This window comes from Taudactylus pleione, unplaced genomic scaffold (assembly GCF_031769625.1).
Source record: "Taudactylus pleione unplaced genomic scaffold, aTauple2 ptg000256l, whole genome shotgun sequence".
Lineage (NCBI taxonomy): Eukaryota > Metazoa > Chordata > Amphibia > Anura > Myobatrachidae > Taudactylus > Taudactylus pleione.
The window spans coordinates 22,667,337-22,811,515 of NW_028284658.1; the positions used below are offsets into that span (position 1 = coordinate 22,667,337).

At 43.3% G+C, this 144,179-nt stretch overlaps 1 protein-coding gene across 1 annotated transcript; it reads left to right on the plus strand.

The window, feature by feature from the left end:
• The first annotated feature begins 6,732 nt into the window (after positions 1-6,732).
• RND2 (Rho family GTPase 2) lies at positions 6,733-106,796 on the plus strand. The gene is made up of 5 exons (XM_088480739.1): positions 6,733-7,019; positions 24,709-24,796; positions 68,542-68,651; positions 102,935-103,069; positions 106,070-106,796. Exons 1-5 carry the CDS (start codon positions 6,831-6,833, stop codon positions 106,316-106,318), a joined length of 771 nt encoding a protein of 256 aa, XP_088336865.1. The 5' UTR covers positions 6,733-6,830; the 3' UTR covers positions 106,319-106,796.
• The last annotated feature ends 37,383 nt before the right edge of the window (positions 106,797-144,179 follow it).

The following is a 144,179-nucleotide window of genomic DNA, read 5'->3' on the forward strand; positions in this document are numbered from 1 at the left end:
AGTCCAGCCCCCATCACTGCCTACCTGCATCTAGGGAAGGAGCCTTTTCCCGGAGAGCACCATTCAAATGTCGGTAAGTATGGCTTACATGGAGATACAGAGCCTAATTTAGTGGTGCACGTAATGTCGATGCTGCTCGCAAAAGGCTGATGTTTTCTGTCTGCGCATGCGTCCAAGATGCACTGCGCTTGCGTCCTGGTGGGTTTTGCTGGGAGCCGCAAAACCAATTTGGACGCAGCTAGAGACAATTTCGATGGGCATTTCTGGGTGGTAACAGGGGAGTGGCTAGCCAGGCACAGGCATGTCAGGCTGCATCTTAATTCTGCACCTCCATAGGGATGGTTCAAACTCCGATGGAGCAAGCGATGTGCGACTGATGGTGCGTCTTAATATGCTAATCAGCGAATTAGTGCCGCAGCCGGTGGACATCATTGTACATATACCATCGGCTGTGGAATTAGCATAAGGAAGCACTTGTGCCTTGGCAAAAGATGCAGTCACGGCTGCAATAGCATGCATCTTTATCTATCTGAATAACTACATATACCACACATGACACGTAGGGCCTGATTCAGAGCTGGGCATAATGCCGGCGTTCATGTATTTCAGTGATTTATGGCAACTGCACATAGACGCTAATTCCTAAAACTCATACGGCGTATGCATAAAGTATATGCACAAAGATGCTGTTGGGATCCAGATGCACGGTATCAGAAATGTTGTGGAAAAGTGATGGGTGGTGACTGGGAGGTGGCTACAAATGCACACAAGAATGGTCCATTTAATAGACATGTTATGGGAGTGTGGTGGGCACGTCAGTGAATGCGCCTGCAGACAGACACACAACCACAGTAATAGGAAGCCATAGTCAAACTGAGAAACTGCACCTGCCACAGGGTTGGTGCAAGTTTCAATGGTGCCACTGATGGTGGCGTCTAAGGACGCAACTATCTGTATTACGGTGTGTACGGATGCTGACAGTGGACGTCTCAGACCTTTAATATTTGGTCACACGGATGTACACAAGGGAAGAGTTTGTAGCGGCATCATCATAATGACGCAGATATGTGGCCACCAATAGAGACTGATGCGTGCGCTACTATGTCCACTTGTTATTTAGGCCCAAAGTGAGGGCAGAATATGTACTTTGCTGCAGCTCATATGCAGGGGTGCCAAGAACGGTGGGTGAGCGGGTACTATTTATCCGGGCCCGGGCTTGCTTGAGGGGCCAGGGGGGCCCCCCTCCCTCACTCCTCCCACCAACACAGCAGCCTCCTATGCCTGTGGGGGGAGCGATCACACTGATCGTGCCCCCCTCTGGCTTTGCACTGGGCTGAGGGGCTCAAAGTGTTTTTTGTTTTTTAAGCGAAAGGGGGCGTGGCCACGCCTAGCACAATTATGCCACGTCCCCTTCAACTGGGCCCGACCGGACTCTCTACACCCCTGCTCATATGTATAAGAAGTTATAAGTGCTATCACTTATTAGCTGATCTTTTCTAGAGTCTTGGGAGGTGAAGTCAGGCTAATTCAATTAATACATTCAATAGACATAACCACATGAGACTTTACTACTGTGAAAAAGCGTAATAGAGGTGTAGTAAATAGTACCGTGTGTTCCATCACAATTATCACTGCATGTAGTAGATACTTTAGGACTGTAACATCTGAGCTGAGAATGTAAATGTTAAGCAGTAGCAATTACAGAGATTTGGCAGAACTGTTCATTTTATTATGCTCATAACCTGCTGTAGTACCAGGGAAAAGATATGATACATCCAGAGTAGAATCACTGGCCTCACCAGTCCATCATAAGGAATACAAAATTAGAATGGAGTAAGGGCCATATACATAGACATACTGCAACCGGAAATATCAAAAAAGAATACCTACTTCTTGTGCATGATTATTATTTCTGATACGTTTGTGTTACAAATTCGTGTTACTTGTGTTACAAATTCGTTAGTGTGGTGCTTTATAAATATTGAATACTATGAAGCCTTCAATAGCAGTATCTTATTGTTGTAAAAAACTAATGTTCCCTTTTTTTGTGCCTTTTTTCCATTAATAATAATTTATAGTAGCAAATATTCATTTTTGAAAATAGGTAGCTCCTATCTGTTACAGTTGATTAGATACACTCTAACAGAGTATAGCAAAATATGTTAGCAGTTGAATTCTTCTGGACAGGACCAGCTTATATTGAATCCTACAGCCCCACAGATACTGTCATCTCATCTGCTGATATTAGTAGCTTTCCCAGTGAGGAGGCTTCAAAATCACTAAAATTAGAAAGACGGTTTGACAGCGGACATTGGGCCTGATTCAGAGACGGACCTAATGGCGATATTTTCACAGAACAAGCGATTGTTTGCTAATGTGCATATGCGAATGCTGTACTGCGCACATGCAGCGATGCATTGAGATTACTCTCGTACACAAGAACCACTCGGCTGGTCAGACTTGCCTTACATGCTGCGTGACTCCCTGATATTCGTCGATAGTACCAATGTTTACGCAGTTGTACATCGTCAGACAAATATGAGCAGGCAGCAGTGGACGTCCCTATGCTCGGCTATGCTTTGGAAGGCATTAGCATATCTTCGCAGCTGCATTCCAAGCAAAATTGCAGCTGTGTTTGCATTAGCGTAAATCTCTGACTCAGGCCTATTCTCTTTAAAAGAAACTATTTATATTTTATTAAAATCTGCAGTTTGTAAAACCTAAATATATAATATGCTTGGATTCAACATATAGAATATGTCAAACAGTCAAGTTAAACTTTTATTTAAGGTCCTATTTCTGAAACCCCTATTACCTTAAAATCATGCTGAAACGGACCTTTCCATATCTAAGAAAAGCCTAGTGTAGAAGATATTAGAGGTATCTCTTGTATTAGATTGAAGAACGCTGCAGAAAGCAGTCCCATTATTCTCAAAATGTTTAGCATGTCGGAGCTTGGCCCGGTGACTAATGTCTTGCACATACACGACTCAATGGCCTCATATAACTCTGGCAGCATTACTATGGCGGTGAGGGGTTTCATCAGGGCTCCAAGTAGAGCTATGGATTGATAAATAGCCAACTTAAAACATTCCAATTTACCACAATATAGGATGATAATGAATGATATTTTTGAGGGTTAGTTAGATCTGCCCAACTTGTTGCTAGGGTTAAAGATCTCTAAAAGTTTTCCCAGGTGGGAATAACTTTAGAGTACAGTATGTTAATAGACATGCATAATTGGTCTAATTTTGGCAGTTTACTCAGTCATCAATCATATTGTTTGTCTTGCCTACCTGAGTAATTTATTTGTTAGTATTCATTTTTGTAGCACTAGCATATTCCATTGAACTTTGCAGTTGGAAAACAAAACATTGATAAAATGATACTGGGTAATAACAGATGACAGAGAGGTAAGAGGGCATTGCTCACAAGCTTACAATTTATAGGGTATTTGATATGAGTGTTGCATATTGCAGCCAGACAGCAGAGGTAAAAAGTTCTGTGTTGGCTATATGACCTAGTCAAACAGCAATGCCAGCCAATGGTCAAAGCTTTGTGTGAGGGTAGAACAAGAAACGTGTAGTTATGTGTGGACAGTGTAGAGTGGAGGTAATTGGTTAGAATAGGTTATGGAGGTTATACTGGTGGTGCAGCATAATCTCCAAAAACTCTAATCCTATCCATGTGATAGGATTAGAGTTGGAGTAGGCTATCAAAAAGTGTACCACTAGTAATGACTAGTTTCTAGAGATAGCAACTAGATGTGATCACATCACACTAAGGGGTATATTTGCATTATAACCCCAAAACTAACATTCTTCATTGCAGCCTATCACAGTGATTTGGCATTTCTTGTCGGGGTAATATATCATCCTCCTGTTGCTAGGACACAGGCTCCAATGAGATTGTCCCAGTCCCAGCGAAGATTCACAATTAACGCAATCACTTAAACAATCACTTTACTTCAGGGTTCAAAGCCATCTGCACATGTGCAGTGTGAATAAGTTGCAATGGGTACAGCAATGGATGCTCCATCCAATAATGTGGGCTAACGCAGGCAGGCTCTGAAAAGCTGAGATTTTCAGAGCTTTTTAAATAGCTTTTTAATTATAAGCTCCTGCGAGTGCTGGTGATTGGAAAGCAATAGATATTGGAGATGTCTCCTGCTTTTTATCTTGTTAAATACTAACAGTACTTAGTAAACATTCATGTTTTAAGGACAAAGGTCCTGATTCAGAGATGTACACTAATGCGACCGCAAGTGCATCTCCGTACGCAACGCAGTTGCAAAAATATGCTAATGTTAGCAAAGATCACCCGAGCATAAAGACGCCTACTACTGCCTTCTCACCTGCGTGCAACTACGCATACGTACTTAAACATTGGTACAATTGAAGTTCATCGGTGGCCATTTTACCCTTGCGGCAGGTCTGACCTGACGCAGGCCGGGGAGCTCTTCAGCCATGCAGAGCTGCATATGCAATTGTAGTGGCTAATTTATGCACGCCCACATAACAGTGTTCAAACGGCCAGTCACGCCTGCGTTTCGCTAACCACCCCATGTCCACACAACCAAACGGTCACTTCCTGTCAATCAATTTGCAATAGGCCTCCGTGGTCTGCGTGAATGCCAGCGGACGCACTGCTGCCTTCGGGCACGCACACTGTGATGCATTCGCATGCGCAATGGCAAATAATCGCTCGATCTGCATGCGATTTGCAGTTGCATTTATGAATCAGGCCCAAAATTAGCTTCATAAATGTGCCAGATGGGTCTTTTCATCAATAATGACAAATGCCCAGCGAAAATGAAATACCAAACAACTGGAGCAGTTCAGAATTACTTCAGTGCCAGAATAGCTGTTTTGAAAAGCAGCTGTCCCATAAACCCTATCATCATTACCGGGTTTTGATCCAGCAGTGTTACTGCAAATGGGTGGCTTCAGCTAACATTGATGGTCATCCAGTGAATAGTTTGTAACCATTGATGGTTACTTGCTATTTTACCATTGATGGTATTCATCGATGGTTACACCACCGATGGCCATCCCTATTCCCACTTAAAGCAGCCGAAGTGGGGGCGGAGCCAATACAGCAAGCCCCGCCACCAAAGCTGTGGCAGGGCATGCTGGGATGTGTAGTTACTCACTGTGAGGGCCAGAGAAGACGGAGGGATCCAAATAGATCACTCTTTGTATGCTGGATCTCCTTCCAATAGAAAGGAGTGGGGCTCAGCAGGCTAATGCCTTTAGTACCTACATTCATTGTATGAGGATGATATGTGTCACAATGTCCATGGGACTGTGCTGTGCACAAGAGATATCAGCAATGGTGAAGGGCTCTGTTATACTACTGCATGTATAACGGACCTATTCACCTTGACTTGTAGGCCCCTAAATTAATTTAGTCAGGGCCGGATTAAGGGGTGGGCGACAGGTTCGGTCTTCCTGGGGCCCCCCACACAGAGGGGCCCCACCACTAGCGCATGCAAGGGGGTTTCTGAGTGCTTAGAAACCCCTCGACAGACAAATACCCACCTATGGATGGCCATCGACCATCGATGATTCAAAATCATCTATGGTTTATGACCGATGTCAAATGTTTTTGACATTGATGGGAGAGTACCAGCTGGTTTCCCTCTATCTATATAAAAGCATAACTGAATGTTTTTTTGTTTCTTTTTACCAAGTGCCAGGACACAGATCATAGCTCCACCCCCTGGCACCCGTGAAGCCCAGCCCCCATGTTCTGATTGGCCTACGGGCCAGTCAGTCAAAAGACAGGGATAACCATCAGTTGGTGAAACCATTGATGGTCATCCAGTGAATAGTTTGTAACCATTGATGGTTACTTGCTATTTTACCATTGATGGTATTCATCGATGGTTACACCACCGATGGCCATCCCTATTCCCACTTAAAGCAGCCGAAGTGGGGGCAGAGCCAATACGGCAAGCCCCGCCACCAAAGCTGTGGCAGGGCATGCTGGGATGTGTAGTTACTCAGCAGCTGGAATGCCACACATGCAGATGTAATCATTATCCTGTGTCCCAGTATGTCTCACATTGACCACTAAAAAAGACACACGGATAACAGAATTCATATCAATTTAGGTTAAAGTCAGTTGTTTTGTGAACCCACAAAGTGCAGTTTTAGAAAGTTTGACAGATCAGTCCATAAAGCAACACAACTATCCACATGGATCAGAAAAGTTCATGATTGTACAAGTGACTTCTTACTGATCGTGTTTATTAATATTTGTCTCTTGCTGCCCACACACAAAAATATGCAATTACATAAGGATCTGTTTGTGAGAAGCCAAGCTGAAATAATTATCTTCAGAGATAAGGAGTTTCACTTCCTCATGTGTTGATTACGGTTCTAATAAAGAAACAGCTGATTTAGGAGATGTATCTAGCCTTGTAAATACTGGACAAGTGGAGATTTTGCCCATAACAGCTTCTGCAATCTTATACAGTATGTGAGATTTGCTTGTTTATGGATGTAGCCACAGTTATATGTCACACTATTCCCACTGCCTTCGTTCTAGTACTCCCTGTTGGCTGTACGCAGTGAGCAGAATTCTGGCGTGTACTTATACTGTAGCTATACCTAGAAGAGTCATCACTTCATATACTCTACACGGCTATTCCACGCCCATTATGGTAATTAAGTCACTGACGTCGGCTCCTGGTTGGAGGATTCCTTAGATGAGGCGTGTCGCTGAAATTGGCAGGTCTGTCTGTGGCAGCAGCAGTGTAGCAGCGGCAGCCGGGCGGGCGGTGTGTGCAGTAGGAAGCGATGCTGGGAGGCTGAGGGTCGCAGTGAATGTGCGGACTGTACCGGGGGGCTGTGTTCCGCTGGGCAGGGGGGCTCTCCATGCGGGAGCGGAGGTGTAAGGACACAGAGGAGATAATGGACAAGCAGATGGCTCGCTGTAAAATAGTTGTGGTCGGGGATACTCAGTGTGGTAAGACGGCTCTTCTCCATGTCTTCGCCAAGGACTGCTACCCAGAGGTGGGTCTGTAACCTTACACTGTAACATACCTGGCTGCTCCTGCATACAATGATAGCTCATTCCGGCGTCCCTCCGATCCCTATCCTTGTACTGACGTGGTATATATAGTGCTCTCTGTAGTGTGCATCTATTGTCAGGCACTTATGAGAAAAAGTGAAGTTTCCTATGAATTCGGAGTCACTCCGGATTGCCCTGTACCAGGGGTCATGCGGATTACAAGTGCGGGTATCTGGATCAGTTTCTCTTCCTTTTAGACTTTTCTTGATCTGTAGTGCGATTTAATGTAAGTTGTGAGAATTTGTAGAATCGGGTACTTGATTATAGTGTAACCGCGGAATCAGAATTTCAATTGGTTAAAATGTGCGGAGATATATTGGTCTGCGATTGCAACTCCGTTCTTCTGCGTATCTATCCCTAGTATGTGTACATTTGTAGGGACAGTTTAGTTCTTATGAATGATCATGCACTAGTGCAGTAGGTGATCACATCACCCAGGTTTCTGTTGGTTTCCACTAATGATCAGGACTGAATTGTAGGCTGCGGAGGACTGCTTGCAGAATACACTAGTTTGTTATAGCCTGTATATGTAAGTCTGTGCTTGTCATTGCAAAGTGCACTGTGATAGTCTTCTCTTTTCTTGATTTTTTTTTTCTCTCAGAAGAAAAGGGTCTCTATAGAAGATCTAGGTCCAGGGTTAAATATATGTAGTTATTTCCAGGGAAATTGTGCATTGTTTTTGTTGACTGCTATTATGTTTGTATGGATATGGTGGTACCCTAGCTGTTCTTTGTGCAGCTAAAACTGTGTAGGGTTAAAAAGTATGCTATTACAGTAAGATTAATTTCAGGCAGCTTGGCTGGATATCCCCTTTTTCGCCCCAAAGTGGAATCATATGTCAGTTTCTTGTGGAGTACAGTGTGGTCCTACAGGGGATTGCTTTGCAATGCTTTTTTACACATCTGAAAAGTGTGATTCTGTAGAGACACATAAAAGTGCAGTGTGAGCTACATCAAAATGCAGTACAATTTAATAGTTTACAGAAATGCATTTCAGGAGTACATTGACATTGTACACAGAACAGCAATGTGCAGTGCGGACATAAAATTCTGTTTAATATAAGTCCAACAGTGTGCTCCTCTCTACTGACAAGTTCAGTGTGAGCCTGCATAGTGCGATCCTGGGCATTTTTGTTTTACAGATGCCAAGTGGTACCCTATAGTCCCTGTGAGGGTCTTCAGCATGGTGTCCTATAGAGCTATCAATGCAGTGATGTTTAGGATAGTGATGATTTAAGGTGCATACACACGCATAGATTTTCTGTCCAACCATCCAACTAGTTGATTGGAATGAAAATCTGGTAAGGTATGAAAGCAAATGACAATCAGCAATTTGCTCCCAAATGCCAGAAAATGGACAAAAACTGTTGTTTGAACAAATTGTTTAGATCAAACATTTAACAAACTTGTGTGACGACCATTTTCATCTGTTCTGGCATTTAGGAGCAAATTGCTGATCATCAGTTACTCCCATACATTACCAGATTCTCATTCCAACCAATCAACTAGTTGGATGGTTGGACAGAAAATCTTCACGTGTGTGTGCAGCTTTAGAGTGGGTTGGGGTGCTAGTAGTTTTTAATGCTAGTTGAATCTGTGTAGCTTTTCATAATGTGATGCCACTGAGTACAGCATTGTTGCACAACCATGCAGTAAAGGGAGGTGAATGTGCTACCAGAAAAATGAGTAGTTGTGCTGCACAATTACACAAAGGCTTAATAATTACTGGACCATGCCTGTATAGTATAAAGATCAGATGTGCAGTTCTCACTAAAACATAACTGCATGGGTATCATCTAATTAGCAATGCTTAAAAACATATGCTATATAAGGGAAGAAAATCTATGAGTGACTGATTTCCTCACTTAAGGTTGCTCTTGTGTCTGGGAGATGTATTCTTATTATGTTACTGCTTGATAATTCCAACCTTTTAACCTTTTCCAGATATTAGTTAGTGTGGTCACTGCTGTTTTTTTTCTTTTAAGTTTGCGCATTTCATTTAACCTAATTTAAATACTACCTGCACATGTGATGTCATTTCTTATAAATGGATTGTCCTGCTGGTATCACATCATTCTTCATTAATTTAAATTCTCCTAATGATCATGGAAGTGATGACATCAGTACAAACCAATTGTAAGAAATTACATCACAGCTCACCTTTTATACAGATATAATTACAGGAGTCTCCGATCTCCCTCTGATCAGGGTGTATCAAAAGTTGGCTGGCACGGACAATAAATGCAGCTTGGTTGGATTAAATTTTTTGACCATGTAGGTCATTGCCCAACTTTGCAAATATTGCCCAGTGGGACCAAATCTGCTGGGTATTCCCAATTTGGCCACATGTCTTGGTATAAGAACAAATTTTGACAAAGATCTGTCTGCTTTACAGGTCAGACCGAACGATCAGATAAAACTATGTATGGTCAGCTTTAAGTTGATTACTGTGGCAATAAAGTTATATATACAGTATTGAAAAGCTGGTCAAAAAAGAGTTATCTGCTTTTTGCAGTTTTCCCATATCTGCTTATCCCACAGCCTTGCTGGAGCTGTGTTCTGACAGTGTGGAAAACAAGCACACGGAAGTAACAGAATTGTTGCTGCTATTTATGAATGAAATATGATTTGTATATAAAATGAAGACAGCAACTGAACACAATCCTTGCATATATTTTGTTACATTTTTGTTGCACGTTTTTTTGTTGTTGCAACCTTTGCATCGGCTGGAAGTTTAAATGGAATACAACTATACTGTAGCACATAGTCATTCTGTAACAAATTGTAGAGCTGTGTGATCAGACATTGTAGTCGGCTCGCTTACACCTATCCACTGTTAATACATGTTTGGTATGAATGATTTATTGTTGGCCATCCCGACCATTGCAACCTAAAACTATAATGATGCATTTAAAATATTACTATACTACGCAACCTATTTATCATATGTTAATGTCGGGTACCAGTTAAAAAGAGTCAAACACAATGCATGGAAAATATATTTAAACTTCCTACAATTATGTCTAAAGCGCTTGCTGGTTTCATGCATTTTGCCCATTTTCCCAGTGCATGTTAGTTTTTTCCCCAGTGTACTGTACTTCATACCCACAATATATAGCAATTTTGTCATCTGTTTTCCCTTATGACATGTCCTCAGTCATCACCGGTATTAAAGACAGGAGTGTTCATAAATATTATTTATTATGCTTGTTCATTGTATATTTTTTGTAATATATTTCTTTTTACTTCCTCTGCATTGGTAGCTTTCTTGTAGACTGAGCATCATATGCTGCCTTCTATGCTATTAGGCTGGTTACACTCGTGTGTTGGGACAAAGCCAGGACAATTCATGACCAGCGTGATTTTGCTAGCCAATTAGGCTGTTTTAGGCCTAAATCACTGCAACTAATTAAATGGGTCCATAATCTGCAATCAATAGATGTCAGCTTGGCCTGACAGTAAATACATTGTAAAATGGCTGCACCAGACACTGTATACGGCCGTCATCTGACCATGCTAATACAGCCCTATCAAATATCTTACTATCAGGTGGTCATGCCCAGCAGCCAGATGGACTGTTGTATGGGCAACTTCAGTCAGCAGATGATGATGATGATGTGTTAATATTTATGTGTCTATATTTACACTTAATGATCAATTTATTAGGTATTTATTCAAATATCTAATCAATGATGTGGCAACAAATCAATGCATAAAAGCATGCAGACATGGTCAAGAGATTCAATTGTTGTTCAGACCTTATAGCACAATGGGGACAAAATGTGATCTAAATTACTTTGGTTGTGGAATGATTGTTGGTGCCAAACAGGACGGCTGCAGTATCTCAGCAACTGCTGATCTCCTAATATTTTCACACACAACAGTCTCTAGAGATTACAATTAATGGTACACAAAACAAAAAAAACATCAAGTGATTTATAATTTCTTTTGGTGAATATACTTTGTTAATAAGTAGATTTTTTTAATTGCTTAATTTACCAAGCTTCGCTCTGTTAGCTAATGTCATCTTTAGATGGCATTAGCCATTGCAGCGTTTAGGCTTTTCTTCTCAGAAATGACCTGGAGATATGACGGACACTTTTAGGCCATATCTGTATAATGCTGGTAACGCATGGTGAAGTTCTTGGTGTCCTGATCACCAGATAAGTGGATGGGCTCCATTATTGAAAGGGCTGCTGAAATTGACCAGTAATTTAACTGTGGACTGGATGGCTGTGCACAGAAGTAATGGTGCGTACACACGCAGCGATATTTTGGACGATTGAGCATCGTTATCGTTCAGTCGTCAAAAAAATTGTTCAGTTTCTGCCCCAAAATGATGAACGATAACTACCAATGTGCGCTCCCGTTTGTAGTTAACGTTCATCGCCCGAACCTCCCGTCCAATGTGACGATATTGTCAGGTTGAACATGTTCGGTGATGAGGGAGGGAGCCCGGCACTGAACGAAATCGTTCTTGATTACGTTCAGTTTTTGTGCTCAGTGTCATTAACAACACTGAGCACACCCCTGCCGGGGAGACACACGAGGCGATTTCGTTCGGGGAGCGAATTGTCCCGTGTGTATGCACCTTTACTGTAGTGCAGGCCTATCCCAGCAATGTCTGCCTGAAGAAAAGCCAAGGATAAAGTGGTAATTTTCATTAACCTTTTACTTTACTCTCCATCTGCACTTTAGAATACAAGGCAGACATTGCTGCAATCATGGGTGTTCATGCATCCACGTGCCTGGGAAATTTGATAAAAATGGCATACTGTAGGTATGAATTTTAGGCTGATATGAGACAATAACAATGCTTCTTTTGTTGTGCTTAATTCTTATACAAAATGATGGCAGCTCATTATTGCATATGTATTATATTTGCTATTCACTCCCTGTTCCCTTGAGGAAGTTAGTTGTAGCTTCGTCCATCAATGATTTGGCTGCAGTGAAGTCACAAGACCAGTAGAGCATGTTATCCATTTTATAAACTGGTGCTGGGATACAAGGGTTTTCTTATAAGAGAATCTTACCTGATGATCCTTAATCGGGCAAGGTCAGTGTTATGGGAAACTCTATATTTATACCATAGACAAGGGGTGGGTAATGTCTGGTCCGCAAAATCATTTGGTCTGGCCCTGCAAAGGCAACTGCAGACGGGACTCGAAATTCAATAAATCAAGGAGCTTTTTTTCTGCTAACCTCCTCTGGCTAGCAAGGTGCCTAGAATGGCACCCTGCAGCCAGAATCTATGCAGCAGTGCCTCCTAAGGATGCATCAGGTGGTCACACCGCTGCCCTTACAGCTCCCCTTGTAGCCCTGCCCCCTCCGTGTGATGTCATGCAGAGGGGACATGGCCTGCAAAATATGTTATAAATATCCAAATGGCCCTCGGCACAAAAAAGGTTCCCCTGCCATAGACAGTGGTAGTTGTCTTGAGGAGGTGGTCAGAGGTGATAATGTGGAACCTTTTTAATAAAGTTACCTATTATAACTTTTAAAATAAGGACCACAATTTAATATACTATGCATTGATTTGAAACTTTTTTTTTTTTACAAAACTAATTTTTGGATATTGCCCCTTGATCATTTAAAATCATATATTCTATCTGTAACCATGGTTACAGATATTACAGGTTGAGTCTCCCATATCCAAATATTCAGAAATATGGATTTTTTTTTTGGCATGACTGAGATAATTAAACATTTGATTTTTGATGGTTCAATGTACACAAACTTTGTCTAAGGCACAATTTATTAAAATTACTGTATAAAATTACCTTCAGGCTGTGTGTATAAGGTGTATATGAAACATAAATTAATTTCATTTCTGTACACAAACTGTTTGAGCCACAAAATTATTGAAAATATTGTATAAAAGTACCTGCAGGCTGTGTGTATAAAGTGTATATAACACACAAATGAATTCTGTGTGTATATTCCCAAGATATTTCATTATGGTATGCATTTATTCCAAAATACGGAATATTCCGTTATCCAAAATGGTATACAATCGGGAAGCCGGCTGCCGGAATCCCGACAGCCGGCTTCCTGACTGCTGTATCCCGGCATGGGATAAATGACCGGCGTCTATATCTAGACGCCTGTTATTTCCCCGATGCCGGCAGACCGGCATCCGATCGAAGGGATGCCGGGTGCCGCGAGCGGACAGCCGCGGGGGGGGGAGGTTAGGTTTAGGGCACCCGTGGGGGACTTAGGGTTAGGCACCCCCCAGGGAGGTTTAGGGTTAGGCTAGGGGCAGGGAGGGTTAGGGTTAGGCACCCCCGGGGAGGACTTAGGGTTAGGCACCCCCCCGGGGGACTTAGGTTTAGGCCGCGGGGAAGGGGGGGGTTAGGGTTAGGCACTTAGAGGGGGGATTAGGGTTAGGCACTTGGGGGGGAGGTTAGGGTTAGGCACCCCTAAGGAGGGTTAGGTTTAGGAGGTTAGGTTAGACATTAGCGACGATCAGGATTTCCAGTGCTGTCAGGCTTTCACTGCCGGGAATCATACCGATTCCTCCAAAATACCCCTGGTCCCAAGCATTTTGGATATGGGAGACTCAACCTGTATAAAATACCTGTTTTCATTGGTTAGACACATAAATGTTAATGTAGTCCTTTGCAACACACACTAGGTAAATTAGTTATCCCAATAATATATTGTAAATACATTTTCATAAGAGAGATCAGCTAATAATTTTTTTTCCAAAAGTGGTTGTATATAGAATTTTAGTATTATTATTTGTTTATGTGCTAAAAATGAGTGTGTTCAAGCTCTGACCCAACTGACTCTAGTTTTAAGGTATGCTAGCTCTAATTGCTGTCTGGCTTGATATACTTAATTTGTTCACCCTGGTTGCTAAGGAATATTGTCCAGTTCAAGCCCGATAACTGCAGAATAATCCTCCCTATTTTAAATGATTACATTTGTTTTTATATAGAATTTCAGGAACTGATGAAGGTACGTTTAGAGATTTTGGCTCCGTTATTAGAAAGTCTATTTTGGGCAATGAGATGACAAACATTTTAGATATTTTTTCAAACAGATCTACTCACAGCAGTGTATTTACAAACCGTATGCAAATGCGTATTTTTTGTTGCTATGTGTATATGCATTTTAGGAGGTCTATGTACTAAGCCTTGGAGCGAGATAAAGTACCAACCAATCAGCTCCTGTCATTTTTCATACACAGCCTGTAACATGACAATTAGGAGCTGATTGGTTGGTACATAAATATCTTTCTCCAAGGATTAGTACACAGACTCCTTAGTTATCTGTTTTGTACTAGATAGAAGATAATGGCTGGTTAGTATACCCAACTGTTTCTTTTCCCTCAGGAGCTAACCCCCCAATATCTTATGTGTACAGACATCTGCAGGCTATCTGCAATGATGGTGCTTAACCAGGATAATAAGATTAAGTAGCCTTGTTTACACAATTGCTATTTATCTACTTATGCACAACTCCGTTTCATTTTGCACTATTCTCTGTTTTCTCCATGTAGACCTCAATCAATAGCAATAACTAGAACATCTCGTCTTTTATTATATTTTTAAAATGTAGTGAGAGGATTACAACGAATTAATTTAGATTTCTATCTGATAACTATTTGAAATTGTCAGTTTAAAATAATTAAACTGTTAAATATTTGGCTGTAGATGAAATAACATTCCAGGAAGAAAATACAATGTACAAAGAAATAAGATGTTTTTACAAATGTACATTTGGAAGCTGCGGAAGTGGAGCACGGCCTCGGGAGCTGCGGAAGTGAAGGCCTGAAAGGAAGCTTCCATGTAAATGTGGTGGTCAGTGGCGTAACTAGGGTATTTGGAGCCCAGGGCAAATTTACAAATGGAGCATACCCCCCCTCTATGTGGTCACTTAAAAATGGGGCGTGTCAACATGACACACACCCCATTATCGTCACTCTGAACATTCCTTTCCATATGCACCTTAACCCCATTAGTTCCCCTTATTCAGTGCCCCCAGTAGCGGTCCCCCCAATGCAGTGCCCCTGGTAGTGGTACCCCCTTATGCAGTGCCCTTTATATAGTGCCCCCAGTAGTAGTCCTCCCAATGCAATACCCCCTTATGCAATGCCCTTTATATAGTGCCCCCAGTAGTAGTCCCCCCTATGCAGTACCCCCAGTAGTGGTACGCCCTATGCAGTGCACTTTATATAGTGCCCTCAGCAGTAATTTCGTCCCACCCCATGCAGTGACCCCTGTAGTGCTCCCCCTTATGCAGGACCTCAGCAGTGATCTCCCCTATCCAGTGCCCTTTATACAGTGCCCCCTGTAGTGGTCCTCCCTATTTAGTGCCCCCAGCATTAGTCTCCGCCCCATGCAGTACCCCCTGTAGTGGTCCTCCTTATGCAGCCCCCCATTAGTTCCCCTTATTTAGTGCCCCCAGTAGTGGTCCCCCTTATGCAGCCCCTCATTAGTCCTCCTTATGCAGTGCCCCCAGTAGTGGTCCCCCTTATGCAGCCCCCCATTAGTTCCCCTGATTTAGTGCCCCCAGTAGTGGTCCCCCTTATGCAGCCCCTCATTAGTCCCCCTTATGCAGTGCCCCCAGTAGTGGTCCCCCTTATGCAGTGCCCTATGTAGTGGTGCCCCCGCTGGTGGTCCCCCATATGAAGTTCCCCCAGTAGCAGTCCCCCCAATGCAGTGTCCCCAATAGTGGTACCCTTTATATAGTGCCCCCAGTAGTAGTCCCCCCCCTTATGTAGTGCCCTCAGCAGTAGTCCCCCTCCCCCCCATGCAGTGACCCCAGTAGTGCTTCCCCTTATGCAGGCCACCAGCAGTGATTTCCCCCCCCTATCCAGTGCCCCTTATACAGTGCCCCCTGTAGTGGTCCTCCCTATTTAGTGCCCCCAGTAGTGGTCCCCCCAGTGCAGTGCCTCTAGTCCCTTATATAGTGCCCCTAGCATTCAGTGCCCCCAGTAGTAGTTCCCATAACCAGTGCCCTTATACAGTGCCCCCTGTAGTGGTCCTCCCTATTTAGTGCCCTCAGTAGTGGTTCCCCTAGTAGAAAGCCCCTTATATAGTGCCCCCAGTAGTAGTTTCCCCCCACAGGAGAGGTTCCCCCTCCTGATGCAGTGCCCCCAGTAGTAGCCCCCCTCCCCAGTTGTAGTCCCCAGTAGTGCCCCACCCCCAGTAGAGGTCCCCCCCCAGTAATGGTGCCCCCAGTAGTAGTAGTATCTCCCCCCTCCCCCAATAATGGTGCCCCCCAGTAGTAGTATCTCCCCCACCCCACTAATGGTGCCCCCAGTAGTAGTAGTAGTATCTCCCCCCCCCAATAATGGTGCACCCAGTAGTAGTATCCCCCCCCAGTAATGGTGCCCCCAGTAGTAGTAGTAGTATCTCCCCCCGTTCCCCGTAGTGCAGACACACAAGTTACACAAAAAAATAATAATAAATAAATACACTTACCTGAATCCACGTTCCAGCTCCGGCCACTGCTCCCGCCGCACGTCAGTCCTCCCGGGCTGGCGCGCTTTGCATAATGGGAGAGACGTCATGACGTCTCTCCCATTACCCACTGCAGGAGCCGGAAGGGTGCCAGCTCTTGCAGTGGACCTGCAGCAGTCAATGAGAGTCTGTCTGACTCTCATTGGCTGCTGTTTAACACACACATCGCCGCCAGCGCTGGCGGAGATGTGTGTGCAGCAGCAGCCAATGAGAGTCTGTCTGACCTCATTGGCTGCTGATTCACACACGCATCGCTGCCGCTCGGCAGTGATGTGTGTGCAGTAGTAGCAGCAGCCAACGAGAGTCGTCTGACTCTCGTTGGCTGCTGCTTAACACACACATCGCCGCCAGCGCTGGCGGCGATGTGTGTGTTATGCACAGCATGAGCCCGCCTGCCACCCTCCTCCTGGTAATATTGGGCAAGCGCTCAGGGGGGGGGGGGAAGGGGCTCGGCTGTGCAGCACAGGACCGGCGCTGGAAGCCTAGTGCTGGTCCTGTGTAAATGTGTAGTGCTGACCGCGATATGTTCCAAGGACCCCTAAAACAAAATTATAAGTTGCATTATTTAAAAGATCTATTAATATAATGAACAAATACGCTCAATGGTCACTTTATCAGGTAAACCTTTCTAGTACATATAGAAATGATTCCCTTTGTCCAGAGCAGCCTGAATTTTTCATGGCCTAGCTCAGTGGTTCTCAAACTCTGTCCTCAAGACCCCACACAGTTCACGTTTTGCTGGTCCCCCATCAGGTGCATAGGTGTAGTCATTACTCCCTGTAAATATTTCAATTGTGATGCTGTGAGGGGACCTGGAAAACATGCACTGTTTTGGGTCCTGAGGACCGAGTTTGAGAACCTGTGGCCTAGATACAACAAGTAGCTAGAAACATTGCATAGAGTTTCTGGTCCATGTTGACCTAATAGCATAACGTAGTTGCTGCAGATTTGTCAGCTGCACATTTATGCTTGAAGGACTCCTAAAGCAAAAGTATAATGATCTTAGATTGTCACTGTTCATATCTACTAATATAATGCGAGAATGAACACAGTGGCCACATAGCTAGTATGGGGTCTTACACCCCTTGTGCCCACAAAACAGCCTGAATTAATTGTGGGATGGATTCCACGATGTCCTGGAAACTTTTTTTTTTAAAATAGATTCTGGTCTATGATGACATTCTAACATCATGCATTTGCTGCACATTCAAAATCTACCATTCCACCACATCCAAAATTAGTTTTATTGGTGACTATGGAGTTCATAGGTGGACACTGAATTCATTGTCATGTTTGTGGAACCAGCTTCGATAATGTGTGTTTTGTTATATGGCATGCTATCCTGCAGGAAGTAGTTATTATGGGATGGGTAAACTGAAGCCATAAAGGAAAGCATATAGTCAGCAACAATACACAGGTAGCCTGTGGGATTTAATCTTCACTCAGCTGGTATTATTTTCGGATTAAAGTACTTTACAATGAAATTACTTTCAGGAAGCCTGTTGTGCAGGAATCATGTCACTGTCACCAATAGCAAAGCTTTTCGGAGTTTAGCCCCTGTTTGTAAACTACTGTTTGCCTATGGGAGCTCCAGGGGCAAGAGAGCGCGTTCGATCTCTCTCCCGCAGACCCCGGCCAGGCCCTGGAAGCTGCCGCTGTGCCATGTGCAATGTCAGCTTCACCCGGGGAAGTCTTTCACTTCTGTGAAAGGCTTCTCCTAAATGCCGGGGATATAACTCAGAGGGTCAGCGGCTACCGCAACCGCTGTCCCTGCGCGTTCCCTATTGTGCATAGCGGGGATATTTTTAATGAAAATATCCCCAACGAGTTAGGTAGATAATAATCACGGCTGGTCCACGATTATTAGCACATAGACTTCTTTATAGAGGTCACGTCATAATGATAATACTACACAGAAGTAGGGGTTCCATTTTTTTGGAGCTATTACAGCTGCCTATTTTTCTGTGCACTAGTTTATACAGTCAGGTGCATAAATATTGGGACATTGACAGAATTTTCACATTTTGGCCTCTATTCACCACCACATTGGCTTTGAAATGAAACAAACAAGATGTGCTTTAACTGCAGACTTTCAGATTTCATTTGAGGGTAATTACATCCAAATGAGGTGAACGGTGTAGGAATTACAACGGTTTCAATATGTGCCTCCCACTTTTTAAGGGGCCAAAAGTAATGGGACTATCAACTCAAAAGCTATTTCATGGACAGGTGTGGGCTATTCCCTCGTTATTTCATTATCAATTAAGCAGGTAAAAGGTCTGGAGTTGATTCTAGGTGTGACATTTGCATTTGGAATCAGTTGCTGTCGACTCTCAATATGAGATCCAAAGAGCTGTCACTATCAGTGAAGCAAGACATCATTAGGCTGAAAAATCAAAACAAACCCATCCGAGATATAGCAAAAACATTAGGTGTGGCCAAATCAACTGTTTGGTGCGTTCTTTCTTTTTAAGAATGTTCCAGAGAGCTCAGCAACACCAAAAGACCCAGAAGACCACTGAAAACAACTGTGGTGGAAGACGGAAGAATTATTTCCCTGGTGAAGAAAAACCCCTTCACAACAGTGGGCCAAATCAAGAACACTCTCCAGGAGGTAGGTGTATATGTGTCAAAGTCAACAATCAAGAGAAGACTTCACAAGAGTGAATATAGAGGGTTCACCACAAGATGCAAACCATTGGTGAGCCTCAAAAACAGGAAGACCAGATTAGAGTTTGCCAAACAACATCTAAAAAAGCCATTACAGTTCTGGAACAACATCCTATGGACAGATGAGACAAAGATCAACTTGTACCAGAGTGATGGGAAGAGAAGAGTATGGAAAAGGAAAGGAACTGCTCATGGTCCAAAACATACCACCTCATCAGTGAAGCATGGTGGTGGTAGTGTCATGGCGTGGGCATGTATAGCTGCCAATGGAACTGGTTCCCTTGTATTTATTGATGATGTGACTGCTGACAAAAGCAGCATAATGAATTCTGAAGTGTTTCGGGCAATATTATATGCTCATATTCAGTTAAATTCTTCAGAACTCATTGGACGGCGCTTCACAGTGCAGATGGACAATGACCCGAAGCATACTGCAAAAGCAACCAAAGAGGTTTTTAAGGCTAAAAAGTGGAATTTTATGCAATGGCCAAGTCAATCCCCTGACCTGAATCTGATTGAGCATGCATTTCACTTGATGAAGACAAAACTGAAGGGAAAATGCTCCAAAAACAAGCAGGAACTGAAGACATTTGCAGTAGAAGCCTGGCAGAGCATCACCAGGGATGAAACCCAGCGTCTGGTGAGGTCTATGCGTTCCAGACTTCAGGCTGTAATTGCCTGCAAAGGATTTGCAACAAAGTATTAAAAAGTGAAAGTTAGATTTAGGATTGTTTAGTTTGTCACATTACTTTTGGCCCCTTAAAAAGTGGGAGGCACATATAGAAACTGTTGTAATTCCTACAACGTTTACCTGATTTTTACCCTCAAATTAAATCTGAAAGCCTGCAGTTAAAGCACATCTTGTTTGTTTTATTTCAAAGCCATTGTGGTGGTGAATAGAGGCCAAAATATGAAAATTCTGTCAATGTCCCAATATTTATGCACCTGACTCTATTACTGCAACGATAATGTTCTTAGAAAAAGCAACAGGATCCCTTTTATTGAGAAAGGATTTGGGTTATGGTTAAGAGGAACAACAAGGATTTGGGTTATGGTTAATATTTATTATTAAAAATAAAGTTTACCATAATTAAAATCCGGTTTATATTCCTATAGAAATGTTTAGCATACATATGGTATCTTGCAGATGGACTTAATTAGCATTTTAATTAAAGGGCCACTAAACCTAAAATACGGGCAGCACAGATGGTGTAATGGTTAGCATTACTGCCTCACAGCACTGAGGTCGTGGGTTCGATTCCAACTATGGCCCTAACTGTGTGGAGCTTGTATATACTCCCTGTGCTTGCGTGGGTTTTCTAGGGGTACTCCGCTTTCCTCTCACACTCCAAAAATATACTAGTAGGTTAATTGGCTTCCTACAAAATGAACCCTAGTATGTATGTGTGTACATGTGGTAGGGAATATAGATTGTAAACTCCACTGGGCAGGGACTGATGTGAATGGCCAAATATTCTCTGTAAAGCGCTGCGTATATACATAACTGGTAATAAATAAATACTTGCTTATATAAAAGCATTCTAAACAGAAAGTACATGTCATTGTTTTTTTTTCAGGGACTTGTTAGATATAGGAGATAAAGGGGCTGATTCAGCAAGGAATGCAGATGAGAATTCGTACGCACATGGCCGATGTTTTCGCACTGCTCACGCGCTACACGCACACTCTTCTGATATAAGTCCCGTTGGTGGGTGGTGATGGAGGGTGGTCAAGCAAATGCAGGCATGCCTGTGCGTTGGGATGCCGTTACAGGGGCGTGCATAATTAAGGCAGTATGGCGGCATACGCAGCCAGGCGACTGAATGCACACAGGAAGTGGCCAAAATCCTGCACGAGATCAGGTCAGCCTCTATTGTTTGTATGGTTCTTGATGTTACCAATGTTTGTGCTGTCTTGCGGACTACTCAAGCTTTGAGTAAAGAGAAGTGGGTGGCATTGTGAAGTTCTGGGCATCTGCATCTTATGCTGCGGTTGCCATGCGTATGCATTATTTAGCGTATATTTGCAGTGGCCGAGTGCATGCGTGCGCACACTTGTGTCCCTTGCTGAATCAGGCCCAAAGTTCTCAGTGTAAGGGCAGTTCTTTTGCTGCACACAGACTTCCTGCCTGTAATCGCTGCATTGCGGTGTGCAGAAAATAGCTGATACTATGCACAGCAACCTAAATACAAAGGAACACCTCTTCTTCTTTCTTTACCTCTTCCAAATTAGGCATTTTAGTAATATTGAAAGAAGTCTGATTTTCTATTTTTTTTTTTCCCCCCTTCCAAAAAAATTGTTACATAATTGAAATCATTGGAATAATGAAGCATTTTTATTTCCAATGATTTTCTTCTGTTATTATTAGGTAGTGATGATAGAAGGATTCTTATGCAGTGTAATCCTTGTTAAATAGGCTTCTTCACGCTTTGGGAAGCTTATATCCAGTTGCAGCAGTGCTATAGCTGGCGATGACCCCTTGATGTATGGGCAGAAGTGACCACTTAAGGACTGGTTCAAAGATGCAGTCGAAGTGACCGCAATTGCATCCACTTTACGTGCTCAGAAATAAATGTGGATCTTTGCTGGTCTGAGTCGGACACATTTATGCCACAGCGCCTCCCCCATCCATCCACTTGTGAAGTAGCCATTCTAATCATCCGTGCACCTTTCTGTAAGAGATCTGTATGAAATCGGACAGATCTCTGATACGCTCACCACTGAATAGCTGACAATTCTGTCTACACACACACAGCTCACATCATTTGTGCAAACGCCTGAATTCACCCAAACAGCAGCGAGTGGAGATGTCACTAAAGCTGGGTACACACTATGCGACCATTGCACAGTATATATTGTTACAACGCGTATCGGAACAATATATTGTGCTGCTCGCATAGTGCATACGCCAACTGGTCGTTCATCGCATCGTCCCATATGCTGTGCTGCACAGCAGATGGGAAAATGCGATGAATGACGCCATGCTGCCATTGTGCAGTGTGTACGGACGGCACAATGTATCGTTACATCATGTCGTCCCGTCAACTGGGTACACCATTGTGTAGTGTGTACCCGGCTTTAGATCAATACGACTGAATCGCCTGTATTTCCTCTAATGCCATACATTTAGGGGGTGAATACCTGATTTAAAATACATTTTAAACCAATTGTCTGTTGGCTTTCTTTTTAATCCCTACACCTACACTAAGAAGCAGGTCTGCAGATTGTTACAATTTTATAATACTGTATTCTTTGAATTTGTTTAATGCTACATAGAAATTATATGATTAATATGATGTGATTTAGAATCTATACTAAATTATATTCAGTGACAAACTTCTAATTAGTTTTTTTGTTGGTAATACACAATAGTTTTTCAGAAAAGGAATCCTGGTAACTCTAGAATTAAGCTTTACTGCAAAAGTTATAATAGATCTTTATTACATAGCCATCCCAAGATAAAGCACAGCATATCAGGGTTTCCATATTGCCCTTCCTGCGGATTGTCTACCTACTGAAGTTCCTGTGCTGTTTTGGGAACAGCCTTAAATGGAATGGGATTGAAATAACGGCGGCTGTTTAGCCGCTGGTTCAAATCCCGACTGCACAAGCCTGACAGGAGGATATCCCGACTAGGGCTGGTAAGTATTTTAACCATAACCCTCCCTGGGTGGTGCCTTAACCCTAAATCCCCCCTGGGGATGCCTAATCCTAACCCTAACCTCCCCCCAGTGGCACCTAAACCACCCCTGCGCGGCTAACCATTAAGATGCGCCGGATTTACCTTGATCGGTCTGGCGTCTGTCTTCCAGCGTCTGGATTAAGATCGGCGTCAGTATTTCAACGCCTATCTTAAATTCTGTGTCGGGCTATAGGTGTCGGTATTTAGACCAGGCCAGTCAGTCCGCCGATCTAATAACTACCTCCCCCTTAAATGTCTTTATAAAAATGCATAGGCACTCTAACTTTTTCTTATTTTATTTATACATTTATTGTAATAAAACACTCCTTGATATATTGGAAGCAATTTCTGTTTCCAGTGCGTTCCAATTCCTGTGTTGTAACTCTATCTGCAAATAGTATAAATTTACCTTTACTTCAATCCCACATTCATTTACATAACGTGTTAACCTGATAATTTGCTTTTGAATCCCAAGGGCCTTTTTTTGTTTTTTTTTGTTTTTCACTCTAGAAGATGAATCGAGTGATGGAGAAATGCTTGCGGTTGATTTATCGCTCATCTTACATTTAAATAAGAAGGTCTATTAGCTTACATTTGAATTCATGTAGGAAAAACTGCTGGCATAGTGGAAACCTATGAGAGCAAGGAAAAGTGGTCACAGGGGTATTGCAGAAGAATTCTCTGTGTGTATTACTGCATGCAGCATCGGGAACGTGCTGTAAAATAATGTGTAAATATTAAGGAACAGCCGCCCTGCATGAGTGATCGGGTAATCTGCTCCCAGTTGTGTAACCCACAACAACCAGACAGATATTTGCTCTAATTAGACAGCAATACTTAATTGGTAGCAGTTGACTACATACATGAATATATGGACTTTGAAAGCTTTTTAACACATCCTTCTTGTAAGCTGGCCCTAGGTAGGACTGGTTGCTCAGCCCCATCTTTATTATTATTATTATTAAGATGATTGAAATAGCGGCAGCATTTAACAAAGCCCTTTTTGTATTTGGAAACGTTATTGGATTGATCAATTATTTTATCTGTGAAGCAAAATGATGCACTAATAATAAAGGACTATTGTGGTGCATTCAGTCCCTGGCCTCATACTCTTTATAATATGGTCACTTGTTGATGCAGAACTATTGAGGGTGCTGGAGTTGTGGCCATTATTGGGCCCTGGGGAGAGGGGGACGGGCAATGTTGGCCGTGTACCTAAGCACCTGCTGCATTCCCTGTTCTGCTTTGAAACTAGCAGATTGGACCTTTATATGAGCAGCACATTTGCAGTGTGTGTATGCTGAGAAGAGTCCCTCTCTCTGCTTATATCAGTGTGGTGGTGTTGGTGGGGAGCTGCAGTGGCATACAGCGAAAGTAAGAGGGGTTAGTGCCCCTGTGTCATTGGCATAGTATCCCTATTTCACCTCCATTTGATTCTCACAACCATCTTTCCACCTGTACTGTATACTATGTTTTAACTACTGGCACAAAGCATGTACAATTCATGATATGCCCCCAACTAAGAAACAGACTGGCAAGTGGTCTCCCCTGCTTGTTTTATGCACTTTTATTCCTTGGTTAACCAATTAAACACAACACGACAACTGCATGGTAAGCACTATCCAAGGTTTACTTTCTGGGGACTTCGAAAGCAGTAATTCAGAAATAAGAAGGCTATGTGATCAGCATGTCATACTGTACGCCCATAGTAGTTATAATGCAGAAAAGCGGTTTTACAGGTGTACCCACATAAAGCACTATGTGTCTGTGATGCCCTGGCTAACAAGCAATCTTCTTTATTCTATTTTAGAATTATGTCCCCACCGTTTTTGAGAACTACACGGCCAGCTTCGAAATAGACAAGCAGAGGATCGAGCTCAATATGTGGGATACGTCTGGTGAGTCTCTGCCTCTGGTATAAATTATATCCGCATACTATCTGGGTAATATTCATCATGGCAGGTGTTCCACTCAAGCTGGAAATCATTTTATGTGTTTTCTGGATTTTCATCTACAATAAGCTTACCTTATATAAAAAAGCTGCATATAAGGATATGTATGTCAAAGTTTTCCAGGAGCATTTTCAGAACTAAAAATGTATTGGGTAAGAGAGTGAGTATTCTTACTATACTGACATGAATTGAAGCACATTATGGTAAGACTAAAGTTTCTGACAACTGAAGAGAAAGCTTGCTCCAAGCCTCACATTAAGGTCTATGTTGAGTGTTCTAAAATGCATCTAATATTTTTATCTGAGTGATTCTATAATCTATTCCGTGCTGCTTTTTCCCACATTCGGGTGGTTAAGAGGTTTTTGTCAAACCTCCGATAGCCGCTCTTTCTATATGTGTGACTTGTGGTTGCCTGTTTGGTTTTTAATAATTTGATGTTCTCAAGATTGAGAATGTGCTTGTCAGTAGATCAGATCACAGCAGCATTGTAAAAGCCGTTTAAAACACAGACAAGGATAGCTTTCCTTAATTCCAGGGTCTTTGGCTTGGAACCTGCATCTGGGGTGAAGGTAAATGTTGATTAAAACAGGGAATGAAGAAGCACTGTCCTTTTTTAAAGGTAGTGCTCCTTAAGAGCCGCTATAGAAATACTTTCATATACACTAGCGAGCATTGGTACGTTAAACACTCATTGGGTAAATCAGCATGCAGTATTTTCTTCCAGCTTTCCGAGCACTGTGTATCTTAGCATGTCACACATTTTTTGGGCCTGTTTATTTATTGGACAAAGATATTTCCCGTTCTTCCCACACAGCTTTGATTTATACGTCCCCAGATATAGGGACATTCTTTCTTGTAAATAAGGACAGATTTATATTCAGCCTGTAAAATATTTGATAGCTATTAATACATTTGAAGTTGAGGTGTCCAGTAAGTAAGAGAATGTAAAATAAAATTAATAGAATATTTTGTTCACCAATATATCAAACATTTTAGCTTTGGCATATCTGTGTCACAGGATCTACCCACCTACTCAACAGAAGTGTTACACTGCAATATTAATCCTTTTTATTGCTAGTAAGGTCAACCAGCGATTAGATATACAGTTATTGGCATTTTGAAGCAGTCATAATGCAAAGTAGTAAATGTGTTTTTATTCCAAAAGTGTCATCATTATAATACCCTGTTAGTTTAATGTCAAAGTAGTCTATCATTACACATCTTTTATAGCCTGCTTCATATTAAAACTCAAGTCTTAATGGGAATTGTAAACTAAAAAAAATTGTAATGTATATACATGACCTATATCTTCTCATGAAGCATTGCTCCTTTTTGTCAAAATAATTGCAATTCTATTACTGCAAAGTGCTTTTAATGATAGTATATGGTACAGTTACAACGCTTCATGTACTGTATGAACACTGCATCATGTGAGGCAACTGTGATTTACTGTACATAAGCAGGAACCTCTCATTAACTATAACATAACCAGGAACGGCGTTCCGGAACCTGTCCTGGGCCAAAATGTATTTTCCATAAGTGAAATTTTGAGTTCCTTCTTTTTAAAAAAAAAAAAAATACTATTATTTTATACCTCCAGGCCCGGCGTTCCTGAAGCTATACTTCCAGAAAAAGAGCACTGCATGTGACATGTGTATATACATTAGACGTGTATATATACATTAGAATATGTCAAGTGAAATATATATTTTTTTAAAGATCAAGAAACTATAAATATAACTGTACTTTATATCCATTGTAATGGAAAATGCCAAATACCTTTTTTTACATTACACCGTTTATATCTATCTCTTTTGAACATTATACAGAAGCATTACATTCTAACTGTAGTTGAGTAGTATAAATAATAAAAATATATTTTCCTCCAATCCTCTGTTTCGGCAGGTACTACAATGGCTGCCATAGTTCGGCAAATGTCAATAGTTACCTCCCCTTATGAGCATCACATTCAGCTCAGTGGGAAACCCATGGGGATTGGGACTAGAAATACTGCCAGGAATTTGAAAAACACTGCTGCACCCATCTAGGATTTCAGTAGGAGAAGGGAGTACATATTTCTTGGGTTGTTTCTATGGGTAATTCAAATACCATTGTAATAAGAAAAAAGTTTGAAATACACAAATGTCAAACATAAAATACAGAATGTTCTGATTTCCCCTCATTTAGTAGTTATTGAAGATAAAGATGAGGCCCAAACAAAGTTTAGGTAAAAAGTTTAAACTAAATAAGGAAGTGGTCCAGATAGGCTGTAAACAATAGTCAAATAGAATAATTTTTGCATAATACAATGTGCTGTGCTTCCGCATATTGGGGTAGATATACGAAGCTCTGGGAAGTGATAAAGTGGAGAGTGATAAACGACCAACCAATCAGCTCCCAACTGTCATTTTTCAAACACAGCCTGTAACATGGCAGTTAGGAGCTGAGTGGCTGGACCATTATCACTCTGCACTTTATCACTTTCCAGAGCTTCATACATCTGGCCCATTCTGTGGTACCATAACTGGCTTGAAGCATTCCTTGTTCTGAAGCAATTAAATGCATATATTGCTACAATTCTGATTTGGCCCCTAGTGACAATAGTGCAATGGAACCTATGCATTTTATTTCAATTTACCTTGATTTGGAAAGTTTTGTGGCAGCTCTCACCCATGTTAAAAAGACACAGAATGTAGATTATTTGTGCAAGTGAGTTACAGCCATATCTTTCTTGCTTTCTAGACATCAGGTAAAACATGAACCTATTCCACAAGCACCACCCACTTCCCCGATAAACCTCCACCCATCTCAGTCAGTGAATTGGTACTGTCCATGGGAAATCAGAATAGTTATTAGATATGATAGGTGACAGGGTAGTAAATGTCGTCTTTGGATTAGATATTTAATTATTTCTTGCCTAATTAGGATTGTACTCTCTGGTCACAGAACTACAGTAGAAAAACAATATAGTCTTTAAAAGTGAACAATAAAATGATGACTAAATTGAGGGAGTGAATCTTTAAGCATAAATTGGTTATATTGATCGAGCTTGACATCTTGGGAAACAAAGACATTCTTTGCACTGGCTAATATAAACCAGATGTTGACTGTGGAGTAATTTGTGTCTGTTTTCAGTATGAGACGTAACTGGAAAGGGAAAAACTCCTAATAACTCACTTTACTGCAAAAAAATCCCAATTTCAGATTTTGGCTTAAACAAAACCTCTATTCCACCAAAGGCTGCTATAAAATATCTACTGTATTGTAGCCACAGTGGTCTAATTGAACACAGAAATGGAAAATATTATTCTTTTCATTTAGTTTGCTTGTAAAGAGAGCAGGTAGAAAAGAGCCCTAATGACATTCTTCATTAAATATCTTTTTAACCAGAGGTGAGTATTATATATTATTTTAAGTCGGTCGGGTTCTCACCTGCACTTGTACTGTAAACAGGCAGTTATGTCTTGTATTGTAGACAAAAGTTAAACTAGCCAAATGTGAAGCTTGTGAGGTGGTCATTCACTGCTAACCTGTAGTACCAGCATCTGTATCTGACTTGGCAAAATGCAATAGGTCTAAATTCAGTACATACAGACATGGACACATTTGTTGGTACCTGTACAGCTCATTGAAACAATGCTTAATTCCTCCTGAAAAGTGATGAAATTAACAGCTATTGTCTCATTTATACCTTCATGCCTTTGCTATGTCATAGAATAAAGGAAAGAGACTGTGAAAAGAAGTAAATTATTACTTATTCACCAAAGATATTCTAAAATGGCCTGGACAGATTATTATTATTATCCTTTATATGGCGCCACAAGGGTTCCGCAGCGCCTTACATAGTGCACAAACATAGTGCACAAACATAGTACATAAACATAGTACATAAACAGTTGAGCAGAACAAGAAACAGTGTCATACAGTTTTTAAGACACAACAAGACAAGTACATGGTATATAAACACTGCTGCAACAGAAGAAGGATGGCAAAAGTCACAGGTTAGGTGCTTTTGAGTATAGAGCAGATAATATAAGTAAATAAAGAAAGGATAAGCACAAGAGGAAAGAGGGCCCTGCTCGTGAGAGCTTACATTCTAGAGGGGATGGGCAAACAGACAGGGATGACACGGATGGGGTAGACAGTGAGCATGGGGACAGAGGGTTAGGCTGACAGATGGCTGGATTCCTATTTTCCAGTATGTGTGGAAGTCATTTGAATTAAGATTTACGCCACTGACATTCTACTTTAAGAGGCAGTATTTGTAGGTGTCTGTGGAAAGCCATGGCTGTTATATCAGTTTACGTGAAGTCTGACGGGTAGCTGAAGCCACTTCATGAAGGGCTATTTAGAGAGTTTGATTAGCGTGTGAACCAGCAGTCTCAGGTAAATGTAGAAATTGGTGAAAGTAGTTATTGTAAAGAGATGTTCAGATGTAAAATAATAAGTTGTGATCAAGTGTGAATTCTATAAGGCACATTTATTGATTTGGAGGGTGATGGGAGACATGTGAGGTTTGCAGGATATTTATTCCATAGTAAATCCGCTGTATGTGTGTGGGGCCTGGATTTGGTGATATGTCACCAGATAATAAAAGCAGAAGGATGGAGAAGTAGATATAGTTGTAGGTGTGTAAAAGTTTTTTATAGTGACACAATGAGGCTGTAATAGTCAATTTTTGATGAAAAGAAAGCTCCGTTTTTAGAGGAGGTGAGTGACTCAATAGGGCGGCAGTGTGCCCAGAGAGGTGAGATGCAGGGAGAGTTAGGGATGTTATATCCTTAGAGAAAATACAAAGGAGGGAGTTGATAAAAAGAAATGTGTAGTATATGGTGAGTTTTAAGTTTGCTTTAAAATTTGTCTAAAAATAACAATCAGTTTCTTAATCTGAAATTACCTTAGATGTTGGTCAATGTTTGTTCAACTGTTTGATTAACTGTTATGTAATCACACTTTGTGCATTTAACTCCAGCTGCAAACAGCCCCAGCTGCCCCTAGACTGAATATAAGGAGTGGTATCCCTTGATTAAGAAAGGCTACAACTGACTCAATTGGTCTGCTGATCAAAGGAGATAACTTGCTCTGAGTTGGAGCAAAAACCAGGCCAGATATATACCCTAAACTATGCCTCACTGACCAATACAGACTATACAGGAAAAAAAACAAACAAAAAAAACCAAATCTATGCAAGAGAGATAGTCAGTCACATGCATTTAAATCCACACATGATTGCAAGCATGAGGTTCTATGCAGAATATAGGTGCAATAAGCAGGATGAGAGTCACATACATTTAAATCCACACACGATTGCAAGCATGAGGTTCTATGCAGACTATAGGTGCAATAAGCAGGATGAGAGTCACATACATTTAAATCCACACACGATTGCAAGCATGAGGTTCTATGCAGATCTGTGGTAACCCTTAGAAAAGATAATACATTTTTTTTAATTCTAGTGATATTTCAGACTAATTGATGACGTTTGATGCTCACTCAAGAAAGCAGTCATTATTTGGTATCGTGTTCACCACACTGAACATGGAACAGAGAAAGCAAAGGAGAGTGTTGTCTGAGAAGATTAGAAATAAAATAATAGAATAGCATGTTCAGGGTAAAGGCTAAGACCATCTCCTAGCAGCTGCTTGATCCTGTGGCTATTAAAATGTTTACAGTCCATGGGACCGTAGCCAACATCCCTGGATGCGGCTGCAAGTCCACTCTAGATTAAATAGAAGGAGAGTAAGAATGGTAGAAAAAGAGCCAAGGAAAACCAAAGAGATACCTTGACCTTGGAGTTCAGCTTGTATGACTGCATCTGAATTTGCATTTTGTGGTGTATCAAACGCTTTTTGAGCAACACTGGGCTCCATGGCAGAAGATCCAGAAAGACTCCAGTTTTGCAAAATCAACATAAAAAAGCCAAATGCATATTGACAAGCCACAATGCTGCCACTGCTGCTGTTGTGTTCCCAGCTCCCTCCCCTCTGCAGCAGTCCAGCTGAGAGCTATACTCAGGAGCTGCTTCCTCAACTGTGACATGCAGCCCCCACTGGCCAATCACCAGGGATTGCCCCCCACCCTGGATCTGCCACTGTCACCAACCGGATAATGACCCAAAACACACAGCTAAAATCACCGAAGAATAGATGAGAACAAAACATTGGACTATTTAGAAGGGGCTTTCTATGAGCCCTGATCTGAATCCTATCGAACATCTATGGAAAGAGCTGTAACATGCAGTCTGGAGAAGGCACCATTTAAACCTGAGACAGCTGGAGCAATTTGCTCAGGAACAGTGAGACAAAACTACCTGTTGAAAGATATTGCTTGATTGCAGTGAGTGCCTCTAAAAGTTATGCAACAAAATATTAGGTTAAGAGTCCCCATCATTTTTGATCATTCCATTTTCTTTTTTCTTTAATTTAATTTCAATCTTGATTTTACAGAATTTTAAAGCTTGATTCTGTTAAATATGGAATAAACAATGAAGGGTGCTAATTACTTTTACAAGTTATTTAAGAGAGATTGGTTCTTTTTTTTGTGGAAGGGTACGACATTTTTTTTTTAATTTTAAATCTAACTCAGAGTATTTCCATCGGTTAGTAGCTTTGCACGATACTCTCAATGTTAACTATTACACGGTAGTTATTTCTGTGCAAACAGATTGAGCAGGCTTTTTTTGTATGCAAAGAAAGCTTGTGTAGGATTAAAGAATTACAGTATATAGAGGTGTGAAAATGAATTGGGGCACAGTAACTTTCTTTGTGGTTTTAAATTTTGGTGATATAGATAGATAGATCTCACTCATCAATGACTGATATTACTGATACTTGAAGCAGTAAATCTAGTGTTTCCAAGCTGCTGACTGCAAAAAACAGAATCTGTATCAACAAAACATAAGGGAAAACACAGCCAGGAAAAATTAAAACTAGTCTGATAATGCAGCAATCTCTTACAACTAAAATGAATATAACATGTGTAAATGTGTAAAACAAATTCTTGCAGCTCAAGGTGGTCATATAATTATTAAAAGTATGTAAATATATTAATTACACATGCACTTTTTTTTTTTTTTTTTCTATAAACAAATCACAAGCTTTGTCCCGATTAATTTGCACACCATTGTAATTACCAAATATCTATTTTTAAAACTCAAGCCTGTTACAGAACAATTACAGTTCATTAGAAAAGGGGACATCAGAAATAATTTTAGTAATGGGAATTAGGAACTAAACTAGTTCCTTCCATTAATAGGCATGATATATGAAATGGTGTATATAACGCTGCGAGCCCAAATTAGATCGCTGTTTGCTACTTTGTCTTGCTGAGCTTTGCTCTCTTCTGGTAGATTGTGAAGAGGGGACTAGCATTTGCCAAAAGTGCTGTGTCAAGAAGATTCACAATGGTAGTTGCTGTCTCTTGTAAACTGAAGGCCAAGGTAGTCCATGTATAATATTCTCACATCTGCAGTAGAGGTATGTTGTATGTATGTATGCTACAATATGAGTGGATGGAAGGACCAGACACAAAACGCTCCACCACTTTATAGATGGACTACTAGTAGAAGGTTGTGGATTTAACATATAAGCCTCTTGTGTTTTATCTGACACTTAATCAAATAAGATGGCAAAAATGCTAATTTATCTGAAGAGCCTCTGTTACTTTGCCAGTTACAAGGTCTTATAAGGCAGCTGTTCAACAGAGAAATGTAGAAAGAGATAGTTGAGACCCATTACTTATATAATGTGCATGGCTCCCGGTGGTGGAGTCCTCACCACTTGTAGCCACATCAGTGTTTTAACTCTGTCATTCTTGATACTAATAACTAATAAGTTTCTCAAGTGTGATTTCCATAACAAATGGGATAATCCTATTTAGAAAGAGGAAAAAAAAACACCACATTACCCCATGCAGAGTGTAATGCAGTAAAGAGAGACCATAATATTCCTGGTGGAGCGCAGAAGTCACTTGGGTTTTAACGTTATGTTGATCTGATACTTCAAACTAAATAAGAAGGCAAAAATGCTAATTTAACTGAAGAGCCTTTTATGTTACATTTCCAAGGATCATTTTAAAGCACATTATCTAATATCAGTCTTGTCCACAGAGTTGAGTAGATAATCGAAAAAGTATAATGTCAGATGAATTCATGTTTGTACAATTGTGTATTAAAAATCTTTTAGTTTTCCTTTTATATACTTTAAATAAAACGCTTGCTTTATTTCCTGTTATTTTAACGATGTCACCTTGGTGCAAAATACCAACAGCCTTCAGCTTCCAGTTTTATTGTGTTTTTGCTCTGCTCAGATTTCTGCAACATAGTTTCCATTTTATAGTGGAATCTCTTAACATTGTTACTTTTAATTATGACATTAACTTGTCACCATATAAATGGCAATTCTGGATATTACTGTATGTACTTGGAATTGCCACTATTTACTAAGTAAATAGTAATAATTAAACATAATTCATATAAGTGACATTGTTATATTGTACAAATTATAAATGGGATATACACTTCTTACTATAGAGATAATACAAGTCACCAGTTAAGTTAAATGACAATATAAAAGCACAGTGCCTCAGACCGTGCTCTTACACAGGTTACAGAATTTGGTTGTGACTAATAATATATCAAATCATTTACAGTAGGGGTAAATTTAATTAAGTATAATAGTCGATCATTTTAGGAAAACTTTGTTATAAGTGAGGACATTAAAACTCACTATACAGATACTTACATGTATATTAACATCACTTGCTTATTATACTGTATATCTTTATTATGATTGTAGTTGATGTGTAAGGTGCCACAGTGTTACGCAGTGCTGAACAGTGGGGAAAGCCTATTTTAGACAGACATATAAGACAAATAAATGCAAATGTAAAAACTGAGACTCATGAGATAGTTGTAAAGTAGGAAGAGTGTAGAGATAAGGAGTGAGTATGGCTCAGATTGGTTCTAATACAGGTAAAGGCTAGGGGATAGTCTGACCAGTCATCACTGAGCAGCATTCATTAGATGTGTAGTGGTATTGGAGAAGTATTTCAGGTGGGAGTGGGATGATTAGGAGACAGGAGACGAGGCACAAGTCAGAGACGGATCTAATAGGAATTGAAGGAGATTACTTCAAGTGATGTTGATGCTTTGGCAGATGAGGGTTAATTTAATTGGATTCTGGAGGATATGGGGAGCCAATGTACGGATTTGCAGAGCAATGTGTGGTGAATGTGAAGTAGAAAAGAGGAATATCAATCTTACTGTAGCATTTGGAATGGATTGAAGAGAGGTTAGATGAGTGTCAGATACTTGTAGTAGGAGGTTGCAGAAGACAATGAGATGGATATCTAGACGGAGATTGGTTTTGCACGCCCATAGTAGTAATTCAATTGTTTGCCCTGATCGGGTGCGAGTGCCAACATTTATGCTCGCAGCCTCCTGAGGTTAGTTTGGACGTTCTAACCAGTACTTTAGAAGGGTTTAGTCACTTTACACGGCTAAACACTGTGCTTTTGGGCGCTACAAGCCTGGTAATGAATATGGGCCTGAAACATGTGATTTGCTCTGTCTGGTGCTCCTTCATTATCATCGCCTCGAGTTTTAGTTGCATCTTGGCTCTGAAAAGGCTGTATTCTAGCAAATTGACAAAGGTGGAGGCAACTAGAATGCCAGAGAGACTTGATGCGTGGAGTAAAGCAGAGCTTGGTTGCACCATTTATCTGGATAGCCTTCTAATTTTAAATGATGCCCAAAGGGTTTATGGGGAAGACAAACAAGTAATGGAACTGTACTAAGCGGGGAACAATCTTTCTAGTAGAGGTGTAATAGGGCAGCGCATGAGTCCGAGGCTGTGCCCAATAGTTTGCAATACAACTCCGATTGTGGCTAACGGGCGCATGTGCCGATTAGTGTCTTCGAGATCGCTCACAGTGACCCATAAGCCACGGCATGATTAATATGCTGCAACAATTTGGGGGCGGGGAAAGAATGGTGACGGCCAGCGTCCCCGAAAATTGGGGCGTCAGCCCTGTTTTCTGAGTGTGTGCCGCTGCATCTTCCGACAGAGCTTCACTGGACCCTGCTGCTTGAAAACACTGGCCTTCCTAGGTAACCTGAGGGTCATTCAGATGGCCAATGTTCACACAAGTGGTCTGATGGCTGCTTTCTGTGATCTGCTGATGCAGCTGAGAAGCTGGCAGGAGGCGTCTATTTACACAAGGTGCTACATGTGGTATTAGCATATTTTAGCACAGCAGCTGCTTCAAAAGACGCAGCAATGCTAAAAGCGGTCAACTCTGAATTAGGCCCAAAATGTGTGTATGCGGCATATGCATGTGCCATAGCTATGATCATTATGAGTGCGCATTTGTAACAGTCCTGTCCCTGCTGCCAAAAATCCAAATATAAAAAGGCATAATTATGTGTATGCACAACTCTGCATGGCCCACAATTCTGTTTTTGTGCCTTTGCTAAACTTCGCGTAGATATTCCCTTTTATCCACAAGTGGAGATTCGACTGAGTTGCATCTGCATCATTAGGCAGCGGTGTAGTGTACTTACCTACTCTGAAATGCCCATGCTGCTACACTGCTGGTGATTCTTGACATCATCGGTTCACCATCAACACTTGCACTAACTCTATGGCAGGTGCAGTTTCTCCATCTAAATATGGACTCTGCGGCTACAGCTGTGTGTCCGAAAATCCCATAACACACCCATGAAATGGACTTTTTTTTCTGTTCACTTCAGGCCAACTCCCAGTCACCTCCTAGGAATGCCCATCACTTTGCCACCCCATTTCTGTTACCGTTTCTCCCATAGCAATAGAACTTTTTCTGAATGTGCAGTTTCAGATAATCACTCAACTACGTGAACATTGACATTGCATTTGAATTGTGTGCACCTCTGTGTCGCACTGCATCAGGCAGCAATGCAGGCGCACATTGTGTCACTGCATCTGATAGCAGTGTCGGCACACATTATGTTACACTGCATCTGTTAGCAATGCAGGAGCACATTATGTCACACTGCATCAGTTAACAATGCATGACACCTTGTGTCACACAGCATCAGTTGGCAATGCAGGCACACATTGAGTCACACTGCATCTGACGGCAGTGTAGGCGCACATTGTCACACTGCAACTGACAGCAGTGTAGGCGCACATTGTGTCACACTGCATCTGACAGCAGTGTAGGCGCCCATTGTGTCACACTGCATCTGATAGCAGGGTAGGCGCCCATTGTGTCACACTGCATCTGATAGCAGTGTAGGCGCCCATTGTGTCACACTGCATCTGATAGCAGTGTAGGCGCCCATTGTGTCACACTGCATCAGGCAGCAGTGCAGGAGCACATTATGTCACACTGCATCAGGCAGCAGTGCAGGAGCACATTGTGTCACACTGCATCTGATAGCAGTGTAGGCGCATTCTGTGTTAGACATTGCTACACAGTGCACACATTCCATCTTAACGAAACCACATAAACCAAAATCTCACATTAAACAGCCCAGGTGTATTTATTTAAAAAGCCATATAATTACAGGCAAATTAAGAAGCTATTAAGATGTAGTCCAGGCAGACTAAATACCTGAATATATCTTTGAAAATATTATAGGACGATAATGAGGGAATTTCTTTACACAACGCTGCCCGTTAACTGCTAATGATCCCGTTTTTATAGCGGCAGTTAAGCTGTACAATGCCTGCGTTAATTGCTCCTCCGTATTCTCGCTTCAGTGCGGCTTATCATATTGTGTGTTTTCAACTTCACATTACTGCAACAGGTTTTTTGGGGCAAACTAATTACATGTGGGTTATGGTAATTGTATGGTCGTCCGTGAGCTCCTCTGCTCTTGAGATCCCAATGACTTATGATGCCTACCTCCGTCGTAATGTGTTTTTTTTTTTTTTTTGTGGAAAACTCGTGTTTTCTTCATGTTTTGTTTTCTGCACTTTTTTTTTTTTCACTTTCAATGCAAAAGAGGAAAAAATTATGGTGTGTTTGTCATATATATGGCTCCCACTCATTTCACATTAAGTTTCTTCACTACCTAAAAGTCACCTATGACTCTACACTGTATTTCCTAAGGCAAATTGGCTTTATTATAACAAGCTCAGGACTGACGGTTGATGCCATATGCCGTTGCCATGCTCCTCGGTGTGTTTTTTTGCTACCTTAAACAAACCCTCATTTAAAGACAATGGAGAGAAGTGAGGATGATAAATAGCTGTAATCCCTGTAAAATGTGCCTGTATGAGCAGCACATCAGTGGTAGGCTGAACCAATATCAACGAGCTAGCATCTGATCATTTCACTAAGAACCAATCTCGATTTAAACACTTGGCTATAAAGCTCAGACAATGAATACACTGTATTGTTATGTATATTGCCACGTTCATTCCACGTTATGGTGGTTACCTCTGTGTAGGCCATAGGTCATGTACACTCTTTGACAGCCCATTCTGTTTTAATGATATTCTGCCAATTATTGCTTTGGAGGAGTCAAATCATCTCTCCATCAGTCCTCCTCCATTGCCACTTTGCATACGCAGACATTATAGCCATCTTGGGGCAGCACAGTTGGTGTAATGGTTAGCATTACTGCCTCACAGCACTGAGGTTCTTGGTTCAATACCCACCTTAGCACTGTGTGGAGTTTGTGTATGGGCAAATATTCTCTGTAAAGCGTTGCAGAATATGTGTGCGCTAAATAAATAACTTAATAAATAAATAAATAAATAGGATAAATAATCTATACGCTTCTGTGCTATGGATATATGATGGACACAAGTCTTATCCAATCATGAACTGCATTAGTTATAAACCTCTAGCCAGGATAGGTTTGAAGTATCTGCCCAGGTGGTTGGCTGCTGTGAGACGTGCATTCCAAGGAGCACAGCCAGTTATGTCCGCATTACATAATCATAGCTTTAATTATACTTTGTTTCACAGCACAAGTAAATGTTCAAGAGCCACTCTTCTGAAGGAGCCCTTAGAATTAAACAGTAGCTAAACTCAAAAAAGGCATCTATTCACTTTTAATTTTTTGCAAAATATAATGGTATTTTCCTCAAATTTCCTCAGCAATATTACAAAGCCCTTAAATACCCCCAACTGATGATGATTACAGATTGAACAGATTTCTTACTCTACTAATGTCTCACTGATATATTATTCAAAGACTCCTAATTACTGCCTGCGTTAATTGATTATTGGTTCAATAGCCTTCTGTCTGTGTATTCTGTTTATTGATTTTTAAGTAACATTAACTACTATGTTACTGTTTCTTTTAACTCCTTGCACGCTGGGAGCCTCTATTCACACTTGCATTACTGAGATATTTTGAGATACCTGACATTTCAGCTGAATTGTTGGAAGTAATAAAAAAAAGTGGTTTATGACTCAGCTCTTTTTCTTCACATTTAAGTAAATATTTGAAAGCCACAACCTATGTTTAAAGGGCAAAGTGCAGGAATGATGGTACAGTTGTGACCATAATACAGTAGTTATACAGTTCTGTTACATAAAGCTTCTGTTTATCATAATTAAACATTTTACATGCATTAAATAAGCCAACAGATCCATCCTAGAACTATGATTGTGTTTCATTCATTGACAGCAGAATTTACCTCAGTGAGAGCTGTAGGAACATAGGATACCATGCTCCAACCTTTTGTCTCAGCCACTATCCACATCTTTCACATTCCATAGTCCTAATGGTACTGTACCAGAGTGAGATGCGCTGACACTGCCCTGCACACAGTATAATCCATGCTAGTTAATTTTTCTAACAATTTGACCAATTAAGTGCAGACAAAAAGCTGACATTCAAATGAAGCCACCACTATGCCTAATAATACAGCATTGCAGGATACATTCTTTTTATGACATTTTCTAATCTAAAATGCATTTTTTTGTTTACTCCATTAACATGGCAACATAGGTTAGCACTGCAGGTATGGAAAATTCACTCACAAGATTTGGGAAAATGTTTTGGGAGCATGACGACATTGGGGTGGTTAGCAGCCACAGTTTTATTTTCTGCAATGTATCAGATGCAATGTATGAGAGGGATGTAGTCAGTATCCTGGCAATGACCACCCTGACTCACAATAATTGCAGCAGAATCCAGATAGTCAAAATACAGATGAATCCCAAAGGTTACCCCTTTCGCATCGCAAACGGTGGGTTGTACCCAGGATTTGTACATGCGTCTATCCTGGGTGCGACCCCCACCCCCCAAGACCCCTTTCAGACCGGCGGTCCGATGATGTCGGGTTATTTCAACTGGGCCCTTTCGCACTGCACAGTAACCCGGGTTGCTGCGTGTTCATGTGCCATAACCCGGGTTATTTGATGGCAGTGTGAAAGGGGTGTCAATCGTACCCACACCGTATGAGAAACGTGTAAAGTGCATGTTTGGTACATAGTTTTACAAAGGTTAACTTTTTTTTTTTTATAAATCTGGTACACTTTCTATTGCAGCTGTGTAGCACAATTACTTTCAGACAGTGCTGATTGATGTGCTTCCTGAGCTCACTTCTTTTGTATTCTCTGGAATATTAGCACGGTCCACAAAATTTCAGTCTTACTGTATTTATGTAGCTGGTGCAATTTACTGAGCAAGAGTGGCATTGCCCATTGACAGAATATACGTGGAATTTTTGAATATTTTGGAAGTTTTATTGTTAAGACAGACACAGAAGCTCTGTTGATCACTGGAAACCACAAGAATATTTCAGCCACTTGGCTCAGCTCTGTGGTGAAAGTTATGCCCTGCTGACCACTCAAAAAAAAAAAAGGCATTCACAATACTCCATTATAGATCTTATATAGTATTGTTATCTTGTAGCCAGATCACGGTAACATTCAAAGCCATGTTGCAGGGAGGCAGAGGTGACCGTTTTCCCAGGCTGCCCCTTGTTTACAAGCCAGCTCTCTATCCTTTTTACTGTGGAAGGTTTTTAGCTTGGCTTTTTAACATTTGTTTTCACGCTCCTCCATTCCCAACCCTGCTGGGGACAATGGTTCACTCAGAGCTGTATCATTCTCATGCTAATTTCATGGCGTTTCCCCAGAAGCCTTTGCTGAACTTTGCAGTAGCCAGTTCTCCGTCCCTTTTGTCAAGGGAACTGGAAGTAAAATAGTTGTGTTTATCAGAGCAAGACAACGACCCAAATATGCCCTGAATAAAGGATTCTGGGAGATGGCTCTGATTATTGAGTTACTTGGCTTGTATAACTCATTGCTCAAGGATGTCTGTTCAGTTCTTCTTTCCCAAGCTGTTTAATGTAAACTTCTTTCAACAAACAAAAATTGTTTATATATAACTTTTTTGTTTACTTTTAAATTATTTATATGATTTTACATAAAATGCATAATATTCCTCCCTCCACTGGAGGACACTCTGCCATTAAATGACTTATCTATCTAAACCATAGAGTCATACACTTACTAAACCATTTCCTACATTATGCCTACTTGTCTCACAAGAGCCTCTTGGCCATAAGATATGAGAGCCTCTAAGAGTCAATAAAACCTAAAATATATCTTGGATACACTTGGAATTTCACAATGAGCCATAAATCTACAATTTACTGTAAGACCATGGAATTCATTTGTTTTTCATTTGTTCACTTTAATTATAGGCATTTCAAAACCTGATATAAGGAGCAATTTTGTGTTTTGATCAATTAGCCAATGTCTAGTTTGTTGCTATGGGTAACATCACATTTCTACTTCGATTAATTTTTGTGTGTGTTCATGACATCCTCATTTGCCATATCTTTTTTTTTAAATCATTAACCAAACCAAACGGGAAACTTTCCTCACTATCTATTAAGCTGGGTACACACTAGGTCAACAGGTCAGCCATTCCGCCGACCTATCTGACTGTTGGTAATTGTGTACACACTTACCAATTCGTCTGCCTGATGTGCCGGGCTTGACGGCTCAAATGGGCTGGCACTTAAATCGCCCGCCCAGTTGAGCTGTCGATCACCCTTTGGTCCCGCAGCATGTGTACAGGCCGCCGGTACACACCAGTCATTCATAGACATATCAGCTGCACACACCCGGGAATGCACTATAGATATATCAGTGTGTACCCAGCTTTAGACTTTAATCATAAATATTTAAGTTGCTCTCTGCAGGCAACATTGAGGTTGAAGTGAATGAAATTGTAGCTAGCAGGTTAACATCTGCTTATTGTTCATATTTTAAAAGACAGAACAAGTAACAGACTATAATACCACCTAATACATATATGCTCGTAACCAGGGAAATATTCCTATGGTACTAATATATTTACATTAATATTTTTGAAATTTGCTTGACAATTGGAGTCATGATCAGACATCGTACGCATATGCATTTCTTTTTAATAAACAGTCTTAAAAACTATTGATAATAATAGCTATAAAAATGTAAGCTAATGGACCTTTACACATTGTATGAAGGTTGATATCCATGGACTCCCGAATTTTGGGTTTTTCCAGTAGAGCAGTGCACCCTCACTGTGATGAATTATGTCAATTTAGGCCCCTTCCACCCATGTAAGATGCTGTGAAACCCAGAATGGCGTAGGCAGGAGCCAGAGCCACCATGACATGATTCTTGTTGCCAGGGGCGTAACCTAGTATTTGAAGGCCCCATAGCAAATGTTTGTAATGGTCCCTATTTACCACCCAGTGGTGAAAAATGTATAGAACAAAAGTACTGTAACTTTGACCCGAAAGATCGGCTCCCCTCAGCTCTTGGCCCGATAGCAGCACTCCTTGCACCTATGGTAGTTACACCCATGCACGTTGCCACGCCCACTGCTCAACCAGCTCTGTGTCTGTATATAATATATATATATTAAAAAAATTGTGCTTGAATCCCACTGTCCTTAAATCTTCTTGCCACTCCCAGTGCTTTGAGCTGATGAGAGATTTACACGCAATTACATTCAATTACTTGAAAAGGTGTTTTTGTGATTACCCTATAGGTAATTTTGGTAGGTAATTGAACAGATCTGATTGTTGCCTCTTGTCTGGAAAAAAGTGTGCCTTTTAAAACAAAAGGCTCTTGGACAGTGAGTCTTCTCATAGAACTGATGAATTCCAGTTTGTCTACTTGTTTTCAAATTGACTTCAAGGTAAATTTTTAATTCTCATTGTTATTAAAATATGTGATAATTATCACATTGTTCTTGTGCAGATAATCGTTATTAGAGTCCCATAGTTTTAGCCATGGCCAGGCCAGTATTACATTCACCGTTTAGTGCCATTTATTTTCTTTGTCTCCCCTATTATTATTGCCGTCTGGATGAGAAGAAACTGCTTAAAATTTATATATACAGTGCATCCGGAAAGTATTCACAGTGCTTCACTTTTGCCACATTTAGTTATGTTACAGCCTTATTCCAAAATGGAATAAATTACATTTTTGTCCTCAAAATTCAAAAATTCTACACAAAATACCCCATAATGACAAAGTGTAAAAATTTTTTTTTTTTTGCGATTTTTGCTAATTGAAAAAAAAAAAACGAAGAAATCGCATGTACATATACGTATTTGCTTCCGGATGCACTGTACACAGGGGCGTCGGAACAATTTCATTGGGGGGGGGGGGGCAGTATATATTGAAATTTTTGTGCTCCCCCTCCCTCGTCCCTACTCCAACCACCCCCTCAATCTCTCCCTCCAACTTTGCTGCTGCTGGGCCCTGGAGCAGCAGGAGGTAGGCACTACAATGGAGGCCACGGATGGCCAGGGACTGTGCTTTTATAGCAAAATATATACTGCTCCCCCCACCCATAAAATTGTTCCGGAGCCTCTGTGTGTGTGTGTGTGTGTGTGTGTGGAGATTATATATATATATATATATATATATATATATATATATTTTTTTTTTTTAAGCAGTTTCTTCTCAACCAGATGGCGATAAAAAAACCTCACATGTGCAGCCATCCGCGGCCGCCGCTCGACTAGCACCTTTGAAATTCGCAATGCGGATAGGACGCACAAGCATCGGTGACATTTCGCACGCAGTTGCCACAGAACATAGGCATACTGCACATCATTTTAATCAGCATTTGCTGCTTGTGCATCATATTCGCATCACGTTGTGAATAAGACACAATTGAAGGTAAAAACTTGCATGGAAAGACACTCTGTGCTACGGAGCCATACTACGGCATGGTGCGACTAGGACTGTTTAACTCTCAAGAAAGTAAGATGTGTTTGGACACTTCTGTATATGCACTCACAAAGAGTTAGTCAGCCCTGTTTTTTGTTTCAAGGAAAGTAATTAGGAAGTACTGATTTTTAATAGTCGTGCCACACACAACTGACAAATCATTCTCACAGGTTTTGGGGTGAGAGGGTAGGCAGTTCATTTATATTATGACTTTAATCTTTATGATTAACAAGGTTTAAATGAATATATATATATAATTACATTATCACATATAAATGAAATGCATAAAATGCATTTAAACTTTTCCATACAGGTCTTTTGAGCTGCACAGTAAATCTTGGTTCTAGTCTTGACTTGCTTACTAAGAGCAGGTCACATATTTAGGATAGAAAATATTCTTCTTTCCAAAGCATAGGTAAATGTTCTAATCTCAAATTGTAAAGTAATTTATGTATTTGTACAAAAAATTGGTCAAACAGTAATTAGCAAATTTTACCACAGCTGTGGTAATTATATTGCTCCAATTATGATGTCTAGAACTTTCTTAAATCTGAAAAGCAGCTGATTATTTGGATAGACACCTCCTTCATCTAATTCTGGCCATACACGCTACAATTATCGGGGCGATCCGCCTGATATCGGCGGATCGCCCCGATAATTGTAGTGTGTGTGCGGGCGACCGAGGGTTAAATATTGCTCGGTTGGGCATGCAGGATTGTCCAGCATGCCTGTCCGATGCGATATTTACCCGGTAACTGTCGGCCGCATCGGGCAGTGTATGCCCAGCGCGGCCGACAGACAGACATTTCCTGTGTTCCTACGGAAGGAGCAGGGAAATGTCTCCTCCCCCGGGGGCGGAGCGCGGATGTCGGGCTATACACTGTGAGATTTCTCTCACAGTGTATGCCGGCGACATCTGCGGCTGGCAGCCGGCCAGATAAAATGTCTGTCGGTCTGACAGATATTTTATCTGGCTGTGTATGCCCAGCATAAGTAATAAAGGCCAAAGCGCTGTCTGAGAGCAGCTGGTAAACGGGGGTGTCAGCCCCTAACGTCACAAGGAAACAATAAAAAAGAAGGGATACCAGTGTTAGCAAATTTGAACTCTAATCTTATAAAGACAGTCAAATGGATGGTTTCAATTAAAAGCATTACATTTATTATCCAACAAATATCATCTTAATAGGTTTGTGTAAATATATCAATCAAAAAGACCATTAAATAGTATAAAGAAAAATATATTGCATCTGAAAAAACAATTAAGTCTGAGTTTAAAATCAATGGTTACTCCCCTGTGTCCATAAATCCCAAATAAGCAGCAGGATATTACCGGTTCCAGAATCACAAAGTTCATACAGTCCTTTAGCAGCAGTTGCTTGCAGATAGCCAGGCTGATGTAGATCCATCGGAAGTTCTTTATAGCTGCCAATATTAAGGTTATTCCAATCCAAACCACAGAAGGGGAAACCAGCAGAGTTTTTAAAAAGATGGGTCCAGTTGTAATAAGCACTCAATGCATTTTGCTGGGTATATTAATGTCCAGATTCCTCAGGAGCATGGTCTTAAATTATCTATCTATCTATCTATCTATCTATCTATCTATCTATCTATCTATCTATCTATCTATCTATCTATCTATCTATCTAGTTTAGATTGTTTTAATTTGACACATGCGATTAGTTAAATCAAACATCGAAAAACGTCAATTAAAACCAAAAATCTGAATAGCAAGGCATTCCTATTTATTCCTACAAATTCAGTCATAGCGGAACAAACTTATGAAAATAGCGTTACCTTATAAGTGTGATTGTGAACAATCACCGTCCCCAGGGTCCATCCACATGATCATCCCCGATCATGTGACCCGGAACAACCCTGTTGATTTTAGATGAATAGAGTGACTAGGTCTGTATTTCTCAACGGGATCGCAAGTCACATGTCCCGTGTGAGCCACTGAATTTTTGTGTTTCAAATACCCAATCAAGGGATTGAAATTACGATGTCACAGAAAGTCATGTTTTTTTTCATTGGTAAATGGTCATTGTTAGGGGAAACTCAAACAAACAATTATAAAAATAAGGTAAATAGTGCAGACTTTGGAGAACTAGTTTGTACACACCAAAGAGTATAGGGGCATGCCACCGGGATGTTATGTGAACTAATGCAGAAAATGATCTAAACCAGCTAAAAATGTCTCTGGTATTGAATATACATTCAGGGCCTATTCACATGTGAGCTGTTGAAATGGACAAAAATGTATGGAAACTAGCACTTTTCATGTGCTTTTGCCAATACAATTTATTGTACTGGTAAGTAATCTGTTTTAATGCATTAGAAATAAGGCATGTTGCTGAAATTTGAACCTTATGTTTAACTCTTTAGGATACAAAAAAAGTGGGAACAGCACCAGTGACTCTTACGTCTCTTATTGTTATTCTTGCTTTTGGGTATTTGTGACAATACTAGTCATCAAAGATAATATTTCAAGGTGAAGAGTGAGAGATAATATTCATATTTGTTAAAACACTGTGGGTGGGATTCAATTAATTAATTGGGTGCTAATTGATCGCTGGCCCGTATTCATTTCGCTCCGCTTATCGGGATTTATTTTCCGCCTGACACCCGAAGAGAAATCCCCGTTAACTGTGCAATTATTGGGTGATAACTGCCAGTTAACGCACAGATCCGTGTACTTATCACGGATCCTGTGCGTTTACGCCCGATAAACCATGTTAAGGTATGTGGTTTAACGTGTGTTAACAAGGTTATTGGGTGAATGCGGTGGGCTAATTGAAATGCCCCAGGGTATTAAAGCCCGAGGCTACCTACTGTTATTACCCACAGGAATTTACCATAGGTAATTACGTTTCCCCCTTTATTGGAAAATTGCTTGATTTAGGTCTTCCCTAAGTACATTTACCTCAAAAAGACACACAGCTCCCAACTGTCCCGATTTAGGCAGAACAGTCTCAATTTTAGGGCTGTATCAGACCATCCCCACAAGAAAAGATGTGTCCTGTGGGAAACTTTCAGAGCTAGCTCCAGTTTACTACTGCGTGTCCCAGTACCAATGGCACAGGGATGGCGCCAGGCATGTTCCACCTGAGCGGCCACACGAGGGCACCACCTACAGTGAGTGCGCCGATTTTCAGCCATCTTTTTTCCCTGGCTGGCCCCGACCCTGTGACTGTCATGCAGGGCTCTGCCCAGCCCACCCACCCCGCTGCTGCGCTTTCGCCCACCGTGTCTGCAGACTCTGCACCCTGGTCCCTGAGGCTGCGTACTGGGTGGACGCGGAGGCCTGGACGATGCGACGAGGGCGTCCGTGCGGAGGAGAGATGGTAAGTGAATGCATCACTATGGGCTCAGGCTGGCTGCTGGCACGGGCAGGCTGTTTGTGTGACTGTGCCGGCGTGCTGCACCCCACCACACATACAGCCTGCCTGTCAGTGCCAGCAGGCAGCCTATGAATAAAAAAACTGCCGGAGTCTAAATGGATGCTGCGCGCATGCATGTGGCATCCATTCAGTGACGGGAAAGGGCTGGGGGAAGCCCAGCTAGTGAGGCCTCCCCCAGCCTGACGTTATTTGGAGGCGTGCCATGCAGGCACGCCTCCAAATAATGTCACTTAGAGGTGTGGCCTATGGTAATTAGACCATGCCCCCATTTTTGGTCGCGGGTGGCTTTGGCCCGCGTGATGTTAGAGCGCCCTCTAAGGTACTGGCAAAGGGTGCTCCGACCCCTGGAACCAGCCCTGCAATGGCAGGTGCGTTCATCAGTCAATGGATCTCTTGATGGAAGGGGCGTAAGGGACAGCCTATCGTTTGAGAGCTCCACAGATCTTTCTGTGCCGATTACAACAGTTGCAAACATGTAGTCACAGTACAGCTTAGCATCAGCTTCTCCTCTGTAGAGGGCACAGTTCTATGATGGGCTGGCTGCTTTCACCTTTTCCATATATGAAAACTAAATGTTGGTCATTTAAAATGCAAAAATATGTGTTGGCTAATGTTTCTTTTTCAAAAGTTACTGCTCATATAGGATTTGCATGTGTATATATATATATATATATATATATATATATATATATATGTATATATATACACATATATATATATATACATATATATATATATGTATATATGTATGTATAAGAATTCACCTTCCAGTCCTCTGACCTGTGCTCTAGCAGGTGAGGTAAGCTTTTCTTTTCCATGAGACCTGCAGTTTGCTGTAGTCATTTCGGTATATGTGTTGACTCGATATGTCTCCTGCCTGTGTTTGCATATACAAAGTCGTAGTGATATGACTGCAGAAGTGATGCATGTGATAATGTGTGTACACATTTGTTTTTGTGTACAGCTGTCTGTAGCATTTGTCAGTTTGGCTACTTGAGTTCCCCATGGAGTCAGCTTCTTATCAGGAAAAGTAGAAGTCTTTGCAACATTAAAGCTATGAAGAAATGCTTGCTTTAGCCTGAAGTGTAAGAATTGGTATAAATCATTATTTCTAAACTGGCTATTTAAGAGTATTCTTGTATTTAGTCAAACTTCATTTATTTATTTATTAATGTGGCATGAAATTTTGTTTATCAAATCTAAACAAAGACAGATTAGCATCAAAATATGTTTTATATTCAGAAATAAAATAAAATGAATAAGAATGAAAACTAAAATCACAGAAGAAATCAGTCAGTATCTTTGACAGCGATGATGTTTTGTCATTTACAAATCCCTGCTAAAGGTCATTACTTTATAGGCCTAGATTACCCACACACTATGCTTTATACTATTTAGATCTACCCAGGATCAGAGCTGTAACTAGTCTTTAAGGTGTCCTGGGCTAGAAAGCGCATTGGCGTCTCCAACCCCTGTCTTTTAATTAGGGATGTGTGTCTGAAAAAGTGGCGTGGCTTCATGGGGAAGGGGCATGACAAATCTTACTTGTCCCATACAATGATGAAGGGGTACCAATCCTGTTTTACCACTGTTATCCAGGTGCCACTGCCAAATACAGTGTGAGTCCAATGGCTGCAGTGAAGATACACAATAATTATGCAGTATAACTCACCAGCTGAAGATGTTGGAGACCTCTGGTGAAGCTGCATCTGCAGCAGGATTTATCTAACAGCCGTGCACAAGCCTGGAGCCGGCAGTGTAGATCACCGACTGAAAGTATATAAACAGTGCTACTTTATAATGTATATGCAGCAAATATCAGCGGCAGGCAGATGCGTGTATGTACCATGCGTTGGCAGCTGATCTCACCAGCAAGGCAACTCCAGGTTTGCTTGGTAACACCTGGGTCAGGAATCGGCTGTGCTCAGGGTTGCCATCAGAAATTGTGTGGCAGATAGCTGTGTAAGGTGTCTGATTGCCAAGTGAGAGATTATGGGTTAGAATCCCGGGTATGACAGTATTTTGAAATGTGTGTGTTAAATAAAGCGGATGTGACTAAAGGTGCTTTGGGAGGTGGCCAGATGGAAGGGGAGTCAACCAGGGAGGAGATGGGGAGATACTGGGGGTAAAAAAAAAGAGAGTAAGCTACAAGTGCGAATGATTATTAAACAGAGAATTGACAGGCATGCCTTGGCACATGTCGCACTACCCTAATTACGGCTCTGCCCAGGACAATACTCATAACTACTGTGGCAGTATCACCAGAGATGGCGCTGGTGAGCAGGAGAGATCCGTCCACACAGAAGAAAAGGATTCTGGGAAGAGGTGTAAGGGTTGCCGAGTGAACTCATTCCAGGGAGGACTGAGGCAGACCAGTCAGACAGAGCTCACTGTGTTAGCAAGCCAGTGAAGGCCAGGAGGCCTGAGCCTAGACCTGTGAGATACAGGGAAGGCTATCCAACTCTGGGACTGAGCTATGGTACCTGCAAGGAAGCAGGCCAGACTGTGAGAGGCGGCAGCCAACAAGCTAAGGAAGCTATACCAGGCCAGGAGGCCAGTGTCCAGTCCTGCAGGTGGCAGGAAGGACCACCAATCTCAGATACTGTGAGAGATTTTCATGTAGAGTAGCTGCTTCTGTAGAGAGGGTTCAAGAAGTGAGCTAGTGCCCTAAACAAGGGCTAGGTTTGTTTATTATTTTTCTGTTTCCTGATTTCACATGCTGGAAGTAAAACACCACTTACGTTTATTTAACTGGAATGCTACGTGTGGACTTTAATTCTGCACCTACTCACTGCACCACTGACCCCAGTCTACTGAGCTAATTAATCACACTACATAGACCCAGAGATGGGCTGCACAGTATAAATGCACTATATTCACAGAAGCATTCCTAGTTACTGGATATAGACAGATCCATTTGCATATTTTTACAGAAATTAAGCCCAGTGCTGCTCTAGCATCTGCTCCTGCCCCTAACAACAGACACACTAATGTTACCCTGACATTTGATCATGGACTTGTAAAACTAATCTGTAGGAGTGACAGTGAGTGGCAAGGCACCAGGGACGCCAGAATGTTCGGTTAGGTATGGGATGCTGGCAGTCGGGATCCCGACAGGGCTAGCATACCAACACTTGTTGTTTGGTATGTTAACCCCCCCTCTACCCCGCTACTTACCTTCAGCATCCTGACAGTTGGGATGCCGGCATTGGTATTGTGAGAGGCGTAGGGATTCCGGCGCCAGTAATATTGTGCCGGCGTCGTGGCCTACGGGATACTGACTGTATCCCTGTGCATTAACACAATCACTGATGCATTCTTCTTTGTAGCAGTATGGATGCCTAGCATCTGTGACTGGATTGCCTTATTAATTAACATTATAACCGACAAGGGCATAAAAGTAACAATAGCAGCCCATGCAACTGACATGGGGCCTTGTCAGATTCAAGTTTACCACCATATGGGCTATTGGCGTACCCATATATATTAGCCTAATGAACTTTGGGCTTTGTTTCCTGCACATAGCATGCACCAGAAGTACTAAGTTTTAGACACATAAGCACCTATATGCCATTAGTCAATACAGAGTGTGCGCTTGCGGCCTCCTCATAGTGAAGTGTGGGGCGGTAAAGAGGGGATGATGCCTTTTATTATTATTATCCTTTATTTATATGGCGCCACAAGGGTTCCGCAGCGCCTTGCAATGTACATAAACAAATGAGCACACAAGAAAACAGTTATTAACAGTGCAAACAATGCAGGACAGATACATGATTAATACATTACTGCATAACACTTAGATAAGCATCATGGTGTCGGCAATGAAGGATGGGGTACTGTTGTATATTAAAGTATAATTAAGTGAAGGAGAAGAACATGAGGGAAGAGGGCCCTGCTCGTGAGAGCTTACGTTCCAAGGGGAGGGGGCACACAGACAGGGGTCACACAGATGGGCTGGATACAAGGGTGACAGTAATATAACATTTATGGAAAGGTTAGTTTAAAGTTAAGAGGAAAAGACAATGAGTTGATCAAAATTGCACCAAGCCTCAAGGTTTGGGTGCTACAACCAAGGTCTATTAGAGGGGTCATCTTGCTGTGTCGTTCGGTATGGCATAGTTTGAGTGGATAAGCAGATTGCATGAGGAGGTCAGGAGGGATGTGAGCAGCATTGGGGATCCAGGTACATGCACAATCCATAGGCATGTTGGAAGTGTGGTGGTAGATAAAAAACAGTCCTTAATAGCAGTAATAGTTGATTATGTTAATTTCTCCTCCTGTTTAACTCCTGAATAACTCCGGCTTCAATTTAAAAATTGTAGTTACACTTTAAACTAAGTACTTCAAATCTAAGCAGTCTTGCAAACGCAGCCTTGGCTTTAGCAGCCTTAATTGAAGTTGTGCCCTTGACTTCAAGTCTAACACGGTTGTCTGTCATTTAGATAATTATCGGTCATATTGCCTCTATTGGGACCCCCACCACAGTTATTTAAATAGTTGTATTCTCACTACAATCCTGTATGCCAAATTACTGTCTGCTTTCACAGAAAGCAAGGTCAGGAGAGATTTAAAAAATTGGGTCTTTCTGTACTGAGAATTGCGGCTTATGTCACTTTTAAGGCAGTCATGACTAACAAAATAACAAGTGGCACTTTTGAAGTACTTCCCTGTCCAGTTCATGTGAGAACAGTGAACGGACATGACATGTTTAGAAAAGAGTGAGGGTCCCAGTGGATGATTGCCAAACTGACTAACACATTGGGATGGCACTAATCATGGTTGGGGGCTGGAGGTGGACTTTACCCTTTAAGCCTGGACTATATCTCGTGCAAACAAATGGTTACAGACTCAGCCGTGAAATACACAATTTCATTCCAATGTTTTAAGCACCTTTATGTTTAGCGGTTTTGTTTTCTGTTATTGTACTGTAAATAAAGGAAGAATTGCAAGCAAAATACACACCCTGGTGCATTCCAGCTAAACATTTTAACACAGACACAGTAATATCTAATTAATACTGTAATGCTGTTGTGTATCTGCACACTGCTCTTCTTGTGTTGCTTGTGAATGAGACAGTGTTAAGCACACAGCTGCTGTCTCTGCCATCATCGGGCAGTGGTTCTTGGTGTCTCGAAATATACAGACGTACCAGGTCTGTACCAACTGAGACTTCTTTCTCTGTGGGGCTAAATAACAGCTGTACCACTACACCTATAGAAAAAATTGTTTGCATTAAAGATAATCACAAATATGTATGAAAGCTTTTCCTCAACATATTAACACTAAAACAGTAATATGCTCCTAATTCATATCCTTCAATTGATAATACAATTATTTAGCGTAAATGCCTTTATTATTCTGGTGGAAATAAAGCACTGAGCTCTTCCACTTTCTGATGTGTGAGTATACTATTGGGTAAACATTGCTAGCAAATTATCTTTTCATCTTGCAGTCTCTTATATTGCTGCCCATGTGTACATCATATATGGAAATGGTCGACGGACAGTGAGTGCATAGAGGCCAATGGGCATAATAGGCAGCTGTTTGGACAGCATTGCAGGTATCCTATGACTGTGGATGATCTATGACTGTGGATGATCTAACTGTATGTTAAAGTGTACGTATTTTGTTGCTGATGGTATCAATTGAGTTTGGTGAACACTAAACCGAACAATAACCTGAGAACTCATTTTATACAAATATTATTTATAGGAATTTATACATGTAGTATCAGCTGTGTTCAATTATTACCACATTTTTGAGACCCATGACAGTGTCACACACAACCTATGTGCATTAGTCATGGGCCGTGGCTGTTTATTCCATCATCCCTGGAATGGAAATGCTCTGCAACATTCACTAGTCTCCTAACACCCTGGTGTTGTCAGACGGTGTTAACATCCCATACTAAGTGTAATAAAGCCAATTATCTATCTGGCAGCTGTAGATTCCCATTTTTCCTGTGACCCCTGTACAAGTCTCTTACTATTCTACATACATTACAGGGGCTGACACATGTTCGCCATCAGAGCAGTAGTAAATAGACTGTCATCACTTTCCTAATTAAGAGGAGGATTCTGGGTAAGGTTATCTGTGATGACCTTGAACGTGAAATAGAGGTTCAATGCATTTAGTAAAAATATAATTATGAAACTATATTTTTAATTATAACCTATACATAGCAATATATATTTAATGGCTTCCAAGATACTTTGAAACGACAGCCTCCTTACAATTCTCAATTTCTAGAAATAAGGCTTCAGTGATATTTACATGGCTTATTAATTGTTCAGCATTGTTACCCAGCATGGCGTCAGTTAATGGTGGGGGTTAATGCTAATAACCATTCACTTTCTGGAAACTAAGGAAATTGAATTCTCTAATATGGTCAGATATTTGTATGTTTTTTGTTTGGTCACTTAATGAAACTAGTAGTTGTCAAAAGTGAAAAAAAATGTTTGTTTACATCACATACAGGTGCACAAATTTTGCTACAACATAGCAATCAATAAGACATTTTCTTGTATGGTATTTGTTGCTTTAAACAGATACTGTACATTGCTGTGGTTGATTGCAGTTTGCAAATATGCTTTGTATCCTAGCTACCAAAATCATGGATGCCTGAGAACCCTTAGGACATGCTCACACGGTCACACCCAGTGTTAATCTGTCAAAACATCTAAATGCAAAACTAGTAAATTAGCCCTTGAGTCTTTTAAAGTATAACAAAAGGTCCCTAATACAAAGCTTATGATGGAGGCTGTTTATGCATGCTTTTCCAGATAAGAAACTCCTTCTGTATTTGCTTTTATCTGTTTTTTTGCAAGAACATTTATTCCCTGTTAGCAAATACATGAACGTATCTGGTCTAGGATTGTTCAGGATTCCCACTCTGACTAGCACCTACAGTACGTGTGATACTTCTCAACATGTAAAAGTCTGAAATGGAAAAGGCTGCGCACTAAAGGATTTGATATTCTCTCATTGGGTGGTAGCTGTAGTTTGTACAATTAGCCAGTGACACAATTTTTATTATTGCTATTTTGTACAAGTATCTTTCAGTATACACTTAAGTTGTAGCCTTAATAAACCTTATGAAAAATTAACTTAAATGTGACTTTCCAATTTTTAGTTTCTAAGACCCTCACACATGCTGTCTCTGAATGTGGGAGGGTAGCCACATCTGTAATTACAGATTGCTGCAAATCCTCCACTCCCTTGGTCTATGTCACATTGCTCTCCCCTGGCTGTCCTCCTTCGTCTCTGACCGATCCATCTCTGTTTCCCCTCATGACTCCTTTCCCCCCCTCCCCCGCAGCCTCTTACAGTAGGTGTTCCCCAAGGTCCTGTCCTTGGACCTCTGCTATTCTCCCTCTATACTTCCTCTCTAGCTGAAATCTGCTCTTTTGACTTCCAAAATCATCTCTATGCTGATGATACTCAGATCTACCTTTCCTCCCCTGATCTCTTCCCCTCTCTACTGACTTGTATCTCCAACTGTCTCTCAGAAATCTCTTCCTGGATGTCCCAGCGATTTCTTAAACTTAACATATCCAAAACAGCTAATCGTCTTCCCATCCTCCCACATAACCTCAATTCCCACTATTTCTTTATCAATTTATGGCACAACTATATCATCTAGCCCCATAGTGCACTGTCTTGGAGTTATCCTGGACTCAATCTTCTCCTTCAAGCCACATATCCAGAACCTCTTGCAGTCCTGTCGTTTCCATCTCAAAATTTTTTCCAAGATCAGACCCTATCCTATCTCACCCAGGATGCTACTAAAATGCTCATGCACTCGCTGGTCATCACCCAATCTTCTCCCATTTACATCTCTCATCTCCCTTCACTCCCTAGTCCGCCCTCTTCGCTCAACTAATGCAGACCGCCTTTCATGCTAACTGATTACTTCCTCCCACTCCCGCCTCCAAGATTTTGCCCGTGCTGCTCCCCACCTTTGGAACTCTCTTCCTCTCCCCATCAGACTCTCCACCTCTCTACAATCATTCAAACGGGCTCTTAAGATCCACTACTTCATTAAAGCCTTCCAGCTCTCATCCTAACTTGCTACTACATGTTCCTTCCTCACAGTCTGCCCCATCTGTTTGCCTATCCCTCCCATTTAGAATGTAAGCTCTTACAAGGAGGGCCCTCTACCCTCTTGTGCTTCTCCATACTTTACCTTCATCTACTTCTTACTCCCCACTAGGCCACATAACACTTGGTTGCTTATGCTCGGCTGCTTATGTGGGTGTTATGGCCGCTAATGTATATTATCCATGTCCTTGTCCTGCATTGTATTGTATAGTACTGTAAGTCACTGGTCACTATTTGTTTATGTACTTTGTAAGGCGTTGCGGAAAACTTGTGGCGCCATATAAATAAATGATGGTAATAATAATGATAGTTCTGTAATTTCTACGCATTTCATTGTAGTGTGCAGTTCACTGTGGACTCGCTCCTGTTTTATGAATATACATCTGTTCTTCTCCCCCCTCAAGCCATTTTGAGAACACACTGGCAATATGTCTTGTGTTTTGTGGAAGACCTAAATGTGTTCATTACTGCTTAACGATGCCTTTCCGATGGCTGGCACGGGATGGAGTCACTGCCAGAAAGTGTAACTGGGACACAGAATTTATTTTGCTCCTGTCCTCTTGAAGTGTGCAAACTGAGACGCAATGCTGTGATCTGTCAAAGTGCCAAACTGTGTTTTGCCAACTTTTGCTTAGGGACCTTGGAAACTTATACAGTTCATATTATGTGTTCATATTGCAGTGCTTATATATTGACATTAAAGGGAGTCAACCTTCCTGCTCCTCCGCTTTCAGACTGACGACGTTTGGCTTGTGTGTACATAGAGATTTTTAATCATGAAGGTTCTGCAGTTCTGTTGCTTAAGGAGTCAGCTAAAATGTAAAGCAAACAGCAGCATGGTCATTTATATGCTGTCTTCTGGCCGGGAGCATCCACGTCTGATCTAGAGGGAGGCTGGTGACCGGGAGCGAAAGTATATCATATAACAAAGTGTGAGGTGCTTATGCAGGCTCAGACTGGTTTACCTGTGATGCAGATAACCCTACAATGTGTCCCCACCTTCAGGGCCTTTTAACACCTAGACTGTGGGAAAATGAATATAAAGGCATGGAAAATAATAAGCATTTTAGGTTTTTGCTTGTTGTGATTTTACCAATAAAAGTTACTGTACTTGTGGTATATTTTGCCTTATGAGATATATAGGTTTTGCCGAATTCGAAAACCTTTAAATGTGGCATAAATATTTTTTGTGCAATGGTGAGCATTCGTCCATATGTCTTCTGCCATTAATGAGTGTCACATTTGAAATGTGCTTTTCACAAATTTTAATTTATGCTAGTCTTAAACTGTGTTGTTTTTAGGAACAGAGTTCCATGCGTAGACTTCATGGGGCCCTAGGTGACATGTTAGTACCCATATAGCAAACTTCACAACTTTCACTGGCAAATTGGAACATAAATGCTGATGAAAAGGAACATGGACACACCACTCTCATAGGCATAACCACATCCATATGGAGCATGGCTAGCACATCTGGAGTGCTAGACCCCTCTCATGCCTTTATTCCTCCAATCAAAATACCCCTGTGCGGTTGGGCACAGTCACCAATGGCATGTGGGTGCTATTTACCATGAGCTCTGTCCTGAAGACAGGAGCTTGTTTATCAGGGCTCTCTGGCTCTGCCTAATCTGCCCATGCTTGTGGAGTAATAAAACTCTAATAAACTACATTAAAACCATTGAATAAGAAACATACAGTAAAGGATAGTGCACGTCATATAGCATAAAAAACTCATTAAATAAGTTTAGTGCATATTAGTGAGTTAAAAAGAGAAATAAAGCAATTACAGCAGTTTGCAGAGTGGGAAATTAAGAGCGCTACAGCTGCTTCTGATCTACTCCAGAATCAATAAATCATTGTTGAGTCACTCAACATATTGTAGTTTATTACGTTAACATAACCAAGGATGATTTAGAGTTTACGGCATGTCCTGTCAGTTAATTGTTTCAGAAATGGTTATCAAGACTGAATTATCGATGATTAAGCTGCTGTGCTAGGTTTTGGAACCTGCAGATATGTAGTGCACGCACTGTCTGCTGATGTATACATTGCATATTAACCATTAAATCGGGTTCTGGGTACTAGATTATTTCTTTGTTGTAAATTGTAACGGAAAAATGCACTTAAATTATTGTAGGCTTGTGAGCATTACAGTATTGGCTGAGGTGAAGTTGTCTTGACGCTCCATTTTCTTATCTGTGTGAATCTGGAAGCAAAGGAGTTAAAATGTTTCTTAAGATGCTGTGGTTTTCACACAGCTGGGCTGTTATACTCTGCAATGTAGCTAATTATTCCTTCAACAACTAAGGGGAGTGTTGTAGAGGGGTTTAGGAACATTACTTCCTAGATGGACTGTTTCAGCTATGCAAATATAATGCACAGAGGTGGGTCCTGTAGGGAGGAGATGACAGGTGCTGATATAATACAGAGATGGGTCCTGTAGTGAGGATAGGGACTGGTGGTGATCTAATACAAAGAGCTGGGTGTTGTAGGACAGGTGCATATAATACACAGGGCTGGGTATTGTAGAGAGGCTAGAACTGACACTGATATAATGTGTTGTAGTGAGGTTAGAACAGGTCAGGGACGGGGAGGCAGAGCCTCCCCTGTCATACTCCTGAGATTTAATATAAAATTATTAGAATAATACAATAGATATTTATAACTTAGAAACATCATCTTTGTTTATTGTAATCATTTGTATAATTCACACTCACCAGTTTGTGGAGCTCCCTGGGACTGCAGGGAGACAAATGAAGCAACAACAGCTCAGCCTCGCTTCTGTATAGTCAGATATTTCTTGCAGGGGTGGGGGCGGGGCCACGTCACGGCAGTAAGGTGCACAGAAAGAAAGCTAACAGAGGCATGCTTCCGAATATGGGGGGCATGCTTTGAGCACTGATGTGTCATGTGATCAGGAAGTGCACTGCAGTGTATAGAGATCAGAGCTCAGTCAGCAGCAGCAAGATAAGACCGTGATGCAGGAAGGAGAATCGATGAACACTGAAGCTTTAGTGTAGTGATGGGAGAGTTAGTGAGTAGGGGGGTGAGACAGACTCCCAGCACTCAGACCCATCTCAGTGTGTGCCTCCCCAGTCATTGACCTCACCGCACGTTACTGGAACAGGTGATGATATAATGCACAGGACTGGGTGTTATAGTGAGTATAGGAGGTGGTGATGTAATAGAAGAGCTGGGTGTTGTAGTGAGGTTAGGATTGGTGCTGATATACTGCAGAGGTGGGCCTTGTAGTGAAGATAGGACAGTTTCTGATATAATACAAAGTACTGTTTGTTGTGGTGAGGCTAGGAGGTGATGTAATACACAGAGCTGGGTGGTGTCGTGAGGATAGAATAGGTGCTTATATAATCAGAGCTAGTAGCTGTAATGAGGATAGCACAAGTGCTGACAATATGGAAAAATACACAGAACTGGCAGGTAAAATAGGACAGGTTAGTGAAGGGACAGTTGGTAATTTTATAGCTGATTATAATGCAGACATGCAATGAGCTGTATCATGGAATGAGGATAGGACAGGTGCTAATAAAGGAGAGTTGGATGTGAACGCAATTTGTACCTTTTTTTGATGCGTATGCGCAAATTTTCGCAATCCGCTTTTGTTTTTCTCCGTATGCTGCCCTACCTGCAACTGCGTTCTAATAGGTTGCTGAGACAGGGCCTGGATTCGGCATGAAGACACGGACAGTGAGGTGTAGCTGACGCAGCCAAAGTGCAGTATTGGGGTGGTGTGGTCATGCAGATGCGAAGTGTGACTAATTGGCGGGTGAAAATTCGCAAACGTATTTGTCCGAAGGGGCCTGGGAAGCTGGTGCTATAAACTTGGTGTAAGTTGCACACTGATGATGATTGTATCTGACTGGATTGCAAACATTAAAGGCAAACGCACTGAAACTACACAAACCCATGAAAGCTTCATGCTCATTTGGGGAAGGGAAAGCAAGCAAATATCATATAAAGTGTTGTCCAAAAATTGGTATTTGCGTCTGCTTCTCTTCTTGCATATTTTATGCTCTAAAGGTGCCAACAACACATACCGATGTACTCCCGATCCGACGATGTGTCCAATTTCCCTTGAAACTCTCCATGGCAGCTCTGAACACGATATGCATACGATATGCTGTCCAATCTTCATCCGATCTCCTGCAGCCAGAGTTTTTAACAGTGCATTTGTGTCTAGATTGTCAGATCTGCGGGGGCGCGCATCGCATCGTGATAGTGAGTGGGGGACTCACGATTTCGGCATTTTTTACCCGATCTGTCGTTCCAATGTGTCGGAATTGGCCAGATCGAGAAAAAGATCTCTATGTGTGGGCACCTTAAGTCACTTATTATATGCACTGTCCAGCAATTAACTGTGCTACTTATGAATAGTGTACTGTGATTTTTAGAATTTTGAGAACTCTCCCTGAAACCACGCCACCAGTCATCCTGATGTTGAGGAAGCCGCAGCAACAACTTGCAAAATGCGTCCGGCTCGGAATAAGTCACAGAAATGCAACTTTTTTTTTTTTTTGCTGATGCATTTTACAACTCATGTTTGCTTGTAGCTCTGAAGTGAGAATAGGACTTATAAGGTTGTAAATTACAACTTGTAATATGCTAAACTAGGTCCTACGCTTAAGATAGTGTTGGAGATTGTATAATGCACAGAGCTGGGGTAATGAGGTTAGGATTGCTGCTGATGTAATGCTGTAAGGGACAGAGGGCTTGATTCAGACCCGGACGCTATTTGCGTCCACTCGCTGGCTAAAAGGGGCCGGCTATTTAAATCGTGCTCGCACTGCATCGCGTAAAGCTGCCCACTAAGTAATAGCGAGCAGCTGCACTATGCGCTCACACGTGTATAAAGACGCCCCTTTGCCACTCGCAACACACATCATCTCCGGCAGTTGTAGGATTAATCGGGAACATCGAGAGCCATCGGAGCTCGCAGTGCTTGTGGTAGCCTTTTCCCACCACAACATTGCGAGCAGTTCTGGCTAAAATACAACCCAGTCACGTGTGTAATGACTCTACTTTGCTAATTATGCAGACCCATTAAACACCGTTCTGACGGTCGGGCACGCCTGCCTTCGCACATCCACATCCCCGTTACCACCCACAAACTGCACTGTCTGTCACTCAAAATAGCGGTCCGACTGCGGGCGAGCACTTTTCCATCGCAATGACTGGTTACCGCACGCACATTGTGACTCATACGCATGCGCAGATTGCTAAAAATCGCTCAGAGCGAGCGCAGCATAGTGTCCAGGTCTGAATCAGGCCCAGAGTGTTGGTCTGTAGTGCAGGCAGACCAGGTGCTGATATAATGCTCATAGCTGGGTGTTGTAGTGAGAATAGTACTGGTGTTGATGTAATACAAAGATAGAGCCTAATGTTAACATGGTACTTATACTACTGTTCTCTCCTGGTGTAAGACTGGCGTATATGCATCTTTACATTCCTCTCTGCAAGAAGGCGAAAATGCAACTTTTGTTCAGGTGCATTTACACCAATTTACTCCAAGTCTACACGAACCCCCATAATGCTCATAACTGGGTGTTGCAGTGAAAGTAGGTCTAGCGCAGCTGGATCCTACAGCAAGGATTGTGCTGGAGATGTTGTAATGCGCAGTGAGGATAGATAGGACCATACTTACCGACTTTGGGAGTAATTTAGAAGTGAAAGCAGTGGCAGTAGCAGCTGGGTCTGTTGGCGCAGCTGCTATTGCGTCTTCATGGTAACGCTGTGGCAATGGGCACCCTGTTGAGAAGCCCACCCACTGGCTGTGGCGCGATTCCAATGTGCTTGCAAAGAAGCACTATTGGTGTGCCATCGGCCAGACAATCAGAGATCACCAGTCTACGACGGATGCATAATGTCCGACTGTGCACGGCTGCCGGTGTCCGTACCTGCAACTGGTAGACACCCCCCTTTTTATCCCAGTTACCTCCCAGAAACGCCCAGCAAAAATGCATGGATCGCAATTACGATCTGCGTCTCTGTGCAGCAACCATCGCGATGCATGTGCAGGGTGAAACCATTGGATTCTTGCACCCGATGGTTTCCCTGCTTCCACCTCTGAATCACTCCTTTTTATTTTTCGCCACTCCGGGAGACGCTCAGAGAGGAAATGTAGCTGACCTCTGTTGTGGGTCCGCGGGGAGGGAATAAAATGTAATTTAGCCCCACCCACTTCATACAGAACCGAGATTCCTGTTATTATCTCCCCATCCTGCCCACTTCTTTAGGGAGAAGGCAGGATGCTAGAGATCCACCCACTATTGCGGTGGTCTGCATACTAAAATCTATGAGTCTGAGGCTAGATCGGGCTGCGAGCGTGGCGAGTTCCGCTGATGTTTCTATGCCATTGCAATGGCAACACAGCCCTAATTGAATTGACCCATAAATTGTAAATTCCAATGGGAAATGGGACTTATGTGAATTAGTATTGTCTGTAAGACCTGCATAATATATATTGTGTTATATAAATAAACTGATTCATAAAATAAATGAAGATTAGTCTCTGAAGTGCTTCCTAACACTTAAAATATACTTATAAATAAATCTTGTGCAGCTTGTCACTTTCTTGGATAATACCTCATCAGGACGATATGTATAAAGAGAAAAAAGGCGTGTAGAATAGTTTCAATGATTGTACACACTTAAGTGCTTTAAAGGTAGATCAAACGTTTGTTTTTCCTAATGATAGACGTACCATACTCACTAAGGTTTGTATGGCTATAAGCACATAGCAGTTTCTTTAAAAATTGACTACCACAATCAGCATATGCATACACCCAACACAGGGAAGGACAAGTAGAACGTACCACACCCACTTACCATTATGTGCTTTATACCACATTTTTTTCTATCTTTTTATATATATATATATATATAATAAAATAATTCTGTACCCAACTCACATAGGACGATAGCAAATTGAACATCACGGTTTCTTTCTCCAATCTTCTCACAGTTCTCCAAACGAATTGCCAGAATGAATTTTTAGTATTTATTCCACATATACACATGTAACATGCAGGATCAAACAGAAAAATCCACAATGTAGGCAAAGATAAAGTCCAGAAAGGGAAAGCCACAGAAACCAGGCACAGATGTTTATATTGGGATATAGTCCAAAAAGATAGTCCGGATCAGTCTCTTTAGTAAGAGACCCAGTACCTTCAGAAAGATGCGGTACCCACAGTCCAGAAGTTCTCCTAATGGTGCAGATAGCTCTCCTAACCAACGCGTTTTGATATTGAAATCTTTATCAAGGTATATAAATAACAGTTTATAAATTAATAAACAAATTATACATTTTCCCTTAAGAAATGTTATGTAATGTATTTTGTTTTGTGCAATATGAACACCGAATACACTTGCTATTGTTTTATAGACTTTAATCTACTGCCTTTTTTCCTGTTTTGTTAAATCCACAAATATCAGTCAATATATATTTATTCTACATCTGACTCACCCAGTCCTTGATCTTTTACCTCTATTTTCTTACTTTCTAAACATGTTCCTCTGACTCTGAAAATCACTTTGCCTATTAGTGTCATCCAACAGCTGTCACCTGCTCTGCGAGTGGCTGTCGCTGTCTGGATGTGGGGTCATACATAATTTAGCACCTTGCCTCTCCTCTCTGCGCTAGAAATCATTGTACTTGTGGATACAGGAAAGAGGCAGATGTAACTTTCCAGACCATTAACCTTATAAAGTACCTTTTAAAACACTTGTTCTTATCTCAAAATGGCTGCCATGCGTCAGATATCATAAAATTTGATAACTTATATTTATTATATGTCAAGAGGTCATGAGGGTCCTTATTAATATGAGTTTGTAATATAATAACTAATGACCTATAAATGGACGACCTACAGTTGGGATACACATAAGTTTGAAAATAACTGATTATAACTTTGACTATAGTAATTAAAGTAACCTAGGAAACACCCAGGACATTTCTCATTGTGTAGTTAGAGCATGTTCATGAATATGCTGTGACCCCTTTTATATATGTCCTATGCTTTGCCATTAAAATCATAATATATCCTTCTGTAGTGCCGTGTACCTGTTGCCAATACACAGTGAAGGCAGCGGATTGGGCCCCCATGTCTGATGGGTAGATCCCTGCCATAACATAATTTATATATTAGGAGATTAATTGGTTCAAACATTAATTTTATAAAAATGTATCCTAGAAAAAATTATTTGCTGGGACCTCATCTTAAAAATTGCAATGTTCCACTGTGGCTTCTCGATAAGTTTTCTTTGAAGATTCATGGCTGCTAATAGCAGAAAAGATATGATATTTAATGAGGCAAAATTGCATTCTTTACTAAATTTTCCCCCTCAGGTGGCTAATATTTGTTTCCAAAATATTTCCAATATTGTTTTATATATATATATATATATATATATATATATATATATATATAATTATGTATGCGTGTGTGTGTGTGTATGTATGTGTATGTATATATATATATATATATATATATATATATATATATATTAGGGATGTGCAGGCTCGGATAGGTTCGAGTTTGCACGTATATACACACACGCACTCACTATATCAAATGATGGAAATAGTACCGAATTAATTATAATACAGGTTGAGTCTCCCATATCCAAATATTCCGAAATACAGAATATTTTTAGCATGACTGAGACAGTGAAACCATTGCTTTTTGATCGTTCAATGTATACAAACTTTATTTCAAAGCACATCATTAAAAATATTGTAGAAAATCACCTTCAGGCTTTGTGTATATGAAACATAAATGGATTTCAGGTATGTACACAAACTTTGTTTGAGCCAGAAAATGATTGAAAATACTGTATAATATTACCTTCGGGCTGTGTGTATAAGATGTATATAACACACAAATGCATTCTGGGCCTGATTCAGACCCACTCGCAAGCGGCTGTCCGCTCGCAAGTGGGTCGATGTTGTGCACTGCGCATGCGCATGACGGCGGGAGCTCCGTCGTGCGCATGCGCCAGACGCAACGAGCGAAGGACTTTCCTTCGCTTGTTGTGTCTGATCAAAGGGGGCGTGCTGTTGATGTTGATTGACAGCACGCTCCCTTTGGTGGGCGTACCGGGGGCGTGCCTCCCAGACGGGGGCGTTCCCAAGGGAACGCCTACCGTCAGAAGCCGGCCCACTGACATCACTAGTGATGTCAGTGGGAGTGATTTTGGCTCTGATAGAGCCAAAATCACTCCGGGCCTTGCGGGGTTGAAAAACTCAACCGCAGGCTTGGGCTCGCAGTGGCGATGGTCGCGATGATCAAGACCATCGCGGCCATCAAACTGCACGCTCGTATAGGCTGTGGGTGGTGACCCACAGCTATACGAGCGTCCAGGAGGACGCTCCATAATTATGGAGGGCGGCCCTCATTCAGAGCGTGCGCTCTGCTCAGAGCGTACTCTCTGAATGAGGGCCTCTGTGTTTACTTTTGGGTCCCTTTCCCAATATATCTCATAATGGTATGCAATCATTCCAAAATACAGAATACTCCGATATCCAAAGTACCCCTAGTCCCAAGCATTTTGGATATGGGAGACTCAACCTGTATTAATAAATATACAGATTTGTTAATTAATACTGAGCCGGGTTAAATAGGTATTTACATAAATTGTTAATTTATGACTCACTTCTGACAGCCGGGAGTGGCTGGGCTGCTGCAGTGCAGAGCCCAGGCTGGTAGACGATCCTATTAGGTGACACCGAAATGCAGGCTCCTCCTCAGTGACAGGAGCTGCAGCACTTGACTCCTGTCACAAAGGAGGAGCCCGACAGTGCAAGAACTAGTCTAAGAGGGCAGCCCAGCATCACCGAAGATGCTGGGCATCTCCCCCGAGGGATTTCCTGTGAGACCACTCCCCTTTTTGAGAGGCCACGCACCCTTTTCAGGCACATGCTGTAGATCTACGGAGTGCGCTATGGGTGTCATCAGACCCGATGACTCCTCTCCATGGGACAGATTGTTAGGATGAGAGATGCTCTTGCTCCTCTGTGTGCTGCCAAAACATCTCTGATGCTATGAGGCATGGACTCTACAAGACCTCTGAAGGTGTCCAGTGATATCTGGTACCAAGATGTCACCAGCAGATCCTTTTATCTCCTATTAATTGCAAGGTGGGGCTGCCACAGATCCGACTCGTGGTTCCAATACATATACCACATATGCCTGAATGGATTGAGATCTGGTAAATTGGAAGACTGGGCAAAACCTAGAACTCTTCATCATGTTCCTCAAACCATTCTTGAACAATCTGTGCAGTATGGCAGGTCGCTTTACCCTGATGAAAGAGGCCACTGCTATCAGGGAATACCCTTGCCATGAAGAGATGTACCTGCTCTGCAACAATGATTAGAGAGGTGGTACATGTCAAATTAATGTCTACCTGAATATTGCCTAGAGCATCACAATCTATCCACCAACTTGTTTTCTTCCCACAATTCACCATGGCATCATTTATCCAATATATTCCCTAGCCATCGACGTGATGCAAAGACCATTCATCAGACCAGGTCCTTAGCTTAATTGATACTAGGTCTAGTTCCAATGCTGGCGTGCCCATTCTAGGTGCTTGCGGCAGTGGACTTAGCATGGACACATGGACTAACCAATGCAGCTCCATATGCAGCGGGGTTTGAGGCATTGTGTGTCATTACCATCCCCATCATTCAACTTTTTCATGATTAGTGCCACAATAGCCCTTCTTTTGGTTGGTACCGGTTGGGATACCCTTCACTGACCTGTCTCATTGGTCATCATGGTTTTCCCTCCTTAGATCGCTGTCGGTAGGTACTCAACAGTGCTGACCTTGAGCATCCAAATCTTGCCATTTCGGAAATGCACTGACCCATTCATATGGCCATAAAGATTTGGCCCTTATCAAAGTCAATAAGGTCTATACACCTGCCCATATCTTCTGCATTCAACATGTTGTCTACGGATACCTAATGTAAACTTACCGGATACCTAATGTAAACTTACCGTGCAATATAAGCACTTTTTTTTTTGGGGTGTTACTAAGTTTTTCCCAGGAATTTTTTGACGCAGTTATCCTTTGGAGGGTTGTCCCAAGGGTCCTGAGTGGTTTTCCCACCTTTGCACCCCAAAAAAAAATGTTGCACTTCTTTTCTCCTGCTATTCAGAGGCGAATCTTTTTGCAGAAAGCGGATGGAATTGAATACGGAGATAAGTTTCCGACAGACGAAGTGTCGCAATCAGCGATACTTTTTCGCGGATCTCCACTTTTCGTGTCTAATTGAATATGGGCCATTGTGTTTTGATTTAAAGGATTATGATCTAGATGGCGGCGTTGCTGAACTTTTTAAAGTACTTTTTCCCCTGTGTATCTATTACTAGGCATGCAAGCACGTATTCATAGAAAGCCTGTTAAGCACATTATAAATATTTCTGAATATTTTACACTGCAAATATGACAGAATTTATGCCTATTGTAAATAGTCTGTGTAATACTTGTTCACCGTCTGTGTGGGAGGAGACAAGGGACTGCCTAGGGGATGTAGAACTGAAGGTAATCGTCTAAAGTACTGTTCCTCTCAAGCTAGTTTGTCTGACTTACATTTACTTTAAGATCAGATAGATTGTGGACACTAGTCTTGTGCATTGTGTTGCTATGTGTGTCTGCAGCATGAGAAGTTGTTTTACCTTCCCTGGATTCTGTTATCCAGTCTGACCTGATTGCTGAGCTCTGGATGACTTTCTGTGTATACACAAGGCGAGGTTTATGTGCATATGTCACAAGTATGCTTTGATGCACTGAGAATGATTTTGGGGTTTTGTGCGTGCAGCCAAATTCCACTACTGAAAATTGTCAGTTCTGTGTTTTTCATAATGTGATGCAATGACTAAGGACAGCTGAATGTCAATAAGAAGAGGCTTGTGGCAAGAATGGTTAAAGGAAAATCATTTGCCAAAATCTTGCAGCGTAAATACAGCACTGTAGGTGTTCTTCTATTGGGGTCTCTGATATAGGGGAAACTAGATTTCTGGTAATGGGTGGTCCCAGTTTAGCACCATGTCAGATATTGGAAAATAAACACCACTGGCGTCCTTCCCCATGGTGTCACCTGGCGTAGGGAAGTATGTTGTGCGCAAAAAGGGGGCGTGACCTTATGAACAGGGGGCGTGGTCACTTGAGAAGGGGGAATGGCCTCGCAGCCCGAACCCTAGTGGTCTGGTGTGTGGAACAAGTACGGGTGAGCACTGTGCAGTGCCGCTCACTCACACTGTCAGGAGCCGAGTGCTGCATTTAATGCTACAGTGCAGCACCCGGCTCCTGTCACTTTGGTGTCACCCCTAGATGGGTTTTTGGGAGCCCAGTCAGTTTGAAAGTCTTTTCTTACCTATATGGTGGTTTCTCTGCAATGGGGAACCTCTGAGGAATTTGAGCCTCACTGGGCAGCGTCTTCAGCCGGTATTCACTATTCATGTAGGAGATCACATTGTCTGTAAGATGCCTGTTTACGTAGAAATATGACCCATGTCATCATCATAACCAGATAATATATACTGTGGTAACAGAAGCTTTTGTGCAGGAAAAATGTGAATTTCCCTGATCAAACTTCTGTCTCTCTCCATGCTCCCCTGTGTTACTCCAGACCCCACAATATCTCCATTCAAGTTTGAGCTTCATTGCAAAGGCTGTGAATACTTATGTACATGTGATGTCTTAGTTTTTTTTCCTTTTTATGAAATTTTCCAAAATCTCAAAAAAACTTTTTACACGTTGACATTATGGGGTATTGTGTGTAGAATTTTGAGGACAAAAATGAATTTATTCCATTTTGGAATAAGGTTGTAACATAACAAAATGTGGAAAAAGTTAAGCGCTGTGAGTACTTTCCGGATGCACTGTATATGTATAATCAATAGTATGGCCTTGGTACAGATTATTTTTCCACATACTCTAATAAATTTACACAAACCTGCTTCTATGGTGTTATAACCGTACACCTTGACAAGTTATCCCCCTTCCCATCTGTCTTCTCTGTCTGTCTCTCCCCCCTTTCTCTTTCCCCATATCATAGTATCATACAAACTCTGCCCTCACCTACTTACATTCCAAACTGTAATTCATTTAAATTCAGGGAATGTTAGTTCCAAAGATTGCAATAGTTTGTCACGTTGACTAACATGCCATGGTCTCCCTTTCTGGTCCGTCCCTACTACACACAGCCTTATTTGGCTCCAGCTATCAAACAGATTTTAAATACACATTATCCTTCTTCCATGGATTCTGATACTGACTCACTAACTTGAAGAGACAGAACCACACTCAAGCATATCCATTAACGAGCACCTGGGGAATATATACATACATTATTTATTTCTAGTTATCTATATAGCGCACACATATACCGCAGCGCTTTACAGAGAATATTTGGCCATTCACTATAGTCCCTGCCCCAGTGGAGCTTACATTCTATTTTCCCTAACACACACACACACACACACACACACACACACACACACACCACACACCACACACCACACACCACACACACACACACGTTAATTTTTTCTGAGAGAAAATTAACCTACCAGTATATTTTTGGAGTATGGGAGGAAACTCTGGCAAGCACAGTGAGAATATACAAACTCCACACAGTTATGGTCATAATGGGAATCAAACTAACGGCCTCAGTGCTGTGAGGCAGTAATGCTAACCATTACACCATCTGTGCTGCCCACACACACACGCGTGCACATGCCTGCTCTGACGCATCCCTCGATGATCTCGTGAATTTTGTAAGTTGCTGTCTCGTGGAATTTGTTCAGTGCACAAATTTGGTTCCGCCATTGTATAGTTATGGGTATTACTGCATTCCCTCAAGATTGTTTTATTATCTCTCGTAAATGATGGAGAGAAACTGTCTAATCTTATAGCCTTGAGGTAAGGTAAGGAAACGTTTAGCAAAATAGGCTAATATGCTTTTTATTTCCATTGCAGGTTCAGCATATTATGACAATGTCCGTCCCCTGGCATACCCAGAATCTGATGCTGTTCTCATTTGTTTTGATATCAGTCGGCCGGAAACTTTAGACAGTGTATTAAAAAAGGTGAGTAGGATTTTTCTTTAAAGTATAGCTGCTCTATGTTAAGGTTTGTATACTAAATACAATTCTCACTATCCACTCTTCTCCTCAGGATTGTTTCACTTAATATTTATTGAACAGTAACATTAAAAGAGCAAATATCATGATGAGTAATTAAAAAAAAAAAAAAAGTATTTAAAATTAGAATGAAGAGCAGCAGGGTGGGCAATGGCTAGCATTGCTGCCTCACAGTACTGGAGTTATAAGCTTGATTTCAACCAGGGACCGATCTGTGTGGAGTTTGTATGTGTGTGAGTGGGGTTCCTGGGTACTCCAGTTTTCTCCCACAATCCAAAAACATATTGTTAACTTAATTGGCTTCTGAAAAAAAGAATAACAATAATCCAAGTGATTGTGTGTTCATTTGGTCTGAAATATAGTTTGTAAGTTCTAATGGGACAGGAACTGATGTGATTTACTAATATATGTGTGCCTTGTAATGGGATGCAGTTTATATCCTGGCTGATGCCAGAATCCCGGCACCAGCATCCTGACGGTAAGTATTGGGGTTAGGCACTAGGGTGATGGGTAGGGTTAGGCTGCTTGGGTTAGGTTTAGGCTGAGGTGGGGGAGGGTATTTATCTGCAGGTGACGGTATCCTAAATCTGACCGCCGGGGTCCTGAGTGCCAGCATCATGTACCAACCCGTTTGTAATATGTGGGCACTATATAAATAACTGTTCATTTTAGTAAATAAAATAATAAAGGATCCATTCTGCAGTTATTCAACCTAAGAAATTGCTATTTGTTTTCATTCATTTATACCACATTTAAAGTGAAAAGAGATTTGTAAACCTTTTATGTAAATGGCACAAAGGCATACATGTGCCTCCATCTACATACCAGCAGCTCTTGCAGGAAATCACATGACTGTTAGAGGCTTTAATTACGTTGCCTTTGTTAAACTAAATCTCCTACAATTCTAAGTTGTTAAAGAGAAGCTGCTATGTGGAAATATGAATAAGGACTAGTGGAAACACACACGGTCTGGTATTTGCACACACTAGACCGTGTGTGCAAATACTTGTGAATTGTGAAAAGCTAAAATGATTTGAGAATTTAGAGCAGGCATAAAAAAGACTAGACCTATTCTAATCGCATATGAACATTTTTATGTGCAGCTTCTGTTCCAGACTGTGCTACCTTTAATACACTTGTATATCAGCATTCCTATGTATTGCTGCTTTCCTCTGTAATACAGTTTGTTGTTGTACAGAAGTTGTAAAATGTTCTGCAATTTGCGATGTGGCTGTAGGCAGAAATTGGGTATCATAATCTGTGGCTGGTGCTAAAACCAGTATCACGTTTATCTGAACTCTGTGTGCGGCTGATTTAAGGGCTATAATCCAGCAACCAATCATTCCTGTCCTTTCATGAAGCATAAGGAGAACAACAATGTAATAAAAACAAACTATACTGTATCAATAAAATATTAACCCCATAAATAGTCTAGATGACGTAGGGGGTATGTGAAGAGGACTGAGTGTCAGGTAGGAAAGTTGCATGAGGGGAAGTTTTGGAGTATATGGGGTCTCAGTGTATGTGGGTGCAGTTTGTGGCAACAGGGTGCCTGAGGGGTGTGTTTTATTTTTATATATATTAGGGGTGAGCGGGTTCGGATTTCTGAAATCCGAACCCCCCCCGAGCCCCACCGATCCGAGTCCGATCCGAGTCAGGCTCGACTTTTCCCGCCTGACTCGGATCTGAAATCGAGGCAAAACGTCATCATCCCGCCTTCCGAGTCTCGCGGGTTTTGGATCCTATATAAGGTACCCGCGTCGGCGCCATTTTCTCACTCGGCTGTGGACAGTGAAGAGGGAGGGTGGGAGTTAGGGCTGTGTAGTGTAGTGTAGTGTAGTGTAGTGCTGCTGTTGTCCACTACTTCAAAGTCCATAGGGGCTGGCTGTGTTGTACTGTGCTGCTGTTGTTAATAGGGGCTGTGTCCACTACTTCAAAGTCCATAGGGGCTGGCTGGACTGTGCTGTGCAGTCAGTTCTCCATAGGGGCTGTGTCCACTCCAAAGTCCTGTGCAGTGTCCCAGTCCTAAAGGGGTGCTGTAGTGTTGTCCAGGGGGTGCTCTGTCCATCAGGGGTGCTCCCCCCAAGTGCTAAAAAAATATATTTTCTGTGTTTGTGAATTGTGTGCGCAGTAGCCGCACGTGCATCAACAAAGGAGCAGCGCCAAGCGTGCGACTGTGTCCCATAAGTAAAGAGCTGGCTGGCTAGATTTCTTAAAGGCTGGTGTAACCCACAAAGTGCACTACTCTCCAGCAAAAATAAAAAAATATTTTCTGTGTTTAGCCGCAATATCAAATCGATATAACATAAATGGAGGACCAAACTTTCTCCGATAAAAATAAAATAGAGAAAGATCAAGAACCACTTCCTCCTAGTGCTGAAGCTGCTGCCACTAGTCATGACATAGACGATAACATGCCATCAACGTCGTCTGCCAAGGCCGATGCCCAATGTCATAGTAGAGGGCACATACAATCCCAAATGACAAAGTTCAGGAAAATGACCTTGAAAAAAACATTTAAATCAGCTGAAGAGAAACGTAAACTTGCCAATATGCCATTTACGACACGGAGTGGCAAGGAACGGCTAAGGTCGATCCCCAGTATGTTCATGACTAGTGGTTCAGCTTCACATGACGATGGAAGCCCTCCTCCCGCTAAAAAAATCAAAAGAGTTAAGCTGGCAAAAGCACAGCGAAGAACTGTGCTTTCTAAGAAGATATCACAAATCCCCAAGGAGAGTCCAAGTGTGGTGGTGGTTGCGATGCCTGACCTTCCCAGCACTGGACGGGAAGAGGTGGCTCTTTCCACCATTTGCACGCCCCCTGCAAGTGCTGAAAGGAGCACCCACAGTCCACTTGCTGATATGCAAATTGAAGATGTCACTGTTGAAGTACAACAGGATGAGGATACTGGTGTAGCTGGCGCTGAGGAGGAAGTTGGCGAGGAGGATTCTGATGGTGATGTGGTTTGTTTAAATCAGGCTCCGGGGGAGACAGTTGTTGTCCGTGGGATGAAAAAGCCCATCAAGGTCATGCCTGGGCAGAAGACCAAACATTCCACCTCTTTGGTCTGGCAATATTTCTATCCAAATCCGGACAGCAACTGTCTTGCCATATGTAAAGGTGAAATAAGTAGGGGTAGGGACGTCAACCACCTAGGAACATCCTCCCTTATACGGCACCTGCAGCGCGTTCATAAAAAGTTACTGTCAAGTTCAGAAACTTTGGCTAAGACCGTAAGCAGTCCAGGGACACCTAAATCCCGTTGTCCTGTTGTATCCAAGCACCTGCAAACCACACCGTCAACTCCCTCCTCGTCAATTTCCTCCTTAGTCTGGATCGGAAGTAGTCCTGCAGGCCATGTCACTGGCATGACTGACTCTCCTATCCGGGATTCCTCCGGAGGATCCTGCATTGCTACGCCTACTGCTGCCGCTGCTGCTGTTGCTACTGCTGGGAGTCGTTCATCATCCCAGAGAGGAAGTAGGAACGCCACTACTTTTACTAAACAATTGACCCTCCAACAGTCCTTAGCGAGGAGGATGAAGTACGACAGCAGTCATCCTGAAGCAAAACGTATAACTGAGGCCTTGACTGCTATGTTGGTGTTAGACGTGCGTCCGGTATCCGCCATTAGTGCAGTGGGATTTAGACAATTGATGGAGGTAGTGTGTCCCCGGTTCCAAATCACGTCTAGATTCCACTTCACTAGGCAGGCGAAACCGAGACTGTACAGAAACGTCAGAAAAAGTGTCCTCAGTGTCCTGAAAAATGCCGTTGTACACAATGTCCACTTAACCACGGACATGTGGACAAGTGGAACAGGGCAGACTAAGGACTATATGACTGTGACAGCCCACTGGGTAGATGTATCACCTTACGCAGCAACAGCAGCAGCGTCACCAGTAGCAGCATCTCAGAAACGCCAGCTCGTTACAAGGCAGGCTACGCTGTGTATCACCGGTTTCAGTAAGAGGCACACCGCCGACAACCTCTTAGAGAAACTGAGGGAAATCATCGCCCAGTGGCTTACCCCACTTAGACTCTCCTGGGGATTTGTGATATCTGACAATGCCACCAATATTGTGCGGGCATTACATATGGGCAAATTCCAGCACGTCCCATGTTTTGCTCACACAATAAACTTGGTGGTGCAGAATTTTCTGAAAAGCGACAGGGGCGTGCAGGAGACGCTTTGGGTGGCCCGAAAAATTTCTGGCCACTTTCGCCATTCAGCGACTGCGTGCCGAAGACTGGAGCGCCAGCAAACTCTCTTGAACCTGCCCCGCCATCACCTGAAGCAAGAGGTTGTGATGCGGTGGAACTCAACCCTCTATATGCTTCAGAGGATGGAGGAGCAGCAAAAGGCCATACAAGCCTATACATCCACCTATGACATAGGCAAAGGAGGGGATATGCACCTGACTCAAGCGCAGTGGAGAATGATTTCCGTGTTGTGCAAGGTTCTCCAGCCCTTCGAACTTGCCACATGTGAAGTCAGTTCAGACACTGCCAGCTTGAGTCAGGTCATTCCCCTCATCAGGCTTTTGCAGAAGCAGCTGGAGAAAGTGAAGGAGGAGCTAAGACGGAGCGATTCCGCTCGGCATGTGGGACTTGTGGATGAAGCCCTTCATTCGCTTTGCCAGGATTCCAGGGTGGTCAATCTGTTGAAATCAGACCACTACATTTTGGCCACCGTGCTCGATCCTAGGTTTAAAGCCTATGTGGTGTCTCTCTTTCCGGCCGACACAAGCCTGCAGAGGTGCAAGGACCTGCTGGTGAACACACTGTCAGCTGAAGCGGAACGTGACACGTCAACGGCTCCTTCTTCATTTTCTCCTGCAACTGGGGCTGCCAGGAAAAAACTTAGGTATCCTAAGCAACCCGCTGGCGGTGATGCAGGGCAGGCAGGACCAAGTTTGGACATCTGGTCCGGACTGAAGAACCTGGCAACAATTTCTGACATGTCTACTGTCTCTGCATATGATACTGTCACCATTGACAGAATGGTGGAGGATTACATCGGTGACAGCATCCAAGTAGGCATGTCAGACAGTCCATACCTGTACTGGCAGGAAAAAGAGGCAATTTGGAGGCCCCTGTACAAACTGGCTCTATTTTACCTGAGTTGCCCCCCCTCCAGTGTGTACTCCGAAAGAGTGTTTAGTGCAGCCGGGAACCTTGTCAGCGAAAGGCGTAGGAGGTTGCTTCCACAGAATGTGGAGAAGATGATGTTCATCAAAATGAATTATCAGCTCTTCCAGGGAGACCAGCCTCCAGAAGGTACAGAGGGACCTGTGGTGGTGGATTCAAGTGGGGACGAGTTAATACTTTGTGAGGATGAGGATGTACACACTGAAGAGGGTGAGGAATCGGTGGATGAGGAGGATGAGGATGACATCTTGCCTCCGTAGAGCCAGTTTGTGCAGGGACACATTAATTGCCAGCTTGTTTTGTGGGGGCCCAAACGAACCAATCATTTCAGCCACAGTTGTGTGGCAGACCCTGGCGCTGAAATGATTGGTTTGTTAAAGTGTGCATGTCCTGTTTATACAACATAAGGGTGGGTGGGAGGGCCCAAGGACAATTCCATCTTGCACCTCTTTTTTTTCTTTGCATTATGTACAGTTTGGGGCCTAGGTTTTCTAACTGCCATCCTGTCTGCCACTGCAGTATCACGCCTAGATGGGTCACGTGTTTGTGCCACCCACTCGTGTCGCTTAGCATAGTCATCCAGCTACCTCTGTGCAACCTTTTGGACATAAAAACACTATTGTGAGGTGTGAGGTGTTCAGAATAGACTGGAAATGAGTGGAAATTAAGGTTATTGAGGTTAATAATAGCATAGGAGCAGAAAATCCTACAAATTCTGTGATTTTAGCTGTTTTTATGCTTTTTTTCAAAAAAATACAGATCCAAAACACAAAACCCAGAACCCAAAACACGGAAGGGTGGTTTTGGCAAAACCAATCCAGATCCAAAACACGAAGAAAGATCCAGATCCAAAACCAAAACACAAAACACGAAAAGTGGCCGGTGCACACCCCTAATATATATGTTGGCATATATGATGCCAACAGCGGCTGTCACTCCTCCAAGTAGCTGCAATGTTACAAGGTGCCTGATATAGATCACAGTACAGGTAGATAATCCCAGTACGGCACTCTTCACTGTCAATCCGATAAAGAACCCCCTAGGATCAGGTGGGTTTCAACGTTTCAAGATAATTGAATCTTTTCGTACTCCTGACGAAAAGATTAAATTATCTTGAAACGTTGAAACCCACCCGGTCCCAGGGGGTTCTTTATCGTATTAACAGTGAAGAGTGCCATACTGGGATTATCTACCTGTATATAATGTGTGTGTGTGTGTGTGTGTGTATGTATGTATGTATGTATATATATATATATATATATATATCAATGCAAAATGTGGATGGCACTTAGAGACATCAATGTTCAAAAAAATTCACAGATACAGTCTGCTGAGAAAATCAAAGTTTTCGGAGGTGTGACCTCCTTTATCAAGACCTATTGCTTAGGATAGGCACTAGAGCATAGTATCTGGAGTGCCTGTGTCCTGGGAAAAAAAATAAAAAATGTATATATATATGTATGTATGTTATAGGTATGGAGGCACCACTATCTTGATTTTAAATGTGTAATACAGATTGTCTGATTTTTTTTTTTTTTTTTTTTTTATGGAACTTGCACCAAACACTTATCTTATTTTTTTTACATAGGATAGGATCAACACACATGCTGTAGTTCAGTTGAGTAGAAGAAATGTTACATTTATTGTGAATAGTATATCACAATGATCTGCTCAACAACCATTTCAATCAAACAATTTTAATCAGGAGCATGGTCACACCCCCCGTGGTGGCTGGTCACACTCCTTAAGCATGGGCCCTACAACTGCATTCCCCCTGTGGGCCCTTAATGCCACAGTCAAACATTGGTTTGGAACATAGTGCTCTATGACATGAAGGATTACATGAATGAATGATTGTATTTAATCTATGGTGACGAGTCTCACAATAAAAAATGAACAAAACTCAAACAAATGTAAAGCTGCCCTGAAGTTGTAAAAGTACACCTGGCTGTCTCTGCTGGGAATATGAGAAGGGCGTACATTCAGCAGGCCAATTTGCACAGGGTTGTATACGAGCAGCCATCCCAGAATAGGCGGCTCATAGTCTACAATGGGTTTTGTTTGGAGGGCTGTAGGATGTTCTGTGCTGGGCTCAACATAGGGTGTAGACTACTAAAGGTTGAACATGACAAGCATGTTTTATCACTTGCTCATATTTCTGCCAGTGGCTTTAATGATCACATAGGATTCTGTAAGGTATATACTAGCACTTGGTAAATTGCTGTGGCTCCATTCCCTTATATACTTTGCTGCTGGATGATGTCTCTTCACAATTGGGTAAGGGCTGATTTTCAGTCTAGCTGGTTAAATCTCTTTTGACTGAGCTCATTACATACTACAAAGGGGTCTATTCAGCAATGATTTTTTTACATAAAAATGCGTAAATCATCATTTCCGCATTTTTTTTTTTAATGTAAATCCCCTATTCGGCAATGGGATAATGGAGAAGATAGCGCAATTATCTTCTCCATTAATTCCCATCTGGCAGAGTACCGCACTGTAGGGATCAGCCATTGATCTCTACAGTGCTTTAATGCGTTTTCCTATTCAGCAAAGCAAAATGTGTTAAATTACTCTAAAAATCCTTACTTTCTATAACGCCATCTCAGATTGGCGTTCTATGAAGAAATTACATTAAATTCCCTGAAAACTGCAGGGACTGAGGGAAATTTTCCCATAAGTCCCTGCAGCACCGTGTAACACTGCCCAGTCTTCGTCCCTTGTTTGCAGTGACCGTGGACAGGTCAGTCACTCTAGAGCCTGTTAAATCTGCCAAAATTGATTGACTTGTGTATACAGGCTTTATGTTAATCTCTATACATGTATATTTATGTGCTATTTTATATTTCACATTTATCTATAAATGTTAAATATAAAAGTGCATAAATATACATGTATCCAGGCTAATATAAAGCCTGTATACACATGTCAATCACTTTGGGCAGGCTGAATTTGGACTACTCGTCGGCGGTCACCTCAAAACAGGGACGGAGACTGTTCGGAAGCGCATGACTGAGCATACGCGGTAGCAGAAACAGAACAGTTTGTTTTCAGAAACCAAAAACAATGCCTTCTGTAACATCGCAGGGACAGCATGTTACCACAACCGCTGTCCCTGCTCAAAATAATGCTGAATAGCAATCATAAATATTTACAATTGATAAAAAATCATGGCTATGTTGCCCGATAATATTCTGTGCAACATTGTCACTATTGCTGAATAGACCCAAAGTGATTAAAAAAATTGCTTGTGTAGTAAAGTACATAGAAAACAATGACTTTCAAATTTGTCGGTCTCTTTTATAAAATTAATCTTTTGAGATGACAGAACAATGTTAATGCAGACCAACCCTTAAAACAAAATGTATCCAAGAGGGTTTCATGACTTAACTGCTTAATTGTTGTGAATTCCAGCAATCACGGCTGACAGTGTGGGAAAGGGAGTGTTCACCTGTGTAGCTATAGGAACTCGGATTCCAAAGTGTCTGTATAGACATTAGTCACCTGTCACCAAGTTTACATTGCGAAACTGTCTGCAAGCGGATGTCTGTGTCCTTTTACTATAGTCTGAGACACCCATGTAAGCCAGGAGTTATGTATCTGGTGTAAAATGTATCACTGACTATTGGATTGTTGAACTATATTAATTTCATAACTGATAGGAAACAAACTTTTTGCATTAATTAACTGAGCTTAGTTTTAGTTAGTAAAAATACCTTTTCTAATGTTGGGCATACACTATACAATTATCTGTCCGATATCTGGCTGGTTGGAATGAAAACCTGGTAATGTATGGGAGCAAATGACAGTTGATCATATGGTCTTAAACACTGGAAAATGGACAAAAAACAATTGTTCAAATTGGTTAAATTCGTGTGTTTTAACCAATTTGTCTGAACGACCATTTTTGTCTATTTTCCAGTGTTTGTGAGCTAATGGGCGATTGTCATTTGCTCCCATACATTACCAGATTTTCATTCCAACCAGCCAGACTGGACAGATATCTAACAGATAATTGTATAGTATATGCCCAGGATTAGTTTGGGAGCAGTAACATGTCACCATGACCTATATCTGTTTAGTGCATAATAGCCCATGTGCCTAGTTGGGAACCTTCTATACAATTTGATTCTGAGGTGCTATACAATTTGGTACCTTTATCATATTTATCTAAAAGAGTATCTGTCTTTATGATGTCATCCAACTGTTAAAAAACAGGACAGAATTTTCTAATTGGCTTTGTACAATAATCACTGAAATGACACAGGATCATCAGATCCCAAGTAATCTAGAGATCATCTAGAGTGATTACTACCAGACTCAGCATCTCCTCTAAAGGATCCAAAACATATTTCAGTCCTTCACACTTTAAATGATCAATATTTTACCATAGGTTATCCAGGACCATTATATACAGTAGTGTTCTTTTACATGATACCATACACACCAATGTCCTCTTACCATCTTGACTTCTGTGTGCCATCGTAAATACAAGCTATGGGCGGTATTCAATTAGTTTCGCACCCACGGAAAAGTTTTGGCTGCCGGATTTTTCACCGACCTCACCTGTTTTGGACGCGGAAACTTATCGTGCGCGCCCCCGCTTTCCGCCGTATTCAGTTCCAAAACAGGCTAAAATGGCAAGCGGTGAATGCAGAACAGGTGGAAACTTGGGGAAATCAGCCTTACCCCCAGAAAAGATGCACTAACATTGGGGATCATTGTAGAAGTGTTCCAATAGCCCTAATAAAACTAATTGGGGTACTGAAGTTGTTTAAAATCCATGTTATTAGCGTCCTTGCAAAAGTGGTGAAAATAAGTAGTCCCATCAAATTTGGGGATCTTGAAAATGGGTACTAGGTTATTTTAATTCCTCTAAAGTGAAGTTTTAGAAAAGTGAAATTCCTCCGTCATACAAGCACATGCAGGCCCCAAAACACTTGGCCCTTTCTTAGAGCACCCCCTCAAGCTTATTTTGCTAGTTTTTGAAGTTGTCCCCTCACTTTTGTCATTTTCGTCCCCAATTTCAAAGGTATTGTTTGGGAGTTCCTGGAATTTTTTAATTCTTTTTTTTTTTTTTTTTTTTAGTGATTTGTACTTTGGGAGGGTGTACCAAGGGTTTTGAGTGGTTTCCCAACATCTGCACCACAAAATATAGATTTTACACTTTTTTTCTTTTCTTTCTCCTGCTGTTCTGTGGAGAAAAAGTTTTGCCAATATCAGTCCCTTGACTTTCCGCATAGGTGAAAACTGAATGGAATTGAATACGGAATTTATAAAAAAACCCTTGAAATTATCGCTAAAAACCATGCGAAAACGGCTTTTCGCTTCTAATTGAATACGGCCCTATGTCTTCTAATTCACAGGTTCTCAAACTCTGTCCTCAGGACCACAAACTGCTCATATTTTCTAGGTCTCCTCGCAGAATCAAAGTGATATAATTAGCACCACCTGTAGAACTTTTAAAATGTGTCAGTGAGTATTGAATACACCTGTGCACCTGCTGGGTAACCTGGAAAACGTGACCTGTGTGGGGTCCTGAGGACAGAGTTTGAAAACCTCTGTTCTAAGTAATTGTTGGGTCAGTGACATCATTAAAATGTTATGTTATGTTCATGAATGTCTTTTTCCTATACGAAGTATATAGTACAGTAGTGTTATTCTCCAATATTAAGTGCCTTGAGTCCTAAAACTATTTTATTATTATTATTATTATTAGGCATTTTCATCCTTGTTGCTGCCAGCTCAGTGCCTCTCTGCTACACAGTGTAGTCTGGTGTTCATGCCTTCAAGTAAAATAGCAGCTTTCTTTCATTTGTATGGTAAGGAATTTACTGTGTTCTAATGAGGAAACTATATGAGCAAATGGGTACCTCATTCTGTCATATTGGCAGAAGAATGCTCTCCTAGCATCTGGGGAGACTGCTCCCATAGCGTTGTGTGAGGTGTGAGGATGCACACAGAGCTTCTGTCTGGAGAGGTGTAAATGAATACTGCTCCCACCTCCCTTATTTGCAGAGCACCTCCTGAGCATGGATAGAGGCTGAGAAGCCTGCTGCTGGAGCTTGTTAGCAGGGACCTGTGAGCGAGGGTGGCAAATCTTTGATCACATACTACAGAGTGAGTTCTAGACTATTTTTATAGATAGCTGACGTACAGCTTCTCGTCAACTTCAGTATAGTTGTTTTAACATAAAACTCAACATCCATTTTAGTTTATTTCCCCAATTAATAATAGGATGATTTACAAATTATTGCTGTACACTTTTTTTTTTTTTCCACTTAAATAAAAACATGTTTTAATGTTGCTGTTAACCCATCTCATGGTGTGCTGGGGATTTCAGCAGAGATGTATCATTGAGTTTGGAAAGATATTATTCTGGACACACAAATCTTAAATCCTATCTGTTACTATTGCACATCACTTACAAATGTGTCTCCTATGTCTAAAGTCCATATTTATATTTAGCAGTAAATGTATCTGACAATTGTTATTTACACTTTTTTCGTAACAATTTTGCTGAGCTCTGCAAAACTGTTAAGCTGCATACACAGGGTACGATCTGTACCACCAACGACTTTGAAAGATCTCTTTCAAAGAGATCTTTCAAAGATATATTTCAGTGAAGTCTTCCTGCCACATCTCTGAACAGACAAAGTTGACGATATCGTCCAAGTTGGCCTGCATGTACGGACGATCATAGATATCGTTATCGTTCATGCAGGTACGTGCATCGTTGGTCATTCACTGCATAAAAATGAACGATAAATTGTTGAATGTTATCGTTCATAGATATCGTACCGTGTGTACGCATCATTTAGTGGTCCCTTTTAACTAGATACAATGAAGGCTTCCATTTTGTAGGCTGAAACGTTATGCAGTTTTCTAGTAACCCAACCAGTGACGTGACTGAGATATCTCCTGGTTTTTTTTATTTTTTATTCATGAAGTAATGAGTAATAGCAAAATAATGGGCTAAATCTCAGCCCACAGAGCAGACACATACACAGTACATAAGTCTATTTTAACCCTCAATTATGCAGAAAGTCTTTAGCATTACAGGGGAGTAATACTGGCAACCGAAAAGTGTAATTTATTGTGATTGACTAAGCACCTAAACGGCAGCAGGAAAGCATGACTAGGTCATCTTGAGAGGATTCAACATGATGCTCACGTCAACTGATGGAAGCACTTTTTGGCCTACAATGCTGTCCTGATTTAACGGTCTTATGTTGCTTGGTCTTTTAATTTAGAAATGTGTGGGTACCTTGATGATGGTCTATATTTGTATCCTTAAAATGGGTTTCTACCTTAAATTGTTTTAACATTATACACTTTTTTTTTTTTTCAGTCTTTTATTGTATTGGTCCTTTTGCTGGAACCTCACTAAAATGAGCACCCAATACTTAGTTATATTCTTCTTTTGAGTGTAAATGGGTCTGAAGTTATAAGAGCTCTATGACCATACAATAAGGAGATGGCTATTAGTTCTTTCCCTGCAGCAGTACTTGTGGAGCTCAATAACTACATGGGCAACTAAATGTAAGGTATAAAACTAAAAACATCCTTTAAGGAGTATCCTTTACCTAATAACTAACAAGGTTAGCAATTTCTAAGTAAGGTCAAGGATGCTGTAATTGTGCGTGAGGGGCCGATGGTACTCAATGTTTCCGATGTATACGCAGGACTGCAAGGTATTATGGATGTGAGATAGCGGTAGTGGGAGACAGTGGGCGTCTCTATGCTGGCAATGTGATGGCATTGTGATAGCTATCATTAGCATATTTACGCGGCAGACCTGCGTGTGATTACGGAGCTGTGATCGCAATAGCAATCTTTAATGAATCAGACTCGAAGTACATATTATGACACAGAACCTGTTGTATTGGCACATTGTGTATGCAATAGGGTCCAATACATAACTCATTTCCTGGTTTGTATTTTGAACCTTACAGTAGCAGAACATTTGACGTCTGTCTGATGCTGATAAGTTACTAAAACTATGGCTACATACAAAAAGTTGTTTTTTGGAATTAGTGCAGAACATTTGCAATAGTATATTACAAACTGATTCATCAGTGTTGTATTTACAGAATAGCATAGAATTGGTATAGCATTTTGCTTACCTCCGCTTTAAAACATTTATTTATTTGTTTTACTTGTTAACAACTCTTTAACCATGTCAGTCATTTCTGAAAGTGAGCAGAAGGCCTTAAATGTATTTTATATTGCATTCAATCAAATCATCACTCCGGTGCCAACCACAGGGTTGAATGACCGGGGTGCTTTTTCTAGACTGGTCAGCATCCTGTGACTTAGTTTGTGGCTCCTGCTGACCCACATAACTCCATGTTTATCCTGTGCAGCTGATAGGAAGTGCCTGGAATTTGTCCAGAGAACCAGAGTGTCCTGGGCAGTTTACACAATGGAGCCATACAAAGCTCCCACAATCCCCCTGTGTTTCAGACAGATGTCTGTACTCAGATCGGGCACTGCAGGGCGCAGGGGGACAGTGGAGTGCAGTATGTAGAGGCTTAGAATCCCTCCTAATAGCCAGCTACATAAGCCTTGTTATACTGTATCAGCGGATCTACTAATGGCTCATTAGTTTTATGTAGGGAGTTCAATTGCTTCCGTTTCCCTAAAACCCTTTTTCTAGTTCTAAACCATTTTTTAACACTTCCATATTGACACTGGTTGCACCTTAAGTTGATTTGTAAAGCCTGTAAAGCATGAAACAAAAGTAATGCTCCCGATAACCAGAAAATAAACTATACTGTAAATGATAAATCCACCAACATTTTTTTTATGTTGAGATTTAATAAATTATGCAAATATTTGTTTCTGCCTGTTTGTTAAATAACCATTGTATCATCTAATACCATCTAATGTAAGCTGTAGATACTTAGACTGTATCCAGGGAGTAGGGGGATCATTCACAGTCCATAGCATATGTCCAGACCTTCATTAATGTTTTTTAAATCAGTAATCAGTATGTGAAGCGATTATGCAATGCATAAATTACAGATGTGTTCTTGCTTATCAAGCCTCAATACGCCATGCAGCATGATGAGCCTGACGTGAGTGAGCTGCCAGGTCCCGTGTAACTCTACGAACATCGAGCGTCCTTTTTTTTTTTTGCCAAAAATGCATCTAAGTCGCAATGCGATGCAACTAGGCTGTACCAGGACACTGTGATGATTAATTTGATATGACACTTGTATATCTGTGTGCATCGGAGTCTGTAAATGGAACTTGGTGTGGAAAAAAGGTGTGGCTGTTACATCGTACCACTTCGTATGCTGATTGAGACTCAGGGGTTCACAGATATACCATTGTCACATATCAAATTAATCAGCACAGTCTCCTTGTGCCTCCTCGTAGCATCGCATTGCGATCTATATACATTTTCGGGAAAAAAGACGTCTGATGCTAGCAGAGTCACACTGGACCAGGCGTGTCGGGAGGGGCTGTTTGGCGCGGAATCGGTATGAGATGTCGGCGCTCGGATTCCCAGCTGTTAGAATCCCAATGCTGGCATCCCGAAAGGGTTAACATACCGACACCTGTTGGTCAGTATACTAACCCTCCCCCTCTCCCTACCCTAGCCCCCCCTCTTTGGTGCCCAACCCTAACCTCGCCCTCCCCGGTGCCTAACCTTCACCCTCCCCCCTTAGTGCCTAACCCCTACCCTACCACCTTACCCTAAACCCAACACCACGATAGTTAGTTGGGATGCCGGCATCGGGCTTCTGACCGGCATCGGTATTTTGTCGCCGGTAATAGGAGCGTCGCCATCCAGACCGCCGGGTTGCTGAACGCTTACCATTTGGCATGACTGCAGCAAAAAACAGGGAGGACACATCAGTAGGTTAGATCTAGTGATTAAATCACAGTTGCTTTTGAACACATTACTTTATATGCAGCTCACACTTCTACTGGACTTGCACAACTGGTGTTAAGAATTCTGCTTTTACCATTACTCTCGACTTGTGTAGAAAAATCCTCTGTTGCCTCACCCTGCGGCCTTCTGACAGCAAGTACTGGATATAACCATGTTGGAATTTAATGTGGCGTCACTGGCCTCTATAGATTGTGTGAGCAATACAATCCCCATTGCCTGCAATGGGAACCCAGTGCAGTCTTTCCGGCTTCAGCGAAGCCTTACAGGCACTGACTGTCCCCGCTGGGTGAAACTGTCATGCACCAGTGCCAACTGGCCATCGCGCATGATACAGAAACTAGACACTGGCAGCTTTAGGCTGCCAGCAACTGAGTGGAGGATGCCGACAAGGGGGATGTTGCTGGATCTCGCTGGCATGGTAAGTAATGTTGAATACCAGTGGCACATTTTGTTAATATCACTGCAATCAGTGGCGTATCTACCCATTGGCCAGGATGGCACTCGCCAGCGGCGCTGGCCAAAGGGGGGGCGCCGTCCGGCAGTGCCACCAGCAGCCAATGGATGGAATACCCCAGGGGCTTGAACTAGCCCCGCTAGTCCTCAAGGCCCCACAAGTGTAGGGTAGACCGCAGGTCTGCTCTACACAGTAACAAACACACAGCCGGTGGCTGTCTGTTTGTTATAGTAGCCAGCCAATGAGAGTCAGACAGACTCTCATTGGCTGCTGCATCCACGGAGGGAGCCAGCTGGAGCTCACTCATGAGCTCTGCCTTCTGGCTCCTCCCCTGCAGCAGGTGATGGGAGAGACGTCATGACGTCTCTCCCATCCCATAGTGCAGAGCGAGAGCAGGCCCGGAGGAGTGGACAGCGGCGATCGTCGGCAAGAGCGGGGGATCAGGTAAGTTTGCACAGCACAGGGGGGATTGTGGCTACCAGGGGGCACTGTATAGGGGCTGGCTGCTACTGGGGGCACGTTATGGGGGGGTGGTGGACACTACTGGCGGCACTGTATTGTGGGGGCCGCTACTGGGGGGCACGTCATGGGGGGGAGGGGGGCGCCAGTCAATTACCTTGCCAGGGGCGCTCGGATCCCTAGATACACCCCTGACTGCAATACTAAACAAAATATGCAGCAGGTACTAACATTTGTTGATAAATGGGGCCCTTAAAATGAAGGTTAGCTAGGGAAAGTGCAGGCACTACCATTAGGAAAACCTAGATGCAGTGGCGGCTGCAGGTATGGGCAAGCAGGAGCGCCATTTTATCCAGTGGGCGCAGGAAAAGCACTCCTAAATTCAGTATATACGCTCGGGAGGGAGCGGATGAGGCAAGGGGCAGCAACACAGGACGGCACTGGGCGCAGCAAAACCTAGCATCGGCCATACCTAGATGGTCACCTAGTTGTGGGATGCCTGAAACACTGAGTGACATAATGCCACTCATCGCGTTTTTTTTTTTTTAAATCCTCCACAGCGCACACACATGAAGGAGACGCAGTCAGCTTCTTATTAGCTGCTACTCATTGTCAGGGCTGGTTCACCCCTTAGGGGACAAGGCCCGCTACCTAACAAGTGCTGCTATAGTCACCAGGAGCCAATTTGTGCTATGTTTTCTCTAATTTGCATGCCTAGCAACCAGCAACAACACCTTCTGTGATGTTTCTGCTGTTCATTAAAGGCTCATAATGCTGTTCCCTTTTTGTTATGTGAGGTGGGTGGTGTAGACATACAAATATTCCAAGTATTGTGTATGTATGTATGTCTGTCTGTCTATCTTGTGTCTGTCATCTCTAGGGGCCCAAATGAGTATCGTGATACACACGTGCTTGTCTGAAAAACAGAGGATGCCACCTCAAGTATTAGGAGTGGGCACCACTTCCAAGTGAGGAGAGGAGGGGTGTCAGCCTAGGGCACCCACACATTTAGCACTGATTAATGAGCCATTATTATTATGCCTGTATGAGACCATCCCATGTAAGCTGCAACGTGAGCATCTATTTCATGAATGTTGTTGCATGCTATATTCTCAAGGGTGTGATACAAAGATACCTTGATATGAAGTCACTAAGCTGTTGAATGTAAGTATTCATGTGAGCATTCCACCATTCGTTTGATCACTGAGGTGCTTCTGTGTTATTTACAAAACAAACTGTTCCTGGGTCCCTGTGGTTCTGACTAGGAAGACACTGTGTAGCATCTTTCATATTTTCCAGGGAGTTTTGGATTTGTTTGGTTTCTAAGATTACATGCGGTGGTGCCCATCAGTTAATTTTGATTAGCACTGACATATATATTATATTTTGTTTCCATTTGCATATTGCCTACTGAGGATAACCCTGCAACATGGAGTGGAAGCATTACTCGGTCATAAGGACGTTTATATACAGACTTTTTGCATTGGAACAAGTTTGGCACAAGAATTATATATACTTTATGTATCTTGTTGCTGTTTTATGCATTGACAGGATTTTGGTGACTTGTCTAAGTATAGCTTGCTGCCTTATTTGTTGCGCCCAGGTACAGTTCCATCTTTATACATCATATAATGTGACCGGTTCACATCCAGCTGCTGTCATTCAGACATTACAGTAAGACAAGTGAAATATTATCTTTTTATTGAAATATTAATAGGATATTGGATATCTTTTTAAAACAAAGATTCATTGGTAACATACAGTAGTTTGCAAAATTGGTTCACTGGGAACAACTATTGCACCACAGGTACTGCATAATTCAGGTGCCTGCTGCTACTACAGTGAGACCATGCTTATGTTCTGTGCACAGCCTGCCCCCTGCAGGTGCACTTCATAATAGTGTACAGCTATAAGCAAAGCAGGTTCAGAGTTTTATTGCGCGTGCACGCTGGGCCCTTGCCGACCCCGACTATCTACTGAGCATGCCCGTCAACCTGACGACACTCGTCAGGTTCGGCATATTCAGAGATAGGAGGTCGGACTCCTGCACTGAATGCCGTTCAGTGCCGGCACCGCACCTCGGCGTCCTGACGTTCTGAATGCTAGACGTTCAGTATTTCAGGTCACCTAGTGGATAGGTCCCTTTACAGATGTGTCCACATACATCTTATCTCCATGTGCTACAAGTCGCGTTAAAAATAATGAGTGCTGTGCGACTGGGAAGCGCTGAGCGTCTTGTCGTGCGACTATATCTTGAATGAAAATAGGACGCACATGCAGATGCAGCTACTGCTGACTAAAATTATGTGACTTGTCTATATTCTGTGTGCGTCTGCGTTTAGATCTGCATGCAAAATGCTACATTACAGTGTCAGCGGCTGTGACACTGTAACGCAGCATTTTTCATGCAGATACACCCACAGTCGCACACAGAACATAGGCATGCTGCATATCATTTTAATCAGCAGAAGCTGCGTGTGCCTCCTATTCACATTGCTTTGCAAATAAGAAGGTAAAACATTGCATGAAAAGACGCTCAGCGCTACAGAGTCACGCCACGGCATGGCGCGACTAGAAGGACTGTTTAATGCGTAAGGGAGTAACGATGTATGTGACCACATCTGTATATTATAGTGGAGGTAGTTTTTTTTCGGATGAGCCAATATAAATTCGCATTCTTGCCTATGAATTCATTAACAACAAATTGAGGTGAGGTCAGTGGATCCCAGTGAACTGAGTTCTCGTGAATATTTGTTCTCTGTAATATTAATGAGGTAAGTAATTATAAGGTAGTATTCTCATTTATAATGGTTGATATCACAATATGTCAGTTTTCACTGTGTAGGGCAGCAGACCAACATTGCAGAAGAATGATGAGAATATTACAGACCGTCTAATTGATGTCTCTTGAGAGAACGACTGAGCTGTCTTAACTGTCCCCTGTCTTGCGAGAGCATGCTAAAAATGACCACTGTGTAGTGACAAATGTCATTCTGCAAATGGCAATTTGCAGATAGTTATTAAACATACAGCAGGCTGTGATTTCTTGTGCCTTTTGCTCTCCAGCATGGAAATGAAAGACGCAGCCAGCTAGTGACTGCTGGAAGATGTGGAAAACGGCAGCTGGTTTCCGCCTTCTGAGTCCCAGCCCCTTTTGTAATTCCACAGTAGCTCTAATAACAGGCTTGCTGTGTGAATGGACATTGTTCACAACAAGGCAGAGCTGTATAAGACACTCTAGAGATGTTTTTGCACATATATCTTACTACAGTGCTTCAATTTGGGAAAATACACTCGAGTTAGGATTTGCTATCAGTGTGTGGTCGATAGACTAGCCAGCCCGATTAGGAGTGTGAAGGCAGTTTGTCTGCGTGGGTGTTTGTATGTTTGTATAATTTATATATACAGCCAACTGTGAATGCAGAGCTTTAGAGGATTACAACAAACAGAGAGTGCAATATGGCAAGTCATGCCATAACAGACGTGTAGTATACAGGAATAAATATTGTGAATAAACGTGTGTTTGTGAGGAGTTTTTTTTTTTAACTACATTATTACTTTAAGAATGAGCCATTGAACCAGTTGTGTCAGTTAGGTTCTACTGTACAACTAACAGGGTAGGGGTCTGGTTCAGAGTTAACCCTACGCGGCGAGTTTGCAGAGCGGATATTGATTGTTTTCTCAATGCACATGCTCCAGAACAAAGTATACATAAATAAGGGATGCACAGTCTTAAGCTGGGTACACACCTAACAGATATATATGCAGATATATTTTGCAGATGATGGTTGTTCATACACACTGAACAACCCATCATCTGCCATCTGGCCGCGGGTCCCGCTGGCCGGGGGTCGCATCCTTCCGATCTCCCCGCTGCCTCTGAAGGCGGTATATGGACGGTCAATGATGCGATATATCTGTGAACAACGTCGATCAGACATATCGCTGGCACACAATGGCCGACGCACGCACAATATATTGGCCGATCAATTGATCACCAATATATCTGCCAGTGTATACCCAGCATAACTCATTTCACTTGCTTCTGGTGTAATTAAACTGTAAATGGGTATTCTCACATAAGCCTTGTTCAATGTGGCCATGTTAACGGAACTGCAGGCTATGCAGAGTGGCACGGACACACATACCTCCTAACATTTTGGCTCCTGCAGTGGGATACCTGTGCGAAAAGGGGGCTTGGCCTGCTAGTCCACGCCCTCTGGGTGATGCTTTTTTTGGGGGCGTGTCCGCAAGTCACGGACCAATTTTACATTACGCTGGGGCCAAGCCCAGCACTCCGTCAGCTGCTGGGCTGTCCCCAGCCCTCTCCCTGCACGAAATGGAAGCCGCGCGCATGTTTGCAGCGCCCACTCAGCTTCGCGACACTGCTGCCTTCTGCAGAGCTGTGGCGGTGCCTGTGTGTCCCCAACCTCCCGCCCGCGGGACACTATAGCCTGCATGTGGGACAACGGGACAGTGCCTGAAAAACGGGACTATCCCGCTGGAATCTGTACAGTTGGGAGGTATGGACACACAAATACGCCTATTTTCAGACCTATCTTTTGCACCAGAGATGTTGCTTGTGCAAGTATGCACTGATAATGGTGACTGATATCAAACCAAGCATACGGATAATGGTGGTCCACTAGCAAAAACGCGTACAGCATTTTGCTTCGTGCACACAAGGCGTTTTTGCGGTAAAGTTGTTCCTCTTATGGTAACCAAGCTGCTATACAATTTTGTTTGTATCATTTTTTGACAACTTTTTAACATATATTAATCATCAATTGAGCGGCTTCGTTATTGTGAAACCCCCAACATACTATTGTCGTCCAGACAATAATGATAAATATAAGAAAATGGTGTGTTTGTTGTGGCAAAATGTGGTCATTCAGAAGAACCTAATGAGACAATAGGGGGTATTTAATAATGTATATGCATAATTACTGTAAAGTATAGCAACCAGATAAATTACTGACTGTTATTGGGTGGACTGCACCTAAATAGGTATTTAAATGGCCTCTATTTGATTACAGATTGCTATAATTGATTGGTCCCCTGTGCAGTCAAATTCTATGACCGCTCATAACTTTGTTTGCACTTCCAGTTTTCCTAAAAATTTATTTTGTTTGTGTTGAATGATCCCACTAAGCAAAACATCGGGATCTATTTACTAAGGGGAAAAAAGGGGTTAGAAATGCTAAAGGTAGAGAAAATCCCTGTACATACTGCTTCTTAGTATGTACTAAAGGGATTTTCTCTGCCAGCGCTAAGTGCAGGCTACAATATCGCACTGCACCTGGGACACTTAGCGCTGCCATAAACACCTATGGCAGCGCTAAGTGTCCCAAGTATTACTAAGAGGAGAGGGCACTTACTGTCAGGTGTCTTCTCCAGCGCTGATAACGCCTCCTGGAGACCTGGCGATAGTAAGTACAGCGTCTCAGGTGACTTAAAGTTCACCCTCCTCGGCTGGTCTATTATTAGTAATATGTGTGGTAGCCAGCTCCTGCTTTGCAGCGCTAGCAGGCAAAGCAGGAGGGCCGTTTTCACCGCGAAAAATGTCATCTTAGAAAATAGTAGCCAAAGTATTTACTTTAAAAAATTGGGGTTCTTTCTATCTGACCATTTCTGGGTCCCATCATAATATATGCTTTAGAGCTCCCTATATGCCTCTCACACCTCCCCACATGCATGTTTAATGCCCATACTTGACGATTTCTCTGCTCCCTAAAGGGGTCGTGGCAGCCGCATAGGAGGCTGTGTCATGGCTACACCCCATGCTATAAAGTGGTTAGATCACAGACATTGTATAGCAGAGGGTGGAGCTACGCTGACGCGATTCAGCGCGAATCGCGTCATCGGTCCCCGGACCACTCACTTGTGCACTGTAAGTGGATGGCTTTGGGGGATTGTGAGCAGCTGGAGGAAGGTGTGGGTGACTAGAGGGGGCTGTGGGAGACTTGACCTTTTTTCCGTGTGGCCAGGAGTGCCACCTGGCCATTCTGGGAGAGTAGGCAAGTATGTTAATCCCTCCATAATCCTCCATGTAATATGACCTGTCTGTACACCAAACCTACAGGGAACAAGCCATTAGGTACTAAGGGGCATTTTTAGAAAAAATTATAATTTTTTACAGGATATCTTGTAAAAAATTATCACAAATCCTAAGTACCAGCCAGATGTATGCATGGGGGATCGCAGCAGATATCAAAGATCTCTGCTGCGGTAGTTTTCAATCCCTAAAGCCGCCCCAATGCCAAATTTGCTTCTGAAGCTTAGTCCCGGTAGCTAACACCATCTTTACATAGCGTTAGCTATTGTAGCCTATGGGCTATACTGCACAACATTTACATAATATATGCTCAGTCTGATAACTGCAAATGCGAGCAGTAGTCTGGGTGGGTGCCGAACACTGAAGTAAACTGCTCACATTTGCGATCACTTTACTTTTACACAATGCAGGGACAATCTGCAGTCCCTGTACTACAAGGTGTTAAGGTGGGTACACATCAGACCATATGTCACCCGATCCGGCAGGGTCGATCATCGCATCGATATACCTGTCAACATGCTGCTCAATCTGCCAATGTGATGAACAACCCCATGTATTTGGATGTGGCTGGTGAACAACATATCGTGCGGCCCGATCATGGTGAGCTGGCGTGTAGGGCACTCTGCACAGCATAGAGTTTAAAATCCTACCCACCTGCCTTAACTCCGGCTCGAACTGAAGTAAGGCGAGAGGAAGGAACACGAGAAATGTTCAGCTTCCTAGTGGTAATCGTGTCTGTCCATCCCTGTTACTAACCATCGGATTCAGATGTCTGTCCCTATCTGTAGGCAGGAGGAGCTGCAAGCTTGGGTCCTTTGTCTATAGCACATAAAATATGCACTATAGCGCATAAATGTGATTTCTGATTTCTGAACTAGCAATGGGATTACTCTAGTTGATATGGAAGACAAACCCAACAATGAATTATTTTAACAGTATTAAAAAGGAAACTAGCTTTTACAGCTGCTAATGCCATTGTGAGCCTAAGGGAAGGATGTTTTTACATCCACAATATTATAGTTCCAGCATAACGATGCTGAGCAATCAACACTTCTGGGTTTCATTAAGCGGAGCAGCGAGGGGCTGGTATTGTGTATCTGTCTTAAATATCATTATGCAGTGAATGTCTGAGTGTGAAAGGGAGGCCCATCAAGTAAAGCAGATTTCTTTCATCGCTGTTGTAAGTTATACTTATAATTTAAACAAGACATGTTCCATCAAAGGGAGGAGGTTCTATTCTCTGCAGGAAATCAAGATGAATTGATGCACATTGTTGTTCTTTTGTTCTCCCTATCACGTTGGTCGAGATAAGAAAACACTATCTGATGTTGCTGTAATCAACGGCTGCAGAGGGAAACTGAGCAGGCATGGAGGAGCTGGCAGATACAGATGTCATACTGATGTATATGATAAGTCAGGAGAGTTCTCATTACTTTATGTGGTCAGTGATCTGTTTGCTGCACTCTACAGGGAGTCTTATTTAAATGACCACTAACCAATCATACATAGGAAAATACATAAGGAGTTACTTATAGCATACATGAATAATATATGTAAATGTTTCCAAACATTAACAAAATTTTAAGTTGTTGACATTCCCTTTACATTTATGTTGCTTACTGACAGGAAGTCTGCTCTGTGTTGAAACAGATCTCTTTTCACAATCAGAATATTACTATCAGGGTCCGTTATATTAGCCAAGAGGTTGACAAGTTGCCATTGTAACAGTGTGGAAACGCTACAAACTGCACCACAACTCGCCCCCCTTGTGGCACAATTTGGCCCTGAACCTGTAGATCGTTGCTCCCAGCCATCTGGGCTGAGAACAAATATCTGCGGGCTCACAGACAGTGTAATGCTAGGTACACAGCTAGCAGATAAATCTGCAGATCCCATCGGAGGGGAGGGGGGGGGGGGGCTGTTTGGACTGGAGGCCCGGGCAGAGAGGGGTGCCCTGGGTGGAAGCGGTACGGATTTGTGCCTGGGCCGCCAGCTTTTGACAGCTGGCGCACCGACACTACATACATGACATGGAGATACAGTGCTGGCCTGTGGCATTACATTATGAATATGCCAGCCAATCGGGGCTCTCAGAACTGCAGCCATTCCTGATTGGCTGCTGGTCCGCGAGCTGTGATTGTCTCATGGCCGACGCCTTAGTCGTAATGCCGCTGGAGCTGTTTTCAGTAGCAGTGGTGCTCAGATCACTGCTTTTTCTGAGCGCGAACCGCAGCCTCAGCAGAGGATAGCTGTAATCAGGTTAGTGCAGTTTGGAGTACCGCCCGGAGACAGGCTGCACTCTGTGACAAGGGACCACCAATACAAAGCAGAGAGCAAGCCTCCAAGGACTGGAGAGGGCAGGGGCGCTATTTGCATGTAACCTGGTGGAAAGATAAATGTAGCTCTATATATTGTACTTTGTTATAGGGATGGGCAGTATATATATATATATATATTATATAATAAACATCTAGCTCTGCTCCTGCACCAGGTACGTGGGTTATGACCCTGCACTGTGTCCAGCCTTCCCAGCTCTATGCCCCCAGCCCAGGTCCAGCCTTCCTTGCCATGTGTCCCCCCAATTATGGTCCAGCCTTCCCTGCCCTGTGACACCTTCCCACCTTGTCTAGCCATTATTGTACCCCCAATAGGTCAAGCCCTCCCTGTCCTACACTTCCTCTTAGTCTAGCCCTCCCTGCCCTGCATCCCCCTTTTTCAAGCCTTGCCATCCCTGTGCCTCCTCATTACAGTCCAGCCTTCTCTGCCCTGTTCTTTTTTTTTTTTTTTTTTTATAAACTGGTTGATGCCCCACTCCCACTGTAGCTTCACCCACATTATCCACAGCTTTTCCCACATCTGCTCTCCCATCCCACCAGGGAGTTACTTATAACGTACATGAATATATATGTAAATGTTACCCTACCAAGGACCAGGACAGATGCTGAGAGTCTAGATGGTGAATGCCCGGGCAAAACCACCTTTAAACCACTGCTGTTGTGAGGCATTTTGTCTCAAATCCATCTGGTAGTAGTCCAACTTTACATGCACTATATGTACACAATTTAGTCAGCTATCCATTGTTTGTGTCTAAAAACAATTTTACACTATGATATTCCCTTTCTATTTTTTGCATGATGGGAGAAATTCTCCCTAAGAAGGAGAAATAGTGGAAGTGTTGTTGGAACATATATTTGCATAAACAAACTGGAGTGATTTGTGGCTGGGTGCCAGTTATTGAACTTTGATGAATACACCGAAGGAATCGCTTACCATAGGACATATAGATGAACATTGAGACATGAGCACCTATATGAATTACACTCATTTAACTCTAACAGCTGATTGGTGATCTCCTCTCTCTGACCCAGTCAGCTGATGTGTGTAGTCTGCTGAGATGCAGTAAAGTGCCAGCCGGAACTTTCTCTTACAGGTGGGTGAATGGGGATATGTTCAGTATCCCAGCACAGGGGATGCTGGCACTGGAATTCCGACGCCTGTCAGAACGCCTGCGCCAGAATCCCAACTCCTTGCATCCTGACAGTCGTCATCCCAAAAGTAAGTAGCGGGGTTAGATTTAGGGTGCGGGGAAATTAGGTTTAGACACCGGGGAGGGAGGGTTAGGGCAAGTAGAGGGGGAGGGTTAGGATACCGATAGGTTTCGGTATCCTAACCATGTCGGGAATGCGGCATTGTGATTTTGACCGCCAGGATCCCGAGCGACGGCATCCCATACTCAACCCAGTGAATGATGTGAAGAGACACATGGCAGGACGAAGCTGAAAGACACATGGCGGGATGAGGGTGGAGACATAGGGCTGGTGCTGGAGAGATACGGCAGGGATGGTGCTGTCGTGACACTGGCGAGGTTGAGGCTGGAGAGACATGGGAGGATAAGGCTGAGAGACACAGGGGAGGATGAGCCAATGGCCGAACTGCCTGTGCCTACCGGTGAGAGACGGGGGCCCCAAAAATGTGTGCCAAGCCCCAAGTTTGTTGTTGGTCCTGACTACACCCAAACTCTTAACCAACCTCTGACTACATAAGGAGCCTTGGAGTTTTACTTTTACAAGTTCTAGATAATGTAACCTTGCTTATGTTTTCCAATGCAGACCTAATAAATTACACCTTCTGCCATATTCTGTGCAATTCATGCACATTAACTTAAGTTAATTGTTTTTGTCTTTACTGTAAAAATGTACAATATAAGCACCAGTATTTTACAATTTTATTCCGATTTACCAATGTTCTTCCTTGTTTGGAAAGACAAACATTTCCATTTGTCCTACCAGCAATTGGTGTCATAGGAATCTATGAATCACATAAAAAGAAAACACAATTTCAGTGGACTTTCATGTTGGTAAATCCTGATGTGTAAATAAGCTATCTGACAACATCCAATCACTATGTTTGCTCTTGGCCTAGACAGTCCTATGTGGTTTAATACGGCTAATGATTGGAAATATAGATGAAAATAGCTGACTAATTAATATGTGCACTTTTGTCTTTATACAAGTATTCTGGGCTGTTGCCAGGAGTTCATTTTTTTTTTTTCACTACAAGACAAACCTTGTTTCAGCAGTCTATGTGACCCAGACCATGGACAGTGGCAAATGCAGGATTTCTAGAGGGGGGTTTCCAAATGCTTGAATTTAAAGCAAGTGTGGCCAGTCCACGAAGAGGGCATAATCAGCAATTAACCAGCTATAATATACATCATACGAAGTATAATGTATGTAATAATTCTGAGATATACAGGACCAACAATCACATTATTCCATTATATGCGTATGTAGGGCCATCCTGCCTGAGTTGAATGTTTTTATTTCAGATGTGAGCTCCATTCCAGATAATTTCAGCAAGTTCGGGAATCTGGGGGAGCAGCAAAAGAACCTAGCACTGCCCTGGACATATATGTACAGATTGGTCTCTTTATGTACTGGCTAGTTAATTATTATACAGTATTACTAATTAACCCTATCGATGGTCTATATCAGTGCACCCCTAGCAGTGCATGTTTTCCAGATCTCCTAGTTGGTGCACAGGTGTATTTATTACTGGCTCAGACATTTTAACAGATCAACAGGTGGTGCTAATTATTTAATTTGTGACACTGAGGGAATCTTAAAAAAATGCAACTTTAGTATTATATGCTATTTCTATTGTAGTCATCATGGTGTTGGCTTGGAAGGGGGGTTTCCAGGCAACCGGAAACCCCCCTGCGTTTGCCTATGATGGATGTATCTTCCCCTTGTCACTGCATACTACTTCTTGCCCTTACTGGGAGGTTTCTGCTGAATCCATTGCCTCGATTGTTATGTGAAGCTGAGGTCTGTTCACAGCCAATAGAATACAACTAATAAGAAAACTTTGGCTTCTTAGCATTCAGCATGGGAAATAAATGTATTCCATTAAACAAGAAATTGAACTTGAGGGGTTCAGGAGCTGTGCTTATCATTTATTAAGCTTCTGCCCAGGGAGCACAGGAACCTACTACACTAATACTGAGAGGAAGAGATTTGCCTGTATAAGGCTCCTCTTGCTGTATGTCGCGTTTCTGTGACCTTCTTCTGGACTAGCAACACTCTTCATTTGCAGTTCATCAATTATGTGTGATGTTCAGTATAATTCTGCATAAGCAGACTGGCAGCTCAGTGTGATTAGAACAGGGTTACTAGGAGACTCGAAGCTGCAAAATCTGTTTCTTACAACTACAACAGAATTATGTAAACTGAAGCACTTTTGGCTGGCAGGACATGCTGGGGCTTCTAATTCCGCCACACTTATATTATGACATGAGCTTAATGTCCAGACATCTGGCTAATGCAAAGGCAGGGTAGGCAACAACTAAAGACTCAAGGCAGGCAGTCGGATAAAGACCTCTATATTAGAATTATCAGCCTGTCCTGGAATGGCTATGGTAAGTACACTTGGCTATAAGGGTACAGTGCAATACTGGCCACATGACCACTTGTCTCTGTATTGGACACTTGGCTCTCAAGCAATACTCTCTGCTTTGCTTGAGACAACGGCACTGTCATCAGGCTAAAATACAAATATACAATCTTACCTTAAATAACACTGCCCGTGCTCCATGTGAACGCTTCAACCGGAAGCAGGACTGCTCACCCGGACCGGTAGTGCGCTATTAGTGACATCATCACTCCCACAATTCATTGCCCATCACCATAGTTACTAAAAAACAAAACACATACATGCATAGAAGCGCTATGAGAGAGCTACAAATTAAGAATGAGCAGATAACTTGCTGTAATGTCACCATACATACAGAAGGGTCTCTATAAAATAATTATACTAGTACATCATAGATAAAGCAGATGTAATCCCTCTTATATCCACAATATATATAAATGATGCACTGTATAATATAGTGACATTTGCCTAGATACTATATAACCTGAATTTCACTCTGGAAATTATACAGTTAACTATATCTAAATCACCTATATGGATATAAATATATCATATGCTGGCTGATATATGAATCGCATAATGGCCTTAATTTTAAGACTACATCATAGACCTAGGTCAAAGGTCTATGCTACGTATATAAAGAAAAAAAAAAGAAAGAAGTTAAAATGAAATATTGGAATCCACCTATCATAAAAAAATTATGCAATCCCAAATGATCATTGAGTCCCTTAGGAACAAGGGTTCCCAACCTGAAGATCTATCGGCTCTCTAATTAGAGCTATTTAAGAGCATGATCTCCCCTCCCCCCCCCCCCGATGGGCTGGGGGACATGATCTATAATATGGTAATGTAAGGTTGATAGGGGATGTGGGGCTTGGCAGAAATGTCATGCCACAGGCTGGTTGCTATTACCACTTAGTAACACTACACGTATGGCTGACCTACGTGCGGCCATGCATTCCTTAAAGGAACGCTTTGTTTTCCCTATGTAGGAAAGGCCGCATGGACATAAACTGTAATTTAGTAGACCATATACCTAGTGTTACAGGTAAGTTTGTAATTATTAGTATACCTCTTCCCTGAGTGTGGATGGAAAAATGTATCACCTGGGATTGGGTACCTGCATGTCGTGCAGGTACATTTTTAATGCAACCTATAAGGAAGTGGCTGATGCTTGAGGTTTTTGGCCTAGTAATATTAGATTTAATGAAATCTCTAAGATTAAGGCCTCTTTTGTAACTAGCCATCAATTTAACGTAATTTTACTTCAGGATCCGATTGAATCATAGGCCATAGCTGCTTGGACGTATGATTAATTAGTGAACTAGCAGTATTAAACTGAGGTACCCATGGGAAAGATTTAGATTTGGTAATTTTATTTTGCCTAGATAAGAGGGCATCTCTGTCTAAGATGAGCACTTTAGACTTGCTTCATTAAGGAGCTTCAAATCATAGCCCCTTTCAAGAAATGTATGTATCATCGTATCCATCTGAGATTCTGTCAAAACAGGATCAGATGTTATACGCTTTATACACAATAACTGCGAGAAAGGCAATCCTCTCTTCAGTGGATAAGGATGGAAGCTCTTCATATGCAATAAGTTATTGTGGTTTGTAGCTTTGTTATAAAGCGATGTATTAATTCGACCATTGTTTAATGTGATTTGAAGTCTAAAAAGTTTACAGGTGTGGCACTGATGTAATAGGTAAGTCTAACAAGGTGATTAGTGGCATTCTGTCTATCAATCAGAAGTTTGTATGCTTTCTCACTCCCAAGCCAAAAGATAAGCAGATCGTCAATATAACGCCTATAGTATACAATGCTATTACTAATAGACATATCAGAAAAAAATATATCCCTCTCTACCTCAAACATGTAAGCGTTGGCGTATGATGGGGCCACATTGGACCCCATCACACAGCCAATACATTGCAAAAAAATTTACCATCAAAAATGAAGAAATTATTATTAAGTATGAGGGAGAAAAGTTAAACAATCAAGTCCACATCGCGTCCACTATAGCTAGAATGGTCTGTTAGCAAACTTCTCACTGCTTGTAAGCCCATTTAGTGTGGAATGACCGTGTAAAGGCTTGCAACGTCCACTCTACAAAGTAATATGTCCTCCATAAATGTGGGAAGATCCTTGAGTTGTTGTAACAATATTGTGATATCAAGCAGGTGATATTGATGTTGCTGTATACATGGCTGGCATAATGAGTCTAAATAGACTGCTAATGGTTGGTGCAAAGATTTAGTAGCTGCGATGATTGGTCGCCCAGGCGGGTTAATAAGTGTTTTATGCACTTTCGGGGTAGTATTCAATATTGGTACAATGGGGTATGCAGGTATCAAAGCTGTCATAAGCTCAGATGTAATTAGTCCTTCAGAGACCGTCCTATTTAATACATAATGTTCTATTCTGATGTATTAAAGTTCATTACAAGTACCCTGAGTGCCGCATCTGGATGATAAGTATTTCCACACACACTTAGATAGCACTTATTCGGAAACACCCACTTAAAATCCTGTGTTTGCCCCTGCATACATTATAGCTTCCAGAGAATAGGATTTGTACTATACAGTGGTCACAGGGCTGAACACAGCAGAGGGTAGCTGTACTCTTATATACGAGTGTCATTTATGTCATAATGTGCTTCCCCTGCTAGGTTTATGTAGTGGGTTCACCATAGGGATTATTATTATTATTATTATTATTATTATTATCATCCTTTATTTATATGGTGCCACAAGAGAACTGCAGCACCTTTATAGAGTATAGAAACCTTATAAACAATGCTGCATTACCAGTCATAGGACTTAAATAAGAAGCGCAACTGGCGGGCCCTAAGGTTTGTTACAGTTATTGGCACTGGGGAAATGATGATGGTTCAAGTGAGGGAAGGAGGAGCTAAGAGGGCTCTGCTTGTGAGAGCTTCGAAATCTAAAGGTGAGTGCGAGACAGGGAGAAAGAGGATGGAGCAGTGGGTTAGGATGAGAGCTGGAAGGCTTTGATAAAGAAGTGGGTATTGAGAGCCAGTTTGAAGTTTTGTAGAGAGGTGGAAAGTCTGTTAGGGATAGAGCGCCTGATTCAGAAGCTCTGACAGAGCGCTCGCTCTGAATCAGGGCCGGCCTTCTGTTTTTTTAGAACGGCCTCCTGGCCACTCGCATACCTGTGGGTGACCACCCACAGCTATAGCGAGCGGCCAGGAAGATGGTCGTGATGGTCAAGACCATTGCGACCATCGGGCTTGCGACGAGACCTTTGTGGTAGGGTCTCGTTGCCGCAAGCCCTAGAGTGCTTTCGGCTCTAACAGAGCCGAAAGCACTCCCACTGACATCACTTGTGATGTCAGTGGGGCCAGCCCCAGACGGTAGGCATTCCCATGGCAATGCCTCCGTCTGGGCAGCCACGCCCCTGTCCCGCCCACCGAAGGGGGCGTGCTGTCACTCAACATCGACAGCACGCCCCCTTTGGTACGAGACCCAGAGCGACTGTTTGACCGTCGCTATCCTTTCAGAGTCCAATTTAAGGTTCTCACGCTCGCTCACAAAGCCCTCACCCAATCTTCTCCCATATACATCTCTGATCTCATCTCCCTTCACGCTCCTCTCCGCCCTCTTCGCTCAACTAATGCACGCCGCCTTTCATGCCAGCTGATTACTTCCTCCCACTCCCACCTCCAAGATTTTGCCCGCACTGCTCCCCACCTCTGGAACTCTCTCCCACTCCGCATCAGACTCTCCACCTGTTTGCAATCCTTCAAACGGGCTCTCAAGACCCACTACTTCATCAAAGCCTTCCAGCTATCATTCTAACTCCTTGCTACATGCTCATTCGTCCCCATCTACCCCATCTGTGTCAACCCAGTTTGTCTTCCCCCACCTTTTTAGAATGTAAGCTCTCACGAGCAGGGCCATCTACCCTCTTGTGCTTCTCCTTACTATAGTGTAATTTACTTCTTACTCACCACTAGGGCACCTAACACTTGGTTGCTTATGCTCTGTTGCTTATCTGGGTGATATGGTCACTAATGTAGCAATATATATTATCCATGTCCTGTATTGTATTGTTCTGCAAGTCACTTGTATTCAATTTGTTTTTGTACTTTGTAAGGCGCTGCGGAACACTTGTGGCGCCATATAAATAAATGCTAATAATAATAATAATATCCGGGTCTCGCGCATGCGCACAAGCCGGCTCTGTCATGTGCATGCGCACTGGGCCACCATCGACCCGCTTGTGAGCTCATAGCGCTCGCGTATGGGTCTGAATCAGGCCCAGAGTTCCATTGCTAGAGAGTAGCATGAGCAAAATCTTGGGAGTGGGAGGAAGTAATCAGTTGGTAGGAGCGCTACTATACACAGGAATAGAGTCTTAAGTTGCAATACAATGTTTAATATTTATAAAACTTTATTGAGCAACCATAGCAATATATTACTCGTGTCACCCCTTTCTCCCCAGGGTTGGCCGAGACTTTTCCCTGGGAAACAGATTCTTTGACTCTCCCCAGAAGGAGAGAGCCCTCAGGTAACTTGGTGAGAGGGCTGCCCATAAGGGTCTCACCCAAACCTCCACAAATGTGAGAGACACACACGAAAAACATAAAAATGTTGGTGAAAAAGCACAAAAAAAGGTGCAATAAATAAATAGACCCCAGCCTTTCAGCTGGGAATATAAACAACGATCCTTGCCCTTGCCAGAAGGCTAGGCAAAGGAAAAATAGTGCTGCCTGAAAAGAAGGTGCTCAGTGCAAAGTGACATACTAGTGCAAAGGTGCCCTGTTCTTCAACAATGCTTTTTCAGGCACCCCTGAGCTCAGCTCCAGGGGCACATAGCACTTCGGGTTTCCAGCAGCTCGCCTCTTGGCCAGAGGATCAAGTGATGGCCCATCGCCTACTGGGGGCTCCTTTAAGCCCCACAGTGATTATTGGCATCTACACTTGATCTTATCCAAAAGGCAGAGAAATTTAACATATATTAAGGACACACCAGACATTCAGCCCTGTCAGTGGATTCCACTTGTTCTATCCACCCCAGTTTAGATTTAATTTGCTCATCTTTACTAGGAGTATATGGAGACCAGCAATTCATAAATCTTCTATACTAATATATGCACATTGGAATAGAACATCTACCTGATCCACTTCTCCTGTTAATCATTCATATGGTCATATTGACTAAGCTTCTGTGAAACTACAATTTGTCTGGGTTTGGTATAAAAGATCTATAGAAAAAAGAGAGACAATGTCTAGATAGACCCCAAATGGTAGACAGTCATAGGTAGATAGGGACAAAAGGTTGACACACAAATGGTTCACATGGATGAAGATTCAGGTACAAAAGGTCGACACAATATGGTTGACACTTTTTTTTTTCTTCTAACTCTTAATTTTCACCCTAACCCTCCACTTGGTGCCTAGCCCTAACCGTCCCTCCTAGTGCCTAACCCTAACCGGCGGGGTAAGTGCCTAACCATCACTCCTAGAGCGTAACTCTACGGTAAATGCCTAAGCCTATAAAAACAAAACGTGTTGACCATTTCAATGTCGACCTTTTGAGCCTGTCAACCTTTTGTACCTTTTAGCTTCATCAATGTCGACCTTTTTGAACCTGTTGAACATTTGTCCTGTCTACCTATTGACCGTCTACCATTTTGATTTCTATCTAGACCTTGTCGACCTTTTCAGTGCAGATCTATTGATTGCAACCCAATTTGTCTCGGACATTTCTTTCTTGGAGGAACCAATTAGTGTACCAGAATCTACTTGTGAAGTTTCCTTAATGTGTTTTTAATGTTCTATTTAGTACATGACTATTCTGGTAATACCTATTATTTTTATTATTACATTTTTGTCACATATCCTAGGTAAGTGTCTTTGCATTGCTCTTAATTTCATGTATCTCTTAAAATTTGTTTTTCAATATTTAATATACCTATGTAGGTTTTATTATTAACTTATTTACATATACGTATTGTTACAGTGAGAAAATGTCTGAATCTGTAGCCTGCTCTGTCATTGGCTGTATTCTCAAGCTGTGAGAAAGCAACCAAACAAACCATTTTTCTGAACATGTGAGGTGAAATTGTACACACAATTTTATTTTTATTATTCTTATTAATTTTATTATTTTTATCCATATCCTTTAAAACTGTAACGTTTAGTTTTGGCTCTGGTTTACTTAGCAAAAAAAGCCTACTAGTGCATCTTATGAATCATGACCCAGCAGTCTGTAAAGGTTTTGTGAGCTAATTATCTTGTTTCCACAGTGGCAAGGTGAGACTCAAGAGTTCTGCCCAAGTGCCAAGATCATTCTGGTGGGCTGTAAACTTGATATGAGAACTGATATGAACACACTCCGGGAACTGTCCAAACTGAGACTTATCCCAGTTACACATGAACAGGTAAGAGTCTTGTATGCATGTGATTTTTTTTTTAGATACGTTATTTTATTTATCGAATATATTGCACCATTGTATAAATAGTTTAATTAATATTCCTACATAAAATAATTGTTTGATGAATTAGTTATCATTTGCATCTTAATATTGCATGCAGTCCACTTAACTTCCTTCTCGGGTAGATACAGTAAAATATGGGTTGCAAAATGAAACAGTTCCTTCAGTAGTCTTTAATAACTTTTGCTGATCATTTTAAGTAAAACTATATTTTTTGCTTTTTAGCCTCTTTTTTTGTTTTTGATTATTATTTTTTTTACTTTACTTTCCTGGTTGTTGCGTTAAGTGAATTTTCTGACTGAAGTGGCAAACCTTGTATATACAAAGAGCTGTAGTTTGTGATCTTATATTATGGTCTATTTATGTTCTCTTCTGTTGTAACAAGCTAATCTTTGTTAAAATTTTATAACTTTACTTAAAATTATACGTACCAACAAAATATATGGTCCTTGGTTCCTAAGCAGGACCCTATATTAAACTAATAGCCACCATCAGCTACTACATTACATTAGCCACCAGATTACCGTACATTAATACCCTTACCACATTAATCTGCTCTGCAGAGCTTAAATGCTATGGGAGGTAGCCTCATGCTCTGTCTGTGCGCAACATGGGAAGCCAACACCTGCCCTATGTGTGCTTAAGGGTGGATTGTTTGTGCATGCATTGGTGTGAAGCAGGTAGAGAAGGAATTGGTAGAGGAGTTAGGGAGCCAGCTAGGTCATCAGGATGCCGGAACAGATCAGCCCCACACCAGCATAATGGCTGTGTACCCTTTCTGGCTGCCTAGGCATTCTGCCCTAGGTTGACAAACAGGCAGCTGAGCCAGTCAGAGCATTCAATAGTGTGACTTCCTTGGGATGTGCCAGCTACCAGAAAGGGCACAAAAGCTAACATGGCACTGGTTCCAACTCCACTATCATGTCAGTATAAAAAAAAAAAAGGGGGCAGCGATGTGCCTTTGTCATGGGGGCATATTGGGTCCTTAATTGAGTCCAAAGTTAACCCATTGATGCAAGTTGGGTCCAAAAGTTGTGGACCATCTTGACTCGGGTGCCCATTTACATTGCGCCAAGAGTGGAAACGTCACTGCATAGTTTCCTCCGGATTATAAAACAACCATTGTGCAAAGCCTCTCTCGGACAAAGGAGCAACCTGATCGGTTTAGCAGCTAGAGCCATACAAAACATGTCCCACAAACCGTTTTTTTTCATTGTAATGCTTCTAGTTCTATATGATGTTGGCTCTTTGCCAAATACCAATATGTCCACTGTTTATACAAGAAAAGAAGTGGCTTGTTTCTTTTATGATGAGAAGCTTCGTGTGTTCCTAAAATGGAAACACTTGGCCTCTGTTTATACAGTTCCCACACTTCATTCCTACCATGTCATAATCCACATCCTCTCAAGCTCTGCTTAGAAGAGTTTACATTCCCATACCTAAACCATGGATTTAAAACTGTATCTCTTTTTTTTTTTTTTTTTAGCTTATTCTCTGCAGACTAAACATAAATGACTTAGAGAAAATGTTATTTATGTATGCAGATTACACAAATTAATTCAAAGGGAATTTGTCACACAAATGATCAACTTCAGAAGCTGCACATAGTGTGTACGGCTGTGATGAGCAGCTGTACCGCTCGCTGCCATTCACATATCACAATATGAGAGAGAAATACCAGTCTCTAAACATTTTGTTTTCTGGGACACTATAATTCCGCTTTCTCTTATAGATTTTAGTGTAGAACATCTCTTCTGTGGGTCAATTGTCTAATCTAATTCTAATGGATATGTCCTTGGCATGTTATAAGGTAGATGGGAGAAGTGGATCAGTAGAGAAGTTGCCCATGGCAACCAATCATCTTTGAGGTTGTTTATATCAAGTGCATTCTATAAAATAGGTACGAGTTGATTGGTTGCCATTGGTAACTCTCCACTGGCACACTTCTCCAGTCTTTTCACTTCTTCATAAATCTACCCCTTAGCACCATAACCCAGAATCCTTTTTATGCCTGAAATTAATGCAGACAAATACTATACTTATTTTTTCTTGCAAATACCAAAAGATCTACAGCCACCATTCAAAATGCACCAGAAAAGACTTGTTGAGCAGTAGACAAATATTAGCACCTAGGACATTCTACCATCTTTGTCTTCACTTCCTACTCAATAAGTACAGAGTGCTGTGCTGTAAATAACTTTTGAAAGATACTTTCCTTGGTTGATCTTTTGCAGTGTTGTAGACTGTTTCTAAGCATATAGGGAAAATGAAAAAGGGAACAATATTGTGTCACACATGCCTGCTCTCCCGAAACAGCCAGGAGACTCCCGAAAACTGGGTGACACTCCTGCCTCCTGGAAGAGTGCGCATGGCTCCTGGAGCCGCTCGTTATTTGCGCCGCGGTCACCCAGGTAAAGTGGGCAGTACAGGCGGTTGATGACGTGATTCAAGTTGAATCGAGTCATTGTGGCCCCGTCCCCCGCTTCACAATGATGGTAATCACAGCATTGTATATCAGGGCGGTGCCACGATGGCACGATTGCATCACCACTCTCCCATCACAGCCCGCTTCTGCTGCCCCACGCCCCGAGAGCAATAATAGGTGAAATATAATTAGATCACAAGGAGCAACAGGTACAACTAAATGCAAATAAGATCAAATAGAGCAAAAGAAACAATTGGCCCCGTACCAGGTAAATGACAAAGATGAGCGTTGTGTTCCACACGGTAATTCCGGATCCCCCCTTTGTGTCTAAGTCACTGGAAGTTGTCCTCTGGAGCTGATGCAGAATAGTGTGCAGCAGCGCAATTAGAAAAAAAGTTTGTTTTTCCTTTTACCTGCTTTGTCTAACACACAATATTGTAAGATTACTATGAGCGTGTGACTATCAACTTTTTCTGCAAAACTACATGTTGTGAATTAAATTTTTCATTCTCTTGCTCTAGGGCAGCACACAGGCTCGTCAGATAGGAGCAGTGGCCTACGTTGAATGCTCATCCAAAGTGTCAGAAACCAGTGTCAGAGACGTCTTTCATGTAACTACCTTGGCCTCTGTTAACCGTATTCACAAGAATCTCAAGCGCAGCAACTCCAAGAGGGGACTGAAACGCGTTTCGCAGCTGCCTGGACGGACTGAACTCTTGAGCGAGACAGAGATACGCAAAGACCGTGCCAAGAGCTGTTCTATCATGTGAAAGTCTGCCTGGCTGTAAAAAAACAAAATGTGTGTAGAGGTTCCTCTTTGCACCAATATATGGGCATCCAATACACAGAAATGGCAGGTTTTGCTTTGGCCAGTGTTGTGTAAGCATAGTTAAGACGCTGAACTGTTTCTGGATCGCCATAGAAATAAAAAACTAAATGGGAAATGCAAGTCAATGGCGTTCTAAACACAAAAAAACCCAGCGCATTAAGAGTTTGCTTTTGTCCTGCTGATTCTGTCCCCATAAGTGTATTTATATGCGCACACAGCTCACGCCCATTGTACAGAGCTAAGAGGAGGCGTCTGTGTAAAGCCTATGTAATGTGTGTATATATGTATGTATGTTTATATGTATATATACACACACAGATGATGCACATTGTGTAATGGAGAGGTTTGGAAGGTTGTGTTGGTTTGATAATTGAAGCATTGTTGTAATCCAAAAATATAATTAAATTCAGTTTATTGTTCTGCTGTTGCTGCTATTTTTGTGGTGTTAAAATTTTACTTGTTGACAAGATAGTCAAATAAGGGTGATCTACAGGTCCCTAACCTTGTACGCACTCACTGCTATTAATACTATATGCTTTATAGAGAGGGTAATGCCACATCTAAATAATAAAACAATAAAATACTTATAAGAAACATAATTACATTTTTGTCATTTTTGATCGTTGTTCAACAGCAGTCTAAAGAAATCTGCTGCTATACAGCTGTTGTTGAACCACAATTCCCAGCATGCCCAGCCACTCTTTGACTGAGATTTGTAATTACACAGTAACCTACAGTACCTCTGCACTGCAGGACATATCACACATAGCATGTATATGCAGTTCACATAAACAATATTTGCTAGTTGGATGCAGCACTCGGGCATACTAGAGATAATTGCAAATGTGGGAGGATTTCGGACATAATAAACTGATATAAATCCTTTGCGTTGGGATAAGTAATATGAAATACAGGTTTATTAAATGTAGGAGTATAAGCATTGTGTAACTTTATATATTTACATAATTTTATAAGAACATTTGGAATTTAGTGCTTGAAACTGTCACGATGATGGCAGTAATATAGGAATCGCTATTAGCCAGAGATAACAAAAGCTTCTTTTTCATTTCCGTGTTAGCAGGCCAGTACGTGATGTACGGTCTCTATTATGGGGGTCACTTGTCGCAGGCCTGAGCTCCACAGGATTACATTTTCCCTCATCCTACTTGGAAGATCTTAAATCAGCCTCCTCTTTTTATTTCTAAATTGCAGTGGCCTTTTCAAGGACGCCACACTAATGAGATTTAGATGGCACACAATGTAATATCCTAAAAGGGAGAGTTTAGCTATGATAGGAAGAACTTTAATGTGACTTGTTTATGGGGGTCAGAAGGTGAAACAGAGGAACAGTGACGTCTTCCAGCAGAAAGAATACACGGTACATAATGAAAGATGTGCAGACATCTGTTCTTGGCAGTACAAATCCCACATTCAAAGCATATCTTCCCTATGATGATAAAATAAACTAATATATTAAATAAACATTCTACTTGACTGAGAAGGAAAACACATGACACAATTTTTTTCAGGAAGCATTTTTCTATAGAATTTCCTTATGTGTGCATAATGTCCTTTTGCCTCCATATTATTTGCATAAACTTAACTACATGACAATAGCTTTTATAGTGTAAGCGTATCTTACAAAGCCACTTTGTTGGTTGAACCATTACTCATGAGGAGTTCGACAGTCTGACTGTTCATGATTTGGGCAATTAGGGGCCAAGGCCTGGGCAGGCTGAGGGTTTGCTTATCTTTGTCCCCATTTTTGCACCTGTAACGTTTCCGCCTAAACAGGTTCTGTATACTTATGACATCAGTGAAATGTGTACAAACCGATGAGATATAGAGAATATATATTTCTACTTCAGGGTCCATAGGGTATCCACAGGATACCTTGGGGTATAGGTGTGACGTCAGTCGCTGGGCACCATAGAGTTAAGCTTTTCAGCCTCCCAGGATGCACTAGGGTCCCCCTCCTATACCCCGCCCCCGAGCCAAGGCACCTCAGTTTAGTTTGGTGCCCGGCCGGCGTCGGGTGCACCTGTCGGAGTGGGGGGCTAGAAGAGCCCCTGAAGCTTTCTTCAGTGCAGCTGTGGCTGCACATCTGGATGTACAGCATGGACAGTCAGTCCTGACGTCCATGCTGTCTTCCCTACACCCCCGCCGGTACCAGAACGCCGGTACCGATCCGGGGATGCTGGTGAGCATCTGGGGTCACAGCTAGCGGTGACCCCAGATGTTCCGGACCATGGCCGGATCCAAGGGGGACAAAGGTAAGCAGCGGGGTCCCGCGGTGGGTCCCCGCTGGTCACATGGTCCTAAGTCCCCAGGCAGGGGGCTCCCTGGGGACTGGCTGCAGCGTGGAGCCAGGCGACCAACCTGTGCTTTCCACTACCCCCTGGGACAGCGGACCGCAGCAGAGCGGTAGCGCTGCGGCGTCCCAGGGGTTAAATGCATGCCAGGGGAGCGCGCCTTCCCTGTCTCACAGCCGGCGCCTCCCCCGCTGCACACAGCCCTCTCTGCATGCTGCCGACTGGTCCTGTGGCAGCGCTCCTCCCCCAGGCCAGCCTCCTCTCTGCTCCTCGGCGGCCATCTTCTCCAGAACGCATGGTGAACGCTGCTGGAAGCGCTGGACGGAAGCATCGTGGTCTGGGTCCCCCCGCATACCTCTCCTCCGCTGTGGCTCAGGTCTGTGTATGCAGCGCTGTGTCCTACCAGGCCCTGTGTCTGTGTAGTTGAGTGATCAGCGCTGTTAGTGCAGGAATTGTTATTTCTCTGCATTGTATGTGACTGTGCTAGCGCTGCCTGTAACTTTTCTTCTCTAAACTGTCAGCTTTATTACTGTCCCTGTTCTTCTGCTAAAGCCCTTGCGGTGCGGTGCTACAGGGTGGTCTCTCGCCTATTTAATACTTAATTGGTGAGAGAGGTCACATACGTGGTGCCATCATGTCTGAAAGTGATTTTCCCCTCCGGCTACAGTGTACCACGTGCAAAGTACCGTTAGCGGAGGGGGAGGGTAGCGCGGAGGGCCTTTGCCGGCAGTGTTTGTCCATGGCGCAGCCTATTACGGTTACAGCACCGGTACAGGAGCCGCCCTGGGCTTGTTTCGCTCAGGCGTTAACAGCTTTAGTGGGCCAGTTAGCTCCGCAGCCCGCGTTTACTCCGATGGGTTTGTCCCAGCAGTCTGTGGTGTCGTCACCCATGCGGGGGTTCCCACGACAATTGGTGGTACCCCACAGTCTCCCTATTTCCCCGCTCCCGGGTTCTCAGGAGCCAGCGTGGGTTAACTCCCTGACGAGTTCTGTACAGCACTTGTCGGATGTGTTGCAAGGGGAGTCTGTGATGCGGCCTCATAAAAGGCCGGTGGCGTCTCTGTCCGCTCCTTATGAGGATGACGAAGGGACGTCTGATGATGGGGAGATTCTGGATCCTTACGATCAGGAACCTCTCCGTACTAAGGACGCTGATGCTAAGTCCAAAGTATATATTCCTGGACTTATTCGGGCGGTCCGCACAGCCTTGGTGATTGAGGACGAAGTTCCCCCAGCGGCTAAATCTAAGTATGCCTTTTTCAAAGATGTGAAGGGCGATGCCACAGTCTTTCCTCTTTCGGGTCAGTTGGTGGACCATTTAGAGGAGGCGTGGAAACAACCTGGCAAAAGATACCAGCCGCAGAGACGCCTGGCGGTGGCTTATCCGTTCGCGGATAATTATTTTGCTAAGTGGGAATCCCCTCCACAGGTGGATTCTCACGTGACCCGTCTTGTCCGTAGTGCCACATTGCCGATGCCATCCATGTCCTCCCTTAAGGATGCTACGGACCGCAAGGTAGAAATCTGCCTGAAGTCCGCTTATTCCCTTGCAGGGGGGGCAGCACGGCCGGCTATGGCCATTTGCTTGGTTGCCAGAGCGATGGAGCGCTGGGCGGATTCATTAGAGGCTTCTTTTGAATCCGATTGTCCGGCCGAACAGGCGGAGTTGATTGGCAATCTCCGTGATTCGGCCACCTACATCAACGAGGCGGCTCTAGACATTAGTACTCTGGTGTCTAGAATTTCTTCAGCAGCGGTAGCTGCTCGTCGCACCTTGTGGCTGCGATCCTGGAAGGCGGACGCAGATTCCAAGAAAGGTCTGGAAGCGTTGCCGTTTACCGGAGAAGTTCTCTTTGGTCCGGATCTGGATAAGATTGTGGCCACGCTGGCGGCATCCAAATCTGCTTGTCTCCCGTCGGCCGCTGCTCCTTCTGGTTCGGGACCATCGTCCTTTCGGTCATCTAGGGCCCAGGACAGGCCCAAACCACAGTCGTTTCCTCGACAGGCTGGCCCTAAGAAATCGGTCAAGCCCCGGAAGCAGGCATGGAGTACCAGACGTCCGGCCCCCAAGCCAGATGACAAGCCTGCGGCCTGACGGTCCGGGCCTCCCTTTGGGGGATCCCAGGGTGGGAGGCCGCCTGCTACAGTTCGCCCAGTGTTGGTCGACCACTACGACAGACACTTGGGTTCTGGAGGTGGTTTCCCACGGATACGCCCTCTCCTTCCGGCACAGACCCCCGGCTCGCTTCTTCACCACGGGTCTCCCATCAGACCGGAACAAGGCTACGGAGCTGCGGAAGGTATTGCACACTATGCTCCAGGCTGGAGTTATAGTGCCTGTTCCATTCTCCCAGAGGGGCCGGGGTTTCTATTCAAATCTATTTTTGGTACAGAAACCCAATGGGTCATATCGTCCGATTCTCAACCTCAAAGCACTCAACAAGTCTTTGCGGGTCCCGAAGTTTCGGATGGAGACCCTACGGTCCATCATTCTGGCGCTGGAACCTGGGGACTACTTGGTGTCATTGGACATACAGGACGCTTACCTGCATGTCCCTATTCTTTTGCGCCATCAACAGTTCCTCAGGTTTGCAATCCGCAGCGACCACTTCCAGTTTCGGGCGTTACCTTTTGGCCTGGCAACAGCACCACGTGTTTTCACCAAGGTGATGGCGGTCATGGCGGCTTCTCTGCGGCTGCAGGGAGTCCGCATGTTGCCGTATTTGGAAGACCTGTTATTGGTGGCAGGATCTCCAGAGCTCCTGTTACGCCACTTGGACCTGACCATTGCACTGCTGCAACGGCACGGCTGGCTAATCAACTGGCAGAAGTCCACTCTAATCCCGTCTCGGAGGATTCTGCATCTTGGAGCCTTATTGGACTCGGGACAGCAAAGGATCTTCGTGACGGAGGACAAAATCTCTGCTTTACAGTCAAGGGTGCGCAGTTGCCTGCACAGCCGCCGGGTGTCCTTACACTCGGCGATGAGGTTACTGGGCTCCATGGTGTCGGTGTTCGACATGGTGGAATACGCCCAGTTTCACTCCAGACCTCTGCAGCACCTGATCCTGTCCAAGTGGAACGGGCTGCCTCAGTCTCTGAAGTCCCAGACGATTGTGCTCACCCAGGAGGTTCACCTGTCCCTTGCGTGGTGGTTACAGACGACCCACCTCAACAAGGGACGTCCGTTCTGGGTTCCAAATTGGGTCCTGTTGACAACGGACGCCAGTCTTCGGGGCTGGGGAGCAGTTTCGGGTCCACACTTGTTCCAGGGCAGGTGGACGCCGACAGAAGCGGAGCTTCCAATAAATATCTTGGAACTCCGTGCGGTCTTCAATGCTCTCCAGCAGGCACAGCGGTTTCTCCAGGGTCGCCCGGTGCAGGTCCAGTCGGACAACGCTACCACCGTGGCCTACATAAACAGGCAAGGAGGAACTCGCAGTCGGGCGGCTCTCGTAGAGGTCTCTCGGATCCTGGTTTGGGCGGAGCGCAATCTTCCGGCCATATCAGCGGTCTTCATCCCGGGAGTGCTAAATTGGGAGGCGGACTTTCGAAGTCGCCAGGACGTTCATCCGGGGGAATGGTCCCTGCACCCGGACATTTTTCAACTACTGGTGGACAGGTGGGGTCTTCCAGAAATCGACCTCATGGCGTCCCGGCACAACAACAAGTTGCCGGTGTATGGGTCTCGCACAAGAGACGGAGGGGCGTCTCTGGTGGATGCTCTGTCCGTCCGGTGGATGTTCCGGTTCGCATACCTGTTCCCTCTGGTCTCCCTTCTTCCACGGGTAATCCGGAAATTCAAACAGGAAGGAGGGACGCTCCTGTTGGTTGATAGCTCCCGCGTGGCCCAGACGGCACTGGTTCTCAGACCTTCAGGGTCTGTCCGTGGACAGTCCTCTGCGGTTGCCGCTACGACCGGACCTTCTGTCTCAGGGTCCTTGCCTTCACCCGGACCTGACTCGGCTGTCTTTGACGGCGTGGCTGTTGAGACGGCCATGCTGAGGTCCCGGGGGTTTTCCAGCTCTGTGGTGCGTACCATGTTACGAGCTCGGAAACCGTCTTCCGCGAGGATATACCATCGCGTGTGGCATACGTTCTTCCAGTGGTGTCGACCGAGAGGTTATGCACCGCGGGAGTTTCGTCTGTCTCGGATTCTCGCCTTCCTGCAAGCGGGACTAGATCATGGGCTTCGCCTTGCTTCTTTGAAGGTACAGGTTTCGGCCCTATCTGTCTGGTTTCACCGTAGGATTGCTACAATCCCGGATGTGCGCACCTTTATGCAGGGTGTTCTCCGCATTCAGCCGCCCTTTGTTCCACCTGTGGCGCCTTGGGATTTGGCTGTGGTCCTGAGGGCTCTCCAAGGACCGCCGTTAGAACCACTGGGCTCAGTGGATCTTAAATGGCTAACAGCTAAGACTGTTTTCCTTCTGACCATTGCTTCGGCCAGACGTGTTTCTGAGTTAGGGGCTCTTTCTTGTAGACCCCCTTTCTTGGTTTTTTATGGGAACAGGGCAGTGCTCCGCACTCGGCCCGAGTTTCTTCCCAAAGTTGTTTCCCAGTTTCATGTTAACGAGGAAATAGTTGTTCCGGCCTTTAACTCACCGGGTCTTTCCGTGGGTGAGGCCTCTTTGGATGTTGTGCGGGCCTTAAGGACTTATGTTGACCGCACTTCTTCGTTTAGGAAGTCGGACGCTTTGTTTGTCCTCTATGGCTTCCGTAAAAAGGGTTGGCCTGCTTCAAAGCAAACTTTGGCAGCCTGGATCCGTATGGCTATTTCTGAAGCTTATCTTCATGAAGGCCTACCGGTCCCTCCTTCTCTGAAGGCTCATTCCACTAGGTCTGTGGGTCTTTCGTGGGCAGCTCGACGTGGTGCCTCGGCAGTTCAGATCTGCAAGGCTGCTACGTGGTCCTCTTTCCATACCTTCGTGAGGTATTACAGGTTTGACACCTTCGCCTCTCAGGATGCTTCCTTCGGGCGGCGGATTCTCCTTTCTGCACAGGAGCGTCCCCACCCTTAAAGGATACTGCTTTGGGACATCCCCAAGGTATCCTGTGGATACCCTATGGACCCTGAAGTAGAAAATATGAGATATGGTAAGAACTTACCCTTGTTATCTCTATTTCTACGAAGTCCATAGGGTTCCACAGGACTCCCGCCCTGTCGCACCTGTGCTGCAGATGGGCTTTGCTCTGGTCACCGGTTTTCCGTCTCCCTCTGGTGAGAATGTGATTCTTGTATGTGTCCAGATCTTTTTTCTCTCTCTTCCTTCTCCTCCTCCGGCCTATGGCTTGATAACTAACTGAGGTGCCTTGGCTCGGGGGCGGGGTATAGGAGGGGGACCCTAGTGCATCCTGGGAGGCTGAAAAGCTTAACTCTATGGTGCCCAGCGACTGACGTCACACCTATACCCCAAGGTATCCTGTGGAACCCTATGGACTTCGTAGAAATAGAGATAACAAGGGTAAGTTCTTACCATATCTCATATTATATATATATATATGTATGTATGTGTATTTCTACTTCAGGTTCCATAGGGGGTCCACAGGGTTGACCTTGGGGTATAGCTGGATTTGGATCCACGGGCACCACGCAGTTAAAGCTGTTGCTGCTCCCAGGATGCACTGGGTCCGTCCTCCTCTATACCCAGCCACAGGCACCTCAGTTTTAGTTGGTGCCCGGCCGGAGTCGGGTCACCTTAGCGCAGGGGGGCTGAGCCTAAGCTTCTTTTTAGAGTTTCTTTTTTTCTTTTTTTTAGTGACTCTTCAGAGCGGCAGCATCAGACTATCCATTTTATGTCCAAGCTGCCGCTCCTACACCCCGCTGGTGCCGCGACACCTGTACAGTTCTGGGGATCGCCACCCCAGAGTCTGTACTAGTATGGACTCTGGGCTCTCCCATGACTGCTGCCGGAGCATCGGGGACAAGGTAAGCCGCGGGTCACTGCTTGCGGTGACCTGCGTGTACAAATGCAGTCGCATGCCTCCGGTCTCTGGGGACGGACCGGGAGGCGCTAGCAGTGGCGGTGGGCTCCCCCTCTCCGGAGGCATACCCCGCGGGACCACTAGACCACCAGGGTATTATGCGGGAGCCAGCGTCCCAGGGGTTAATCTCTAGCCAGGGGAGGCAGCCTTCCCTGTTTAGCGGCTCCTCCCCTCAGCTCAGCGCGCCTTTCCGCTTAGATCTGGCGACGCTGAGCTGCTTCCTCCTGTGGCCACTCCTCTACTGAGGTCTCCGGCGGCCATTTTTTCTCCGGTAGCAGCGCAGATCTCGCAGGCAGTGTGCGGTCGGTCCCCCTGTGTACCTCTCCCCGGCTAAAGATTAGTGTACACAGCGCTATAGCCCTCCCAGACACTGAATCTGGCGGTTGATTGTAGTAACAAGGTGCAATGAGTATTAACTTTCTGCATTGTATGTGACTTTTGCTAGTGCTGACTGCTTCATTTCTCCTTACTGTCAGTCTATGACTATCCCCTTCCTTCTCCTACAGCCCTGACTGGTGTGTGTGTGGGATGGGCTTTTCTTGGATCTCACTTATATAAATTCATGTATTTGTGAGGTCGGTCACATACTGTGGTGTGCTACACGGTGCCCTATTTGTGGGCTTGTGTGCTGCATACTTGTGGGTGTGCCAAGAGTATATTCTGAGCTTCCCTGTTGTGTTGCTATATATATTTGGGTATATATAGAGTCGGGTCCATAAATATTGGGACATTGTCAGAATTTTCATATTTTGGCCTCTATTCACCACCACAATGGCTTTGAAATGAAACAAACAAGATGTGCTTAAACTGCAGACTTTCAGATTTAATTTGAGGGTAATTACATCCAAATCAGGTGAACGGTGTAGAAATTACAATGGTTTCTATATGTGCTTCCCACTTTTTAAGGGGCCAAAAGTAATGGGAGAAACTAAACAATCCTAAATCTAACTTTCACTTTTTAATACTTTGTTGCAAATCCTTTGCAGGCAATTACAGCCTGAAGTCTGGAATGCATAGACATCACCAGACGCTGGTTTTCATCCCTGGTGATGCTCTGCCAGGCCTCTACTGCAAATGTCTTCAGTTCCTGCTTGTTCTTGGGGCATTTTCCCTTCAGTTTTGTCTTCATCAAGTGAAATGCATGCTGAATCGGATTCAGGTCAGGGGATTGACTTGGCCATTGCATAACATTCCACTTTTTAGCCTTAAAAAACCTCTTTGGTTGCTTTTGCAGTATGCTTCGGGTCATTGTCCATCTGCACTGTGAAGCGCTGTCCAATGAGTTCTGAAGTATTTGACTGAATATGAGCATATAATATTGCCCGAAACACTTCAGAATTCATTCTGCTGCTTTTGTCAGCAGTCACATCATCAATAAATACAAGGGAACCAGTTCCATTGGCAGCCATACATGCCCACGCCAGGACACTACCACCACCATGCTTCACTGATGAGGTGGTATGTTTTGGATCATGAGCAGTTCCTTTCCCTTCTCCATACTCTTCTCTTCCCATCACTCTGGTACAAGTTGATCTTTGTCTCATCTGTCCATAGGATGTTGTTCCAGAACTGTAATGGCTTTTTTAAATGTTGTTTGGCAAACTCTAATCTGGTCTTCCTGTTTTTGTGGCTCACCAATGGTTTGCATCTTGTGGTGAACCCTCTATATTCACTCTTGTGAAGTCTTCTCTTGATTGTTGACTTTGACACATATACATCTACCTCCTGGAGAGTGTGCTTGATTTGGCCAACTGTTGTGAAGGGGTTTTTCTTCACCAAGGAAATCATTCTTTTGTCATCTACCACAGTTGTTTTCCGTGGTCTTCCGGGTCTTTTGGTGATGCTGAGCTCTCCGGTGCGTTCTTTCTTTTTAAGAATGTTCCAAACAGTTGATTTGGCCACACCTAATGTTTTTGCTATCTCTCTGATGGGTTTGTTTTGATTTTTCAGCCTAATGATGGCTTGCTTCACTGATAGTTACAGCTCTTTGGATCTCATATTGAGAGTCGACAGCAACTGATTCCAAATGCAAATGTCACACCTAGAATCAACTCCAGACCTTTTACCTGCTTAATTGATAATGAAATAACGAGGGAATAGCGCACACCTGTCCATGAAATAGCTTTTGAGTTGATATAGTCCCATTACTTTTGGTCCCTTAAAAAGTGGGAGGCACATATTGAAACTGTTGTAATTCCTACACCGTTCACCCGATTTGGATGTAATTACCCTCAAATTAAATCTGAAAGTCTGCAGTTAAAGCACATCTTGTTTGTTTCATTTCAAAGCCATTGTGGTGGTGAATAGAGGCCAAAATGTGAAAATTCTGTCAATGTCCCAATATTTATGGACCTGACTGTATATTTTATCATGTCTGATGAGGAAGTTGAGCGCTCTAAGGCTCCCACTCTGCTCTCCTGCAGACGCTGCACTGCAGGGGTGAATATGGAGGATTTATCACAGGATAGGCTGTGTATGAGGTGCCCTCAGTTACCTGGTCCCTCTAACCCCCCAACTTCGGGACAGGCTTCTCCTGGGGCGGTGTTTTGTCAGGTGCTGGCTTCCATCACGGACCGTCTGGCGGTCCTGACTGCTCTCCCCCCATAGGGGGTTACCCCAAACAGCCATCCCCCCCTTCCCTGGGTGTACCGCAATTATTGCAGTCTCCCCTTGGGCCTCAGACTGTTCATCCATATGCGGGGTTCCCTATGTATGTTCAGTCACCTCCAATGATGCAGCATTCCGTCATTCCCTTCCAGGGTCTCCCGCAAACGGGCCATAGTCTCCTTGCTGAAAGCAGGGGTTGTTGTTCCCGTTCCACTTTCTCAATGCGGGACGGGTTACTACTCTTCTCTATTTCTGGTTCCGAAACCCAGTGGGTCTCATCAGCCTATTCTCAACCTGAAATCGTTGAACAAGTTCCTCAGAGTGCCCGCTTTCAGGATGGAAACTTTGCGTTCCATCATTCTGGCTATGGAACCGGGGGATTATATGGTCTCCCTGGACATCCAGGACGCTTACCTCCATGTTTCTATAGCCCCTTCACACCAGCGGTATCTGAGGTTTGCTATACGCCAGCTTCACTTCCAGTTTCAGGCTCTGCCCTTTGATCTTTCCACGGCTCCAAGGATGTTCACCAAAGTTATGGCTGTCATGGCTGCCCATCTGCGCAGCCAGGTTATACGGCTTCTGCTATTGCTGGCAGGCTCTCCGGAGGTTCTTTTGCAACATCTGCACCTGACAATCGCTTGTCTGCAAGCGCATGGGTGGCTGATAAACTGGAAGAAGGCCTCCCTCGTTCCGTCACAGAGGATGGTTCATTTGGGAGCTCTTCTGGACTCGTCAGCAAAGGATCTTTCTGACTCCGGAAAAGGTTTCCTCCCTACAATTATGAGTGAGCAGTTGTCTGAAGAGTTCCCAGGTGTCGGTTCACTCAGCAATGAGAGTTCTGGGGTCCATGGTGTCGACATTCAACATGGTAGAGTATGCCCAGTTTCATTCCAGGCCCCTGCAAGGGCTGATTCTATCCAAATGGAAAGGGTTACCACACACGGATCAGGACTCAGATGCTGGTGTTGACTCTGGAGGTCCACCTGTAGCTGGCTCTGTGGCTTCAGACATCTCATCTCACCAAGGGTTGCCCCTTTTGGATCCCGGACTGGGTTTTGCTCACGACAGATGCCAGTCTCCGGGGTTGGGGGGCAGTGTTGGGGGGCAAGAGTGCCACCTTCCGGCCATCTCGGCAGTCTTCATTCCAGGAGTCCTCAACTGGGAAGTGGACTTCCTCAGCCATCACGAGGTGCATCCCGGGGAATGGTCCCTTCATCCAGAGGTATTTCTACTACTTGTGGACAGGTGGGGACTGCCGGAGGTGGACCTCATGGCCTCCCGTCACAATCGCAAACTGCCTGTGTACTGGTCCAGAACAAGAGACGCCGGCGTAAGCCTGGTGGATGCACTGTCAGTGAAATGGACATTTCAGCTGGCGTTTCTATTTCCTCCGATATCCTTGCTGCCTCGGGTCCTTCGGAAATTCAAACAGGATGGTGGCTGGTGGCTCCGGCTTGGCCCAGGCGTCCCTGGTACTCCGATCTTTGGGGCCTATCCATCGATGTTCTGTTTCTTCTGCCTCAACGTTGGGACCTGTTGTCTCAGGGGTCCTGGCTTTACCCAGATCTGGGTTGTCTGTCTTTGACGGCGTGGCTCTTGAGACATCCGTCTTAAGGTCCTGGGGTTTTTCCAGCTCAATCATCAGCACAATGCTACAGGCGCGCAAGCCTGCTTCCGCCAGGATTTACTACAGAGTATGGCATACTTATTTTCAATGGTGTGAGCCCAGAAACAACGATCCTCAAGCGTTTAGTGTTTCTAGGATTTTGGCATTCCTTCAGTCTGGGTTGGACCTAGGCTTATGCCTCGCTTCTTTGAAACTTCATGTGTCTGAACTTTCTGTGTGGTTCCAGTGTAGGATTGCTACTTTGCCTGATGTCCGCACCTTTTTCCAGGGTGTTCTCAGGATTCAGCCTCCCTTTGTTCCACCAGTGGCTCCTTGGGATTTGGCAGTGGTGCTTCGGGCCCTGCAGGGTCCTCCATTTGAACCTCATGAGTCGGTGGAACTCAAGTGGTTGACAGTTAAGACTGGTTTTTATACTGGCAATTGCTTCGCCAGAAGAGTGTCAGAATTAGGCGCACTTTCTTGCCGTTCTCCTTTTCTGATTTTTCACCAGGACAGGGCAGTGCTTCGCACACATCTGGCTTTTCTTCCTAAGGTGGTCTCTAAGCTTCACAGTAATCAGGAAATAGTTGTGCCAGCATTTCAGTCACCTGATCTCTCGGCTGGTGAGGCTTCCTTAGATGCCTTCACCCTAACCATACAGACCACAGATCATCACACATCAAGCCCGTCCCAGGCAGTCCATCTACCTGCCAGAAGGGAGACCCACACCACACCCCTGGCTCTCACAGGGGGACCCACCCCAGTGACCCGGCACCAGTGGAAGCTCCCACAAGCAACCCAGCCCCACCGCTGCATTCACAACCACCAGCACCACCTGGTTGCTGACCACTGCAAAATAGAAGATCCTCTTGAACAACAGCTACTCATCTTTACCACCGCAACAATGCAACACTCCTACAGCCTACCGACCTCAGGCCTTACCTACCAGTAGGTACAAGACCGAGATTTTTCATTCATACGCGGGACGCCGCCAAGTGTGCTACACCCACCCACCACACCATACCCCTCTCACTCTCCCCCCCCCTCACCCACCGAGACTCCCAAGACTGTTGACCATAGTGTGCCAGCAGGGGTAACATGCCGGTCTATTGAACCGCACAGAAAGGAGTCCCCTGAAAGGGTCGACCCACCTCCCCAGTCTCTCCTCCACACCTCACTCACCCACCACCACACCCACCTTGTTGCCTGGGACTATATAGGAGAAGCACTGTGACTACTCCAATAAAACCATTTACTCCCACCTTGTGTCCGCCTGTGTCATTCCATTGGTCCACCCCTCCCCACTCATTCACACCACACATACTAGCAACCACATACACAGTCCAACACTCCCCCATCATCATTGCACCCACAGGGCGAGCGCACCTTCCGTACCCCACCGTCTCTTCCTTAGATGTTGTCCGTGCTCTCAAAGTTTATGTGGACCGGACTACTTCCATTCGGAAGTCTGATTCTTTGTTCATCCTCTTTGGTTTTCACAAGAGGGGTTGGCCTGCCAACAAATAAACTTTGGCCCTTTTGGCTTCGTTTGGTTATTTGCGAGGCTTATTCACATTAGGGTTTACCTGTTCCAGCCTCTGTTAAGGCTCATTCCACTCGGTCTGTGGGTCCCTCGTGGGCTGCTGGCCGTGGCGGCCACCTGGTCTTCCATTCAGACTTTTCTAAGGTTCTATGCGTTTGACACCCTCGCCTCTCAGGATGCATCCTACAGGCGCTGGATTCTCCTTTCAGCGCAGGAGTGTCCCTGCCCTAAGTTGTACTGCTTTGGGACATCCCCAAGGTCAACCCTGTGGACCCTGAAGTAGAAAACAAGAGATATGGTAAGAACTTACCTTTGTTATCTCTGTTTCTACGAGGTCCTTCTCTCTGTTTTTTCCTCCTCCGGCCTTGGCTACTTACCAACTGAGGTGCCTGTGGCTGGGGCAGGGTATAGAGGAGGATGGACCCAGTGCATCCTGGGAGCAGCAACAGCTTTAACTGCGTGGTGCCCGTGGATCCAGATCCAGCTATACCCCAAGGTCAACCCTATGGACCATATCTCTTGATATATATAGATATATCTATATATTTAGAAAAAGGGGTGCACTCACCAGTCTTCCCAGAAATGTTTTAATGGAACAACGTGGTACAATTAGGTTAAAGCATCAGATCGACCGAAACGTCGATCTGATGCTGTAACCTCATTGTACCACGTTGTTGCATTAAAACATTTCTGGGAAGACTGGTGAGTGCACTCCTTTCTTTGAATTCTTTATATTGAAGAGGAGCTTGTTACCTCTTATGGGTTGACACCCCAGCATTAACTACAACCAGATGGGAGTGTGGACCCAATTGAGATTATATATACTGTGTGTATATGTGTGTATATGTAAACACAATTGTATTGTGCAAAAGGTTTAGGCAGGTGTGGAAAAAATGCTGCAAAAATAGAAGTGTTAATAGTTTATTTTTATCAATTGACAAAATGCAAAGTCTGGTGTATGATTAACCAATCATACCAAAAAGGTGATAATGATCATCATTTCATATGTAGGTTGAAACACAGTTATTAACTGTAACAGAAACAGCTGTGTAGGAGGCTTAAAACCTTGTAGCAGAGTTTGGCTGTTCCTCACAAAGTTGAGGTTGTGGAAGACAGTTTCATGTAACAGGTCATACACCATGGCAAGACTGAGCACAGCAACAAGACAGCATGTAGTTATACTGCATCAGCAAGGTCTCTCCCAGGCAACGACTTCAAGCAGACTGGGGTTTCAAGATACCTTTTGATGTGGAAACAAGGCCATGTGACTCAACTATGCACAAAAACATAGGAACTGGGGTGCCAAGAAATGGCAGCAGATGCTCTGGACTGATGAGTCAAAATTTTAAATATTTGGCTGTAACAGAAGGCAGTTTGTTCGATGAAGGGTTATAGAGTGGTACAATAATGAGTGTCTGCATGCAACAGTGCAGTATGGTGGAGGTTCCTTGCAGGTTTGAAGCTGCATTTCAGCAAATGGAGTCGGGGATTTGGTCAGGATTAATGGTGTCCTCAATGCTGAGATATACAGGCAGGTTCTTATCCATCACGCAATACCATCAGGGAGGCTTCTGATTGGCTCAAAATTTCTTCTGTAGTAGGACAACAACCCCAAACATACAGCCAATGTCATTAAGAACTATCTTCAGTGTAACGAAGAACAAGGAGTCCTGGAAGTGATGATATGGCCCCCACAGAGCCCTGATCTCAACATCATAGAGCCTGTCTGGTATTACATGAAGAGACAGAAGGATTTGAGCAAGCCTACATCCACAGAAGATCTGTGGTTAGTTCTGCAAGATGTTTGGAACAACCTCCCTATCGAGTTCCTTAATAAACTATGTGCAAGTGTACCTTGAACAATTGATGATGATTTGCAGGCAAATGGTGGTCACACCAAATATTGATTTGAGATTTATATATATTTATATATATATATATATATATATATATATATATATATATAAATAAATAATATGTGTAATGTTGTAAAACAAATTCTAATTGAACTTTGTAGTTACTTATGGTGGGTACACACTATACAGATGGCAGCGCCTGGCCGACAGATGAGCAGAGCCTAACAGCGGAAGCCCGACAGCGCTGGAAATCCCGATCGTCGATAAGGTAAGTATAAACTAATCTAACTCTCCTTAGGAGTGCCTAACCCTAACCTCCCCAAGTGGCTAAACCTAATCCCCCCTCTAAGTGCCTAACCCTACCCCCCCTTCCCCACTGCGTAAACCTAAGTCCCCCGGGGGGGTGCCTAACCCTAAGTCCCCCCCAGGTGCCCTAAACCTAACCCTCCCCCACCCCCCGCAGCTGTCCGCTCGCGGCGCCCAGCATCCCTTCGATCGGGATGCCGGGCGCCGGTCTCCCGGCGTCGGGGAAATGTCAGGCGTCTACATCTAGACACCCGGCATTTCACCCTCGCCGGGATATGCCAGTCGGGAAGCCGGCTGTCGGTATTAAGGCAGTCGGTTTCCCGATTGTATACTATACAGATATATCTGCAGATGATGGTTGTTCGTACACACTGAACAACCATCATCTGTGTCTGGCCGCAGGTCCCGGCAACTAGGGGGCGTTTCCCTGTGGGCAGGGGGCGTCTCCGATATGCAATCGGAAAGCCGACTTCCTAAATACCGGCAGCCGGCTTCCCGACTGTCATATCCCGCCAAGGGTGAAATGCCGGGCGTCTAGATGTAGACGCCCGCATTTCCCCGACGCCTGGAGACCGGCGCCGCGAGCGGACAGCAGCGGGGGTGGGAGGGTTAGGTTTAGGGCTCCCGGGGGGGACTTAGGGCTAGGCACCCCCCCGGGAGGGTTAGGGTTAGGCTAGGGGGAGGAAGGGTTAGGGTTAGGCACCCCCGGGGGGGACTTAGGTTTAGGCAGCGGGGAAGGGGGTGGTTAGGGTTAGGCACTTAAGAGGGGGGATTAGGGTTAGGCACTTGGTGGGGAAGTTAGGGTTAGGGGGGTTAGGTTAGTAGATACTCACCTATCCACGATCGGGATTTCCAGCGCTGTCGGGCTAACGCTGCTTCAAACTCTGCTCATGTCGGGCTGCCACTGACGGGAATCGAACCGCCGGCGGTATTTCATACCCATTCCGCGTGTCCCACCCCCCTCCTCAGAGCTGTGTGTGTACAGATATGTCTGCAGACCTATCTGTCCATCAGCTGTGCAACACAGCCAATGCGATACGTCGGTGAATGCTGGCGTTTAATAACATATCGCGGGTACACACTGCCCGACGGGCAGCAGATACATTGGCCGATCAATTGATTGGCCAATGTATCTGTCAGTGTGTACCCAGCTTTAGACTTCTGATGTGGCAATTTCCTATAGAATGATTGGTTGTACTCTCATGAATATTGGATGTGCCCATAATATAGCTGCCTCTATTGTGTATGGGCCACAGTTACACTTTTTAATGTGAAGCTATAGTTAAAAATAACAAGCACATCAAAGTTTGAGACATCGCTTCACACTTGAAAGAGCTAACCTTTGCACTACGCCTTATTAGTCCTCAAAACAGAGGCTGCAATGATTTCTTTTTTCTCAAAGTTGGCAGTGTAAAGATTTAGGCTGTTTATTCAAAAAGAGTTCAAATAAATCTGTATGAGATGCACATGAGCTCATGTAATGTGCATACAAGCATTTTTATGCTTTTCTGCATGAAAAAAAGTGATCACAAATTCAAGTACATCCAAATGAGACATTTGTTGACTGTGCTGGTTTAGTTTGATTTATTCCTCAACAAAAACCTTTATATATGTATATTCCGACACTGACATAATGCACCTGAACACAAGTACAATGGAGAGTAGGTATGCTAACAATGGATACAATAGGTTCTATTGTCAGGTCTGCCTACATGAATTAAAATCCTTATTTATAAAATACTTGTAAGGTAATGCCATAGGCTATTAGACCTTAAGCATGGACACAGTCTGCATTTAAACTTTAAAGACCGTTTTATATGTATTACACACAAGTATGCATAAGTACATACATAGAACACAAAACATGCGATTATATGTGCCATCCAAGGTATTTTTGGACCCTGAACTAGAATTTACTTTGTTCAGTTTTATATAATGTCCTGAAGTCCTTCCACTTTACTCGTCAGGATGGAGTGTACTTATTCAAACGGGAAAAGTATTTCTATGGACTTGACCATATGTATATTCAACTCTCCTCCGAACATAAAACATAAAGGGTAAAAGGATATACAGTATATAGTGAAGTATTCAAGATAAAAGCATATCCATTAAAATAAAATTCCACTAGATAAACAGAGCAGCGTACCAGATTAAGGGGGGTATCAGATTGCACACACTCAAATTCACATATAAGGTATAATCAGTCACCTCTCGGGTTTAGGGCCCTGGAATACCACAGGTTATGTGTGCAGTATAGTCCCTCCAAAGATGTCACCTGGCTGTCACTCTGCTTTGAGATTCTCACAGACACATTTCTGCTCACAGGGAGCCTTTTTTAAGGTGTAAAAAGGCTCCTTGTGAGAAGAAACGAGTCGGTGAGAATCTGCAAACTGAGTGACAGCCAGGTGACATCTTTAGAGGATCCAGTAGGCTCTGCTGCACAGGCTCCTCACAACGCGGGTGGTCATGATGTCACCCAAGCACTGCATCACTGGGAACGCTGGCCTCTGAAGTGATAGAGGCTTCCTTTAGCCTCTGATCACTTTGGAGGCCAGCGTTCACAGTTGGCGTGGCGTAGTAATGGCCCTCGGCGCCCCAAAGCCACTGCAGAGGCCATTGTTACGCCACTGTATACACCGTTCCATGTTAGTGGCTCATCCTTTCTGTCAACAGTGTCCAGGACACAAATCACACTTTGCATTTCCTTTACTTCTAATAAACTTTATTTCATGTTGTCTTTTCTTTTTGTACAGTTATAGCCAATTATACAAAATGATTGTTTATAATGCTACTAGTAAAAAAGACCTGACATATGCCGGATCACTTCAGCCCACCCCTTTAATAATTACTTGTGCCGGCAAAGAGTTCTCCTCTACTGGTCTAACTATCTCCGATGCGGCAGCATGAGCTGTTGGCGAAGGAAGGGGGTACGCCCTTGCTCCGAATGCGTATTTCCATTTCAGGACATTCTCCATACATCAAATGTTTATTTAGTAAGATATTCTTGAACATACTGAAGAGAAAAAATAGCATTATTCATATATTATCTGAAATAATTTTGGCAGCGGATCCATGAATATAGGCTCGTCAAGAGGTCTAGGACTTAAGACTGAGGGCCTGATTCAGAGCCGGACGCTATTTGCGCTCGCTCGTTAAGAAAAAGGGGCAGGCTATTTAAATTGAGCCCTCGCTCTTTGCGGTCTGTTGACGCCTCTATGTCTGAGCGAGCGAACGAAACATGTGCTCGCTATTTTGTAAAGACGCCCCCTTGCCGCTCGCATCATACGTCATCTCCACTATTTATTTGATTAATCGAGTACATCGAAAGGCGTCTGAACTGCTCGCAGTGCTTGTGGTAGGATTTTCCTACCGCAATCATGTGAACAGTTCAGGCTAAGAAACAACCAAGTGACGTGGTCGATGACGCTGCTTTGTTAATTATGCACACCCTTAAAACGCCCGTTTTGACCGTTTGGCACGCCTGCGTTCGGATCACCACTCCCCGTTTTCAAGCACCTTTCCCTGTTACCACCCACAAACGCCTCATTCTGTCACTCAAATTAGCAGGCACTCGCTATTTAGCGAGCGCTCGATTTCCGACCGCAATGACTGGTTGGCGCATGCGCATTATGACCCATACGCATGCGCAAATGTACGAACATCACTCGGAGCGAACGAGCAGCCGCTTACGATTGGCTCTGAATCAGGCCCTGAGAGTGTAGCTAAGTCTTTGATATAATTTTCAGCATTACTGACCAGTTGTAGCCACCCAGTACTCCCCAGGGGGGCTCCCTGCTGTCAGTTTCTGTGAAGAAGCTCAGTCTGTTTAGTCTCCGCTTGGTTACACTTGAAATCCATCATCTAATTGGGATGAAATCATAGACCTGACCCTTCTTTTCTGCATCCACTAAGGGCTCATGAGCCATAACAAACAGCAACTCTAAACATCAGTGTTTCTGTTCAGTTGTACAGCTACATGTTATTGCCTGTTTAGACCGCTTAAATGTTCCACTCTGAGCCAAGGGGGGTCAGGATAGGGGGTTGGAAGGGGCGTATATATACACTGCCAAGGTAGAGTAAGGGTGTGTCAATGTGAAATGCGTTCCAAGATAGACACCTAATAGTTGTAAATGTGCCTGTTTGGAGTGGGATTACTTATAGTTACTTGACCCCAGGTGAAAGTTGTGAGCTGGTGATGATGAAGATGGCCACTGGTCATTCACATCATTATTCCTTTCTCTGCATTAAAATGGCAACAGAGGTAAGGAGGCGGGAGAGGGTGAGTGTGTTGGAGGACCAAATGCAAGTCAAAGATTGCGGCTTTTGATTGGTCCTTCTGTTCACACCATCCTCTGTGATTTTGGTTGGAGTAGTTAGAGAAATGGAGAATATAGCCTTTTTTATACAGGGTTTTGGCTAAGGTACATATTAATATAATAATTTACTAGGTGGAAGAACAGCGTAAATGCTCTGTGAAATATAATGGAGTGCAATGTAAACAACTCATATTGAGTTAGATGCAGATGCATCCATATTTGCATGTTTTTTTACTTGCTTCTCCCTATGCTTGGAGACACAACATGGGGCCGGTAGGCCATTTACAGTAAGTGTGTTTACAATTGTGCCCATCTATTATTATTGACATTTGAATTTGGAATACAGCAGTAAAGGAGATTCACATTTGCTTTTTAAAGGGGTATTTAATCTAAATAAATTGGTACTTGTGGTTGTGTCAATTATATTTTAGATTGATAATGCAACAGTCACATACATTAATAACTGTCAAGACCCAATTCTTTCATTTATATGATACTCCATTATATTATTATTAGAAATATGTGCCTCTGTGTTTTACTTTTGGCTAAACCACCCTCAAGTGTTATGGTTTGGATTTCTTTAAAATTGATAAAAACAGCTAAAGTCATGTAAGTTTATTTGCAATCCAAAACCCAACATCCGTTTTTTTAGATACAGGATCCTAACATGTGTAGACCCGAGCTGGGACCCCAAAAGTGATCCAAGCTGTGGCTCGGAACCCCAAAGTTCAGGTGTGTTTGGTTTTCAGCAAAACCGAACTGCTCATTTCTAATGATTATATTGTGTACTAGAGATGTGTGCCGGACCATTTTTGCTGGTTTTGGTTCTAATTCGTCGGCTGGTTTTGGTTTTGCCAAACCATCGTGACTTGTTCTGGTTTTGTATTTTTATTCTAAAAATTGGCAAAAAAAACCCTAAAATCACATCATTTGAGCCTTTTTTATTCATAGAGTATTATTAACCTTAATAACATTAATTTCCACTAATTTCCAGTCAATTTGAACACCTCACGGCCAGGGGCGCCAAGAGTGGTGGGGGGGGGGGGGGCGATGAGAGGGTACTAATTACCTGGGCCCGGGCTTGTTGGAGGGGTCCAGGTTCGATGCCGCCCCACCCTCCCTCTTACCTGTCAGCAGCCCAGCACACGCTGCTGTGCTGTAATGGGAGAGTCTGCTTGCTGCTGCAGAGTCTCCTCTGCCTGTTGGGGGGAGTGATCGCTCCTCACTGGATTTATGCTGGGCTGAGGAGCTCACAGCGCCACCCTCCCAGTGCTGCAAAAAAGTTTTTTTTTCCTAACGGATGTGGCCATGCCACAATTCTCACTACGGCAATTCAAATGGGTTTTATTTTATAATGTACATGAATAATAATAACTTGCAGGGCTACAGTGAACACAGGTTGTGCAAACTTAAAGTTAATATAATAAATTTTTTTAACTTTACTTTAAATGTATAACTTTTAAAAAAGGTTTAACTTTTTTCACAACTGACAGTGACAGTACACAATGTAGTGCAACTTGTGAACAGACACTTTAGATGGACAAAGCATAGCCAATTTACAGCAGAGTACAACGCAGCATACCAGCAGCGTTCCCCTATACACATTGACTATACAGAGCATAGCTTGTGAGTCTGGACACAGCACAGCAAATACAGTAGCGTACCTCAATATACACAATGACTATACAGAGCACTGCTGTGAGTCTGGACATAGTAAGCAAGTACAGTGCAGCATGTAGCAGCGTGCCTCTATTTACACAATGACTATACAGAGCACTGCTGTGAGTCTGGACATAGGCCCTCATTCAGACCCACTCGCAAGTGGGCGTACGCACGTTCGCCGTACGTAAAAAAATATTTAAATTCAAGCACTCGCTCGTTTTTTCCTACGCAGCTAAAAATCCGCCCCAAACTCAGGCGACCCCTCCTCTGACTAACGAGCGTGCCAAATAGCGAGCGTACATCCCCGAAATGGCTTGAAGGGAACGCACGCACAAGTACAAACCGGAAGTGGGACTGTCAGATTCCGATTACCTGCTCGTTTTTTCGGCCTACCTCCCTCAATCGTATCATGCCAATCAATGTATCAATTAGCTTAATTTATTTATTTTTTTCAACACAATGCAATAAACTTTAATCTTGTCCGTGTTTGTATTTGCTCGCAGAATACGTACGGCTGAAACCTTCGCTTTTATTGTTCCAAAGACATGTTAGCCCCAATTAAACAATTGTTCTATTTGTTTGTCTCCCCACAATTTTTCTGTGGTTCATTTCTTTATTTAAATTAGCTTACGCATGTCACTGCATCAAGCCTATCATAACTCTCAAGAGATTTCTGGCCCTGTTGAACACATGACTCATACACTAACCAATAGAATTGGTCCTGTTAATTTCCCAAATACATTAGCCAATCAAATTTTTTTTGGGTGCTTTATTAAAAATATTTTGTCAAAAAAACACCATTGCCATCATGAGATCCGCCGCATTCACCAGGCGCGAACTGCTGGTGCTGACGGAGGTGATGGACAGGAGGATCACCTGTCAGCCTCCACCCATCTCCAATAGGCGCAAGCGTTCCGCATATGCGGAGGTACGTCGACGCCTGCGCTCCTTCGGCTCACGCCGACATATTGGCCAGCTGGATCGTCAGGTGGTCGGACCTGCACCGGCGGGCGCCCCGCTTGCTGGCATGCTTTCGCATGCAGATTGCGGAAAGTAAGTGTTCTGGACTGTGGTTTTCAAGTTTATCTTGTGGGCCCTAACTGCGTGTGCATGTTTTCATGTCTGTCCTATTGAGTCATTGTAGTCATATCTGCATGTGCATGTTTTCATGTCTGTCCTATTGAGTCATTGTAGTCATATCTGCATGTGCATGTTTTCATGTCTGTCCTATTGAGTCATTGTAGTCATATCTGCATGTGCATGTTTTCATGTCTGTCCTATTGAGTCATTGTAGTCATATCTGCATGTGCATGTTTTCATGTCTGTCCTATTGTTTTATTTTTTTTAATTTTTTTTTTATTTTTATTTTTTTTTGGTTTCCTGTTGAAACTAACAACAATTTTTTGGTCATTTTTTAGGGGCACAGCAAACGCTACGGCGGCATCGCCACACAAGACGCCGGTCCCGGCCCCTCTCTCCAACCCCCAATTCCTCTATTCCCCCCTCCTCCCCAGACCCTGTGGCCGATATTTCTGGCCTACTTCCCCTCCAGCCCAATTCCCCCTCTCCTCCATCCATCCCTCCTCCAAATACCCCCTCCCAGGATCAAGAAAACACCTTGCCCCTCGGGTTGGGGAATGTAGCCACCTCCGAGGTGGTCCAGGGAGTGGCTTCTGGCTCTCTCGTTTTGGAGAACGGTATGTTTTTAAAGTTTATTTTGGACACCACAAACTGTTTGTATGTAATCATGTGTCGTCCCCATTTTTTTTGTCTTTTTTTCGCCTTAGGGTATTTTTGGGGGTTGTCTTTACCTGTTCCTGCTGATGTCACCATTCACATATCACACCTGTGTGCCTTTTTTTAGGGCCCTTGTATTTTAGGCATACGACATTTTGGGGTTCTGGGTTTTATCCGTGTAATTTTTTTTTGGCCCACAAGCTTGTAAGTTTGTGTTTGCTTGTTATTTGTTTTTTTACAATGTTGCTTCATTATCGATTTATTAATCCCCAAACTTTTGTCACCCACAGAGGAACAGAGGCGTCGGGAAGAGATTGTGAATTGTGTGGGCCGTATGCGGGAGCAGGTCACCGGGCTAATGCAGGGCCTTGACCATCTGTTGGTCCTCCTTAGGAATTAGTTTTTTTTTTTATTTTTTTACAAATTGTTTCTTAATAAATCTGTTTAAAATCAAGCTCTGTCTCATGCGTTTGGAATAAATCCAAGATTCTTTACACTGACATAAGTAGACTCTTCAAGCAAGGTTTGCCCCAGAAACTCACTACAGATTGTGTGTTGTATTTTGAATGCAAACAGGCACAAGAAACACCTCCCAGTACCAATGTCATTTTCCTTTTTTGTGGTGGTCAACATGATAGTTTACACCATTTTTCAGGTTCCTATTTGGTGGCCAAACTGCTTAGGACAATCTTACGAAGGCAACTGATTGTACACGATTCCTTGTTGTGTTGGTTAGTACCCCGAAAACATATTACATTTTAGCTCCACTTGCTTCATTACTGGGTTACCCCTTAGGTAAAATTAACGTTTGGGAGTTTGTTTACACTTGCTTCTAACGTGCCAAAAAGGAAACAAATTACACTTTCCAAATATTTATTCACAACAGAAATCAAAATACAAAGTGGTCACTCACAAACAAAACACACAGTGATAATCAGAAGAACTCCACATACCAAAAAAACTAAACAAACACACAACAAATCAAGAACTGGTTGACGAAGGTCCATGCCCACATGATTTCAAAAATATGGCGTTGCAATATTGGTGTCAGAATATATTCCCGAAGTTTCCACAGAAAGGTTTTGGAAGGGTAGCAGGAAGTAGTCATCGTGGGAGTGCCAAAGATTATGCAAACAAACAGAAGATGGTGCAAGAATTAATATAAAAAAAGATGAACGTTAAAAAAACGGAACACATTGGGTATACACACTGTTGTTTGATCAATAATTACCTAAAATAGCAGGCCACCACATCATCGCGTATGGCCCCCCCACATACTGACCTCCGACCAACCTTGGGGGGGCCATCCTCAGGTAAGGCATCCTCTGGCTGCATTGGAACACCACTCCTTATGGCGAAATATCCCACACAGGACCACAATTTTCGAAACCATATCCGGCAAATACATGAGCTCGCCACCAGAGCGGTGGAGGCATCTGAATCGGCCTTTTAAAAGGCCGATACAGCGCTCCACCACTTGCCTGGTGGCTGTAAGTGCGGTATTAAACTCACTTTGTGGACCTGGTGTGGGAGCCAAGTAAGGAGTGAGCAGCCAGGGCATGCAAGGGTATCCACTGTCTCCTGTGAAAAAGAATAGACAACATCAGGATCACTGTGTATCAAGCTTAACATTGTTATGTACTAAAGGTCTCCACTTACCCAGAAGCCACGCATCACCAGCTTGTAGGTTGTTTAATTTGTGCCATATCCCTGATTGCCGGATGACGAAGGAGTCATGTGCACTTCCTGGTAATTTTGCATTCAGGGACAGGATCTGGAGGGAGGCATCACATACCACCATGTAGATTCTAATGTGAGGCTTTTCTCTTTTTTCCTAACAGAGACACAGGCGGATGAGTCTGCTCCAGAGGGGAGCCTTGGCCGCCGAATTTCTGCTGGCTCGGCAGGGGAGGAACCAGTACATCCGGCTGAGGACCCTGCAGAAGCCAGTCCAGGGCAATCCCCCTCGCAGGCAGTGTCCCTCCTCACAGAACTCAATTTCAAATCGGATTTCCATACGGAGATTCTGCAGAGGATGGACGCCAGTCTGCTACGGGTGGCTGAGGCCCTGGAGCAAAATGCTGCAGCCAACGTGACCATTGGTCAGGCCCTGGCGGAAAATACCAGGGCCAACATCCGCATCGCCAATGCCCTGGAGCAGCTCGTTCGCCAGCACATGGTGGAGCCGACCTCCCTTCCTGCCGGAACATCAGGATCCTCCACCTCTGGCACAACATCAGCCAATCCTCCAAATGTGCCTAGCCCTGTGCCTAGTCCAGAGGCCACAACATCTGCCTCTGGACAGGCCAGCCCGATGACATCCCGGACCCGGTCTGGCGCCCTCCCTCCCCCATCCAAACGGGTGAAAAAACGGTGACAGCAATGGTGACTTTTCCCACAATCCTTCTGTGCTTGGCTCATATTCCTTTCTGGTCAAAACTTCCCTCTCCTTTCTTGTGAAATGTTTTTAAATTTTGGATATATGTTTATGTCAACAGTTATGTTGGGCCAATTTGTTTGATTTTGGGACATATCTTTGGCAAAAAAAGATGTCCCCAATATTTAAATTTTTTATTTTTTTGTTTGAGCAATAAATTGAAACAAAAAATCTGACATTGGATTGTGAAATTATTGTACAAATGGGTTACATTTAATCCTGGACCAAAAGGCAAAAACTGGCAAAAAACAAGAAAAATTAAAAAAAAAGAAATGGGCTCTTTAAGGAACGTTTAAAAAATCATATAACGAGGCAAATTCAAGAGGCAAAAATAAAATGGTGCGAAAATTAAAACATGATGACATTATTGTTACAATAGGCCCTAACCACCAAATTGAGGGCAAAATAAACCCCCACAAATGTACGCAAATTGATTGTGTCATCCTGACATTAGCAGCTCTGAGTTCCACCTGCGTACGGTTTTGTGCTATCCCAAAAAACTGATTTCAAAACACATACCAAGCCGGTTTTCAATCCAACACTAATTGCTTTTCAGCCCTCCCGCGATTAATCGCAACAACATCGTGGAGTCCCGGGACGGAGGAGAAGGCCATCGCCAATGTGGTCGAGTAATCCAGACCCTAAGCTGTGCGAGCATTTTGAAGGGAAAGAGGATCATCCAGTGACGTATGAGTCGGTCCGAACACATTTTACGCTCGCATTTGCTAATGTATGTACGCCCCAAAAACGCCTCGCCACGCCTGCGTTTTTCCATCTCCACCCCCGTCAACACCCAAAAACGCCCTGTTCTGTCAATCACATTTGACATGTCACTTCCTGTACGCTATTTGACGAACGAGACCAAAAAAACTCGTAATCTGCCGTATGCAAATGCGCAGTGTTACACCGACGCATGCACGGTTATTCAACATCGGAACGCAACGAGCGTACTGCTGTTTGCGAGTGGCTCTGAATGAGGGCCATAGTAAGCAAGTACAGTGCAGCATGTAGCAGCATGCCTCTATTTACACAATGACTATACAGAGAACAGCCACTTGTGAGTCTGGAGTCTGGACACAGCATAGCCAATTTACAGCAGAGTACAGTGCTGCATACAGCAGCATGCCCCATACACATTGACTACTGTATACAGAGCACAGCTTGTGTGTCTGGACACAGCACATCATGCCTCTATATGCACAAAAACTATACAGAGCACAGCTTGTGAGTCTGGACACAGCCCAGCAAATACAGGAGCGTACACCTATAAACACAATGACTTTACAGAGCACAGCCACTTGTGAGTCTGGACACAGCACAGCCAATACAGCAGGGTACAGTGCAGCATACAGCAGCATGCCCCTATACACACTGACTATACAGAGCATCAAAGCCACTTGCGAGTCTGGACACAGCACAGCAGAGTGCAGCACAGCGTGTCCCCCCCCCATCAGGGGCGCCGAGAGGGGGGGGAGCGGGTACAGATTACCGGGGCCCAGGCTTCCTGAGGGGCCCGGCGGGGGACCAGGTCTGGCGCCGCTCCCCCTCCCTTACAGCAGCCCAGCACACAGCGTGTGCTGAGCTGCAGTGGAGACTGCTCGTGGCTGCTGAGCAGCAGCCACAGCAGTCTCCTATGCCTGTGGGGGGGAGCGATAACACTGATCGCGCCCCCCCTGGCTTTGAACAGGGCTGAGGGGGCCCAGAGCGCCCCCCTCCCCAGCGTGCGGCGTTGCAAATCTTTTTTATTTTTTCGGGAAGGGGGCATGGTCACGCCTCCCATGATTAGGCCACGCCCCCTATTACCCGGGCCCGCCACGGCTCTCAGCGGGCCTGCCCCCCATACACATTGCTGTATAGGCTGTGCTGCTCTGTATAGTCAGAGTACAATGCAACATACAACAGCATGCCTGACAGGGAAATGGCACTGAGTCATCCAAAACCCGCAAGAATTTGACGCCGCGAGGATGACGTTTTGCCTTAAAGTGGAATCCGAGTCTAGTGGGAAGACCCGAGCCGCCGCTCGGATATTAGGCTCATGGCTCATCTCTATTGTGTACACATTTGGTATTGTAACTTTAGCATTTACTAATAACACAATCTCTACTCTGTTGTTACATGTATGGTACAAATGCTTCTGTTTCACAGCTAGACACACCTTGGAGGCATCTGATTAAACATATACACATACATGCTTTATTTTTGCTTATGTCCTTGCCTATGTATTTTCGTGGTGCATATGCATCCATATATCTAAATGGGCCACAATATGTGCTTCACACTTCAGTTGCTCTGTTGAAAGGACAAAATACAAGGCGTTGTCTACGATATTAGCTGGCAATAATTTTTAATGCTCATTTATAATACTCAATATTTCTGCAGTTGGTGCCACTTATTCTATGTTTGCAATAACTGGTAGCTGTGAGAGCTTCCATGTTTCCATACTTCAAAGCCAATAAGTATATACAATGTTTAGCTCATCTATGATATTTCAAACACGTCAGAAGTACAGATTTCAGAGCCATGAGCTCAAGAATATTCATTGTTAACATCTCAGTGTTTACATGTGAAATGTTATATGTAATACATAAAGATTTAAAGAACCAGTAAACATAAATCAAAAGTTGCCTTACATAAAAGATCTACTAATTAAGGTGCGTACACACATAACGATTTTTGAACAGTTTAACTATAACGACGTCGTTATCGTTCAATCGTTAAAAAAAATCGTTCAGTTTCTGAGTTATTACAATGAACTAAAATCGTTCAAGTGCGCTCCCGTTTGTAGTTCATTGTTCATTTCAGACTGACTAACATAACGATTTTCATTACGGGAAGGAAAATTTTTCGTTCATCGTTGTAAAAATCGTTAACTTTTCAAGGGAAAATCTGACAGAAAATCTGACAGATAATCGTTGGTTACATAATCGTTACGTGTGTACGCATCTTTATAGTCACAAATACTGTAGTGCAAGCTTGTGTTCTCTGTTGTTAGGTTCTGCAAATATTGGCTTTCCTATTCTTCAACGGGATTACAATAGGGTGAGCGGGTTCGGTTCTACTCGGTTCCGTTCGGTTTTAAAAACCGAATCTTATTGGCTATCCAAAACTCGTGACAGCTGATAGCCAATAAGATTCGTTTTTTAAATCCGAACGGAACCGAGTAGAACCGAACCCGCTCACCCCTTTACATACAAGAAGTCTGCAGAGTGCATAAAAATATACCCCCCTATGCTCCCTGAATCAAAAATAGCAAAGATATGTAAATGTTTCAGGCAAAGATGTTTGCGATAACGTTGTGATCAGGGCCTGATAATCGATAATCGATAATCGATAACGATTTAAAAATCGTTCAGTCGTTCATATCTGAAGGAAAATCTGACATATCTGACATGCCTGAACGATGGACGATCAACGATGCGCGTTCCCGTTTGTCAGATAACGATATCTGACATCTGATGGGTTTGCAGTCAGACTTGGACGATTCCATTTATTTTAATGCAGTCAAAAATCGTTCAATCGTTCAAATCGTTCAAATCGTTCAAAACTTTGGTCAAATCGTTCAAATCGTTCAGATCGTTTAATCGTTCAATCGTTCATCTGACAAATCTGACAAGTCTGACAAATCTGACCGTGTGTACGCTCCATAAGAGAATACAAACTTTATGACCTGGTCACCATTCCACCCCTTACTAGAGTTAAAGAGATTACAGCCTTGTTGATATAAGTGAATAAAGTGAATGGGGCCCCCTGAGAGCTTACCAGCAGGAAGTGGGAGCAAGCACATTTTAAGCAGAGAATTTGCTCTCTCTGATCATTTGATTTACCACAAATTAAGTAGAGAGGTTTAGGAAAGTAGTTGTCAATAAATGCACTCTGTTTTGTCCCGGTGGGCTCCTAATTGTCATTATTTCCTTAATAGCACTTCTAAATGCATAGGAGCGTCACTCATTAGGTTAGTTACTAGTACATAGGTGCACTACATAGAAATTAAGACAATCTAATTTGTTTTCTTAAGGCTAAAGCTAAAAGCATAGCTGGTTGTTTTTCTGGAATTGTAATTGTGGAGTGCTCAGGGAGGATATATAGTTTTGGTTTATGCAGGCTATTATCCAGTGTGGCAGATTCTTGTTTTACATGCTTGAAAACCATGTCTGAAAATAACATGTATCACAGAGAATAAACAAAACACTGAGCTTGCGGGGGCTTGAACGCATAAGAGCTGCTTACACTTACCTGGTTATTCAGAAACAAAGATATTGCTCTAAATCTATGGAAATCATAGCTGAGGGATCATAAAAATGTGTTGCTCATTTAAAAAAATATGGTAAACATTTGAAAGATATGTCTACCATGTTGGAGCATCAGTTTAACCAGCAGCCATGTACAGTGCCTTGCAAAAGTATTCAACCCCCTTTGGCTTTTTACCTTTTTTGTTACATTACAACCTGTAATTTCTTTTTTTTTTTAATCTGAATTTTATGTGATGGATATGTACAAAATAGTCTAATTTGGTGAAGTGAAATGAGAAAAATATATATAAAAAAGAATCTTTATAAATAAAATTCTGAAAATTGGCATGTGCATATGTAATCACCCCCTTTTCTATGAAGTCCCTCAAAAGTTCTGGTGCAACCAATTACCTTCAGAAGTCACATAATTTGTGAAATGAAGTCCACCTGTGTGAAATCTAAGTGTCACGTGATCTGTCAGTATAAACACACCTTTTCTGAAAGGCCCCAGAGGTTGCAATACCACTAAGCAAGAGGCATCACACCATGAAGACCAAGGAGCTCTCCAAACAAGTCAGGGACAAAGTTGTTGAGAAGTACAATTCTGGGTTGGGTTATAAAAAAATATCCAAATCTTTGATGATCCCCCGTAGCACCATCAAATCCATCATCATCAAATGGAAAGAACATGGTACCACAACAAACCTGCCAAGAGAGGACTGCCCACCAAAACTCACAGACCGGGCAAGGAGGGCATTATTCAGAGAGGCAGCACAGAGACCAAAGGTAACCCTGAAGGAGCTGCAGAGTTCCACAGCAGAGACTGGGTGTATCTGTGCATGTGACCACAATAAGCTGGGCATTATGGAAGAGTGGCCAGAAAAAAGCCATTACTTAGTGATAAAAATAAGAAGACACGATTTGAGTCTGCTAAAAGGCATGTGGGTGACTCCCCAAATGTATGGAGGAAGGTGCTCTGGTCAGATGAGACTAAAATTTAACTTTTCGGCCACCAAGGAAAACGCTATTTCTGGTGCAAACCCAACACATCCCATCACCCCAAGCACACCTTCCCCACAGTGAAACATGATGGTGGCAACATCATGCTGTGGGGATGTTTTTCAGCAGCAGGGACTGGGAAACTGATTCGAGTTGAGGGAAAGATGGATGGTGCTAAATACAATGATATTCTTGAGCAAAACCTGATTCAGTCTGCCTGTGATTGAGACTAGGACGGAGGTTCATCTTCCAGCAGAACAATGACCCGAAGCATACTGCTAAAGCAACACTCGAGTGGTTTAAGGGGAAACATTTAAATGTGTTGGGATGGCCTAGTCAAAGCACAGATCTCAATCCAATTGAGAATCTGTGGTCAGACTTGAAGATTGCTGTTCACAAGCGGAAACCATCCAACATGAAGGAGCTGGATTAGTCTTGCCTTGAGGAATGGGCAATAATCCCAGGGGCAAGATGTGGCAAGCTCATAGAGACTTATCCAAAGCAACTTGCAGCTGTAATTGCCGCAAAAGGTGGCTCGACAAAGTACAGACTTTAAGGGGGGTGAATATTTATTCACGCTGAAGTTTTCTGTTATGGTGTCCTAAATGTTGTTTGTTTCACAATATTAAAAAAAACACAACTTCACAGTTGTAGGCATGTTCTGTGAATGAAATGATACACACCTTCAAACAATCCATTTTAATTCCAGGTTGTGAGGCAACAAAACATGAAAAAGTCTCCCAGCCAGTCGCACACCGCTGGACCCCCTGCCCCCTCCTCAGTGGGGCTGCCGATAACGCGATTCTCGATTAATTGCGTCATAATGGCCCCACACCCTGTTTTACAATGCCAGTTTTCTCTGCGTTGTGTAGTGGGGGTGGGACCACGATGATGTCCCCCGCTCCACCCCAATGCAGCGTCAAGCCACCACCACACCCACCTTATACTGCGTCAAGCCTCCAGGCTGTGCCGACAGGCTGCCTGAGCAAATTTGGGCTGAGAGTGGGCTGCAAGGGGTGTGAGTTGAGGTGCTGCTGCCGGCATTTTAACGCCCTGACAATGGCAACTCATTCCCTTCGCAGGTAAATTGGATTAATCCCTATTTCTGCAGACTGCTTTCCCCATTATTCTCAATGGGGACTATGGTTGTTGCGAAATTACCAAACTTCAATCATCCAAGCTCTTTGGAGCTCAATCCTGATAACTAATGCTATCTTCAGATTGTGTTAGGTGTACTGATGTTGGTAGGTGGATCATCCATGGCAGCCTTCATTGTCCTTTCCTTCTTCCTCCTGGTTATCATAGCCACTTCTCTCAGAATATTATTGGTAAATGTTACCCTAAAATAATTTCTTATTACTGAGACACATGGCATAAAGAATTATAGTTAATGTGGTGTGATCACATCTTTTATTAAATAGGCCCCTTTGACTTATGAAAAATAAGAAATAAATTAGGTATAAATAATAGTGTACTGGTATTAAAATATTTGTTATTCCCAACAAAATGAATGCACACATAAAATGATGACTAAAGCAGATTGATGATAGGATGGAGGTAGCATATCTCTCTTTGGGTTCGTTTTCTTTGGATTTTACCAACCTGTGTTCACCCAGCTGGGCATGGTCAATTGCTTTACAAGGATCACATTGATGGCCATTTTTTAAATGTCCTGAAACAGAATGAGCATCCAGAGAATTCAAAATATATCTAATATGTTCTACAAACAAAGTTAGTTTGAAGAGCCTTTTTGTTTTCCCTAGGCATTTGAGGTTGCAGGGACATTATAAAACATATCGGACGGACATACTCTTACAGTTCATAAAACCAATTATCTTTTCTGAAAATTAGATGTGTCCATAAAGAATTTGGAATTGGTATGAAGAAGTTTAAATATGTTGCATACTGAATTCTTAGTTAGCGTTTGGCAGCAGGTAGGCAGCATATCTCTGATGGTTCTGGCTTTTCTGAAAGTGTTTTGAGCAGTAAGAGTAGATGTTTACACCTCGCTCATCCTCTCTTTTTCCCGGTTACATGGTTGACATGGATGCCTATAGGCAGCATCACCATGGGGTTGCACTGCAGTGAAACATTTAAAGGGGCACAGTAACCTACTGATTTGCTCATCACACTTTGGGGGGAATTCAGTTAGCCGCAGGTTTTACCCAGCAGCTAATAGACTGCACTGCCCGATTCAGTTAGCTGCGGGAACTCCGCAAGCTAATTATCAAACGCAGGATTTTTCTTGCAGCCTCAGGAACTGCGAGGAAAAATGTTTACACAGAAGAGCGACATTGGATGGATATGAGAAGTCAGCAGTGGGCGTCTTTATGTCAGCTGTGCTTTGGCAGCCATTAGCATATTTTAGCAACTGCGATCTGCAGGCGATTGCATTTGTGTCCGCTGCTGAATCAGGCCCAAAAAGCAAAGACACTACTCCTTCGTGTCGTCGCTCCGTGGAGGTGGAAGTTCTGTTTGCCCGATAGGTAAGAAGATTGCTTTGACAATACGACTATTATAGAGTTTGCTTTGCATGCACACCAGTATGTTTTAAGGCATAAAATAGGCCTACAATAAGTTGCCTATAGCAACCAATCAATATTGCAGAGTCTTTGCCCACTAGAATGTCATTTGTAGAAAGTCTATATTGTCGTCCAGCAGCATATCGATTTGTGAGCAAGCCTTTATAAAAATTTCTTAGAGATGTTCTTATGAATACTGTTATTTGTAGTTTTCTGTTATTCCCTTACTGTAGATATGCAAAAAATAAAACCCACAACATGTTTTAATGGGGCTGATAATCAGTCGTATGCAGGCGAGGCTGCTCTCCTGCTGTTGCGGCTGTGAGCTTTATGTAATAATTAATGTGAGCAGCTGCCTGAAGTCCGTGCAGACTTCGTACGCCTGCATGCGGTAAGCTTATGCTTCCAACTCTGGCTCACAGAGGTATTGGCTGTACATGTAAATGTCACTATTATTTTTACAGGGATTGCTAAAAACAAAAGGCAGCTAATATAGAGCAAACATGGACAACTCAACCAGGAGAAAAGATTGCTGATGCCATAAATTAGAAATGAGCTGGTCCGGTTCTCAGAGAACCAGACCCACCCGAATTTCACAATCCGAACTCGGGTTTTCCCGTCTGACTCGGATCCGAAAACGAGGCAAAACGTCATCCTCCCGCTGTCGGATTCTCGCGGGTTTTGGATTCTATAAAGGTCACGGTGATCGGCGACATTTTCACTCCAGCTCTAGAGAGTGTGCAGAACAAACGTGCTCTGTGTCTGTGTTGCTGTTGTTCAAGGGTGCAGTGTTGTCGGGCTGGGAGTCTGTGCTGCTGTTGTTCAAGGGTGCAGTATTGTTGGGCTGGGGGTCTGTGCTGCTATTGTTCAAGGGTGCAGTGTTGTTGGGCTGGGGGTCTGTGCTGCTGTTGTTCAAGGGTGCAGTGTTGTTGGGCCGGGGGTCTGCACTGCTGTTGTTCAAGGGTGCAGTGTTGTTGGGCTGGGGATCTGTGCTGCTGTTGTTCAAGGGTGCAGTGTTGTCGGGCTGGGAGTCTGTGCTGCTGTTGTTCAAGGGTGCAGTGTTGTTGGGCTGGGAGGCTGTGCTGCTGTTGTTCAAGGGTGCAGTGTTGTTGGGCCGGGGGTCTGTGCTGCTGTTGTTCAAGGGTGCAGTGTTGTCGGGCTGGGGATGCAATACATAAAGGGTGGCTGCAGTACATAAAGGGGGGCTGCCTTGTTGTTCTGTCCATCAAGGGGCTGGGGCTGCAGTACATAAACGGGTGCTGTGTTGTCCAGGGGTGCTCTTCCCCAGTGTTAAAAAAATAAAAGTTAAATAAAATTATCATTCCACAAAGAAACAAAAGATCTGTTTTGATATTTTTTGTGTGTGTGCACTAATGTAGCTTGTAGCTACGCTATTATTGTTTGGTGACACTGCCGGCCAGACCACAGTTTTTCAACCACGTATTTGTGACCCTGCAGGTGGTCTGTCCGCACTCCGCAGGGGTGCTTTGTTGTCCATAAAGGGGTGCTGTGTTGTTCATCAAGGGGCTGCTGCCTCATCAAAGGGGTGCTTTTCCCCAGTGTAAAAAAAATATAAAAGTGAAATAAAATTATCATTCCTCAAAAAAAATAAAAAAATAAAGATATTTTTTTCTTTTTTTGTGTATGTGTTAGCAACATAGCTGCGCTGTTATTGTTTGGTGACACTGCCGGCCAGACCACAGTTTATCATCCACGTATTGTGACACTATAAGTCGTAGTGCAGTGTGGTATTCATAAAAAATATTGTGACATTGTAAGTGGTAGCGAAGTGTGTTATTCTTTTCTTTTTATTCATAAAAAATATTGTGGCACTGTAAGTGGTTGCGCAGTGTGTTATTCTTTTCTTATTTATAAAAAATCTTGTGACACTAAGTGGTAGCGCAGTGTGTTATTCTTTTCTCATTTATAAAAAATCTTGTGACAATGTAAGTGGTAGCGCAGTGTGTTATTCTTTTCTTATTCATAAAAAATATTGTGACACTGTAGGTCATTGATACCACAATTTAATATTTAAAATGACAAATTGAAGTGTGTGCTGTACCACACTTAGGGCCTGATTCTGACCCGGTCGCTGTGCGCTTGCAACCGGGTCGATGGTGGGCCAGTGCGCATGCACACGACGGAGCCAGCTCTGTCGAGCACATGTGCGAGACCCGGATAGCGATGGGCAATCCGTTGCTCCGGGTCTCGTACCAAAGGGGGCGTGCTGTCGATGTTGAGTGACAGCACGCCCCCTTTGGTGGGTGGGCCGGGGGAGTGGCTACCCAAATGGAGGTGTTCCCATGTGAACGCCTCTGTTTGGGGCCGGCCCCACTGACATCACGAGTGATGTCAGTGGGAGAGATATTGGCTCTGTCAGAGCCGAAATCTCTCTGGGGCTTGCGGCCACGAGACCCTACCACAAGGGTCTTGTTGCAAGCCCGACGGTCGTGATGGTCTTGACCATCTTCCTGGCCACTCGCTATAGCTGTAGGTGGTCACCCACAGCTATGCGAGCGACCAGGAGGCCAGTTTAAAAAAAAAAAGCCCGGCCCTGATTCAGAGCGAGCGCTCTGTCAGAGCATGCGGCTCTGAATCAGGGCCTTAATTCCTTATTTGTTGATATGGAGAACAATCAGTTGAGAGGAGAGCAGGAACCATATGCTAGTAATGGAGCTGCTGCAAGTGCCACCAGTATGACGATACTAGTCCGTCTACATCATCTACTAAAGCTGATGCCAAAGGGCATACAGGGCTAAAGTCAGGGCATTTAAAATCAAAGAACCAATCTTTTACAGTAGTAAAGAAAAAACATCAAAGGGAAAGTTAGTTGCAGAAAGACATAAAATTGTCAATATGCCTTTCACCACACAAAGTGGCAAAGAGCTATGGCCTTTGCCTTATTTATGACTGGTGGTTCAGCCTCTTATGATGATGTAAGGACAAGTGAACATGCTGACATAGAAATCGAGGATGCTTCTGTGGAAGTGCACCAGGATGAGTAGGATTTTTGTGTAGCTGATGCTAATAAGGATGTTGTTGATGAGGATGTTGTTTGTGTAAATCAGGCACCAGTGGAAGAAATAGTTGTTGCCCATGATAAGGAAAAGCCCATTGTCATGCCTGGGCACAAGACAAAAAAATCCACTTCTTATGTGTGGAATTATTCTACCCAAATCCAGACAACAACTGTCAAGCCATCTGTACCCTTTATAAAGCCAGAGTAAGTAGAGGTAGGAACCTTAACCATCTAGGAACTCTTCCCTGTTATGTCATCTGCAGCACATCCATCCCAAAAGTTTTTTCAAAATTCAGAAACTTAGCTAAAAATGTACCAACAAGCAGTCCAGCATCAGCTATCTCCCTTCTTTCTGCCAGATCCAAGTACCTGCCATTTTCACCTCCAACACCTTCATCAACAAAATCAATCATGAAGCGATTGGTTTGTTTGGGCCCCCACAAAACAAGCTACCAATTGGCAGCTGACATTGCAGGCAATGATCTCTACATGCACAAACTGGCTTTACAGAGGCAAGATGTTGTTGCCATCATCATCTGATTCCTCACGCTCATCAGTGTGTACATCATCTTCACACAATATTAATTTGTCCCCGCTGGAATCCATCATTACAGGTGCCTCTGTAATTTGTGGATTTCATTTGCATATAATTTGTAATTCATT

What these genes read in the sequence shown, in the direction of transcription:
- RND2 (XM_088480739.1), top strand. Translation starts at nt 6,831, where the DNA reads ATGTGCGGACTGTACCGGGGGGCTGTGTTCCGCTGGGCAGGGGGGCTC. An exon ending in CCAAGGACTGCTACCCAGAG is followed by an intron (nt 7,020 to 24,708) that starts GTGGGTCTGTAA and finishes ATTCTATTTTAG; the next exon opens with AATTATGTCCCCACCGTTTT. An exon ending in TCCCAGTTACACATGAACAG is followed by an intron (nt 103,070 to 106,069) that starts GTAAGAGTCTTG and finishes CTCTTGCTCTAG; the next exon opens with GGCAGCACACAGGCTCGTCA.